The 144,179-nt window shown below is 39.2% G+C and overlaps 4 protein-coding genes across 8 annotated transcripts in view; all 4 read left to right on the top strand.

Moving 5' to 3' along the window:
• LOC130078618 (CXADR-like membrane protein) overlaps positions 1 to 8,807 on the top strand; it is a 79,866-nt gene extending 71,059 nt beyond the window's left edge. Inside the window, exons 5-7 of the mRNA XM_056244193.1 lie at positions 1,328 to 1,450; positions 4,088 to 4,229; positions 8,405 to 8,807. Coding sequence (XP_056100168.1) covers positions 1,328 to 1,450; positions 4,088 to 4,229; positions 8,405 to 8,753 — 614 coding nt within the window. The 3' untranslated portion in view covers positions 8,754 to 8,807. The remainder of the gene's footprint in view (positions 1 to 1,327; positions 1,451 to 4,087; positions 4,230 to 8,404) is intronic.
• A 40,350-nt stretch (positions 8,808 to 49,157) lies between these two features.
• On the top strand, positions 49,158 to 101,190 carry gramd1ba (GRAM domain containing 1Ba). Of its 4 annotated transcripts, XM_056244020.1 has the most exons (21): positions 52,355 to 52,704; positions 54,694 to 54,771; positions 79,380 to 79,596; positions 80,883 to 80,903; positions 83,401 to 83,421; positions 92,704 to 92,788; positions 93,096 to 93,199; positions 93,414 to 93,509; positions 93,595 to 93,675; positions 93,776 to 93,891; positions 95,099 to 95,252; positions 95,443 to 95,635; positions 95,717 to 95,863; positions 97,670 to 97,785; positions 97,902 to 98,044; positions 98,213 to 98,316; positions 98,545 to 98,742; positions 98,871 to 98,961; positions 99,518 to 99,625; positions 100,263 to 100,383; positions 101,101 to 101,190. In XM_056244020.1, the coding sequence occupies exons 1-21, from the start codon at positions 52,358 to 52,360 to the stop codon at positions 101,188 to 101,190; spliced, it is 2,631 nt and encodes an 876-aa protein (XP_056099995.1). In that variant the 5' UTR covers positions 52,355 to 52,357. The 4 variants fall into 4 exon arrangements, with proteins under 4 accessions (XP_056099986.1, XP_056099995.1, XP_056099973.1 ...); XM_056244011.1 differs by lacking the exons at positions 52,355 to 52,704; positions 80,883 to 80,903 and adding an exon at positions 49,158 to 49,168 and having other exon boundaries at positions 54,706 to 54,771; positions 95,075 to 95,252; XM_056243998.1 differs by lacking the exons at positions 52,355 to 52,704; positions 54,694 to 54,771; positions 80,883 to 80,903 and adding an exon at positions 69,601 to 69,842 and having other exon boundaries at positions 95,075 to 95,252.
• A 10,378-nt stretch (positions 101,191 to 111,568) lies between these two features.
• git2b (G protein-coupled receptor kinase interacting ArfGAP 2b) lies at positions 111,569 to 136,891 on the top strand. 2 transcript variants are annotated; one of them, XM_056244033.1, is made up of 20 exons: positions 111,569 to 111,768; positions 113,158 to 113,291; positions 116,547 to 116,659; positions 116,744 to 116,849; positions 116,940 to 117,026; positions 123,062 to 123,192; positions 123,284 to 123,378; positions 123,469 to 123,514; positions 123,695 to 123,746; positions 123,877 to 123,949; positions 124,054 to 124,151; positions 124,248 to 124,359; positions 124,439 to 124,581; positions 132,349 to 132,501; positions 132,583 to 132,792; positions 132,979 to 133,068; positions 133,873 to 133,955; positions 134,060 to 134,251; positions 135,242 to 135,305; positions 135,427 to 136,891. In XM_056244033.1, the coding sequence occupies exons 1-20, from the start codon at positions 111,714 to 111,716 to the stop codon at positions 135,604 to 135,606; spliced, it is 2,217 nt and encodes a 738-aa protein (XP_056100008.1). In that variant the 5' UTR covers positions 111,569 to 111,713; the 3' UTR covers positions 135,607 to 136,891. The 2 variants fall into 2 exon arrangements, with proteins under 2 accessions (XP_056100008.1, XP_056100017.1); XM_056244042.1 differs by lacking the exon at positions 132,979 to 133,068.
• A 747-nt stretch (positions 136,892 to 137,638) lies between these two features.
• gltpb (glycolipid transfer protein b) lies at positions 137,639 to 140,818 on the top strand. Its single transcript, XM_056244143.1, has 5 exons — positions 137,639 to 137,764; positions 138,477 to 138,535; positions 138,651 to 138,784; positions 140,209 to 140,359; positions 140,623 to 140,818. Exons 1-5 carry the CDS (start codon positions 137,662 to 137,664, stop codon positions 140,803 to 140,805), a joined length of 630 nt encoding a protein of 209 aa, XP_056100118.1. The 5' UTR covers positions 137,639 to 137,661; the 3' UTR covers positions 140,806 to 140,818.
• The last annotated feature ends 3,361 nt before the right edge of the window (positions 140,819 to 144,179 follow it).

Raw genomic sequence — 144,179 nt, 5'->3', positions numbered from 1 at the left:
GAGAAGAAAGAAAATGCAGCGTTAAGTTTATATTCCATGCGTGGGGAGTAAATCATGTGGACATCTTCTCTCTGGAGGAGCAGAAAATAGATGAAGACACTACAGGGCCAATTTAACACCGCAAGCATTCTCAAATTAAATTTACATCAATTCCATCAGCATTTTTCACCCCACATGCTTCACTACCTCCTCAATTAGCCCCTCTTATGAGATCGGATAAGAGATGTGACGTATGTGCAATGTAATGCACTCTGTACCCTTCATCAGCCTTTGTGTAGAATTTTGCAGAGCATGATCTGTTCATTCAGGGGAACACTTTCAGTAGTTGTTTCATGTCAGAAATCAGGTTTCGATGAAATCAACACTAACCATAGGTTTAGTACTTGAAGCTTGAAGTGTGTCCTTATCTGGCCCAGTGTGATCAAGTAACAAGCCACGTCAACCTTTCTCGCTCGTTGTGACAACTAACCCCTGCTACTCCCATACCATACATGCGTCAAAGTAGCTGGAGCTACTTTTCTCTATTTACTGATATGAACCCTTATAACGGGTCGGGCTTACCATAGTGAATCAGGGTAAGACAAAAACATGTTTTGGAAGAAGGATTGATGGATTGACTCTTCATTTTGAACAAAACGTTACATAGTGCACCTTTAAACAAAACAACAAAAGTAAATCCAGACAGAAAACAGGATATTCCAGACACGGGAGAAACAGAACTAAACTAAACGCGCACATAATATCAAGGTGTGTTCAATGAGTTGCTGTGGTGATTAACAAGGGTAACATTGGAAACAAACGAGGGAGCAAATGGAAACAAAGGAAACAGGAACTAATCAGAGGAAGTAAAATCAGGAACAATAAGAACAACAATACACTTCAAAATAAGAGTCCTTAAACACAAGACAGGGGAACATGAGACAGGAATTGTAGCAAGCACCAAATCAGCATATTAGAATGATTTCTGAAGGATCATTTGAACCTGAAGACCAGAGTAATGTTGCTAAAAATTCACTGGAATAAATTAGATTTTAAAATATATTAAAATAGAAAAAAGTTTATTAAATAAATGCAGCCTTTTGTGAGCATAAGAGACTTGGAAGGAAATTTTCCTGACCCCAAACTTTTGAATAGTGGTGAAAGTGAACTTAAATTTGCCAAAATGAGATTTTTATATGGGCGGGGCTCCCCAGCAGCCAACAAAATCAATGGAAGATTATTATGGAAGAAATATGATTTATTGTTTGTCATGTGTCCTGATGGATGCTGTGCAATTCTGTCTAAAACTATTAACATATTAAAGTAACTTTGTGTTTTTTGTCTTAAGATCTGAAGAACCCTGAGATTGTTACGCTGAAAAATCTGACGAAGGAAAGTGCAGGTGTCTATAAATGCACCGCCAGCAATGATGTCGGAGAAGAAAACTGCACTTTAGAGGTCAAAGTACACTGTAAGTATCTGTGTTTGTATGGTTAAGTTCAAAATGGCATATTAGCATACATCTTACTCCATACTGTGCCAACTACCTACTGTTTTCTAAAAATAGTGCATAGTATGCATTGACAAATGCTTAAAACAGTAATATGCTACACTGTTGACACATTACCTCATTGTGCTTCATGTTTAATTTACCAAGTGACATCCAGTTATCCATTACCTTGAAAATAAAAATGCAATTTGCATTAAAAAAAGCTAATTTGTTAAAAAAAATGTGTTAATTCTTTGCAGTCTGAAAAAAAAAAAACCAACAAGCCAAGATGTCACAAATGTTCTACTGCTTTGTTTGTCACACTGAAAATGGAAAGTCAAATAGAGTGCATTGCTTTGCATTGTGGGATACAATAGACAGTATTGCATACAGAAAATTAGCATACTAACAGTAAACATGCTGCATGACACAATGTATGAGTTGTATTTTGTAGTGATTCCGAACTTGACTAGTGTGTTTCTGTTTGTTAGATACAGACACAGATGAAAAGATTTATGCAAACTATAAATTCCTATTCTTAGTTTTTGTTTTGTTTTGTTTTGTTTTGTGTTGCTGTTTTATGCTTGCTTCCAACACGTAATTTAATTGCTGTCAGCACAAGTCTTTGCTGTATAGCAACCCACAGTATTTTTGTGAAGATGGCGGTGAGATCCTGACCAATTCTGCTATGCAGTGTGATCTTTCAGCACTATTTAACATCCAAATAAAGAATTCATCCTTTTTTTTAACACAGTGTTCATTGATTTAATCCCTTCCTCCAAACCTTTCTGAAACTGCACTGCTGCATAATTAAATATCAGATGATGGAATTAGAAGAAATAATTAATTATGTGGCAGAAAGAAAAAAATAATTCATGCAAAAAATGGCATATTATTAAAGGAAGGAGCATAGTGAGTGCGGTAGGTTGATTAATGCTGTGCTGTTTGCTGGAGTATTCTCATGGTGAGTTACACTCCTTCAGGTATCTGCAATGCAGAGGGGGCTGCTTGTTACAGGCTGTTTGTTAGTCTATTCTGAGCATGAAAACTTTATATTATGTGTCTTTTTAAAAGAAGCACAATTCTGGATAAATTGAGAATCACAATTTCTTTTTCTTAAAAAAAAAAAAAACAGATTCTCCCACGATTCTGAATAAACAACTAAACAAAAATAACATGCAATTTACTAGAGGTTCAAAAAAAAAAAAAGTTAATTGCTGCAGTCTATTTAAAAATGTTTCATTGATTTGAATGATTTTTTTTTTAAGGTTTGAATGAATGATTCAATGACTCACTCTTAAATACTTTACTTGATTCATTACTGTATGAATCAGCGTTTTTGAACGAATATCTGGAATAAACAATTCAGTGACAAATACTTTTTTCAACAGTAATTTCTTGCCTCCTACTGGTGTAATTGATACAATCTTTATTTGAAGATTCAAATTACTTTCAAAAGGTGATTTACTCTATTTTGATCGCTACCACAGAAACTAGACATCGACTAGAACCCATGACTTTCTCTAACCATTAGGCCACGGCTGCCCATATCCAAACTATAAACTTTTGTCTCATTACTGTAGTAATTTGAATGTTTGTAAGAGAGAAATAATGATACTGTGTGGTTGAAAAGACCGCGAAGCTGTTTCATACCTATACATGACAGCGCCACAGATCTGAATGTTCGCTGTGATCGTACTTGTCAAAGGTTTAATAGACAGAACGGGACCGCTGTCATTTAGGAATGAGATCGCATGGTTGTTTGAATCGAGATTGCGATTAATCGTGCTCCTCTAATGTAGAGTGTTTTCCATAGTGCAGTAGTGGTAAGTGAGTGTGTATGTTTAAACCGTTTTAGGCACTTCTGGGCTTTATATATGATTTGTGAATAGAATAGAATGTTGTGGGTGGTTGCTAGGATGTTACTATGCCATTGCAAAGGTACTGGACCTGCTACTGTCAGTATATACATGACACACTGCTGTGAGCAAGTAAGACATGCTGCTGCTGCACAATATAGCGTACATGAATTACCCATAGCAGATCTATACAGGTGGAGCTGGGGAAGCTGGAGGGTTTCTCATGCCCTGCAAACTGCTACAGCAAATTCTGACCAAGTACTTGAAAGATGAGCAAGTTCATTGGCTGCTGATACAGCAGCAACCAATCAGCTGTTCTTTATAGAGAATGATGTGATTGCAAGCAGATTAAGTTAAGGACCTATTAGCCTGCACCATCTGGAGTTTCATGCCATAACTTTGTATAAATAAATGTGACTTGACTTGACAATAATAACACTGAAGCTTACCTTAGCATACACCAACTTATTATAAAATGGAATCAGCTGTGAAAGGGTTAGTTCACCCAAAAATGAAAATGATGTCATTAATGACTCACCCTCATGACTTTGATGATGTCTTTATTTCCTTTCTGGACAAGGACAGTATACCGTACATACATTTTCAATGGAGGGACAGAAAGCTCTCGGACTAAATCTAAAATACCTTAAACTGTGTGAACGGAGGTCTTACGGGCTTGGGACGACATGAGGGTGAGTCATTAATGACATCATTTTCATTTTTGGGTGAACTAACCCTTGAAGTGTCTGCTCTTTTACAGATGTCCGTGGAATGGGCGTGGTGGCGGGTGCCGTAGTGGGCGTGTCCTTCGGCGTTCTACTCATCATCCTCATCGTCTGGCTTGTTTTCCGCAAGAAAGAGAAGAAGAAATATGAGGAGGAGGAAGCGCCCAATGAAATAAGGTAAAAAAAAACAAAAACAAACAAAAAACATTTCTTTAAATAGCACATTGGACATAATTGCAAATTTCAGCCTGACAATATTTATAATGTCTAGCAGCTCTATTTCTCTTTGTTAACTTGCATTCATGTCTAGGCTAATTTGCAGGTGTCAGGATGAATTATGCAGGTTTGGAGGATGAGTGAGCATTAACAATGCAAATGACAGCGAGATACACACATCTACACTGCTCTCGCTGAGGTTAAAGAGATACATATGGTTCCAGTGTAGCAGAAGTCACTTTCCCTAGACTTGTTAGCCAGTAGCCTGAAAGGTTTGAAGGTATTTGAGTGTCTTTATATGTTGTTAATACTGATTTTCAAAATACATTTACATACACTGAACAAAATTATTAACGCAACACTTTTGTTTTTGCCCCCATTTTTCATCAGCTGAACTCTCTCAAATATTGTTCACAAATCTGTCTAAATCTGTGTTAGTGAGCACTTCTCCTTTGCCGAGATAATCCATCCATCTGTGTGCTTAGAGAACTGCTCACTAACACAGATTTAGATAGATTTGTGAACAATATTTGAGAGAAATAGGCCTTTTGTGTACATAGAAAAAGTCTTAGATCTTTGAGTTCAGCTCATGAAAAATGGGGGCAAAAACAAAAGTGTTGCATTTATAATTTTGTTCAGTGTAAATAAATTTTAGTGAACGGAATAGTTCACCCAAAATCAATCAAGTCACAAAATCACAAGTGTGCATTGCATTCTTAGCATTCCCGCAAAGGGGCGTTATTACAGGAATTTAGTCGTTTCATGTCAGCTACTGTCCTGGAGGACCAACAGTTTGAAAAAAATTCTTTCTGAGGGAGTGGACATGTTTATAGCTAGCCGTCTGAATAATAACACTTCCAATTTGGCACAGAGATTTGCAGGCCCTTGCATGCTAAGTATACACAACAAGATGAAGCATCTCACAGTCCCTTACGAAACAAAAATATATGGGAATATACTGCAAAATATAATGCGATATATATTACATAATACATTTCCATAAATGGGAAACTAGTGCTTATATTTTTCAATATACTGCAATATATGCATTGACCATGTATAGCTATATATGAATACATATAAAATATTTATAAATGAAGACAAAAATAGCATTACATGTAATATTCACAAAGTTTTATCCTTTATTGTGTACATATGTTGCTCATGTTCCCATACAATTGTGAATGTATGTTCACGCATATACAGTGTATATATACACACACACACACACACGCACACACACACACACACACACACACACACACACACACACACACACACACACACACACACACACACACACACACACACACACACACACACACACACACACACACACACACACACACACACACACACACACATTCACGGAATGAGTTACAACATATATCTAGTTCCCAGCATGCTTTGACTGTTAAAGGAGAGAAAATGTACAAATGAAGTGTTATTTAATGTGTTTTGCTCAATATTATTATAGGAGGGAGGTCTGTTAGTGTTGAATGTTCTATTCTTTTGGAATTTAAAATGATTTCTGGTATGAGTTTTTGGGGTTACCATTGTGCTGAAGAGTAGAGCCTGTGGTTCGGTTGACGATTGGCCGAAGACCAATAATATAATGATGATATTTTAAAAGTAATGGCTGTGCACTCCTTGGCACAGTTAGTCTCTTGCCTAAATACTTTAGTACATGCAGGTGTGCTTGTGCTTTTGTTGACTTCTTTTAGCTTGAAAATATGAAACATTTATAATGCAAATAATTAAAAAATATATATTACATTATATATATGCTCTATTTATGTGTGTTTCTGTTGCATGAGTAAATATATCTGCAATATATTACACATGCAGTACCATATCTGATCACATATACAGTACATCTATATATATACATCTACAGGTCCTTCTCAAAAAATTTGCATATTGTGATAAAGTTCATTATTTTCCATAATGTAATGATAAAAATTAAACTTTCATATATTTTAGATTCATTGCACACCAACTGAAATATTTCAGGTCTTTTATTGTTTTAATACTGATGATTTTGGCATACAGCTCATGAAAACCCAAAATTCCTGTCTCAAATAATTAGCACAAATAAAGCGCTGTGAATTCCGGCTCGCGTACCCCGAAGTGATAAAATAAAACAAAATTCTGTATCAAAATTTATAGGCAAGAAAAGTAGTTTGTTTAGGCTGGGTTGTATGAATTACAAACCTGCGCACATATTTTAAAAAGCACATAACTATAGAATTCTGAATGAGCATGTGAACGCCGTCAGCGTTAATCACAGGTTCGCGTTTAAAGTCTGATCATTTCGACGGAGGTGAATCAATCAAAGTTAACTTTAGCTGGAAGTAACATTATTCAAGAACTGCTATAACGCCAAAACAATCTGTTACCTTAAATTATATGTTTATCTCTGTAAAGCTGCTTTGAAACAATTCATTGTTAAAAGCGCTATATAAATGAAGATGACTTGACTTGACTTGACTAGCATATCATGAAAAGGGTCTCTAAACAAGCTATTAACCTAATCATCTGAATCAACTAATTAACTTTAAACACCTGCAAAAGATTCCTGAGGCTTTTAAAAACTCCCAGCCTGTTTCATTACTCAAAACCGCAATCATGGGTAAGACTGCCGACCTGACTGCTGTCCAGAAGGCCATCATTGACACCCTCAAGCAAGAGGGTAAGACAGAAAGAAATTTCTGAACAAATAGGCTGTTCCCAGAGTGCTGTATCAAGGCACCTCAGTGGGAAGTCTGTGGGAAGGAAAAAGTGTGGCAAAAAACGCTGCACAACGAGAAGAGGTGACCGGACCCTGATGAAGATTGTGGAGAAGGACCGATTCCAGACCTTGGGGGACCTGCGGAAGCAGTGGACTGAGTCTGGAGTAGAAACATCCAGAGCCACCGTGCACAGGCGTGTGCAGGAAATGGGCTACAGGTGCCGCATTCTCCAGGTCAAGCCACTTTTGAACCAGAAACAGCGGCAGAAGCGCCTGACCTGGGCTACAGAGAAGCAGCACTGGACTGTTGCTCAGTTTTGCATGTCATTCGGAAATCAAGGTGCCAGAGTCTGGAGGAAGACTGGGGAGAAGGAAATGCCAAAATGCCTGAAGTCCAGTGTCAAGTACCCACAGTCAGTGATGGTCTGGGGTGCCATGTCAGCTGCTGGTGTTGGTGCACTGTGTTTTATCAAGGGCAGGGTCAATGCAGCTAGCTATCAGGAGATTTTGGAGCACTTCATGCTTCCATCTGCTGAAAAGCTTTATGGAGATGAAGATTTCATTTTTCAGCACGACCTGGCACCTGCTCACAGTGCCAAAACCACTGGTAAATGGTTTGCTGACCATGGTATTACTGTGCTCAATTGGCCTGCCAACTCTCCTGACCTGAACCCCATAGAGAATCTGTGGGATATTGTGAAGAGAAAGTTGAGAGACGCAAGACCCAACACTCTGGATGAGCTTAAGGCCGCTATCGAAGCATCCTGGGCCTCCATAACACCTCAGCAGTGCCACAGGCTGATTGCCTCCATGCCACGCCGCATTGAAGCAGTCATTTCTGCAAAAGGATTCCCGACCAAGTATTGACTATTGAGTGCATAACTGAACATAATTATTTGAAGGTTGACTTTTTTTGTATTAAAAACACTTCTTTTATTGGTCTGATGAAATATGCTATTTTTTTGAGACAGGAATTTGGGGTTTTCATGAGCTGTATGCCAAAATCATCAGTATTAAAACAATAAAAGACCTGAAATATTTCAGTTGGTGTGCAATGAATCTAAAATATATGAAAGTTTAATTTTTATCATTACATTATGGAAAATAATGAACTGAATCACAATATGCTAATTTTTTTAGAAGGACCTGTATATATAATGAAGTGTATTACTTACTATACAATTACATACATTATGATATATTACTAAATATATTACCACATATTTTTCAATATATGAAAAGCGGCAATTCCTTATGTATTATTCAATATATCGTAATATATTAACACAATATATTATTCTGTATGTTTTCAAATATAGTGTTAAACCATTTAATATATTGATCATTCATATATAGGGAAATATATTTTCTTTTCATAAGGGGAGTCTCTCTCTTTATGTTTTAGGGAAGATGCGGAAGCTCCCAAAGCCAAACTGGTGAAGCCGAACTCTCTCTCCTCCTCTCGCTCTGGTAGTTCTCGCTCCGGAGCCTCCTCCACTCAGTCTATGGTGCACAACAGCGCCCCCCGTGGGCCCAGGCCTCGACTGCCCGTGGTGGCTGCCCTTAAAGAAAGCGGGCAGCCCGAAAACTTCCCTTCAGTACCACCGCCGTACAACCACGTGGTCCCCAAACCCCCGGAGCCCAGCAGTAGCCCTAAACCCAGCTCGGCAAAGCTCAGCCCAGGGAACCTGACGAGGATGGGCGCCACACCGGTGATGATCCCCGCGCAAACCAAGGCATTCCAGACTGTGTAGGAATACAAAACACACATAAACACACACACACACAAACAGATAAATACACACACTGCAACAAGCATCAACTCCCACATCTGGTATCAGGAACATTCCCAAAGGATTTCCCATTCCCTGCGGAAAACCCAGGTGGTCAGGCCTTTTGATTCAACATTGGAAAATAAATGCTTTTGTTGTTTTTATGTGCACACTGAAGTGGAAGGAGACCCCTCGTGGAGTGTATGTATTTTTAAAGGGTTTAAAGATGTGAGGACTGTGCCTTGTGTTGTTATGGTGGTTTGAGCAAACAAAAGAGGCAGATATGAGCAGAGATTCAGCTCTGCCTTTACCCAGACAGACAGCCTGTCCACCTGACCACACACTTCCTGTCCTTGCTGGGTTTGAACTGACAGCTACAGAACTGGAGGAGGAATTCACATAAGCGGACTCTTTCCGGCACCTGCTCGTCCGCCCCTACGAGGATTCACATCTGCCACTCATTTCCTCAGCCAATCAGCATTTGCCAGGCAGCCCAGCTGGTATCACACCCCAACAGCCAATGGCAGGTCACCTGCTGGGCGCAGACGCTATGATTGGCCCAGAACGAGGAGAAATCAACACACCATGACATAAACAATGACAGTAAATTGGTTTGTTCCTCATTAGAGCTATAAATATTCCATATGAATAGAAGTATTCCGTATTTAATAGGTATTTATAGGAATTCCATATACATTTCAGTTAAAGTATCTAACGGCATTCGTAACTTGTGTGTGCACAATCCCTTTAAATCATTTACTCCCATTCTTCAGGATAATGAATACAGTATCTTCAGTAATGAGGTTGATTGTCTCAATGGGGGAATGGTTTGGCTCGGCTTTGGCTCCTGGTATTTGCAATTGAAATCAGATGTCTGGTTGGCGCATCCCATTGGATGCAAGTGTGATGAGGTTGGGTCAGGCTTATTCAGTGCTGGTTTGTTCAGGTCTGAAATGTGTAACGATTACGATGAAACCGAACGAGCAGGCCCACACACAATCTGCCTGTGTGGAAAGCACTAGTTCTACACAGATTTCGAACGGCTGGTCAAAGCTCTACATTAGTGGTTCTCAACCTTTTTGACTCGAAGGTCCACCATTATCAAACTAAATTTAAAGATATTTCTGCTGAAATTATGACAAAGCTGCTTGTTTTGAAATGTTTTATTGACATAAACTGGATTCTGACATTTCAAATTTGCATTACGATCCATTTTGTGATTCAAGAAGATCCAAGATTCTTCAAAAACAAATATGATCTCCAATAAACCCAATAGTTATTTAAAGGGAAAAAGTTCAATTTCAGTTTACATTCTTTGTGTGTGTGTGTGTTTAGGTTAGATTACGTTTTTAAATGCATCTTTTGGAGGTTTGCTGAGGCCACTGCTCTACATTACCGTTAATATTTGTATTTTTTTATATATTAAATATTATGGCTAATTTGCTAATGCTTTCCATCTACCAATAAGAATGTAGTGCTTTCTGCTCAGTTTAAGACATTTGATCATGTTTAAATAGTTTTCTTTAACAAATGTGGTGGGAAAAGTCTGCAGATTCCATCTGGGCCTGCACGAATGAGCTTTGAATGTGTTGTATAGCTGGCTATTTTGTGCTTTTCTCCTCTTTTCAACCATTTATTTTTAAGATTAATTCGATTTTTTGCTATTTTAGACACATCATTGTAAGCAGTAGGTTAGAAGCTTTAAATTCTTGAATGCAGATTTATATATATTAATCATATTTGTATCCTAGTTGTGTTCTGGTTACTCTAATGCCATTGAAAATATATTTTCTCTGTTTTTCAGTTGTTTTCCCTTCTTATATTTCAACGTTTGTTGAATTCTAGTGCTCAGAGAGGCATTCATACCCAGAATCAGTTGCAAAAAATGTGCTTTTTGAGTTGCCATTAGTAAACAGCAGGAGGCCATAACATGAATTCCTCCCCTCTAGTTTTTTACGTCTTCAGAAATGAATTAGACGGACGAACAAGATGTCAGAAAATATTCAAAGTGACAGGTCACCCTTAAGGAGCACAATGTCTTCTTGCCGGATAACCAGGGAATAACCGTCTCTGCATTGAACAAGACTTAGATGTCAATGCTCTGAGAGGTAAGGGAACCAAAGGCTGACCTTATTTATCTAAATCCAATCCTTCACAACTCTTAAGGCCAATGCAAAATAACTCCGAATGTGCACCCAGTTCAATTGATTTAGCTTTAACCAACAACTCGGTCGATTCCCCGGCTTTGAAGTCTCTTTCCACGCACGGGGAACGTGAGGAAATAAAGTAATGTTAGTCAAAGTACTTCCTCGTAACCCGCTGTTCCTGTACGGCTGAGTCTGCTGTTGATGCTGAGACGCATGGTTCAGTCGAGTTTGTGTTCGGTCAGTTACGGCTGAACAGTTTGAATGCTGAGCTCTAATGTTAAACACCCTGCATACAATTGCTTGAGAGAATGTGCATCTAAACACGATTGGCAATGGACCTGCATGACAACGATAGCTAGAGAAAGGCAAGTATTTTGGCTCAGTGCTAATATCAGTACATTATATACTAAGAATCGCATTATAAAAAAGGATTTTGGTTAAAATGTTACTAATGTAAATACTTTTTGTATTTATACGTCAACTTTCATTATACCCAATAAACATGGAATGAACTCATTCTTGTCGATGACTTTGCACTTCAACAGCTGTAGGCTACTCTATACAGTAGTTTTGTTTGGTCAGTCTGGTGTTTTGACTGCATGAGTAAGGAAACCACGAGCCATTTCCCTCTGTCGTTCAGAATTATTATTATTTTTAAACATTACTGGCTATTGATTGATTGGAAAAATGACCTTGTACATATTTCCTTTCATTTCAAATGTATATTTGTACAGTATCTTAATGATTTTCCTTTGGTTTGTAATAAAGCATTAAATGGCAAGCCAATGAAAACAGTGTCATTTTCTGTCTCAGGAGATTTCCTTTCTCAAACGCCTTTTGTCTTTGTGGATTAAAATTAAACTCAAATCAAATCTAAAGATATCCAAACAGTGCCTAAAATGAACTTTTTTTCCACACCTGCCAATGGCCGGTGACTTAAAGGAGTAGTTCACTTTCAAATGAAAATTAGCCCATGATTTACTCACCCTCAAGCCATCCTAGGTGTATGTGACTTTCTTCTTTCAGACGAATACAATCAGAGTTATATTAAAAAATATCCTGGCTCTTAACAAGGTTTATAATGGCAGTGGTTCGCAACCAACAGATTTAAGCTAAAAAAACGTGCATCCATCCATCATAAATGAACTCCAAACGGCTCCAGGGGGTTAATAAAGGCCCTCTGAAGCAAAACGACGAGTTTGTGTCCGGCCAAACGAACATACGGATTCTGAAAGTGTAAAGCGCAACTTATGCGAGTAATGCGACGTATCCTATTGCTGATATTTACACGCACTATACGCTATTTCTGACGTCATACATTTCTTAAGTTGCGCAAGTACTGCGTTTGGCCGGAAGCTAGAATTTTACTTTGTAACGTGTTAAATATGAATATTTTTCTTACACAAACTAATCGTTTTGCTTCAGAAGGCCTTTATTAGGCTAACCCACAGGAGCCGTTTGGAGTTAGTTTATGACGGATGGATGCACGTTTTTGAGCTTCAATCTGTTGGTTGCGAACCACTGCCATTATAAAACTTGGAAGAGCCAGGATATTTTTTTTATATAACTCCGATTGTATTTTTCTGAGAGAAGAAAGTCATATTGCCTACACCTAGGCTTGAGGGTGAGTAAATCATGGGCTAATTTTCAATTTAAAGTGAACTAATCCTTTAAGAAAATTTCCCGGCCATAAAATTATTTTTGCAAAAACAGTTATGACACCAAAATGTTAGATACCAGTGAAAATTCACATTTTTAGATACAGAAATGTAATAAAGTAATCAAATGTAAAATAACACTGCATAGTCTTCACTGTATAAATTAAGCAGAGATGAATCCCTATTAAAGTTACAAAAGTTATTCAGTCAATCAAAGAGCAATGCGTGATTTTGTTGTTTGATTAACATTAAAAACACAGATGGCAGCAGAATCATTAGGATGCTGTCACTTTAATGCCCTGAATGTAAGGATCCTATGAAACACATGCGTTATCTTTCTCAACTGTTTACGTTCCCTTAGACATAACCGACTATGTTTGCCAGACACTGGCATTTTTTGACATAATTTTGTATGAATTTGTCCATTCAAGCGAAAGAAGACCTAAACGGAGCTTAATTCAGTATTTGCGTGCTGTCTGAGACAGCTTTTCTGGACGTGCGTTATGGATGTTTGCACACAGAGTAATGCTTGAATATTTAAATTGGCAAGGCTTTAACATTCGTGACGATGCAGCACTGCCTGTTAACTGTCGCGAGCGCCGTTCACGTTTGTTGAAGTTCAGGTTCTCACAACATTGCATTGTTAGAATTCATATAAATGTTACAGGCTAACTGGGGATTGTCACCGTTTTATATAGGCCTACTCGCCAACACCGATTTTAGCCTAGGCTACTTGCATTTTTGGCAATTGGCAAGTACCATATTTTAGGCCCTGTATACAAACATGGCCCTTGAAATGTTATTTAAGGATACATTTATATCCTGTGATGAAAGCCATCCATCTGATGTGTTCCTGCTCAAGAAAAGTTGAGAGTCAAGTGAGTTTGAACCAAGTTTTTAGAGTTATCCTGTGTCTTATGGGCTAAGAAAGAGAAAAAGAAGAAGAAAAGAAGTTCAATTATTCATTCCTTAATCCCTCCTTTGTGGTGTAATTGTTCTCAGTCTCATTGTGATTCAGCCATGTTTCATCAGTATGCACTCCGACAAATCATTAACAGAGCCTGTTAGCACCTCACGGTCTGCTATAAGGCTAAGCTCTGCACAGAAGACTGACCCAAATTTCCTGTACAAAAAAAAAAATATATATATTTATATAGGCCTAATCCCTTATTTTCCACTCGTTCACAGCTGTAATTCTGAAATATATCACATCCATTTCTGTCCTATTTTTTAGTAACAATAAAATGATCTCGTAAAGAGTTTTAGGATGCCTGATCACAGAGTTAGTGCAATTGTGCCCTCTACTGGTCAAAGTGCGGCTTTAACTGCTCTTGGATGAAAATCAACAGTATAAAATAGGGACGTGAGAAGGAAAGGCCCTTTATATTTAGTCTAATGGCCTATATCAAAGTTCAATGACTTTAGTGTTTTTTTTATTTTGTTCAGGAAAAGCCTATGAGTTCAGAATGTGAATTTTGTGGATATTAGTCCATGCCTATGGGTTGAAGCAGTATTATCAAACTCCTTTAGCAGACTAAGATTTTCAGTCTTGGAAGATTTCTATTTGGAAAATGGCTCGAAATATTGACACCTACCACTAGTGAATGGCTTACGACTGAATCCATTCCTGAGTCTTCCCCGTTTATAGGGTAGCTAATCGAACTTATTAGTTTAGAACCAGCTAAGATTCCAGAATCTGATTTTTTTTCTAGACTGACAACCTCCAAGTCAGCTCAAGTGTGGATAGAGTTGGAAGTCCGACTCATTTCCAACAATTCGTTTAAAAGATTTGTTCAAAGAACCGGTTCAAAATATTTTACGTCATCATAGGTGTTTATTGAGCTGTAATTTCAAGTGCAACTTGCAACCATGATTCAGCTCATAAAATAAGGTAGAACATAATTTTTGCATTGAACTATGCTATAATTCCTTTACTAATTTTCATTTCTTGGCTGAAAAAGTTCAAAAGTTCAGAGCGTAAAGCATGCTGTTTAATATCTAAAAAACGACTCTGGTTAATATGACTGTTGATAAAACTAGCATTTCGTGAACATATTTCAAGTAGCTTACGTTTTATTAAAGTAAGTTGCAAACTCAATGATTTTTTTTATCAGTTCACGTCACGATCAGTTGGATAAATAATCAAACATCCGAAAGAGACGCCGAACGGTTGTGTGAACCGGTTCAACCGATTCATTGAAAAGATCCGAATTACAACAACGATTCGTTCACGAATCGGACAACGCTTTAAAGCGCTGAGACTTTATGGAACAAAATAATGTTGAGCGTATATGGAAAAAGATAATGCAATTAGGATTATCATGTTCGTGTCACTCAGAACTCTTCAAATAAGACGCACTTATTTACAATTCAGCATGATTTCGTACGATTACGTGAGGTGTCACTTCTTGAAATCACAAATCATTCGAATCAGTTCGCCAGTTTCTCTGTCCCTGCAGTCCAGCCTCATGTCCAGATATGCAAACAGCACCTCCTGTCCTCATTGCGTCCTGAGGCGAACTTTACTTCTCACGGGAGGTTAGAAGCTGTTTACATGAGCAGTCGAGGAAAATGGCTTGTACAGTTGGTCAGATCATACCGCAGCTAAATGTGGAGGAAGCGGCGGAGGACGGAAGCCCGTCCGGGAACATCTCCCCAGCTAACAAAATTATGTTCTAAGAACGTTGTGGGAACGTTGGTTTGAAATGTTCTAAAAACGTTGAAATGTCCAGTTTGCTTAACGTTGCTGGAACGGTATCTTAATGTTAGCAAAACGTTGCTGGAACGTTAGCATAATGTTGCTGGAACGTTATCTTAAGGTTAGCGTAACATTGCTGGAACAGTATCTTAATGTTAGCAAAACGTTGCTGGAACGTTAGCATGATGTTGCTGGAACGTTATCTTAAGGTTAACATAACGTTGCTGGAACGTTAGCATAACGTTGCTGGAACGTTAGCATAACGTTGCTGGAACATTATTTTAAAGTTTGCATAACGTTGCTGGAACGTTAGCACAACATTGCTGAAACATTCTTAAGGTTAGCATAACGTTGCTGGAACAGTATCTTAATGTTAGCAAAACGTTGTTGGAACGTTATCTTAAGGTTAGCATAACGTTGCTGGAACATTATTTTAAAGTTTGCATAACGTTGCTGGAACGTTAGCAAGCACAACATTGCTGAAACATTCTTAAGGTTAGCATAACGTTCATGGAACAGTATCTTAATGTTAGCAAAACGTTGTTGGAACGTTATCTTAAGGTTAGCAAAACGTTCATGGAACAGTATCTTAAGGTTAGCAAAACGTTGTTGGAATGTTATCTTAAGGTTAGCATAACGTTCATGGAACAGTATCTTAAGGTTAGCAAAACGTTGTTGGAACGTTATCTTAAGGTTAGCAAAACGTTCATGGAACGTTATCTTAAGGTTAGCATAACGTTCATGGAACATTATCTTAACATTGCTGGAACATTGACATAGCGTTGCTGGAACATTATCTTAAGGTAAGCATAACGTTCCTGCAGCGTTCTTTCCCCAAAAATGTTATTAACAATACAACAATCAAAGAACATTGAAATGTCCACTTTCTTTCATGTTAAAATTACATTTTAAGGTTAGAAAAAAAATTCTGCACCATTCGTTCAACTTAATTTTTTTTATTAACACAACAATGTGAATTATAAGCACACACTTTTACAGCACATCAAAAAGTAGAACATTTCATATGATTATCATACATTTTAAACGCTACATTATAGCTTAAAAAAACAACAACAAATATTTTCATATAAACATTTAAATGAAATGAAAACCGTTTTTAAGGGTTAGTTCACCCAAAAATTCTGTCAGTAATTACTCACCCTCATGTTATTCCAACCCCGTAAGACTTTCGTTCATCTTCAGAACACAAATTAAGATATTTTTGATGAAATCTGAAAGCTGGCTCACTCCTCCGTAGGCTTCTAGGCAATTTCATTCTGGCGAATTTATCAAGCGACGACAATCATTTTTGTGCACAAAAAATAAAAATAAAAAAATAACAACATTATTCAACTATTCCTTTTCTTCCGTATGGGCCTCTGAGTGACTTCACTAGTGCTGGGAGAAAAAAATAGATTCACCTAGGTATCACGTTTTTTTTCTTCTTCTTTTTTCAATTTTAAAATTTATTTTTTTATTATTATTAAAGAATCGATATTAATTCAAATTAAATTTATTTTTGTCCTTGCTTATAGACGAGGTTGACCAAAGTAAGTCACTTTCGTTCCAACAGAGAATGAAATGTGTCGTTATCTTTGAGTAACGTAATATCCCTTTCAAGAGGACGCGTGAAAGCGACGTGAGATTGAATGCATTGAAAAGCCCTTGCGCTACTCATATACAGAGAGATAATACAATAGAGCTGCACGATTCATCTTTAAAAAACTTGATCTCGATTCAATCACCCACGCGATTTGTTTCCATTTCGTCTGTCTATTAAACCTTTGACAAAATCATATCGCAACTTTTAAAGCTGTGCTGACCCAGAGACGTCATGAAACAGCTTCACAAACTGTCTTTTCAACCTAATAGTATCATTATTTCTGTAATACAATAGTTCAAATTATCATAGAAGTTATGGATATGGCCAAAAAAAATTATCACAAACGATATTTTTTTTTATATCAGTCGATATCGATAATTATCACGATAAATGTCAAATCTTTATTTCTTTCAAGTTTGAAGGCAGAATTTTGCTCCTAAGTGAAAGTTGTATAAACCAGAGCGTTGTGGTTTTAAAAATCTGAGGTAGAACATTCAAACATTTGTCATTTTTCCTTAACAAAATAAATATCTGAAAAGAAAAATATTTCTTCAGCACAGTTTGCAGTGCAGGCTGCAATATTCAAATTACATGTTTTGTCTCGAAATGCATATTTGACAGTGAGTTGACAGTAAATCTACATCCTAACTCAAGCTAATACGACTATGTTAAATTTATGTTCATTAACAAAAACAGTAACATGTTTGTTTGTTTTTTATTTAAGGACCACATTTTTATTTGGTAAAATGTAATATTCTGACTGTTTGAGTTTTATTAAAATTAACCATTGGTCATCCAGTATCGTGCATTTAGATCATGATAACCACAGATAAAGCCAGGTACAGCCTATAGCACCTCACTATCATGGCAAAATGTAACTTTATGGTTTCTATGGTATTTGTATGAAAAACAGTAGCCTAACAGTTAAATACATTATTAAATACTGTAATTATATTCCATTAGTCATTTAATACATTGTCTACATTAATAATATTATACAATTCAATATGTATATCCCACATTTCATGGTGCAGTTAATATTACTAGGCTAACCTTACAGTAAATCCATGCTAGGCTAAATGGATTCAGTTTCAATTCAGATTCTGACTATATCGTTGCGCACAGTGTTTCTCCTGTTTGTCAGCGGTGTTTCATCTGCCTTTAAACTGATTTAAACTGGACATTTGTGTTCTTCGCTGAATTCAAGTGTTTCTCACTGGATCTCTTGAGCGAGACGATCGGAGTAAACACGTCTGCTCTAGTGAGCTTGCGCTGCCATTTGGACTTTGAGCCGAGCGGATAAACGGTCCGTGTGGCGCGCGGTTCAAATGAGTTTCGTTCCGCTTTTGGCGCATACACATTATCGAACATTTATCGACCTCTTGATATCGTTTTATCGAGAAAAATTATATCACGATAATTATTGTTATCGTTTTATCACCCAGCCCTAATAGAAGTACTAGGATAAAAGTTTAAATTTAAAAAATATAAACACTGATGTCTATGATAGCGATCAAAATAGAGTAAAGCCCCAATCACACCTAATGTTTTTCCGGTCCGAAAACGCGAGGCGACAGCACTGACCCAATCAAACAGAACGAGCAGTGAACTGCATTTTTTGTTGGTAGGCAAACACAGAAACAGCTGTCCTGTCATTCAAGTAAACGTCAAATCAGCCTTTTATTAACTTTGTTTACTTTCTGTTAACATTGTGGTAGTTATGATTTGTGAAGTCGTTAAGCTCCTGGTAACCCCCGAGAGCACCACAAGTTTATCCTCCATCATCGCACTCTCCGGCGTTCAAAGCAACAGTAGCTTTCAAAACTACAACGGAAGACCCGCCTCTCCATTCATTCGATTGGACAGTGGAAAAAAAACAGAGGACAGCGCATTTACTGCTCTAAGTTGATTTTTTTTTAACTCCAAAAACGTGAGGCGCAACCGGCGGTTAAACGCGAGGCGCCTGGGGTGTATAAACAGCGTACAGAACGCGCACTGCCATAGGGAATCAATTGAAAAAAGGCGCCTCTCACTGCCAAAAACGCATTTAGGTGTGATCGGCCCCTAAACCAGCTTAAAATAACGCATAAAATAATTATCGATTACATTGTTTAACAAGTGACTTACAAAATGTATTTATTGAATCATTTATTTAAGAGAATGTAGTACTATCGTATGATGCTTCTGAAATAAGTCAGAGAGATGTGATGAATTGTTTTTGTAAATATGACTCATCTTATACATCATGTAGCCTGTACAGTCTGTATAAGTGTATGATTTAACTTTTTCTGATGGTCTAGTGTTAAAAATAAAATAAAAATCGCAATATCGAATCGCAATCCTAAAAAAAATCCTAATATCAGCAGTATCAGCACCCAAGTATCGTGATAGTATTGAATCGGGAGATAGGTGTATCGTCCCAGCCCTAGAGTTCACGAGACAGCGAGAACTGAGAAGATGACGTAGATGGGTCTCGATGTAGTGCGGCAATTTTGTGAACTCACTCAGAGGCCCACACATAAGAAAATTAATAGTTGAATAAAGTTGTTATTTTTGCATACAAAAATTATTGTCGTCGCTTGATAAACTTAAGATTGAGCCACTGTAGTCACTTGTGGCGCTTTTCCACTGCATGGTACGGCACGGCACGCTTTGGCGCTTTTCCACTGCATGGTACGGCTCGCTTTAAATGGTACCACCTCTGTTGAGGTTCCAAGCATACTGTACCGATACTAAAATGTGACGTGAAAACACTGCAGATCACTGATTGGTCAGACAGAATCGTCACTACCAGCGTCATTGTATTTGCGAGACATCAAACCCGCTAGATTTAAATAGCCAGTAAGGGCCGTTTCACACCGCAAGCGTGAGCGGTGCGTGAGCAGCGCGTATTTTTTTCGGCGTGCATGTTAATCAATGAGTGCATTCACACCGGGAGCAGGAGCGTCGCGTGAGCGTCAAGCAGGAGCGGCGCGTGAGCAGCAGTGAAGCGGGGGTTTCGGCGCCAAGTCTATTTTTGCTGCGCTGCTGACGCTCAATTAAAGTGAAAGCTCACTTTTGATGGACAAAATAAATATGACTTCACACAAAAAGTGCCCGAAATGCACATAATAATTTTTAGTGAGTTTAAACAAGAACTGGAGTAGGCAAAAAAAGAAAATGAAGACTCAAAAATATTTATAGAAGATTAGGCTACCCATTTAAATTTGTTTTGCATTATTCAGTTTGTATGAAAGCATGGTGTATTATAAAAAACTAAACTAAAGTAAACTAGCCAGAAAATATTATATATAAACTTTCTTTTAGTTTATGTAATACACAGACAGCTACATAGGCTGGCACAATAACCCAAATCAAACAAGAGTGTGCGTTTTATTTGCTTGTTTTTATCCGTGGAGTTTGCAGTCTTTGTAAACATATCGAAAGTATGACTGAAACGACAAGATTGGGGCACAAGATTGTGTTGTTTTGTTGTTTACCATTTAAATATGCGAATGTTGTACACCTCCCCATAACAAACTTTCAAGACTATCAATTTTATAAATGACCAACTTCTAAAAACAAATTTATAGTTCTTTGTAAAGAATTGCTCGCTTATATATGTAGCTTTGGAGCCGCTGCAGTGACACTGTACAGACGCGTCCAGTGTGAATACTCTCGCGCGTCTGCAGCTGCAGTGACGATGTAGTTACGCTGACGCGCTGCTCAAGCGCCGCTCACGCTTGCGGTGTGAAACGGCCGTAACAGTCACCGCTGTAGCACCTGTTTTAAAACTACTTGCTTGAAGAAAAAAGAAAGAAAAAAAACTTCCAAAAAATAAATAGCTGAATAGTGTTCAGTGGACGAAGTGCAGATGTTCATCTCGTTGGTTGCCGAGGAGCGGATAAACTATAAACGATCAGTCTTTATAATCCCACCCACTTTGAAGTGGTACTAACTGCAGTGGAAAAGCAAACCGAGCTAAAGCGAGCCATGCCGAGCCGAACCGTATCATGCAGTGGAAAAGCGCCATTGGACTATTTTAACAATGTCTTTACTAACTTCCTGGGCTGGCAGAATGAAATTGCCTAGAAAAATATCTTACCGTAATTTGTGTTCTGAAGATGAATGGAAGTCTTTGGAACAACATGAGGGTGTATACTTACTGACAAAATATTAATTTTTGGGTGAACTAACCCTTAAATATAAGTAGTGTGGGGGTGCCAAACTAGCACTGTGGTCCAGTCTCTTCATGCCCCGTCTGTAAAGTGAACAGATTGACTGATGTTACTAATGGTGATTTATTATTTCATAAACATTTAATAATAACAGTGTGGCTACTCCATAAATGTTAACCCTTAAGTTATTTAGGCTGTGCTTTGAGTACTATAAATATTAAACCACACAATATTAAAATGTAGCTTACAAAGGTCAAGTCAAGTCAAGTCATCTTCATTTATATAGCGCTTTTAACAATGGAGATTGTTTCAATGGAGAAAGGTTATACAATGGAAAGGTTCAATAACACATTGTAAAGGATTAGCTAACGTTACACCTGAAAATTAAAACTTCCATCAAAAAAAAAAAAGTAGCTTGACGAGGAATATACATTTTTTGTAGTAAGGTTATTCATCTGTGTGTAACGTATGTGTGTGCGGCTGTATGCTTAACGTCAAATTAAAAGAGCATATTCATATAAAACGTTGATTCAACTGACTTGAAACTAACGTTAACTTAACGTTACCTGTGAATTAAGCGGTTGCGTGACATTCATGTTAATACTAGGCATAAAGGGCATTTAAAACCTTTACAAAACCTCGAATCAACATTAAAAGCCTAAAGCCTAAACTTACAGCTAAAGTCTAGTCAACCTAACGTCACCTCTAAGTTAGTTAACTTACCGTTAGCCTAACAGTTGAGATGCTAACGGACGTTTCCCGAAGACACTAAACCATTTCTATAAAGTAAATATTCAACGGAAGCGTGTTATTTCCATGAAAGAATGTGTCTGAAACATTTTTATGTACTATTTGTGTAATTTTGGGGACTAAACTTACCTGAAATTAGCGAAACCAACAGTGAGAGACGGAGTTGCTGCTTGTCGTCAGTTGAGCCAAAGTTGAGCTCCCGCCCGTTTCCATGGTAACTCCAGTTCAAATGTTCAAATGCAACTCGAATGTTCAGTGCGCGCGCATATTAAAAAATGTAGAAGTCACGCTGCATTTAAAGAAGATTTGATCGAGGGAATTATTTGATAATCAGATAAAATATCCTGAAATGTGAGGTTAACATTATTAAGCTCATGGCCATCACCAAACTGTAAACGGAATGAGAATATGAAGCATTGAGTGTAAAACAATGTTTACCACAAAGTCATTTATATAATAGGTTATAATAGGCTATAATATTATATAGCTTTATATAAATGGTTAACGTGGTGTAGAAATAAAATTGCAAAAAACATTTATTAAAAACTAAACATGATTTAAGGCATGGATATATTTTAAGAAAATACACAATATGTACACACATTTACAGATGTAACATGAGGAACAATTTAAAAGATTTATGTTCAATGTATTTTTGAAATAATATATTTTCAAAATGTATTTCAATATATTTAACAGTGCTTCACATAATGTGAATAGCATATCTATAAATTACAGAAAGGTCTGTCTGTCTGTCTCTGTCTGTTAACCACACATCTCTCGAACCGTTTGTCCAATGGATTTCAAACTTGACAGGTTTCTTGCTACGGGCATGAGTAAGTGCAGTGTCAAGTTTGACATTGTTTGGATTAGAAATGCAAAAGATATCGTTAAAAATAAACATTCTGACAAAAACTATGTGTATGTCATTATGTCAGTATCTGTATTTGCTTATACCATGCACAAATAAAAATGTCACTGAACTTTTACTGTGTAATTGTAACAATGAGCACTCAAACACACCAAACCAACAATTACTAAAAACACAATCAACAACTGATTTTGCACGGGCACTTTGCCATCATTTGTAGTAACCAATTCACACACTGTTTGCTCAAGCGTTTTCTCAGAGTTCACTGTATAGCTGCTCCCTGAATCGTCGCGCTTATTCATTTGTGGATGTTAACTGAATCTGTAAGTCAGCTATGCTGTTTACTTCTGAATATTATCTTTCATTCTGGTGCGCTTAACGTTATCGCTACTGTGTAATAGTAGCTTTTAATTGTTAATGCTATTAACCAACAAAACATATTCAATGCATTCACAGGCATCATTTTTAGTAGCCTATTCACAAACAGTTTTTGCTCAAGCGTAGCGTTTTCTCGGAGTTCACTGTGTAGCTGCTCCCTGCATCGTGTAGTTCAATTTTCCACATTTATTTTATGTCATTATTTCAGGATCAGTATTTGCTTTCTACACAATTAAAAATCTCACTGAACTTCTGCTGTGTAATTGTAACAATGAGCACTCAAACACACCAAAACAACAATTACTAAAAACACACACAAAAACTGATCTTGCACCGGCATTTTGCACTAGTTAATATTAATTTATTAATAGGCTATATAAGTGCTGGTTTATTGGGGTGGTGTTATAAACTATTGTGATGTTTAAAATGTTTATATGGATATAGGCCTAGTCATATTATACAAATCTAGTGATTGTAAACTAATGTTAAGAAGCGCACATTTGTTAATTCACGAGTTCACATCTACATATAATTATTATGGTAAAGGTTATGCGTACTTGGCGTGCTGTCCGGGTGGAGGGCTCTGAGCTCGGAATTTCTGCCCGAACCCAGAGTACTCCCCCCGTTGGTAAGAGTAGATGGAACTAGAGATGGAACTAAAAGTGAGGAGATGGGGTGGAGGTGGGAAGCTGATAAACTGTCAAGGAACAGAGGAGGGTTCTGCTGTTATTTATCTTGTCCTGAGTTGATTACTGATTGATCTCCACTTGTGCTGATTGGGTTAATTATCCCGAACCTTGTTAATAAAACATCATCAAGTGTACTTAACATTATGAGAATGTTCAGCAAATAACATGTTCCCAGAACGTTTTATGATAGCCTAAATATAACATTCAGAAAATACTAATAACATTATAAGTATGTTCTGAGAATGTTGTTCTAATAACGTTTTCTATCAACGTTATGAAAATGTTCATCAATCACAAATAACGTAATAAAGACGTTCCAAGAACATTGTTCTAAGAACGTTTTCTATCAACATTATGAGAACTTTCATCAACCACAAATAACGTCATAGAGACGTTCCAAGAACATTGTTCTAAGAACGTTTTCTATCAACGTTATGAGAACTTTCATCAATCACAAATAACGTCATAGAGACGTTCCAAGAACATTGTTCTAAGAACGTTTTCTATCAACGTTATGAGAACTTTCATCAATCACAAATAACGTCATAGAGACGTTCCAAGAACATTGTTCTAAGAACGTTTTCTATCAACGTTATGAGAACTTTCATCAATCACAAATAACGTCATAGAGACGTTCCAAGAACATTGTTCTAAGAACGTTTTCTATCAACGTAATGAGAACGTTCATCAATCACAAATAACGTCATAAAGACGTTCCAAGAACATTGTTCTAAGAACGTTTTCTATCAACATTATGAGAACTTTCATCAACAACAAATAAAGTCATAGAGACGTTCCAAGAACATTGTTCTAAGAACGTTTTCTATCAACGTTATGAGAACTTTCATCTATCACAAATAACGTCATAGAGACGTTCCAAGAACATTGTTCTAAGAACGTTTTCTATCAACGTAATGAGAACGTTCATCAATCACAAATAACGTCATAAAGACGTTCCAAGAACATTGTTCTAAGAACGTTTTCTATCAACGTTATAGAGAACTTTCATCAACCACAAATAACGTCATAAAGACGTTCCAAAAACATTGTTCTAAGAATGTTTTCTATCAACGTTATGAGAACTTTCATCAACCACAAATAACGTCATAGAGACGTTCCAAGAACATTGTTCTAAGAACGTTTTCTATCAACGTTATGAGAACTTTCATCAACCACAAATAACGTTATAAAGACGTTCCAAGAACATTGTTCTAAGAACGTTTTCCATCAACGTTATGAGAACTTTCATCAATCACAAATAACGTTATAAAGACGTTCCAAGAACATTGTTCTAAGAACGTTTTCTATCAACGTAATGAGAACGTTCATCAATCAAAAATAACGTCATAAAGACGTTCCAAGAACATTGTTCTAAGAACGTTTTCTATCAACGTAATGAGAACGTTCATCAATCACAAATAACGTTATAAAGACGTTCCAAAAGCATTGTTCTAAGAACGTTTTCTATCAACGTAATGAGAACTTTCATCAATCACAAATAACGTCATAAAGACGTTCCAAGAACATTGTTCTAAGAACGTTTTCTATCAACGTAATGAGAACGTTCATCAATCACAAATAACGTCATAAAGACGTTCCAAGAACATTGTTCTAAAAACGTTTTCTATCAACGTTATGAGAACTTTCATCAATCACAAATAACGTCATAAAGACGTTCCAAGAACATTGTTCTAAAAACGTTTTCTATCAACGTAATGAGAACTTTCATCAATCATAAATAACATTATAAAGACGTTCCAAGAACATTGTTCTAAGAACGTTTTCTATCAACGTAATGAGAACGTTCATCAATCACAAAAAACGTCATAAAGACGTTCCAAGAACATTGTTCTAAGAACGTTTTCTATCAACGTAATGAGAACGTTCATCAATCACAAAAAACGTCATAAAGACGTTCCAAGAACATTGTTCTAAGAACGTTTTCTCTCAACGTTACAAGAACGTTAATAACGTTATATGAACGTTCCGAAAACATTATTTTAATAACGTTTTGTACTAACATTTACACAACTTTTAAAGAACGTTAGTGAATGTTCTGGGAACGTTCCCTGTTAGCTGGGTCCACCCGGCGAAGCAAAACCTCCTTCTCCCCGTTCAGCTCGCGGAAACATCACAGGTAAGACCGTCTCGAATTCAGCGCGATGTTCAATATACAATCAGTCAATTTGTCACATTAAGGTTGATTTTGGAACAAACGAGCAGCTGTGTTGAAGTCGCAGAGGTCTTGTCTTAGTTTAGACAAATGTCAGTCATTTTGAAAAGTGTTAGTCATGTTGACGTCTGAGCTCCACAGGACATTTATCTAATGTGTCTGAAACTACAAAGTTCAATGACTTGTGTTTAAACCCCTCAAACATACGCCATCTATTTCACACATCTTTCATTTATTTCTGAACACACACAGAAAAAAAAAGGAGAAAAATAAGCCTCTTAATTGATTTTTTTCCCGCTGTCATCTTTGAAGTCATTTCAATCTCTGCAGCTTTATTAAATCTGCATGGTGTCCAGACGTTCTGTGCTTGCAGAAGAGCAAGCAATCTGCTGGAAGTAAGTAGATTGCGAGCAATTACAGCAAATGCTCCAGAGGACTGCCAAAACCTCATTAGCTGACTATTTCATTAAATGCTTTTAGTAGATCTGTAAATAAACATGCGCTAAGCAGGTATTTTTCAGCCTAGTTTGGGGTCGAGGATGACCTCTGGTAACTGTCCATGAAACAGATTTGGAGGTTTACAGCCAAAGGGAATGTGTGAAACTGTGCCGATTTCAAGCACAAAGACAGGCAGCGTGTAGGGATTGATTTGCCATTGAACTGGTGTATTTAGAGGTCACTGCAGATGGAACTAGAGCTGCAGTGTTTTCCGAGGCAGATGCAGATATCAGATATGTCTGAAATCAGTCCATCTGACCTTCACTGTGAGTTTGTGGGCTTGCATGGATGCTGAGATCATCCTGAAGGCCTCCGTATATTGTTAACCTTCATGCACACTTGCATATAACTTATTGAATATTTGACTGAAATGTATAGTGTAGGGTTCAACGTGTGATTTTTATGCATATATATATATGTGTGTGTAAATGAACCCCGCCTCCACTCACTCACACCAGCTCAGAGACCCACTCGGGCCAACTTTTACTCAAGTAGCCTAATGTAGTAAACACTGCACAAAGGTATCACTCTTTACAATGTCAGACACATAACGGTAATACATATGATTAGCCTTTTGCTTGAGTATGTTATCAAACAGCTAATAATGTGTTGCTAATGTTAATTGGATTTCAAACCGCATTTTTGAGACTGTCTTTGGTTCACTGCAGTTACTCGAGCAATGGTGTTGACTTATGAATTTGCACATGGTTAGTCTGACAGCATTATTAAAAACAACATATAGACATATAAACATCATTACAACATGATTTTCAACACAGGTGGTCTTTAATTACATACTTTGAAAAAATTGCTTAAATGGTGCTTGAATTATTTTTAGCTTCTTAGCATGTTCATCCTTTTGTGACAAAGCCATTGCAAAAGGACCTTTTTCCTGAGATTCTTTTAGCCGATTTTTAAGATTTGTGTTGGTTTTCACTGTATCCCGACAGCGGTTGAATCCTCAGCTAAGTGAGATTAGGTAAGGTGATCAGAGCTCACAGAATGGAAGTCACATGGTTTAGTGACACATTTTTGTCCTTGTACTATATCATGGCCTATACATTTTGTACACGCTGCTGGCTCAGAGCTGAAAGAGCTAACCGGAGTAGCAGATATCAACTCTTTTGTTTGCTTGATTACCCACATTATATACCGAACAAAACTGCAGTATAGCAAATAGTTGAAGTCATCATCATTCAGAGGCATTGCTAAATCAAATGATGAATTCACTGGGATATAGCATGTAGTTTTACTCAGCTCATGCAGTTCTTGTAACCTTCTCATTAAAGCCTGTATTCATTTATTTCTTCTGCTGAACACACAAAAAAAGATATTTTGAAGAATGTTGGTAACCAGACAGTTGACAGTAGCCATTGACCTCCATAGTATTTTTTTCCTACTATGAAAGTCAATGGCTACCGTCAACTGTTTTATTTAGTAGAAGAAAGAAACTCATACAGGTTTGGAATAAGTGAGTAAGTGATGACAAAATGTTTATTTGTGGGTAAACTATCCCTTTTAAGGTTGCCAGGAACTCAAGGACAGGATGCTTTGTTCAAAGCGTGACGTAACGTTAGCTTCAAGACGTTTCCTTGGCTTCACTCCAGAGAATCTTTCTCAAGGCTGATGCATTAGAAGATTTTTTAAAGTATGGAAGTTGACTTGTACAGATACCTTTCAAGGGGCTTTTTTCAGGCACTTGATCCATCCATTCATCCATCCATCCATCCATCTCAGTCTTGATCTGCGAGTATGTTGATATAGTACTACGGGCTCAAAGATGGCTCAAATTGGGTGACTTTTACCTCGTTTCCACCAAAAAAGAACTGGTTCGGAACTGGTGCTGGTTCAAAGTTGCGAACATTCTCAGAACCTGTTTGTTTTTCCACTGACTAGAGAGCCCAGCGAACGACGTCGTTACGTCACTGTGTACGTCGCCATACGTCTTAGCTTTCCCATTCCCGTCGTGTTGTTGTTCACAGTTGTTCATGGATCAAGTGCCCCCAACGTAAGCATGACGTGGTAAAAGAACGGTTCTAGTCCAGCAAAGAGTTGGTGCCGCTTTGGAACCAATTTTCCTGGCCGAGAACCGGTTCTTCGGCTGTCGAAACACAAAGAACTGGTTCTCGAGTAGGCACCGGCTCCGAACCAGCTCTCAAAATGCTTTGGTGGAAAAGGGGTATTATTGAAGAGAAGTGTGGTGTTACTTATTGAAGAGAAGTGTGGTGTTACTTATGGATGCCTGTTTCCCATTCAAAATAAAAAGGTAATTTGTACTTTTTCTCTTAATTGAGATTTTATATCTACCTAATCTGACTCTATATCTCTCAATGCTACTTTGTTTCATAATTGGGGGTTTGTTTTTTTCTATATGTCTTATTCTTATTTTATTCACCATGTGTTTATTTTTAAACTCTATTGCAGAATTATATTTGTTACTTTTGGGTGGAAACAGGCTTCGTAATTATTTGTCTAAGTGATTAGACTTGTTTTTTGTTCTCTTTTGACTTTGGCCAGAGAGTAATTACATACACTCTTATAAATAAAGGTTATTTAATGGAATCAATGGTTCCATAAAGAACCTTTAACATCAATGGAACCTTTCCATTGCACAAAAGGTTCTTTATAGTGGAAACAGTTGAACAAAAAAATTCTTTACACAGAGAAACGCATGGTTCTTTGAAGAATTGTTCACTGAAATGTTATTTGGGGAACCAAAAATGGTTCTTCAATGGCATCGCTGGGAAAACCCCCTTTTGGAACCTTTTATTTTTAAGAGTGTAACAACGACCGAGAGCACCATAGCATCCTTTCTCCCATGCAGAACCTGCTCAGCAAAATCTTTTTACTGAGTACTATTTTGTGTATTGTAATACAATATGACTGTAAAAAGATGCCACACACACAGTAAAATCAAATCATTATAGGATTGTTATTTCCCCAGGCCCATTCTGGCTCACTTTACCCATTGCGCATTGCGGCCCATTACAGTCTTATGCACATTATTGATTGTTTGTCCATTACCTGTGACCTCTATGAGACGCCCAACACAGTCCTGCCAGAACTAGACATGCGTGACAACATATTAGTCTCTCTGCAATCTATGACCTTTTTTTAGTAGAAAATTTCAAGCAAGAGCATGAAAAGAGTTGCGCTGCTTTTTCTAGAAATACAAAGTTCTGTCATAAAACTCCAGATGGCGCAGGCTAATAGGTATGGAAGCTTGTTTCCGCCACTGAATAAAAAATAATAATAATAATTGCGACTTTTTATCTCACAATTGCGAGATATGAAGTCAGAATTGTGAGAAAATAAAGTCGCAATTGCGAGATATAAAGGCGCAATTCTGAGAAATAAAGTCGCAATTGCGAGAAAAAAAAGACAGAATTGCGACTTTTTATCTCACAATTCTGACTTTTTTTCTCACAATTGGGAGTTTACATCTCGCAATTCTGACTTTATAACACATAATTGCGAGTTTATATCTCGAAATTCTGACATCTTTTCTCAGAATTGTGAGATATAAACTCGCAATTGCGAGTTATCAGGCCAATTCTAAGGGGGAAAAAAGACTAACTTTTTTCCCCTCAGAATAGTTTATATCTCACAATTCTGACTTTACAACACGCAATTTCGACTTTATATCACGCAATTCTAACTTTATAACACGCAATTTCGACTTTATATCTCGCAATTCTGACTTTATAACACGCAATTGCGACTTTATTATTTCACGCAATTCTTACTTTACAAAACGCAATTGCGACTTTATATCACGCAATTCTGACTTTATAACCTGCAATTGCGACTTTATATCAATACATTCTGACTTTATATCTCGCAATTCTGACTTTATAACACGCAATTGAGATTTTATATCACGCAATTCTGACTTTATATCTCGCAATTGTGAGAAATAAAGTCAGAAATGCGAGATGTAAACTCGCAATTGTAAGAAAAAAAGTCAGAATTGTGAGATAAAAAGTCGCAATTACCTTTTTTTATTTTTCATTCTGTGGCGGAAACAAGCTTCCATAAATAGGTCTTTAACCTATCCTGCTTGCAATCACATCATTCTCTCTATAGGGCACAGCTGATTGGTTCCTGCTGTATATCAGTAGCCAATACGCTTGCTGCTCATCCTTTGAATACTTGGTCAGCATTTGCTGTAGCAGTTGCAGCGCACATCAGAACCTCCAGCTTCCCCAGCTCCACCTGTATAGATCTGCTATGGGTAATTCATGTACGCTGTATTGTACAGCAGCAGCATGTCTTACTTGCTCACAGCAGTGTGTTGTGTGTGCGTACTGGCAGTAGCAAGTCCTGTACTTGATCTGAAGCAGCAGGAACAACCAACAACAGCAGTAATAGCAGCAGCAGCAGCATAGCAAATCTCTTCCACCAAGTCCAAACACTCCGAGAGTCGACATGACAGAACTCTAATTTTCTGTTTGTCATATTTCAGTGGCTTCTTGTTGCAGACGGCTGACCGATCTCTTTCAAGGCAAAGATGATGAAAATTAAATGAAGTCACTGTTTTGCAGTCGAGTCATGTCGGTTGTCCTTTAAGAGCTGCTCAGACTCTCAGAAATGTGTCCTTGATGAGCCTCTGTGAGTCAGATTCAGCAGAGAGCCTTGAGAAAGCCACCCCTGCAGGGACCTTCAGCATTCCCAGATAACACACAGATAACAGAGATTTCAGCACCACGGACAGCGTCCTCACACGAGTCAATGCTTCACTGATGAACCGTAGCACTTGGTTATGTTTATTTGACCAGTGTCCTGGAAATGCAAATGTCATATTTAGGGATGCATGATGAATACAAATATATTGTTTGTAGAGTTTCAAAATAAATATATAAAAAAAGATATTTAACAATGAACTTGTTCATATAGTTCATAGATATAAAATATACAGTATTTTTTATTTATTTAATTGAATTAATTTATCATTTTATTCATATTGATCTGCCATGACTTATTTTTCATCCAGAATTTTTATATTGGCTACATCGTGACATCATTTTCATAATCCTAAAACATTCTGAATTTTAATGTGGTATATCAACTTAACTTAATTGCAGGTGCTGTCTTGTTTTTAAGTGTAACCAAATGTCAGTTTTAACTGACTCAAATTGGCAAATTGGTATAACTTAGTAGTTTAATGATTTATTGATCATAATTGTTTACAGTGTATTTATATTCTTATTAATCTGTTTTCGTGTCTAGATGGGATCTAGTGTGAAGTGAATGTCTGTCTACAGAAAATATTAGATTGTAAAAATATAAAACTGTGTGGGAAAGGAGGAAATTCAGTCTCGTCAGCTGATTATTGTAGCGATCCTTTTACAGTATATATAAGATTGTTTAGATCTCGTTACAGGACACCAGAGGGCAGCACTGATACATAGTTCATAACTCAATCTCAATTTGATTGACCATCATATTAAGGTGTTACTTTACAAAAATTGCATTTATTCTGTAATAGGCTAACATTAAGCTTTTGTCTGAATAGCTTTGTCCATAAAGAGAGATAAAAGGAGGGCCAGGGAAAGAGAACACTGTCTTTAACATGTATGTTGCATTTTCATCACGGTGAATCAGGCTAGTGACTCAGAAAGAATTAGGTCATTGTAAAAAAAAAAAAAAAAATGAAGCTGCATGAACAATGTTTAGTGGATGTATGCCACATCAGTATAATAAACAAAATGATGAGTAGATTTTTTTAGGCATAGCCTTTCTTTTGCCCATATTATGGTGTCACTCATGAGTCATGACGTTGCGTAAGTTCATTCATCCAGTGTTATATGAACGCAGCTGGACGGATCCATTATCATCTAAATGTTCTCTGATGGTCTCAGGTTCCTCTGTGTGATCTGATCTTGGTCTCTGGTGTTTGTGGTAGTAACATGCTTTTGTCCTTATGCACAGCACAGAGCGTGTTTTATATGTTCATAATGAAAAATCTTGAGAAAACAGCAAAATCGTGCATGCGCTATTTAACATAAACTTGCAGAAAAAGCGGTAATTTTCAGTGACGAGTGTCAGTTTGAGATGACATGCAAATGCACAACAACATGATGCAACAGCTACCAATGGAAGTGAAGCTCAGTCTAGTTTGCAGCTCACAATACAGTGACTATCGATTTATTGGTGTCAGTGTGAACGCCCCTCAAGGCTAAGACTAGCGCAGAGATGCATTGATGTTTCTCTCAATCCACTTCTGCTAGTTTTAAAAAATATATAACAATGTCAAGTTTTGAATCATCCCTCTCAGAGTTGTCACAGATCCTTCTTTTAGCCTCACTGATAGCGTCTCCTATAAGCTGGGCTTAAAGTGGTCACGCTATTATGTGTCATTTCCCCGTTTTCAGTTCACAAATGTGCCACAGGCCCCGAAGGCAAACTTTATCTCACGCAGGAGGCTTTACACGGGCAGTGGCTGACTCTGAATTTCACATTTCAATTTCACAGCGTTTTAAGGGGACGAAAGCTTTAGACACATCACTCGGGATACTGTATATGATTATGCTGTCTGGACCAATCATGCTTAAGATGTCTAGTGAGCCCCTGTAACTGTTCGGAGCTTGGAAATGCTTAACTTTCCTCTGGACTGTGGCACAGAATAAGACCAAACACAGGGTCCTATTATGCTTTTCCATTTTTTCCAATTTAGTTAGTGTGTAATGTTGCTGTTTGAGCATTAAAAAAATCTGCAAGGTTACAAAGCTCAAAGTCACTCCAAAGGAAGATATTTTATTTAACAGAATCCCCTTTTCAAGAACTACAACGAACGGCTCGTTTGGACTACAATGCAATTTTTCCGGATCTTATGAAGTCACAATGTTACTCATTTAAACAATCTCCACCCACGGAATACGTGAAAAAAGGGATGAGGCCTGGTTGAGCGTTAGACAATACAGTGTTGTCGCTATGTCAAAGAGACACTGTTTTTTCCATTCCGTTTCCAAAACTCATTTGTTTGACCTTTCTCTTGCTTTTGTTCACCGCTCTTTAGGAAAATTAACCATGTTTTTTTGTGATCAATTACTGTTTGTATAACCTTAGTTTTCTGACAATTATCAAGATATCACAATTAAATGGTGTATAACATTGTATCTATAATGTATAAGAAAATTACAAATAATTGTTTTGAAAAATTGAAACACATTTCGGAAGGAGGGGCTTCATTGAAATCGGCGTGTTCAGTTTCAAATAAATGCTTTTTGTTCATCAAAGAATCTGGAAAAAAATGTATCACTGTTTCTGCTTAAATATTTAAAATAGAAACAAAAATATATACATTGATAACAATAAAAAATGCTTCTTGAGCAGCAAATCAGCATATTAGAATGATTTCTGAAGGATCATGTGACACTGAATGATGCTGAAAATTCAGCTTTGATCACAGGAATAAAATATATTTTAAAATGTAAAATGTATAAATATTTACTGACCCCAAACATTTGAACAGTTGTGTTAATTTTTTCTTTCTCAGAATTATGACTTATAAAAGTGCTCACGCTATGCTTAAAGGGATAGTTCACCCAAAAATGAAAATGTTGTCATTTACTCGCCCTCAAGTTGTTCCAAACCTGTATGAATTTCTTCTGCTGAACATAAAAGAAGATATTTTGATATGGACGTCTACTGTTTGGTTACCCATATTCTTCAAAATATCTTCTTTCGTGTTCAGAAAAAGAAAGAAATTCATACAGGTTTGGAACAACTTGAGGATGCGTAAATGACAGAATTTAAATGTTTTGGGTAAACTAACCCTTTAATGTCATTTTTTTCAGCAATTCTTCATACTTTTTTATTTTAAAGGAGGGTAAATGCCGTTATGAACCCCGAATTGCGGTACCAAAGTATTAATTGTGAAAAACTGCAGTGCTTCAATGTTATGGCAAGTTGTTTATGATTGGCTATCTGTTGCTAAACAATGCAATGCCTCATTAAATATTCATGAGCTTTAGATAGTTACAGAATCTTTCATGCACTTTTAAATTTCAGCATTTCAGGAACTGTTTGAGATTGCATTGTTCCTTCTCCCTAGTTTTCTGTTTAGTGAGCGCTGTGTGTGGGATTTTGTACATGTAGGTAAAAATGGCCAGGCACAGGATGTGTGTGACAAACCTGTTATTTTCTCCCAATGAGAGAGACAAAGAGAGTAAGAAATAGGATGCGATCCACCTTCGTTGAAGCTCCCAAACACTAATGGGATTCTTTTCTTTTGTGCATAATAAATGCTTCTTTAATTACCTGCCAACTATATGGTTTTGTTGTCAGAAGTAAAGCACGCCCCTGCACTGAGAGAAGTGGAGGCAGAGCAGGTTTATCCATCCTCTGATCTGCAGAAGGACTCTGTTTATCATAATATGCTAATGCAATAAGGTCAAGCTGTAGAGCCCACAGTCAGTTACACTTTCTTTATTCGCACAATGGAAATGTTCACAAGCTTCAGCAACATCTGAGGAGAAACTCTTGGTTGGAGGCAGAATATAATCCGGTTTCTACAGTAAATGCGACTCTTGCAACTGAGACCAGTTTTGAGTTCACAGGGGGGCTGCTGGCCTTCAGTCATAGTATCATCTTTACATCATGTTTCTTTTGATGGAGAAATGTTCTGAAATAAAGCAATGGAGGATTTCAGAAGGTTGGGTTAAAGCTCCAGGATATCTGAGTTTACCTTCATCCCAGAAGGTAAACTCAGAAAATCTATAACATACTACAGCAACAGACTGCTATTTTTAGCGCGCTCACAATCCTGTCTTGGTGGTCCTCAATATAAAGTTGAGCTCACTGTACACCTCCACTCGTCTTCACCATCTGAGAAGCTATAATATAATGTGCCGGTGTCAGTAGCCAAGCCTAATATGAAGTTTACATGCAATTCATGAGATTATTGTTATCATTAGGCAAGTTTCACTATTATTATTATTATTATTAGTTAAGGTTAGTGGGTTTGTTTAAATCTCTATATCTAAATACTAATGTTCATGAACATTTCACTTTCATAACTGAGCAGTCTAAATATGCAAAATGTGCCTGAATATGTGAATGAGATTAATTTTAGTAGGTAATTACAAGTTGTGTGGACTACGTTTATTGTGCTTTTTAGTCATTTTTGGAGCTTGTTGGTGCTTTTCCATATTTCCATGAATGTATGGAAAAGTATTAACAATCTATTAAACATTCCCTTTTGTGTTCCATAGAAGAGAGAAAGTCAAAGTGAGGGTGAGTAAGTGACGGGTGAGCTAAGTCTTTAAAGGGCTTGCTGCGTGTTTGAGATCTTTGCACTCTCGTTGGGAGCTGGGAGATTTTCAAGGAATTTCTCAGAGATGCTCATATCTTTATTTTCTGCCTCCTAATGTCACTTCAGATACTACAGACTTTGTGTGTTCTCTGTGTGCGTGCTGCTCACGTGTGTCTGCTGCTCAATACAAAGGGCTCGATTGAATATGTCAGTCGAATCCCCAGATTCTTGAAACTCTTTTAAATGGTGCCAACTTATTTCTGTCTCACCCTGAAGAGTCAATCCACCCACATCACAGAAATGAACCAGTTCCAACCAAACCAGTGAGAATGATGTTGAGCTGTGTGAAGATATTTGGATTCGGTTTGGGATTCTGGAGTCAGGTGAATTCATCTCCACACTGCCTCTGACCAAGCTTTCAATGTTCTGAAGAGCCTGTGCAGTTTATGAAAGATTTCTGCCACTGATGGCTGAGATCTCAACATGCTCTCGCAAAACAGCATGATGCAAACGTCATTTTCCTGATCAGTATCTTTCTTGTTTTCCAGTCAAAACATCTAAACATTCTTAAAGGTGCAGTATGTGAGATGGACAGATAGCGGATGAAATTGGTACTGCAGTCCAAATTCAAAATATTGGAGAGAGTTGTTTCCTCCGCCCCCTCCTCAGACTCGACGCTCACGTGGGTTGCCAGATTGAGGAACGAGTGCAATTGGCAATGGAATGCGAGGAGACTTACATACTGTCAAGTCAAGTCAAGTCAAATATATTTATATAGCGCTTTTAACAATACAGATTGTATCAAAGCTGCTTTACAGTATCAATCAAAACAACTTAACATTGTTTGTTTATTACTGGAAAAGACATCCAAGTTTGGTAGAGCTGATCAGTGGTATGATGGGTCATTTAATTTGAATATCCCCAACTGAGCAAGCCAAAGGCAACAGTGGCAAGGAACCAAAAAACTCCATCAAGTGACCCGATGGTGTCCTAAAACTCCATCAGATGACCCAATGGAGAAAAAAAAACCTTAGGAGAACCCAGGCTCAGTCGGGGCCAGTTCTCCTCTGGCGTTTATGAAGTAGAGGCCGAATTTACAGTAACTGTAAGATAAAAAATGTATATGAATGCCTGGCTAAATAGATGCGTCTTTAGTCTAGTTTTAAACTGGGAGAACGAGTCTGAGCAACGAACAATATCAGGAAGGCTATTCCAGAGCTTCGGAGCTAAATTTGAAAATGCTCTCCCTCCTTTGGTGGATCTGGATATCCTAGGAATGACCAGAAGCCTCGAATTTAGTGATCTTAAAGAGCGCGATGGATTATAGGGCGATAGAAGATCCTTTAAATAGACTGGAGCTAAACCATTTAGAGCTTTATACTGTATGTTGATGAGATGATTTATTGATTTATGATGAGTTGATATCACGTTTTAATATCCTCCCGTTCATAGAGATTTTTAGATGGGTGCGGAGGCTTTTTAGGTCGGGTAGAATCTGTGATCTCTGACACAGTTTGTTCGCTGGCTTCCATGGCTGCAATATGCTGTGTTTTCCGCCAACTGGCAACCTGTGGTGGTGAAATAATATTGGGTAAATTGTCAATGTGCGGTATCACACTGACACGGAACACTAGCCTGGCAAGCCAGACCTACATCAAGATGTTAGGTCTGGGAACTCACAATTGGCATGCCTCAATCCGAGGAGCGGGATAATCAGTTGTCTTTCAAAATCCCTCTGCACGCAATAGGATAGCGCTACAACCAACCAGAGCAACGAACGGCTGTGGATGAGGTCCACGCGTTTTCCCACCAGCGGAGCTAGTTGATATATTAAACTTTTGCCGTATCCGGTCGTCAAAACTCCGAACACATTTTCCTTTTTTAAGAATGACTTAAGTGACGTTCTCTTAAAGGAGTAGTTCACTTTAAAAAAAACTTTTGCTGATAATTTACTCACCCCCATGTCATCCAAGTTGTCCATGTCTTTCTTTCTTCAGTGATGAAGAAATCTTTCTTTCATTTGATGAAAACATTCCAGGATTTTTCTCCATATAATGCACTTTGCTGGGCACCAAACGGTCCAAGGTCCAAAAGACAGTGCAACCTGCAAACTGTTCAAAGGGCTTTAAACGATTCCAGACGATGAATAATGGTCTTATCAAGCGAAACGATCGCTCATTTAAAAAATAAATAACAACGTTTAAGTTTTATAAGCTCACATGCCTGCCTTGCTCTGTTCTGTGTGACTCTCCTGTTCGAACTCGTTCATCAAAATTAACAAATCTTTTTTCGAGTCATTTGATTCATTTAACGACCGAAATGAACGAATTGACTCGGAAAAAGATTTGTTCATTTTGATGAACGAGTTCGAACAGGAGAGTCACACAGAACAGAGAAAGGCGAGCATGTGAGCTTATAAAACTTAAACGTTGTTATTTTTTTTTTTTAAATGAGCGATCGTTTCGCTTGAGAAGACCATTATTCATCGTCTGGTGTCATTTAAAACCATTTGAACAGTTTGCAGTTTGCACTGAAACTGTCTTTTGGACCTTGAACCGTTTGGCTACCATTGAAGTCCATTATATGGAGAAAAATCCTGGAATGTTTTCATCAAAAACCTTAATTTTTTTTCGACTGAAGAAAGAAAGACATGGACATCTTGGATGACATGAGGGTGAGTAAATTATCAGCAAAAGTTTTTTTAAAAGTGAACTAATCCTTTAACTCCAAGTCCTCCAGAGTCGCGGCCAAAGCCGATTCGAAAGACCGCTGTTCTCCAGCAGCATCTTCTTTGTTTTCAAGTTGCAGGGAAATCAGCAAATCACCTATGGAAATCACGTGGAACCATCACAACTCTGCCGTCATTATGTTTAGCCCGCCCACCAACTCTATACACGATATGATTGGCCTGACCAGAGTTTGGTTTTTCCATCTCGCAAGCCAAAGGAGAGTTGCTAGACCACACTGGCTGCAAAATAATTTTTGCTGCCGCTAGGGTGCGTCTAGATTTCTAGGCTAACGGAACACACCTTTCAAGGTAAAATAACTGGCTGTAGAAGTGTTTTTCCGAGAAACGAGTATGTGAACTCAGCATGTTTCCTAAATATCTGCAAACATATCATGGTATTTTTATGCTTTAGCACAGTCAAAAACTTACATACAGCACCTTTAAAGTTGCACCCATTTAAAAAAAATTTTTTTTAATTTAAGAGTTAAAATTTATTAAACGAAAAAGTGTTACATATAAAGAAATGAGTTCTTAAATATTTTTAAAATAAGCATATTGTTACGGCTGGTAGCGTTTTGTGTTTTTACTTTTACATTAAGTATATATATATATATATATATATATATATATATATATATATATATATATATATATATATATATATATATATATATATTTAAGAACATTTTTTAAAAATGGATCAGATTAAATGATTTGCAGTTGTGCATTTAAATTAAATCTAAATATGTTTATAATAAGCATATAGTTACGGGTGGTGTCGTTTTGTGTTTTTATTAAGTCAAATGTGTGTGTGTGTGTGTGTGTATATATATATATATATATATATATATATATATATATATATATATATATATATATATATATAAATTATATTTTATTTAAACTTTTTTTTTTTTTTTTTTACTGGAACATAGGAGAAAAAAATACAGATTAAGAAAACTTTTGGTGTGCTCCAAACGTCTGTGGACTTCCCAAGTAGCAACTGTGCAATGATAAAAGAGAGACTGAGCCCAGCAGGATGGAGTGTGTTTAGAGAGAAGTTAGAGAAGGAGAGTAGAACACCTGGAGGTGGAGCGAGAGAGAGAGAGAGAGAGAGAGAGAGAGAGAGAGAGAGAGAGAGAGATTGCTGCGCTGACTGGGCAGCAACGTGACGTGTGCTCAGTGTCTCGTGAATAAGTGCTGCACCGTTTCTTATCGTGTGGGCTTAATGCAGTTCGACTGCGACCTCAGTTGTGCAGAGAGAAAAGTGGAGGCTGCGTTGTATCACGCATGTTGGCGTGTTGTTTCACACGGTTAAGGGTCAGGTAACAGTAAAGCCTTTTTATCCAAATTCTGTGCTTGTCCAGGTTACTATATGCATGAAAAGATCTCTTGTAGGATTTGATGTTGACATGCATGTTGCCATGGTGTTTCAGACCAGTTCAGTTTCACTTTTGTGTGCAAGTGTGTGTGTATGTTGATGGAGCATGACTTCAGAGTGAATTCCTCCACTGCTTTGGAGTGCAATCATTCTATATCACTTATCTTTAATGAAGTGAATGCTGTGAACGGAGATGTACTGGCTCAGGAAATGATCATGATTGTCAGCTAGTTCAACTGCCTGAGGAGGAAGAGGACAGCGTCCTTTTTTTAGACAGTGAGTGCGTCTTGTATCCATAAAAAGCATTGTGGACTTTATCGCCTCCCTTGTTACCTCTCTCTCCGTCTCTCTTCAGTCTTTTGGGGCTCTGCGTTATTCAGTATCATGCTGGGCAAACACATTTCGAACCCCTCTGGCAGCTCTTTCTTCCATATTCATGAGATCACATGTTTATGTCCCTGAAACGCAGAGCTAACGACAGTGGCCTCCCGCTGAGGTCATTGTGTCCGCGTCTCGGCAGTCTGAGGCCACCCAGCTGTCGGAGACAGGGACGGTCCTGATGACCGGAGATGGATATCACTGCACCTCTGACATTGCTTATCATTTTGATAATGTGTTTTCATACCTTTATCGTAAATCAGATAAGTGTTTGAAGATGAAAGCACAGGACCTTCTGTGGAGGGCTTTAAATGCGCAGAAATGTTTTTGTTCAAGTCAAAATTGATTCATTTAGTGCTTTTTACTGTACACATTGTTTCAAAGCAGCTCTACAGACAATCATGATGTTAATGTTTATAATATCTTCATGATTTAGTCACATTTAGCAGAGCTGGACGATAATATAGTTTACATTTTGCGACGATACAAGCAATTAAGCAGTTGAGATTTGCTAATTGTAAATATTGCTTTACGTGAGTGTACTGTATGTAATATGTATGCGGATAAAGTTGGATGTAGTTATATATATATAGATATAACTTTACCCTAGTGAAAAAATAGTATACTTAAGCACAATTTATTCGTATGTACTTTAGTACTAAATGTATTTGTGGCACGCTATAAATTGGTATACTTAAAGGGTTAGTTCACCCAAAAATAAAAATTCTGTCAGTAATTACTCACCCTCATGTTGTTCCAACCCCGTAAGACTTTCGTTTCTCTTCGGAACACAAATTAAGATTTTTTTGATTAAATCTGAGAGCTGGATCACTCCTCCATAGGCTTCTTAAGGGATCGAAACTGGCCGGCCCAGAAAAGTTATGAAAGACATCGTTAAAATAGTCCGAGTGACTACAGTGGCTCAACCTTAAGTTTATCAAGCGACGAGAATACTTTTTGTGCGCAAAAAAACAAACAAAAATAACGACTTTATTCAACTATTCATTTCCTTCTCTGTGGGCCTCGAGATTTCACGTAGTGATATTGCGCAAAGCTTCTGTGTTGCACGTCACACGTAGGGTCACTATTGGCCGACGCTGGTCATGTGTGTGATGCGTGTGACGTATACAACTTAGAAGCTTTGCGTAGTTTCACTACGTGAAATCTCGAGGCCAACAGAGAAGGAAATGAATAGTTGAATAAAGTCGTTATTTTTGTTTGTTTTTTTGCGCACAAAAAGTATTCTCGTCGCTTGATAAACTTAAGATTGAGCCACTGTAGTCACTCGGACTATTTTAACGCAAAACGCATTTCAATGGCAAGTAAACTTGAAGTGTGTGAACGGCATCATTATTGTGTGCTTCAAATACAATAATGTAATCTTTCTAAATAATGGCACAGCTTAATCATTTTCCTTTTACTGACATTTTACAGACACCCCCCAGTATGCCAGTAACTCACTTATCCAGAGAAGATCAGTGAGACAATGGGAACATATATATGTACATTGAATGTTGGAAACACTACGGTCTGGATTCGAACCTGGGTCGCTGCCACACAAGCGCCATCACGCAGAAATGCTCCACGCAAAACTAGGGTTACTTTGTGTTTTTCTATACTGTTACAAGTATAACTATAAGCAAATCGATTTTTCCATCAATGATAGCACACATTATATGGATTTAAAAAAAGAAAGAAAAAAATTGGACTTTAGTCCTTTAAAGGGGAAAGCCAGTGGTATCCGCTGTTATTTTGTCCCCCATTGACTTTCATTTTATGGGCAAAACAACAACAAATTGTGCCATAATTTATTCACCGTCATGTCGCTTCAGAACTGTAGGACTTTCCCTTTTCTGTGGCTTTTTTTTTATCCATAAATTTAAAGCCAGTGGCATCCGGTGTTATTTTGGACCCCACTGTCTTTCATTTTATGGGCAAAAAACAGTTAACAGGCTGCTTTGTTTCGTAAAAGCATGGTCGGCTTGTCAAATACTAAGCGAGTAAGTGTGCTGGCTCTTTCGCAGCTCGTGTTGGTACATTTTAACGTTCATGCTCACAAATTCCCATTTCGACTTGTTATTCATCCATATGTTTGGAGACTCCCAAAGCGGCCCTTTTTTTTAAGTTCCAAAAACATCACATCAGATTTTAAGAATGGTTGTCATGGAAACTTCGAACTGAGTAGCACTTTTTGTTAAGATCGGACAGAGCTTGGTTGTGAAGAGGAAAAAAGTCAGCCGTCCCCTCGCTTCATTCATAGTCAGAAAAATTTGTGTAAGTTTGTTGAAATGGTCATCACATATCAGGATCAGGATGTGCGTGGATGTATTCACACTAGTATTTATAAACCGGTAGTTGCCATAACATGGACATGAACATTTTTTCAAGATAAAATTGATATGAATGTATAATCGTAATTCTGTCATTTTAGATAATTTTCAGCCTTTGTTAAAAACATTAATGTAATAATTGTAGTTTTAGTGTTGCTTTGCTGCTTGAGTTTTCTGTGTGAAAGTAAGACGTAATAGCTGGGCTGTCGGAAATATTTCTTAAACTTAAATTCCCATCGTCTGGCTCATCTATGACATGATGACACTGACTGGCATGTCAATGACAGGATATGACATGTGAACTGTTAGTGACTTCCCACCCAATGCACATGCTGTCAGGAGCATTTACCGTATTAGATGTTTTTCTTTTCTCTTTTCTCTGTTCAGTGCATCAGCTCATAATGTCAATGAAAAATGTAATGCATTTTTCATTGTCCTGTTGTATCTAAAACATTGTGAGCTCACTTTTTATGTATTTGTTTAGACTGAACAGTGTTTCAGCTCTTGTTCAGATGTGGTGAATACCCTTTTTTGTTGTAACTACTAAATTATTCACACAAACCTATTTTGATTACTCAGGAAGGGCCTTTGCAATCCCCCCTCCTTATAACAACTATTTTTGTTTCCCCAAAGAACCTTTCAGTGAATTTTCTTTTTTTTTGTGTGTGTGAAGAGCATTTTAAAAAGCTAATGAACTTTTTTCCTCTGTAAAGAACCTTTCATGCAATGAAAATATTCAATGGATGTTAAAGAGGTCATGACATGGGTTGTTTTATTTTAATATTTTCCTTTAGGTTCACTTATAATGAAAAATAAAAAATAAAAACAAATATATATGCAGAAAAACTATTCTTTTGAACCTTCATTCTGACCCTGTGTCTGAAATGATCAGTTTTTTAAGAGGCGGCTCCTTTAAGGTTTGTGAGTAAACAGCAACTGTTATGATTGGCTAGGAAAAAGTATAAACACCGACTCACTATTGCACATGAGTAAGTGTTTTGAAAACATTATCTTATAAAACCGATATGAAATGATTTACTTACAGTATGGTTTGTGATGCAGCTACTGTCAGATCAAATACAGTTGGCTGCTTCATCTGTCAACAGAGGTTTCTTTGCGAACTCTCCATTACACTCTGTCTCGTTTACAAAACAAAATGCTCCAAACAAACGTATAATACTGCTATGTGATTAAAGTAAATCATCCACTTGTTTCCGACGCTAGGATCCTTCTGAAGACTGTACAGAGACGCGAACAAGCCTCAAAGCAAACGTTCTTTCACTCTTCCATTTGTCCTGTTGTCGGCAGACTCAAGTCAGAATCAGAATCAGAATCAGAAAGAGCTTTATTGCCAAGTGTACACTTGCACACACAAGGAATTTTCCTTGGTACTGAGGCTTCCAGTGCACATATACAAATACAGATACAACAAGTAATAGTAATACAAATAGTAATACAAATTCTACAAATAAAATTATAAAAAATATGAAAATACTATAAAAATATATGGTCACAGTTGGGTTTTGTCAGAATAAACATTTACAGATAATGAACATATTTACATTATTTTGTATAGTATGAATAATATAAATATAAATATCACCTGAATTTTTAAGATATTGCACTAAACAGTGGGAGTATTGCACTTACAGGCATATGCCTTGGGAGATATGTTAACTGTTCAGAAGGGAGATGGCCTGTGGGAAGAAACTGTTCCTGTGCCGAGATGTTCTAGTGGCCAGTGATCTGAGTCGCCGTCTTGACGGTAACAGTTCAAACAGGAGGTGTCCAGGGTGAGTGGAGTCTATGATGATTTTACCTGCTCTCTTCCTCACTCTGGAAGAGTACAGGTCCTGGAGGGATGGCAGGGGGGCACCAATAATCCTCTCCGCAGCCCGGACTGTCCGGTGTAGTCTCCTGATGTCTGATTTGGTAGCTGAACCAAACCAGACAGTGATGGAAGTGCATAAAACAGACTCAATAACGGCTGAGTAGAACTGAATCAGCAGCTCCTGTGGCAGGTTGAACTTCCTCAGCTGGCGAAGGAAGTACAGTCTCTGCTGGGCCTTTTTCACAGTGGAGTCAATGTGATTGTCCCACTTCAGGTCCTGAGAGATGATAGTGCCCAGGAACCTGAATGACTCCACTGCTTCCACAGTGCTGTTCATGATGGTGAGTGGGGGAGTGCTGGGCTGTTCCTCCTGAAGTCCACGATCATCTCCACTGTTTTGAGCGTGTTCAGCTCAAGGTTGTTGTAACTGCACCAGACAGCCAGCTGTTCGACCGATGACAGTGGTGTCGTCTGCAAATTTCAGGAGCTTGACAGTGGGGTCTTTAGAAGTGCAGTCGTTAGTGTACAGGGAGAAGAGCAGTGGGGAGAGAACGCACCCTTGGGGGGCGCCAGTGCTGATTGTGAGTGTCTTGGATATGTGTTTCCCCAGTCTCACTCGCTGCTGCCGGTCCGTCAGGAAGCTGGTGATCCACTGACAGATCGAGGATGGCATGGAGAGCTGGGTCAGTTTGGCTGTGAGAAGACCAGGCATGATGGTATTGAAGGCCGAACTGAAGTCCACAAAGAGGATCCTTGCATAAGTCCCATGGAGTATGCCAGAAACTCAACACGCATCTGTCTGTATACTGTATCCCAGGGATTCTCAACCTTTTGCCTACTGCGACCCACTTTTTTTTTTGTATGCCAGTCGTACAACCCACTAAGGCGGGAAATAAATCAATAACTGAAATGCCTCTTTAGATCTAGGCTACATAGGCCTATATGCTTATTAGAATTAACTTCACAAAAACACACAAACATTTTCAATAATTAGGCAGACAGACTAAGGTTCAATAATTAGGTTCGTTATAAATATGATCATATCCAGATGTGGTGGAATTTGGAAAAGTGTGACTCGTAGTGACGCACACAAACTAGCTGTTGTCTGCCTATTCCTGCTTTTTGTATCGTTGCAGTCACTGTTGAAAATCCCGACTCGCAAAGATAGGTAGCCTAGTGCTAAATGGCAAGAGAAAATTCGTTGCAAGATCTGCGAGTTGTAGATATTTATTTCTGGTTCGAACCTAATGAAAATACGATTTGTTGGATGACCAGCTACGTTTACATGCACAACTTTTGTTTCATTAGGACTGAATTCATTCCGATTGATGAATCTGAATGTAGTGTTTACATGAACGCTAAACGGGTTAATTTGCCCGTTTATATGTCACAAGCTTCAAATCGTATATAAATCAATATTTTTTGACATATGCACACTGCACGAATATACAGAGTTTCCCACTGTTTGCGCATACTATTACTTACATTGGTTCTTAATTTGTTTTAAACAGCAGACTTAATATTGATCAATTCCTGGTCATAATTTGGAGACAATGAGCATATGAACCGTTGTGCCGTGCTGCTTATTTATCACGCAGTAAAAATGCCCGTCATCTGTGGATGAGATCAAGTGTTTACATGTCCTCTCGGTTGGATTAGAAAAGGAAAAACCACCCCTTTTAATCCAATCGAAATTTCATTCGGATCGAGCTCAATCAGATTGATTAAGGTGTTTACATGAAGGCTTTTTAGTCCGATTGAGCTGTCAATGCATTTACTAACGGGTTATTTGGTTGCATGTTAACGTAGCAGCCTGTTGCAATGAGCCGTTTGTGAAGCCCACTTATTGTCTGTGCCGGTTAACACAGAGAAAGTCTCGCGATGGAATGATCAACGACACAACGACCCACTGGTTGAGAAACACTGCTGTATCCAGTGTAGACAGCATCAGTGATTATAATGGGTTCTATTTGGTTTTGACGCGACGCTCACATCCAGTGTAGGCACATGTCAGCCGTTAAGCGACTGAATGTCAGTGGGCGCCCCGGTTATACATCATGGTGTGATGATGTATAACTATTTGTCTATGTCTTGCCCTGGAGACAGGCATATGCAAATGTACTTGCCCGTGTAGCGTCAGAGATCCTGTAATATGAAAACAAGCAGTTTTTGGAGCTTGATTAAATAAATGCTTTGTTTATAATGAGGAGGACATTTAAAACTATGAAAGTTGCATGTTTATTATTATTATAAGTTTCAGTTTGCTAAATCGCTTGTGTTGGTGTTATCGTTCTTTTCTTTGTGTGAAAATGTCTCCTTTAATTTTCTTTTATGTGTGATCTGAAATCTCAGCTCAATCAAATTGCAACGTTTATTATCATTGAGAATTGAAAGATGAAATCAGAGTTATGGAGGAGGAACTAATCTTTTCTTGATTGCATTTTTTTCATTTAACATTGGTCAGATTTAATTTAAATGCTGATCCTCTGGAGTAATATTATGCTGCGTTTGATATGATGTTATACCAAACTGTGTTGGTAAGATTATTAATTCGATTGAACGGCTCCAAAAGTCCTGGTGGATGGTGGAATTTACATAGCTTACAGAAAATTGATGTTTAAATAAAGATCTGTTGATCGGCTTTGCTGGCTGGAGATACACCATATTTCTTTAAACCCCTTAATAAACCTTTATTGAGAAGATTCCCTTCAACATTTTTTTTTCTGTTTCATTAGATTGATCATGAATTCCAGTTAATTATTTTATTTTATCCTTTGCTGTGGCCACAGATTTTTCTGTAAGTAATGAACAAAACTGTAGGAGACATTGGTTTGAATAAACTTGAACACCCACATCCACTGCACTTGGAGGCAGTTTTATAAGACCTTACATTTACAAAACCTTTTAAAAGCAGAGTGAGTGAGAGCTGCAAAAAAGCACAGTCTGATGCTGAAGTTCATGTGCTAGCAGGAATAGCCTACGCATTGTATTTAATATGCTCAGATTATATTTTGAAAAATAAGAGTCCAAACAGCAATGGACCCTATTTATAGACAAAAAAAAAATATATAATTACAGAAAGTAAAATACTTGTATATAAAATAATTGGAATCAGCCATATGTTCACATTATTTGACATATTATAATAACAGAAGATTGAATTATGATTTCAATATTCTTCTTTTAAGTGAATTTAATAACTCTCAAATCTATGCAATATTGATATGGGCTATAAGTAGCAAACAGGTTCCAGTTTGGCAATTAATTTACACTCCAAAACAAGAAGAGTTTATTTTTATTCCCAGAAGACAAGATGGTGAATACAGATGGCCAAAGGTGTTAATTACTTATATCACATGACTCACGGGCAGGTGTTGTCATTCTGCTTGAGCGGTTGATCATTCATCATTATGTTTAATAGCTCTCTTTAAAAGTCTCTTTCAGTATCAAAAAGAAGGTCAGTTGGCAGGCACATATACTTTCACTCTAGTGTAGTGAATGAATACATCAGGCATGTTAATGGTGTGGTAAGGGAAAACTGTCTGTCAGATTGAAGCAGCCATCTGCCAAATAAATCCCCAAAGTTAAAGCTTTGAAGCACATTACTTTGGGCTTGTGTTAGAAAACATTGGTATACTATAGCTAAATAAGTCAACAGCTCATAGCAGCAGAGTAAACAATATAATGAAAAGAAACAGGATATACACACTCTGGGAAATTGTTATTTGCACGTGTATTTTTGTGTGTGTGTGTGTGTGTGTGTGTGTGTGTGTGTGTGTGTGTGTGTGTGTGTGTAGTGCTTCATTAAATTCATAAATCATATCTGATGCTAATAAAATTTATTTACCGATTTTGTCATCTTTACTGTGAAATTTCAAATATGATGTATCTCTCAAACAAATAATGTTGAGCGTATAGGGTACCTTAATCTGGTAGGCCTATTCCTTATTTAATAGATGTACTAATATGCTATCTAGTCTTCATTTGCATACAATTAAATATGCCACAAAATAATGTCTCTGAATGAATAAAATGATTGATTGTTGCATTAAAGATTAAGTTAAAATATGATTGTCAACACAATATACCGGTAGGCTACTTGTCATAGGGGGTAGTTTGGGATTTATGTCAAAATGAGCAATGGTTTTAACACATTTGTTGAGGTGGCAGCCAGCACCACCTGGTAGGTATTTTCTGTCAGACAAGTTTTCTGTCAGATATAGATAGTTGTACTACAGTATCTCGCAGCTGCTGTCAATATGTTTCTCATGATTTTACCTCAGTTATTAAGGTGGTAAACATTTGACTGGCATTTCTGGCAAAATGTGCTTTTTTACCCCAGTTAGTAAAGTGAACATTATTACTCGTATTTCAAGATTTGACAAGAAGCGATACTCGTGTGTTAAATGTTAAAAAGTAGTTAATTTTGAGAAAGAAGCTTGTTTCTTAAGACGAGCTGCGGCAAACTCGTTTTAAACGATAAGCCTGACTGTGCCGGGCTGCCGCTTTTATACAGAGATCCGGGACGCCTTATCTCAGAAAGAGGGGTGCTACGCAGCGCTCAATCTGCGTATATAAAATATCCGATCGTTTTTTAAACCACACATTTGTATTTCTTTATCACAAGAATCTGTGCTTTCCTTTCGCTTTTAACAAACCTATTTCACTTTGTAAAATAACATTTTGTTTTTACCGCGGGATCCCCCACCCTTCAATTGGAGTGAAATTGTCCGCATAAAAGGAAACGTGAAGATCATAACGGAACAGTGTGGGGAAAAAACTCCGTACAGTTCCTCATTCTGGTCATTTAAAATTAAAGACAACGACTTCATATTAAAAACGAGGGTTTCGGTTATTTGAAATGTAAAAAGGTAGGATTTCTGTTTAGTACATTCACTTTTTATTTTGTACCCTTAACGATCGTTAACGGCTTCATTGTCATTTTAACCTAATTTGAAATATTAAAATGATATGGCATATTGTAAATGAAATACTGTTATCCACTTTGCCGAATGACTTTTAGGTGTGGTATGCACTATACTAATACAGGCAGGTTTAGTTCTTAAGACTTAGTTTTTTTCTTCATGTTTCACAATGCCACATAATAAAGAGTTCTGTGGCAGTAAGTTACCATGGTACAATGATGATACAAGCTGGTAGTGTCATGGTACTTTGATAATACTAGGCTACTGTCATTTGTTATATACTATGGTACTGAAATATGTGTACCATGCTATTCTATGGAACTCCAAGTTATGCCCAAGAATTACCCTGGTATTAGCCTACTATGGTACTATATCCAAAAACCTGTGGTAGTAGTACTTTTATTTTTAAGTAGACACAGGCATTAAGTATAATACACTGCACACTAAAATATGTGATTTATATTAATTATTAATGTATGTTTTTGGTTTCTTAAAAAAAAAAAAAAAGATTAAGAGCCTCACATTATTACAGGAAATTACAGATATTGTACTGTACAGTTGAGGCAGGGTGATGCAGTGTGCAGGCTCGGGGGGCCATGATAGGATTTGTTTTGTATAAAAATGCAGAACTCATATATTTGGCATTTACTGCTAAAGAAAAAAAAAGAGAAGGAAAAAAGCACCGCCTATCTCCAGTGGAGCAGTAACAGGAGTGATCTAACAGTGTGTGGCAGGTTACTAAACCGCCGTAGGGGTCGGTCAGCAGATTGTGTGATGTGTTGAGCAGGCAGATGGGCAGCCATGAGTGTGTGTCTTCTCTCAGTGGGCTGCAGCTTTCTGCGCTTCCTCCTGTAACATGAACACGCTTGCATGTTTACGCCTGACTTCTTTACACACTCCTGAAGTACAGCGCTAGGTGAAGCCTGTTGTATTAACACGGACACGCATGGCTGGCTGCCTGGCTCTAAAATGTTTTAAAGGGGTCATATCCTGAGGAATCATGCTTCCTAGATTTTTTGATAAGAGTCATTGTACTATGAAAACATAGTGGAACTGTCAGATCTCAAAACTTCCTCCCCAGTTAGAAAAACAAAACAGAAAGTGGACTTCAATGCAACAAAATATTACACATATATAATATGTATGCATGATATGGCCCTTAATGATTTTACTAATAAATGATGTTACTGTGAATGACCCATTAGAGATGAAATCACTAATGACTAATGTTCATTTTACAGTAATACTCCGGAGCAGAGCAGGAAAGAGTGTGTGTGTGTGTGTGTGTGTGAGAGAGAGAGAGCAAATGTGTTTTTTCCCGTTAGTTTATTTAAATGATCTGATTTGTTTGCATGTTTTACTCTAACGTTTCTGTAAAGTCCTCTTGTTTCCTGTAAACTCTTGTGTAAATGTTTAAGTGCGTGTATAGGCTCTGTCCATCTAGCACAGTGGTTCTCAAACACTTCAGGCTAAGTAGCACCTCTGATCAAATCAGAACATTCAGGTAAAAGCAAATTTCAAATAAATCAATATTAAATTGTTTAACACATGCACTTCCGGCAATCCCAAAATAATAATGCGGGTTAATAAAGCCTAAAAACGGTCCTAACCAGATTTGACTCGTTATTTGACACACGATAAAAGGTCCACATTAAAATGATAGTTCACCCAAAAATTAGCCTACATTTTGTCATCATTTACTTGCCCTCATGTCGTTTCAAACTCGTAAGACTTTCGTTCATCTTCGGAACAAACAAATGAAGATATTTGTAATGAAATCTAAGAGATTTCTGTCCTTCCATTGACATTGAACTACCACTGTGACACTTCAAAAAGTTCATAAAGAGATTGTAAGACTACGACAAATGAATTGGGCATTTTAGTCCAAATTTTACGAAGAGACTTGATTGCTTTACATGACGATTGTATTATTATATGACGAGATTGAAGTTAGGCTTTTATTCACATATAAATATTGATCAGCGAACTTAACCAGAAGCTCAACCGCAAGAACAAACTTTGTTGGTTCTTGCGAAAGCTCAAATGTGCTGCGTAACACGAGAAGGAACCTCATTGGTTCTTGCTGAAGCTCAAACGTGATGTATAACACGAGAATGAACCTCATTAGTTCTCAAACGTCAAGTGAACATGCTTGAGCTTCCGTTTCTGTAAAACCATAACTGATGTGTGAGTATATGTGAATAAGAGCCTAAATTAAATCTGTTCATCATATAAAGCGATTAAGTCACTTCAGAAAATTGTGACTAAACCACTCAATTCATATGGATTCGTTTTATGATCTCTTTATGAACTTTTTGAAGTGTCAAAGTGGTAGTTGCGTAGACTGTCAATGGAGGGACAGAAGTGTACTGATTTTGTGCTTCATTTAATGTTGAAATGGTGTAATGCGAGTTTGAATATCATTCCGCTTGCCCTTTTATAGCCATACTGACAGTGACGATGAATAATTCACCTCCGCTGAGCAGATTTTGAAAACAAATGAAAGGAAACAAGAACTTTCAAACTCAATGTGAACAAACAAGGGTATTTAATGACAAAGATTGTCTCGGGCACTTAGTAAGTGTTTTTAATAATGTTAAATTGGTTTACTATTTATTAATTAGCTACATTATCCATTTCCTTGCAAGTGCAGTACTCTTGCAGAGAGACTCCGCCCACATGCTCTTCTGATTGGCTGTGATATTTGATTGATTTTGTCAGGTCTCGGACAGACAAACTGCTTGTCGCTGGAATCTCGTCGCATCACGTCTGGATAGGACACGGTGTTAGATGCGCAAACCTATGTAAAACTTGATAAACAAAAAAAGAAAGATAAATGTAAATGAATTGAAATAAAATAAACGTACATTTTTACGTTTTTAAGTATTGCAATTTTCCATAGTTTGAGAACTGCTGACCTAGTAGACCTTATGACCTTCCTCTGACCTCTAGGGAGCTATCCTGGTTTTCCGGATAAAGGGTTTTTGATACAAGACTGTCCTACAATATGTCAGCACCGAGCCATCTCACAGAAAGTGCTGAACTCAGCTCAGCCCAGGTGTGGACTCACTGAGCACTCTGCTCTGCATCTTTATTTGGTTCTGGACTCATGTGAGACTGAACAGAAGCAGAACCATGTCCGAGACCCTCCAGCTGCCCGCGCTGCAGATCCAGGGCCCGGCAGACGGGGAGTGTAACGGATCCGTGGCGGATCCGGCCCTGTCCAGCTCGTCTCTGCGCCGCAAGCGCTTTAAAATGCGCCGTATGAAGAACGTCATGAGTGAGAAAGAGCAGGAACATCTTCAGAGTTCCGGCTCCAAGGAGTACCTGCAGCTCCCGTCCATTGAGATCACGCCGTCCAGCGACGAGGACGCGGCGTGGTCGAGCTGTTCCACACCCAGCGCCTCTCCCCAACGCAGACGCTTCCTCCTGCGCAAGTGGCTGAGAGGAGGAGAGAAAAAAGAGCACGGCAGTGAGAGCAGGTCTGTATGAGCACGAGCCCGAACCGTCCGACTCGAACCCTCGCCCACAAACCCATCCATTCTCCATTCCTGCTGTCCATCATGAGTACTGTGCATCACTTCATTTGAGTCTTCATGTGGGCTTGCTCTGGCACAATACATAGCAGACAACCCGTGTGTTTGTGTGTGAGTGTGTTTTCTGGAGCTCTGCTGGGACATTTATAGGCTGGAGGGAAGAACAAGCGGCCGCCTGTCTGGGGACGTCTTAAATATTCACGACTCTTCCTGCCTTTTAATTGACAAAAATACAACATGCAGTATGTATCTGCTATGACCTTAAGTTTGACTTCAAGCTGCATTAAAGAGATAGTTCACCCAAAAATGAAAATTCTGTCAGTAATGACTCACCCTCATGGCGTTCCAACCCCGGAAGACTTTCGTTCATCTTCGGAACACAAATTAAGGTATTTTTGATTAAATCTGAGAGCTGTCTCACTCCTCCATAGGCTTCTATGTTATTTAAACTTGCCGTCCAGAAAAGTTAGAAGGTTCAAAAGATCAGGGTTTATTTGAAATAGATTTTTTCTATTTTTGTAACAATGTGAAAGTCTTTATTTTTTTTATAAATTTAGGCCCTGTCCACACGGACACGGGTATTTTTATAACCGTGACTTTTTTTACGCGGTTCGGCCGTTCGTCCACACAAAAACGCACTGAAACCGAACAGTTTTGAAAACCCCTGCCAGGGTGAGGATTTTCAGAAACGCCGGTTACAGTGTTGTCGTGTAGACAGTGAAAAACCGGGGTTTTTGCCTTGCGACTTCAGAGTGTGCGCCGTTATCCGCTGTGTTTGACGTCAGATTTGCGCTTCTGATTGGCCAACGTGGCTTTACGGTTAAGGGTTATATCGCCGCCTGCTGGCGTGGCATGCTCTTGACCGCGCTTGATAGCGTGTTTTTGCGTTTTCATGTAGACGGAGACCGAGCGTGTGTGGACGGGATTTTTTTTTAAACGCTGTAGGAAAAACTCCGGTTATAAAAATACCCGTGTCCGTTTAGACAAGGCCTTAATGCATTAATAAAAAGTATTTATTTATTTTCAAAAAGGGGATTTTTTGCGTAATTGCATAATTCTCGTACTTGTGTTATTTCATAATATTTACGACTTTACTATCATTTTAAAATGTGGAAAATACTACTAATAAAGATTGAGAAGGTGTGTATAAAATTGTAACTGGTACCATACAGGGAATTTATGGTTTAGTAAATAAATTCAGATGTGTAAATGTTTGACATGACTGAGATGAATCAGGTAACAGCTGTGTATTGTGAGTTGTCAGGTGTTTGCTGGTAGAAAACCCTTGTTACGCTACCAGCGTTCACTAATCTAGGGCTTCGGTATGTTGACCTGTTAGGCTGTTTTATTACCTGCTTCCTTTTCATGCAGTACGCAATAACTCAGCTTCTTAAATAACACGCCATAAGCGCGTTGTAGATAGAGGGCCCTATCATACACCCGACCCAATGCAGCGCCAAGCGAGACGCAAGTGTTTTTTGCTTGTGTTTGAAGAAATATCTTCTTAAATGCACTAGGTTTTTTCTTCTTAAGGCAAGACATTATAAACAACTGTGGGAGGATTGTGAAGGTTTCACACTGCACCTGATAAGCATGGCAAGTTTAACTGGTTAAATAGAAATATTGTTGTGTTGTTTTAGTTTACAGCACTCTAGTCAATTGGGACACTCTCTGCTGTCCTCTAGTGGGGAAGATTCAACTATCCTGAAAATTTGTTTTCTTAAAAGATGCTTCGTGGATGTTCCTTTTGGTTGTAAGCCCGAGCAACGTTGGACTGTAAAACTATGTGTCTTGTTTGAGCATTTTTTTTGTCACCATATAATTAAAAGATCACCGTGTGTCCAAACTCACCTTCTGTCGTCTCTTTCTCAGTGTGACGTCTGGTGTTTGTGTATTTCTTGTGTTCTGATTGTAATGTGCTGATGTGTGTTACAGCAGTCAGCAGAGCAGCCTGCAGAGCAGTCATGAGGAAGAGTCCACACGCTACCTGAGCCCCAACACCCGCGAGGACAGGTACTCCACGCCGATACACTGTGGACTTTACATGTCATTTTGATTGGCAGTGTGTTTTACATGTATGCGTTATGCTGCTCTCAACGTAGTTCCCACATGTCCAACAGGGGTCAGTAGTTGGTCAGCTCACATCTCTCTGAAGCCTGATTCGTATAATTCTACTGCACTAGTGATGGGAAAATATTTAGCCTATCACACAGTATGTGATATGTCCTGTGCCACAAGGGGTTATGATAGATAGATAGATAGATAGATAGATAGATAGATAGATAGATAGATAGATAGATAGATAGATAGATAGATAGATAGATAGATAGATAGATAGATAGATAGATAGATTGATTCAACAAAAGCATATACCATTGATTAACAACCTCAGAACTTACAGTAGTTATGTCTTTAAATGCTTATTAGGCATTGTTAAAAATCAATTTCGCTATGGAGAAAAAGAACAGAGGGTTTGCATTCTAGTATGTCATTTGGCTATTTTACTATTTTTAGTGTATTAGAAATGTACTATGTATAATTGTCTGTTTCCGCCTAAAGACTAAATAAGTAAAAAAAGAAAAAGAAAGAAAAGAAAGTAAAAAGGTACAGTAATCTTGACTTCACATATTATAATTGCTAAAGTATTTCAATTGTGACTTTAATTCTTACAATGCAACTTTATGTCCATAATTTTCTCATTATTTCAATGATAATTTTTCTCATACTTGCAATGGGACATTATATCTCACAATTATAATTATTGAATTACACAAATACTTCATTATTTTGGATTTATTGCTCATAATGTGACTTTAAAAATATATATATTTCACAATTTATTTGTTAGATGAAAACAGGCTAATCTGGTGTTTTTTATGTGACAAATAGTTTGCATATTTAGATTCAGCCTCTGAAAAAGAAAAGAAAACAATTGTCAAGTGACACCTTATAACGGCAGACACTGAGAAGCTTGACATGATCTGAACTTCCTGCAGGCAGCTGGTTTTAGTCTGCGTGTGGTTGAGAAGTTTCTGTTTTTCGTGGTTCGTGTTTTGCTTTTGAAGTTGTTCTTCTTTCTGTGTCAGATTCTGCATCTGTTATCTGGTTATGAGTCTGACCACACGGTCTGTGCCAACTCAAAAACAACTCTAATGCGTTTCACTTTCCCATGGCAGGGCTGCATTTTCTCAGATCATTTTTATTTTGTCGTCATCTCAGAAATTAAACCAGGTGCTGTGCAGGTTGAATCAGCGAAGCAAGTTTTTGGAGAGAAAGCTCAGATTTTTAGCTGTGCTCAAATGTTCTTGTTGAGCCCAGCTGGGCAAAGAACACTATGATCCTCGGCTGGAATATCATATGAGCTTTTTTTTTTTTTTTCATCTCCAGGCTTCAGGCGCTTGTTTATTTGTGCCTTTATTGGACCTCTTAGAACACGGTGTTCTTTTTCCTGGATGTATGAAATATGTCGTGTGATCGTTAATTCTTTTTGTGTTTGTTTGTTGCTTTTAACGTTCATCAGCATCATTTACCATTGTCTGAAAAGAGATATTTATAAACTCATTTAAGATAACCATTTATGTGAGTATGTGCATGAGTGTGTGTGTGTGTGTGTGTGTGCGCGCATCTATACATCTGCTAAAGTCAGTCAGAATGCGTACGGTCGCCCTCAGCTCAGTTTTGTGCACTCAGCAACCTGATTTCAGCTGATTCCTGAGCTTATTTTTAAATCAGTTTTGTGTCGTGACGTAAAAGCAGCTAATGCTCATTAAAGGTGATGAATGTTCAGCCTGCTTGTGTCCCGTTAGGCTGAATGAATCACAGCTCAACTCTCAATTACACACATACATACAGTACAGGCTCCCTTTCAGTTCATGAGTGTGAATTTGAATTGAATTGGCCACATCTCACATGATGTCGAATTTGAATTTATTTACAAAATTATTTTGACAAAACAAAGTAGGGTAGGCAATTTCGGAGATACTTGCAATTTCAAGCATACGATCCCACCCTCCTTTTAGAGCGTCTCCAAAGCCACGCCATCTTCAAAACACATGAACGTGTACAGCAGAGTTTGCAAAGCATCATGAGATGAGAGACGCGTTAAACTACAGGTACCTCATGTCTCAAAGCACATAACATTACAATAATAATCAACTTAAACAACTTACAGAGCTCTTACTTGTACTACCTGACTGCTGCAGGTTCATTTCGCCGCTGATAGTGTTGACATAGAAAGGCATAAATCCGAGTCTGAGGACGTGAACAGCGGGTTGCCATCTTGTAATGACGGTTACGACATTGCGTGAAGGCAGCATAAGCTCGTTGTTTTGGTTCAGGACGAACTGTAAAAGTGGCTGCTGTTAGTTTATAGCGCTCAGTGACTGTCTGGGCCCTATTTTAACTATCTAAGCGCAACAATTAGTTAACAAACGGATCTGCTCGTGGACAAGGTTAGAGCGCGCAAGCGTACCATCTACGGGACAAGCCGGATTCCACCATACCTTTATGTACACAATATTAGGCCCTGTTTACACGAGAACGCTTGCAGGGGTAAAAGGGAAAAATATTTTATCGGATGTGCCTTTCGTTTACACGGCGACGGCGTTTTTGGGGCTTAAAAACGCAAAAAAGTGAAACCACCCTCCAAAGTGGAAATCTTAAAAACGCTCCACCGTCGCGTTTCCGTCTAAACGGGTAAAAACGCAAATCTGCTCATGGCGGCTCTCGTCGCGTACGCATTTACGTCACAGGCATGCGCCAGTACAGGAAAATAACAACCAACATGTCAGATTATTTCCATACGTCGGACCTTCAAGTTGCCCTAGCAGCTCTGAAAAACGTCCAAGAGTCTTTTCAATTTCGCGCTACTAGGGAGAGAAGTAGAAGGAAGGTTGTACGCAGGCGCACGGACTTGTTGTTGTTGTGTGGCAGTGCTTCACATTGCCACCTAGCCGCCTGGAGTGCATACTACATCGCATTTCTAACACTTTTGCGTCTCCATTTGCACGCAGATTTCCCCCCCATAACGCTCGTCTAAACGCAGAATAAAAAGTGAAAACGAAACGCCACTTTTGCGTTTTCTCTTCAGATCGTTTCCGTGTAAACATGGCCTTAATCTTTTACATTGTAATCCTTTTATTTTTAATATTTGGCTAGTTTGTGTGCTACTTGCGCGTCCCTGTGTGTGTAATAAGCAGAGTGTACGCGCGTTGTGCACCTGCCTATAAGCGCACATTACTAACGCGCTCTTTAAATAACAAAATAAATATTGCGCCATTGACTTTAGAACAGGTTGTTGTTGGTCAATGGCGCAGTCTATTTCAGTTGCCTCAAAATAGCATTGCGCCAACAATGCGCCTGAACACACCTCGTTTTCAGACCAGCACACCCATGGGCGCATAAATAGGCTCAAATGCATTTGCTATTTAAACAGCGTGGCGCAGGACGTGAATATGATAACTGCGTCGGGCTGAAACTAGCAAAAAAACACTTGCGTCGCGCTTGGAGCTACATTGGGTCCGGTGTATGATAGGGCCCTCTGTCTACAACGCGCTTATGGCGTGTGATGTCGGCGCGAGCAGGTGCGCGGAGGTATGGAAATATTGACAAGCAGGTATTGACAAATGTTTTAATATTTAGACCACTTCTATTATTGATTGCTTTCAGGATGTGAAGAGAGTTTCAACCAAAATAACAAAAAGTGTTTATAAAACAAATTCTCTACCCTAGCTTTAATTTTGACTGATTATGCCTGATTGGCCTGATATATATATATATATATATATATATATACACATACATTGTTTCTAAAAAAAGAAAAAAGAAAAATGACTCTCAAATCAAATCTATCAATACAGAATTTAAGTGTGCCAGATTTTAAATTGTTCATGGTTTCAACCTATAAAAATAAATATTGAAAATATCATCCTACTTGCCAAATTGATTCAAAGTCAGGTCCAGCCGTGCTCATAAAGCAACAACCAAATCCATTCACCCTATCAGATCTGTGGTTATTAGACGTGCATTTTTGCCCACTATAGCACCCAAGCTCTTGTCTGAGACTCTGATGGTCATATTAGCATCTCTGCTGGTGGTCTGACTCACAGCCACACCTCAGGTGAGGAAACAAGCTGTGCTAATCTACAACACACACCGAGAAAATGCAGGATCTAGGTCACCGCAGGACAAGACACGGGCCGTGCAGAGAGAGAGAGAGAGAGAGAGGGAGAGAGAGAGATAGAGGAGAGGAGGGGGTGCAGGGAGTCCAGTAATGAGGAGTCTTCGTCCCGCTAGGGTGTGTGTGTAAACCGTGTGCAGGTCCACATGAGCAGTGCATCATGGTTCAGAGCAGGACTTTATCATGTACCTCACCCATCAAACTGGGCTGTCACCCACGGGTGTCCACGCTCAGGAAAAGACTGCACTTTCGTCGGGATCAGTGAGTACCTTTTGTCTGTTTTTGCCAGGTGTTGTGTACAGACTGTAATTGGCAGGCAGAAATTCATGGTCAGTTGATCCAGTCTGTATTGCTGGAGCAGATACTGTTTCCTGTGATGTATAGAATTACCCTTCAATTTTTTACAGTAGAGACGTAAAGAGGACAGAAGGTTGATTAAAACTTATAATTATTCAATATATTAGTCATGTTTGTGGTTATAATTTGTTCTCCTGCAGTTTTGAACCGAAAGCCACTGGATATTTGTGCATTATTTGCATTTATAATGCCTTTTAATTCACATTTATTTTTAGTTATGCGTTTTAAATGCATTAACAAATGCATTAAAACATTTACTTAATTAATAGGTTAAAGTAATATGTTATAATCTTCTTCATACACACACTCCTTCCCGCACTCTAAGATCTGCTTCTGCACTTACACTTGTTGTGTCACGCACTCGGACAACTTCTATGGGGTCACAAGCTTTTGGCTATGCTGCTCCCCATTTATGGAACTCAATTCCTGTAGAAGTTCGCAACAGTTCTAGTCTCTCAGTTTTTAAATCTCGTCTTAAAACGTATCTGTTTAGGCAGGCTTTTATGTGATTTAATGTTTGTTGCTGTACTGGTTTGATTGTTTAATGTCTTTTTTATGAATTTTGTAAGGTGTCCTTGAGTGCCATGAAAGGCGCCTTTAAATCAAATGTATTATTATTATTTATTACCGTATTATTATGATCAATCATAACCGTGGCACAGAACAGATTGGAATAGGTCACCCAAACTGAAAATTCTGTCATTATATTCGCAGCATTGTGTCATTCCAAACCTTTTTTTTCTTTTTTTTTTGAGCAACACAAAATGAGAAAGTTAGCATAATGTACTGGATGCATACTTCCATGCAGTTACAATGAATGATCACTAAAGCTTATATCTAAAGGATCAGTGTTGCCCAATATTTTCAATAGAAAGTACCCAAAACCTGCTTAGAAAGTTGCTAAATGTCGCTAGATGACGTAATGTGGCAACTGTCGGCACTTTAAATCTGTTTTCTCTCCTAATCTGTGTTCACGTACTTTATTTTAATTTACAAATTTTCTGTCAGGCATCGGCACAAGTATGATATAGTGACTGACTACATGTTAACCAGTAGTCCAAAAAGTTGCTGGATTTGTCGCAAGTCGCTTTTTTGAAAAGTTGCTAAAGGGGTCTGAAAAGTCACTAATATATAGTCGCTAAGTTGGCAACACTGAAAGGATGCTACATCACCATTAAAGTAGTCCATACGAGACCATTGCGTGATGAAGTTTATGTTACTTGCTGATAATCTTACCCTCCAGTGACTATTTACCATTGTTACTAGATCATTGAACCAGTGAGTTGAAATCAAATTAAGTTTTGTGAACTGGATCGACTGATTCATTGAAAAGAATCTTATTCAAAAGAATGATTTGTATTGGACATTTTTACTTCTCTCGTGAATTCTTATTCTAAGGAAAGCTTGGGCAGATATCAAGCTTTTCAGAGAATACCAACTCAAATGTTCATCATACAAACAAATGTAATCCACTATATAATACAAAATGGAAAATGCTATATAATGTACAATACATATGGACTGCTTTAATTATACTTTTATTGCACTTTTTTTTTTTTGCTGGCATCTTGGAGCTTGACAGCCCAAGTCCTCTTCACTTTCTTTATATTGAAATGAGTGGCCAGGGTATTCGTCAAAAATTCAGCTTGTGTTCCACAAAAGAAGTTTGGAAAAGCATAAGGATGAGTAAATGATGACGGAACATTTGTTTTTGAGTGAACAATCCCTTTAACAAAGTGATGCTAAACAGAATGAACATCTCTCTCTCTCTCACTCTCACTCTCTCTCTCTCACACACACACACACACACACGCACACACGAGTGACAGGATGAGACAGTGAAAGAGTCATGTCATGTTCTTCTGATCGACATGAGCTTAGGGTCATTGTGTCCCTGCCACAGTAACTAGACTAACTCGATCTGTTTCTCTTCCGGCACAAAGCTTTGATGAATGCAGGTGTGTGTGTGTGTGTGTGTGTGTGTGTGCGCGCTAGTGTGCTTGTTCTTTAATTAGCAGTTGTTCAAAGCAGCCTTATTAACAAAGAAATCACTCTGCCAGCTTCACCCCCTCTCTCTCTCTCTCTCTCTCTCTCTCTCTCTCTCTCTCTCTCTCTCTCTCTCTCTCTCTCTCTCTCTCTCTCTCTCTCTCTCTCTCTCTCTCTCTCTCTCTCTCTCTCTCTCTCTCTCTCTCTCTCTCTCTCTCTCTCTCTCTCTCTCTCTATTCCTCTGTGTATTGAGGTGAGATCAGACCTTGTACATTGGACAGGGTTTTTGTTTTGACATGATCAGCAACATTCTGAGTTGCCCTTTTGCTATAGTTTGTTAGGAGATGCTTACACTGCAAAAGAAAAGTGCAGTGAGCCTATAACAGGACGCATACATTATTCACTGCAACTTGCTATATTTAACGTTTCATATTTCCTAACAATGTCCAAGTAGTTTACAGGGACCGGGGCCACAAAAAGTATTTCGATGCCATACTTTTAAAATATCTGAATGTCGTTGCATTAGATATCAAGATATCAAACCAACTGACATTTATTAATAAAAGCTTGCACTAGCACACATTTAAAGCCAAACGTTTTACGTAAAGAAGTTTGTTAGACTAAAACTATTTAATCAATAAGTATTGTACAAAATGAACACAAAAAGTGTTTAGACAAATTCTAGTTGTAATATGTTTTCATGTGAGCATAGTTAACTGTTAACCCATGGTGACTGTTGGACGTGTCGTGTGAACTTGAGGTGTTCACAAAAAGGCTTAGAAAACCAGTCTGTGAAGCCATCTCGCCGGTGATTCGCGATGTATTCTGCTAACTTTCTCGTAGCCCTCCGTTTGGAGTGTGCCTCTGAAAAATCTCCGTTTCGAGGGCTATTTTGCCCTACCCCTTAGCCCTACCCCTCGATCTAAACAAGAATCGGGACACCCTACCCCTTGACGTGAACGCGCAAAACGGAGGGGTATGGCCAAGGGGTGGGGGCAAGGGGTGAATTGGGATTGAGCCTAATACTCATGTCTGACAGCCAGCTTTCTGTGTGTGTGCTTCGGATGTGTGCACTCAGAAAACTTTCCCCTGGTTTTTTGTCACATACAGCAAACATCTCCTCACTAACCGCTGGCTGCCTGTCCCCTGAACACACTGTAAAGAAACGCGATCTCTGTAGACAGCCCAGGCTCCACAAACAGCAACAAAAACAAACTGGGCTATACCCGCTCCACGAAACATGACAAACAGTTCCAGCCAATCACCGACAAGAAGGACTTGGGGGCGGGATTTGGGGGGTTAGTGCGCGGATGAGGAGGAGGGAGGGTCTAGCTAGCCTCCGTTTTGTTTGACACTGTACAACTGTACTGTCAACTGTACTTTAAACGTCAACAAGAAGTGACGTCACCCGACATCGCTTAGAGAACCTTTAAGCCTAGTCCCAGACTAAAATTCAAGTTTGAACTGTTCTAACTGAAAGCAACTTGCACTGGCAAATATTAAAATATGCCAGTGCCATTGTTTTGTCTCAAGTTGCACACCAGTAATGTTTTTTTAAGGCTTTACAAGACGTTTATAAAAGCTATCCTAATTGAACTAAGGCCTAATCCTGGCTTAATCTAAGACCTGTTTGTGAAACTGGGCCCATATGTGAAAGTGACATGTGAAGGCTAAGTATGGTAACCCATACTCAGAATTTTTCCTCTGCATAAACCCATCCAAGTTAGTGCACATTAGGAGTAGTAAGTAGAGAACACATACACACACACACTGCAAACCGTGGACACACACACTCGGAGCTGTGGGCAGCCATTTTGCTGAGGCACCCGGGGAGTGATTGGGGGTTAGGTGCCTTGCTCAAGGGCACCTCAGTCATTTCCTGCTGGTATTGAGAATCGAACCAACAACCTTTGGGTTACCAGTCTCTCTAACCATTAGGCCACAGCCATTAAGCCGAAATCAGAAGTTTAAACTGATATAGCTTTAAAACGCATGCAAATTACAAATTTAATATTGAGTTGAACATTTTGTTCATGACAATTGAGTTGTCAATATAATATATAGGGTATGATTTTACCCCTAAATTCAGTATATTGACACAAAATGATAACTGCAAATCCACCTTTCGCTGCCTGAAGTCCAGTTGTTTCTATGAATTGCAGCGATCCATTTGCTTCTCTGTTCTGTAGCTTTCGGCAGTCTGTAAAAATATACCTCATTTTTCCTGTCAAATCTAATTGTACAGTCAATCGCAAAGCTCTTTCCCTGTTTTAGATGTGTTTGTGTGTTTTTCGCGGCATTCACGCTGAAAACCAATGCTGCCCCCTGTCTGTCTGCCTCTCAGTTTGCGTAACCGCAGTCACTCCGGCCGACGGTGACACGCACATCCCCTCTATTCTGGACAGGGGAGGAGAGCAGCAGCTCATTTACATTTAAAGACACATGCACGAAAAGAGAGTGTTTTTGCTTCAACTTAAAAATGAGCATTTACAACATTTGATAATAAATGCTCTGTGGGATATTTTGATCTGAAACTTCACAGACACATTCTGGGGACTACTGAGACTTATATTGCATCTTGTAAAAAGGGTCCCCTTTAAATTAAGCTCAGCCTGTTTTCTCAGTGCCCTTGTTTCAACAAGATAGTGGCCATCAAAATGATGTGTAACAAGATGTGTAAGCCCATTATTGCTTGACTTGTCCCTGTAATGATTTTCAGGGTGCTCAACATGCTCGGGTTGCCTCAGTTGAACTTGTGTTCTTATTTAATTGTCCAGATCCCTATGAAAGATGTGCAGGCCATCTTTCAGCTGAGATTACACAGAAGCCTGCAGCAGCAGTGTCCTGTTACCAGAGCTGATGATTCATCACAGAACTGCAGACTGATGTTATCTAACACCCCAATCAGATACCTCTCTCTCACACACTCTCTTTCTTTTCCACTGAGCTGTAAACAGAATCCCTTCTCTCATAGTAGTTCATGTGCACTTCTGACTTCCTGTTAAACGGACTATTTCCTCAGCCATATGTAAAGTGAACCCTCTCTGGACATCTGTCTGTCTGTCTGTGGGCACCGAGTCGTTTTGTTTGCAGATTGAACCAACTCTCAGCGTCCTTAGGGTCTCTGTCAGGAAGAGTGAGCCGTACAGAGCCAGTGAAAGTAGGTCATGAGCGAATGATTGAGTTCTCCTTCCTGTGTGGGATTCACCAGTGCTGCTGGATAAATCTCAGTAAAGCACCCGAGACCTGTGTTTGCATCATCATCTCCTCAGTGATCGGTGAGGTATCAGAAGATCTGCACTGCAGCCACTGAATCCCACACAAAGCTTTGCAGATTCGAGCAGAATTCATTCATAAACTTCTACACATCTTTTATTAAACATTTAAGTGAATCTGATAATATTAATAGTTATACATAAGCATGCATACTGTTGAAGTCTTTTACACATTTTACCATATAGACTTTGAAAAAAAAAAAAATAATATATATATATATATATATATATATATAGAGAGAGAGATTTTCAGCAGAGAAAGCGTGAAAAGCTCCACAGATTTCACACATCATTACACACATAATATTTACGAATTATATCTATATATTCCACACTCTGTTAGTTTATTTTTATATTTTTTATTATCATAATTTTATATTTTAAAATACATTTGAATGTATTCAATATTTATTCAAAACTCTTTCAAAATGCAATTATACATTTTTATAATTTTGAAGGATTTTGAATAAATATATATTTAACTACTAATAAGCGTGTAGTATTTTACCATAGTTATTCACCATAATTTTCTCTTCCGCATATTTCCCCCCCAACAATCCGTTACAAAAAAGCAATATTTTGCATCAGCATAAGCTAATAACTGTTTCAGATTTGTTAATGCATAACACAATTTGTTTTAAGTAAATATTGTATGAAATAAGTGTTTATTCAAACCATTTTACTCTCATATTAACATTATATCTGGCATTCCCTCTTTTGGAAAAACCGTCTACAACTAGCAGTTATGAGTAATATCATCTGATCCCTCTGAGCTCTTTTCAGTGGTATAACAATCTCTGTTGTTTTTGCCTGTCAGGGGTGTGTGTGTGTGTGTGTTTGTTTGTGCACGGAGGGATTAGCTGCCTCACTTCACTTCTCCAGTACGCTCTCTAACCAAGCCTGACAGTCACCTCATCACCTGACTCTCTCACGCTCTCCTCTCATTGGCTGGCTCCCTTCAGCCTCCATGTGGCAGTGAGCTCAGCAATGCTGAGGGGGCGGGGCTATGTGGCAGCTCTCGTTGGGCCACAGGGCTAAACATATCAGGACTGGACCCACAGAAATAAACTCCAGCCTTCATTGGCCAGGTTCGACAGGCCCACTGGAGCCAGAGTTGCCCATCTGCTCTTCCCCACTCAGACCCCCAGAGACCCAGCAAGGGCAAAGGAACATGTTGACGTTACGGATTACATGTGCAATGCTGATATTTCACATCAGTACTGGACGCTGTGAAATTGTAGGAGTGCTGCTGATGAAATTATATGATTTAAATTATGATATAGATTTTTTCATATTTGAAACTGCATTTGCATTTTCTTTAATTGGACATCAAACACCTTTGGCACAAGTAACATCTCATAACATATCATATAAGAATCAGAATATGTATTTATTAAAGGATATTATTATATATTACCACATTATATAATTTAATCCCACGGTGCACTGAATTTTGTCTAAAAAGTCAAAACTGAACTCCTACATATAAGTCTCAGATAAAATGTTTATTCAAACATCATGCATGCATTCACATTCAGAGCCTGTGATGGAGCTGTCCATTCAGCACCACTGTGACATGCACACACTCTGATTGGCCAGTGCTTTTACAGGGACTAATTCTGATTGGCCAGTCCTCTGTGGACAGCATCATGCTGAGAATTTATTGGCTACTTGTGTATTATCCCAGCTTGTTGGATATAAATATGAGAAACAAGAATTATATGACCACATTTGGGGTTTAATGGATGTGGGTTTTTTTACAAGTCTGTGTGTCAATGTGCATGTGTGCTAGTCATTTATGAAATTTTGAAATAGTAGTCAGGTTTTCAGAGGTGTCCTCTCTCTCTTTATAGTGGTGTGTGTGTGTGTGTGTGTAAGAGTTTGTGTGAGTTCACGTGTGAGTAAATGGGTGCGTCACTGTTTGGTTGACTTGGTCCTCTTTTTGTGGCATTTTAGGAATTGTGATGCAGTCTCTTTTTTACACCAAGAAAATATTGAGCTTGTGCATCATTCTTCAACTTTTTGAAGTTGGGACAGATAATTTTAAATTGGGAAAGCAGTGTTTTTTTGAATTTCATTATAGTTAGGGCAGGTGGTTAGGAAGTGCAACTCTGTTTCTTTTTCTCCTTGGCTACACTGCTCTCTCTGGGCATCCAGCTCTGTCTGTATCTGCCCTTCTCTATCTAGCCGTCGCCCAGTCCATCATGTTCTTCCTCAGTTTGTGGTCTCTGACTGTGCTCAGGTATTCTGCTAATCTCTGTTTAGGGCCAAATAACATTGTAGTTTGCTTTGTTTTGTGTTGTTTCATTCCAATAAGCTAGGTAGTTTTCCTTTTGTGCATTAATCATTTGGTAGGGCTCTGTTGATTCTGTGGATAAGGGTTGTCAGTGTCCTGAGGCTGATTATTGTTTAGTCGTGTTAAATGTGTTAGTCTGTTTATGGAGCCTCAGTACCAGCTGAATGAGGTGACTCTTGTCAACATTCATTTCATGGATTTTAAGGGCTTTAAAATGATAAGAGTTGGGGGTCACACAATTTTAGATGTTTCCAAAATTTGATGGCTCTTTTCTCAATGTGGATAGAGGGCATTGGCCTGATTCTGCCCTGCATGCATTATTAGGTGTGTACTCTAAGGATGCTTTTACAAAACTCTCTATGCAGGGCTTCAATCGGATTTTTGTCCCATTTGTCAAATGCGTGATTTAGGAGAGGACCCCAAACTTCGCTGCCATATATTGCAATATGTTCTATGACTGATTGGAATATTTTGAGCCAGAGTCTTATTGGTATTTCAAATTAGATAGATTTTTTTGATGGCATAGAAAGCCCTTCTTGCTTTGTCTTTCAGTTCATTCACGGCCAAGTTGAGGTTTCCGTTTGTACTGAATTTCAAACCAAGGAGTAGTTTGTGGCATGATCAATTTTGATCATACCAAGGGTGAAATTGTTCTTGAAACTTGTTCTGCTGCAGACCCTCTTCTGTTGGAGACAGCAGGACCAGATCATCTGCATAGAGGACTAACTTTATGGTGTAGAATTTATCATGTAGTCATGTGGAGGCCAGGTGCTGCAGATTGTTCTAGTTTTGATGTATATATTGAAGAGGGTCGGTGATAGTCGGCAGCCCTGTCTCACACCCCTCCTTGAGTGAAGAACTCCGTTTATTTCTGAAAGTGAGACAGACCTTGTTGCCAAATTGAATCAAAGGCCTTCTGGAAATCTACAAAGCATGCCAATATTTTGGTTTTGTTTTGGTTGATTTATTTATCAATCAGGGTATGGAGGGTGAAGAAATGGACTGAAAATTTGACTGGTCTAAAATTTGGTAAGAATCCAATTTGACTTTTGCTTAAGGGATTGTGTTCGGTAAGGAAGTGAATGAGTCTTGTGTTGATAATGCTGCAAAACATCACTGCTCACACAGATGCCTCTGTAATTGTTTGGATCTAATTTGTCTCCAATTTTGAAAATGGGCGTTATGAGTCCTCTATTCCAGGTGTTCTTTCTCTCAGATGTTGTCCCAGACCCCTAGTCCACATTTACAGTCAATGTAAAACAGGCAAATATTATGTTTTTTGAGAAGCAGTTGCATAACCAATAGACAATGATGTATTGTAGGTGCGTTGACACTGACAGCGATTAAATCACGGGAAGTTGCTGTCCTGTTGGTTGCTACTGGATGACAATCATGTAAGCTTCACTGTCTGTGCTTCCATTTGCCGTATTGCATCACTGTGAATGGTGTTATAACAGTGCATTTTTGTTATAACAGTTGTTTTCCCTCATGTAGCCTTAAATCACTAACTCTCATTGAAACGAACTTATGGTCATTTTGATTCTGCAAATCACTGTCAGTGTGAACACTTCTCGTATATTTTTGTTAATGTATGACTATGATTTTGCCAAGTAGGATTTATGCCAGAATCAACATTTTTTGTTTGTCTTTTTTGTCTTTGTCTTTTTTTCGGGGCGGCAGTGGCTCAGTGGTTCATGTAGGTTGTCTACAAACCAGAAGGTTGGTGGTTCAATCCCCGGTTCCACCTGACCAAGTGTCGAGGTGTCCATGAGCGAGACACCTAACCCCCGCTGCTCCCGACGAGCTGGATGGCGCCTTGCATGGCTGACGCCGCCGTCGGTGTATGAATGAGTGAGTGAATGGGTGAATGTGAGGCAAAACGTAAAGCGCTTTGGTGGCCATTGGGTCTGTGAAAGCGCTATATAAATGCAGTCCATTTACCATTTTTTGTAAACTTTATGTTGTGTAGGTGCATTCACACCTAACCCCTAAAAGCAGAGGAAAATGACAAGTTAGAATGCTATTCATGCCCCAAAACCCAACCCTAAACCTAACCCTAAAATATTATTGGTTGAGGACGACAGGGATGAGGACAAGGATTCAGGAACATGTCCTACTTTGAAAATCATGGTCATGTGTATTTAATTGAATTTGAGGACAGTGACTCAGAATTGTCATTCTTTTATACCCAGTCAAATCTGAACGACGCAGCCATCAAAATTTGAGTCTGTAGTGAAGACTTCCTGTTGCTCTTTACTGACAAATTTGGCCCTCTTTTTTTCAGCGCACACATTGAAAACACACTTTAACAGACATTAATGACTTCAGGCAGCTTGTGGGTGTTTCAGTGACCTGTGTGTCCACGGGATCAGAGAAGCACTGATATGGCCTGTACACGTGACTGGACAAATGCAGTAATATCAACTGTGTGTGTGTGTGTAACTGCAATAGAACAAGACACCAAGCAATATATTTCTCTCATCCTTATACACACTCTGTTCGCAGTGTTTACCGTCCATCTGTATTAAGGGATTAGAGGACCAGCTGTCGACAGCCCCATAGCCCCTCACACACACAGCAGCAGTGAGACCGGACAGGAATTTCTTTGAGTCAGGAAGGAAGCGGGGGGGGGGGGGGGGGGGGGAGTGGCCTAGAGGATCTGAGCATGCTCAGTCAGCACCGGATTGAGACGAGAGCCGCTCATGCCCTCATCTGCAGGAAGAGAGAGAGAGAGAGAGAGGCTGCTGCATTTCAGAGGTGCACATGAGCGCTTCACACACTCAGGATGTGGAAGTATGGCTCGCCGGACACTTTCATGTTGAATGAGGCATTCTGAGTCGGGCCGATCACCCGTGCTTGGGATCACCAGAACCGACCCGGATTAACATCCCGCTCGGGATGCCTTGGGAAAGGCGGCCCGTGAAATGGGAAGATGACACTGTGGGATCAGGACAGCCTGCACTGCACTAATGAAAGGCTTCAAGCTTGCCTGGTAAGATGGACAGACGGTCCTGTGTGATGCTAACCGGTCTGTCGTGGGCTTCTTCTCTCTCTGCAGTATTCGTTTGTGTGTTTACTTCTCATTTTAATGTCGCAGGATAGAGATTTTGGCACCATGTCCTCATCTTAAACACCTGCTTTGTACAGTACGGTAGGGATTCGCTCTCTCCGTGGCTTTGTATCTGTCGCTGTCATAGATCTGCAGTGGCGTATTAGTGCCCACTTGTATACATCAACCATGTACAGCGTTGACTTGGTCTGATGACTGATTCGGTTCTCCATAGCTCCAAACAATGGGCGATCACACAGCTGAGGCCAAGATGGTGGACTTTAATGATAAACTTTTAATGGTTATGTAACAGTGCCCTCTTAGATGGCAGAATGATTCTTCCCTGTTGGATGGTGGAAGCCTATTTTAGAGGCACTGAGTTCAGGACTTATGCAGATTAGTGAAGGAACGGTGACTGTGCAGTTTTCAATGTAATAATTTCATATTCTTTTGGACTGTCGTTTTTTCCTTTTTCTCAGTTCATATACTCTACTGTTTGTCAGCAAGGCAAAATGTTGCAGTTTCCTCAGAAGTCGAAGTTATCTGTGATGAAGGTGCTTTCTGGTTGGGAGAATTTTTAGAAAAGAGGAAACAGTTCAAATTAGCTCATATGATGCGTTTCTATTATGAAATAGTCGCTTGGTTAAAGACTTTTATTTATTTTTGGTTAGGCAAAGTTTTTTTGTCATTTGAAATGCAGTACTGTGTGTTTCAAGTCTGATAAGATATTATAATGTTTTATCAGATGATGATGCAGGTTGTGTTTATGAAAGCCTGGGTGTTGATATGTCTAATCTGATAGAACTAGTGTATTGATCTTGTAGTCTTGAGACATTGTAGGCCACATGAACATGGCTTTTATCTAAGTCTCAAATAAAACCCAGAGTCTATTTTTACCATATTAAATGTGATGATAACCTCAAGCACGGGTCAGCGTGACGTCATCACAGAATTAGCGGGAAAAAAAATGGCAGTTTTTGTCTGTCTGTCTGTCATTAAAGCCTTATTTTTGTAATTTAGACTAATTCATTAAAATGACAGCCTAGTTCTTGGGCCATCAGGTTGTTGGTCTGGATTTTGGCCTTAATAATAAGTCTAGTCCTTGTCTAAACTTTCCCAGACACTCCATTGGTCAGACAAATAAATATTCCATTCCCAAACATCATTGGTTGTAAATGGAAATTAAACTAATAATAATAATATAATGGTTTTCTTATATATATATACATATATATATACACTCACCGGCCACTTTATTAGGTACCCCATGCTAGTAACGGGTTGGACCCCCTTTTGCCTTCAGAACTGCCTCAATTCTTCGTGGCATAGATTCAACAAGGTGCTGGAAGCATTCCTCAGGGAGTTTGGTCCATATTGACATGATGGCATCACACAGTTGCCGCAGATTTGTCGGCTGCACATCCATGATGCGAATCTCCCGTTCCACCACATCCCAAAGATGCTCTATTGGGTTGAGATCTGGTGACTGTGGAGGCCATTTTAGTACAGTGAACTCATTGTCATGTTCAAGAAACCAATTTGAAATGATTAGAGCTTTGTGACATGGTGGAAGTAGCCATCAGAGGATGGGTACATGGTGGCCATAAAGGGATGGACATGGTCAGAAACAATGCTCAGGTAGGCCGTGGCATTTAAACGATGCCCAATTGGCACTAAGGGGCCTAAAGTGTGCCAGGAAAACATCCCCCACACCATTACACCACCACCACCAGCCTGCACAGTGGTAACAAGGCATGATGGATCCACGTTCTCATTCTGTTTACGCCAAATTCTGACTCTAACATCTGAATGTCTCAACAGAAATCGAGACTCATCAGACCAGGCAACATTTTTCCAGTCTTCAACTGTTCAATTTTGGTGAGCTCTTGCAAATTGTAGCCTCTTTTTCCTATTTGTAGTGGAGATGAGTGGTACCCGGTGGAGTCTTCTGCTGTTGTAGCCCATCCGCCTCAAGGTTGTGCGTGTTGTGGCTTCACAAATGCTTTGCTGCATACCTCGGTTGTAACGAGTGGTTATTTCAGTCACTGTTGCCCTTCTATCAGCTCGAACCAGTCTGGCCATTCTCCTCTGACCTCTGGCATCAACAAGGCATTTCCGCCCACAGAACTGCCGCTCACTGGATGTTTTTTCTTTTTCGGACCATTCTCTGTAAACCCTAGAGATGGTTGTGCGTGAAAATCCCAGTAGATTAGCAGTTTCTGAAATACTCAGACCAGCCCTTCTGGCACCAACAATCATGCCACGTTCAAAGTCACTCAAATCACCTTTCTTCCCCATACTGATGCTCGGTTTGAACTGCAGGAGATTGTCTTGACCATGTCTACATGCCTAAATGCACTGAGTTGCCGCCATGTGATTGGCTGCTTAGAAATTAAGTGTTAACGAGCAGTTGGACAGGTGTACCTAATAAAGTGGCCGGTGAGTGTATATACATACCAGTGTTTCCCCTACCATTGCCGCCCCCCCAAAACGACCCCCGCCCCCCCTAAAATGCTGACGAAATCCAGTCATAAAAAAGGAATTTAGTGTATAACTCAAAAGGTCTTCACGGCAACCCGTCAAAATAAAAGTTCGGTTTAAACTGACAGAAATATATTACTGTTGTACATTAGAATTTAGATATGTCCCAACGTAATAATACACTAACAGTAATCCAAATAAATTATCATCAAAATTTAAATTTTTAAGGAATAATCCATGTTTTAATTTTAACAGTAAAGCTCATTGTTCAGCAAGTTATTTGACAAAAAGTTTATTTAATTTCATATGATTAAAATTGATGATAAATGATAACATTTGTGTTTTATGTCTTCATTTTATTACCAGAAAAAACACAAACTTAACACAGACTTAGTGTGAATTTTTTTTCATATATTTTTTTTAAAAAAAGTATAAGTTTAATTATTCATAATACATGATTTCAATTAATTAGACTTAAATATGCTTTTTGATTGCAAAAAAAATTACACCACGTATCCGTAACACGCCCTCTCCGCAGCAGTCCTAGGGGAAAAAAATCCTAGGGGAAACACTGCATACCATGGTATTGAATCATTTCTATTAATATACAATGGTATTTTAATGATATTGTATTTCATGGAATTAGCATAGTCCATGTCGAAAAAAAAGATATTACCATAGTACACGTTACAAAAACATGAAATGCTTTCTTTTAAAGGTATGTGTGTAGGTACAGTTGTACAGATTTCTGCTTATAAGCCGCTCTGCGATAACAGTGTGGACAATCTCAGCATCTGTGTGCTGTGTTCTCTAGTAGGACTCTCGCTCCCAGCGCTGTTAAATGAGCACTGCAGAGTGCGTCCTTGGACCAGATCACTCACGGTGTCCATCTGTGTGTGTGTTTACTGCAGTGGACACTAAGACACTTGTTGCTAGATAATTATGAGTCCCTCATGAAAACACATCCCAGATTTACTGCTTTTCTTGCCATTTTGTTTACTTTTATATGATTTCCTCAAATAATCCTGTTTGATAATCCAGATTTATAATGTCTGATTACAGTATAAAGAGGATGTACTTCTTAAGGCAGATGTGGTCACATTGACCAGCTTCCTCTCTAGTGCAGTCTGTCACAGACGTAGCGTTCCAGTATGTTTAAGTTATATTGCATAGTATAGAATTTATTCTTCATGCTGTTTAAAGTGCCCCGTATTATGCTTTTTCATGTGTAATAAAGCTGTTTTTGAATGTAAAAGGTCTGCAAAGTTTAAGTCTACAAACCGATTCTGAACTGCCTGAAATGAATCGTCAGTGATGCCAGACTTACTTCCTTCACAAGCCTAAGTAGGTTTTATCAAATTTGCATAATGCCAGCATATGGTCTTCATTGGCTGCCCACAAACAACATCTACTTTTTTGACCCGCCCTCAAACAGTGTAGTTGTAGCAGAGGCCTGGAAGAGTTTTGGTTCATGTTGTTGTCATGCCGAGAAGACGCTGTTTTCCGCGCTGCAAATCCACTTTGGATGCACTTCAAAAAGATGAGAACTCGGGCTCGAATTGATACGGTAAAATTGATGCGATCTTTACTGTTTGTTACTGTGTATACAAGTGCTAAAGAGGCTTCTGTAGCTAAAATTCATACGAGTAATGTAGGCATTTGTTTTCCGACGTACGTTGTAAGAGGTAGACCAGTCACAACAGACTGGGCCAACTGACCAGAGTATAGAGCAGAGGGGTTTAGAGGGACCGCATCTTCAAACGAACTGGTTTCAGACACTGTGTGAAATGAGGTGATGTGCAATGTATGTTATGAGAAAATTAAAGTGTGTGTTTTTATTTATTTTTTACCTTGGATGCATATAAACCTTTTGTACGAGACCTCCAAAAGAAAATTAGGAACCATTAAAATAGCATAATAGGGGTACTTTAAAAAAGTGTGTGAAACAGTATGATAAGCTGTTTTTTGTTTTTCTCGAAGGCATTCCAGTGTTAAATGCAACACTAACAGATAGCTGGACAGTAAAGATAGGCTGTTTGTTCCAGACATTGCCATGTATTACACTGACCTGAGCAGATTACATGTCTATTTTAAGCAGAGATATACTCTCTCTCTCTCTCTCTCTCTCTCTCTCTCTCTCTCTCTCTCTCTCTCTCAGTATAAATCAGACTAGCAACTAGTTTGATTTGATTCACAGATTCATGATTTGATTTAAAGTTTGAACATAATTAATAATATGTTGTTTTTCTGTTTCTGTAAATGTGAATTTTCTGATTATTTTTAAATTGTGACTCCACTCTGATGTCACCCATATCTGATCTCTGGTCCAACTCTGAATTTGTTTTTAATCTAATTTCACTCGAATCTCAATTGTGATCTTATCGAACTCTTGACTAATTTGCGACTGATCTGAGTCTGAACCAAATTTGACCTTTATCTGATCTCACTCATATGATTGGACTGTGATCAAATCTGGTGATGACAATCTGGTGGTAATCTGATCCTGATCTGAATTCATTTCGATCTCATCTGACAATGATTTGAGTAATTGAACCCTGATCTGATCTAATATTTATTACCAGATCATGATTTGATCACTTCTGATCTGATCCAGTTTTATCAGACCCCAATTTTGAACAGATTTAAACAAACATCTCTGATCTTATTAGACTATCTAAACATTATCTAAACTGCTCTTATTTCTATCTCTCTGTAAACTAATAAATAAATATATATATATATATATATATATAAAGAAGTATTTTATGCTCACCATGGCTGCATTTATTTAATGAAAAATACTAAAATATTATTACAATTTAAAATAACTGTCTTCTATTTGAGTATATTTTAAAACGTAATTTATTCAAAATTGATAATATATACGAATCATTGTTTAAAAATTGAGCACCAATAATAATTGAGTACCAGAATGATTTCTGAAGGATGATTTGACACTGAAGACTGGAGTAATGATGCTGAAAATTCAGCTTTGCATCACACAAGAACTCATAAATCTCAGCTCTCTCCTTAAATGTAAATCTATGTGATTTTTTTGCCTCTTTTTTCATCCACCAGGTAGAAATTATAAGTCTGGTTGTTTAGAAAAATAACAGTGCATTTCCTCTTCAACAAGACACGTGATTTGCGGTATCATTCACACAAGTTCAAGCTTATTACTTATTCACATAAGTAAAAGCTATCCAGAGTGTTTTTGTAAAATATCTGTGATTACCGTAAAGTAAAGCTGCTTTGAGACAATCTGTAGCAATAAAGGTGAGTTGACTTGACTGGGTAGGATTTGATGGCATATGCATCACAGGAGTGAACTGAGAGCGAGCATGAGTGAGTGAGAGAGGGGAGGGAGGGATGTGATTGGACAGGGGGAGGGGTAGAGAGCCAGAGACTGCTGACGTGAGTGGCTTCATTCAAGAAACCCATGAATATTAAACCCCAGCACAGCAGCCGCTTTTCACACCAGCTCGACAGAACGATAGTGAAGAACTAACAGAACAGAAGAGGAAGCGTGTAGAAGAGCGAAGAAATGAGGAAGCTTGCATGAAAGAACATGGATGCTGAGACGATAAGCTCCGCCTCGTCTCTTTTTCCTCTCTCCTCACATCACTCCATTCTCACACTGCAGCCGCACTGAATGAATGAAGCAGAGCCGAACGCTTTCGTGTAGCCCCTCATGGCCACCAGGTTTGTCAATGTGTGATTTTTGCATGAACATCATGAAGGGAAGTCATTTGCATGATGGGACTGTCACACTTGACATGTCCATTAGCTGCAATTTCCAATATTTTGGTTTTTGTTTGTGCTTTTGCCACCTTGTATGTAATAGAATCATGGATTTTTCCAGCAAGTAAACCCATCTTTCATCCAATTTCAAGCAGATAACTGTATGTTTTTTAGAAGAGATATGCATCTGTGACATTTGATCAGAATAATGCATTGGATTTGCTGCATGTACCGAGTGATTATTATTATTATTTTTTTGCATCACATAGGAGTGTTTTCACCCCTTTAATGAGTGTGAAAGATGTTTATCTCTGCCTATTGCTCTCTGTGGCACCAGCCTAGCGTGAGAAAGCAATATCTTCCGACTCGTGGCATGAGAAAATGTTTATACCATGTATGTTAGTTTTTGGTTTTAGCCTTTAAGCAGAAGTGTGAAAAACTGCATTCACACATGTGTGTGTGGCTTGTCATTACGGCTCTTATAAGCGCAGATATGACAGATGAGGCGTGTAGGGCCTTACATCCATCCACAATACAAGCTTTTTTTCTCTTGAGTGTTTGATAAATACTTTTTATCACTTTATAGGTGTGTGTTTGGCACTTGTGTTCTCAAAGCTGCACCCTAATGTCAGTTGCTATCTCATGAGAGACAATGTCTGGACTGGAATACTAGCTCACTGCTTATTGGATACTGTACTGTACTATGAACTACACAAATAGTGATTATTGTAGTATAGAAGTATGTGGGGGATGCACAATATATTGGTACCTTATTGGCTAATTATGTAATTTTCAAATGTATCTGTACCAGTTAATGGTTAATATTTTTTTTACTACTCTATTTTTATATTTACTATATTTATACATTTAGATTGCCTTTTCATTATAATGTTGTCAAGTCACCTTTATTTATGTAGCACTACAATACAGATTGTTTCAAAGCAGCTTTGCAGTGACAACAGGAAAACAATGCAACAAAGTTTGTTTCAGCTGTACAGCAGACCTAGAAGAAAATAGTGTCATAGTCCAGCCTAAGTAAGGTCAGCGATGTTCATTTTTGTTGTAAAAAAGAAAAAGAAAAAGTTATTGATTTAGTTTATACAGCATTTATCTATACAGCTGCTCTGGAGAAAACAGCGATGTCATCGTCCAGCTCAGTTCAGTTCTCATATAATGGTGTCAATGCAATCAGATCAATAATATTGTTGAATATTAAGTGTTGTGATGCCTTAATTTAGTTGTGACATTTAAAATGATTTATTTAGACAAAATAATATGGAATATTGTGCTGCTCACTCTCACTTTGTATATTGAATGAGATGATGTACAAGAAAACATTATTAAGCAGCTGATCTAACAGATCCTTGACAGCGTGATAGATGTAGATCTATGCACCAGTAATTTGACGCCACTGTTTCTGTGAAGGTTTTATCTGCAGTGATTTATTTGCCGTCAGAACCTTCTAGAACACGTGGACTTGTGTTCTAGTAAGGAACGGCTGCTTGAATGTTGCTGGATGGATAAAATCATAAGTGCATTAGGTTGAATGAACCCAGAGAGGTTGTGAGGTGTTTTATCAGCTCTCTCTCTCTCTCTCTCTCTCTCTCTCTCTCTCTCTCTCTCTCTATCTCTATCTCTATCTCTATCTCTATCTCTATCTCTATCTCTATCTCTATCTCTATCTCTATCTCTATCTCTATCTCTATCTCTATCTCTATCTCTCTCTCTCTCTCTCTCTCTCTCTCTCTCTCTCTCTCTTTTGCCACACTGTGTTTGTTTTTCCAGACGGGCAGCTCTTAGCTCAGGTACAGAACATTAATAATTAAGATAGAACCTGGTGGCCTTTCTGAGGGACAGATGACGGGCTGGCACGGGGAAGAAGGGGGATTGCTGCATCGAGAGATTGAGAGAAAGATAGATGGCTAGAGAAGAGTTTCTCCATCTGATTGAAGAAGGCTTTTCATCTTCTGTATTATCTATATCATCTTGACCTTTGTAAGCAAACAAGGTCTGATTGAGAGATTCTCCGTCTTTGAGGTCAGCTAGTGAGTGTTGTTGTAATGGTTCTTCTCAGAAGATTTAACTCTTTCTTAGCTTAGTCTCATTTTAGAAATAAAATGAGACTTGTTGACACAGTTAGAGAACAGCTACAAAATGAACATGCACAATATTTTGGTGCCATAAGAATTTGAGAATTATTTGACTTTTGATTGTAAGTTGATTGCCAAATTTAAAGGGATAGTAACCCAAAGACCTACAAATGAAAATTCTGTCATCATTTTCCTCAAGTTGTTCCAAATCTGTATGAGTTTCTTCTTCTGTTGAACACAAAAGAAGATATTTTGAAGAATGTTGGTAACAAGACGGGTTGACATAGCTATTGACTTCCATAGTATTTTTTTTTCCTACCATGGAAGTCAACGGCTACCGCCAACTGTTTGATTACCAACATTCTTCAATATCTTCTTTTGGGTTCAGCAAAAGAGAGAAACTTATACAGGTTTGGAACAACTTGAGAGTAAATGATGACAACATTTTGGGGTGAACTTCCTTTTAAGCCTGTGTTGAGAATCTCCTGTGAGAATATTAAGGTCTCAGGAGAAAAATATATGAACTAGTAGGTCTTCATTTGCTTTGCTCTCCATTTTTAATATTTTTTTTCTTAAAGTTTCTTCTTTTTTCCGCCCCTTTTTTCTTCTTCGGAGTTTCAGTTTTGTGCTTCAAAAAGATCATCAGATGTTCAGTTCCTGTATTTTGACCGATCTTGTTTTTTTCTGTGTGATTTTATCAGTGATGTGGAAATTCCCACTAGAACTACAGCGCTTTAGCGATGTGACCTCCGCTGCTGTGAGTTGTAAGATGTCAGTCTGATGTACATTCCTGAAAGCTAACAGGGCAGAGGTGAAAGGCCAATGAATGGCCTTCTGGGAGGATTTGTGTGTACACAAAGTGGTTCTGTGGTTAGGGTTGGGACTTTTCTGTTGTTATTATTCTGAGCCAATGACTATATTTATTCCCCTGACCTTTACAGAAAACCTTTTTCATTTGTACATTTTCATTAATACATTTAGTATGTTTAGTATAGCCTTTTGATGGTTTACACAAAACTCAATCCTGCATCTCCCACATGAGCACCACACGTTTGTGACCACATGCGCTAACTGTCCAGCCAAGGCTCAAACAACCATTTGCATTCTTTTTGTGTAGTGTAACATCTGTTTTATGGTTATTTATTGGATATTTTTCTTGTTTCTGTAGCACTGCCAGTAACTCGAACCGCAGCACGCCGGCCTGCTCACCCGTCCTGCGTAAACGCTCGCGCTCCCCGACGCCCCAGAGTCCAGAGGGAGAGAACATGGTGGAAAAGAACTCCGATCATTCTTCCGATAAATCCCCTTCCACCCCGGATCAAGCCGTCCAGCGCACTTACAGCCAGTCGCTTTACAACACCCGCACCGGAGGAAAGAACTCCAAGGTAAATGTGTGACTGACTGTACTTACTGTACTTCTGCTCTCACCGTCTTCATATACTGGCACATCTATTGCTACTGTGGGGTCAAATTCCTCCTCAGTGCAGGCTTGTAAACTCAACTCTGAGTACTGCAGGTGATTTATACCTGTAAAGAAAATAATCTACATTTCCCTACAAGATACCAATGTTTACAGTTGTCCAGGAAATTTACTTAAAAACCTAGTGAGTTGCCTATCCAGGGAACAGTTTAGTCATCATACACACACAAAAAGTCATCATACACACACAGTGAGTACAATTGTATACCCCCCCCCCCCAGTGTTTGTATACAATTGTATACCCCCCCCCTCCAGTGTTTGTATACAATTGTATACCCCCCCCCTCCAGTGTTTGTATACAATTGTATACCCCCCCCCTCCAGTGTTTGTATACAATTGTATACCCCCCCCCTCCAGTGTTTGTATACAAACCCCCCCCCCCCCCCCCCCCCTTCTTACACTTACACTACATGGTCATTGTGAACATAGTGATCACCTCAGAAGATCTGTAGCTTCAAGAGTTTAGGCTATATGTACGCATATTTACAGATATTGCCTAATTTGCATATTTTATTTTATTTTTAAGACAAAGTGTAATACAAAAAGTATTTCTCTTAATATGAAGATTAATCTGGTAGAAATGTATGAGAATATCTATAAAGGGAAGAAAAAGTCCTATTCACCTGTAGTGTGATAATAGTGTCCCCTGTTGTGGTCATTTTCAGGACTTTCGTCCCGGGTAGAGATTTTGGCACACATCCCACGTTGTTCAATGGGGTCATATTAGTCTATAACAGTTGAGATATTCTCCGCTAAATGAAGTGCATACAAATCTTACCCAGGACCTAGACTATGTGTGTGTGTGTGAGAGGCAGCTCACTAGTTTTTGAAATACTGTAGAGCTCTTGCTTTCTTTTTCCTATCATTGCATATGTTGAAGGATTGCATTTGGAAGGTAAAAGATTAAGCTCTCCCTTTCTTCGAGAAGAACATGCTTCATAAAAACAGTACATCATCTAGTGAAGCACATCTAAGTCTAATCTGAAGTCAGTCAAGTCGTTGCATTATCATTTCATGACCATCAGCACCTCATGTACCAGAATGATTTACAGAACATCTCTTCTGCTTTGATACTGTACGTGGGGAAGCTTTGCCGCCCAATGGTGTTTTTATTTGTCTGCACATAATTCATAGTTTTCTTTTTGTTTTTGTTTGTTTTCTGATATCTGTTCTTTCTCTCATGCATGCTAGTCCCACAAGAGACTGTCTAAAGTAAGCATCACTCTTTTCTGCTCTACCGTACCTCCACCCTGCATGTGACCCATCCCATAATGCTTTGCATCACCTGTCTGCGCTAACCTAGTAAATGCTAAGCAAACACTGTGCAAGACTAGCTAGTAATGCCAAGTTAAATGTTTTGAACTTTCTGATACAGACTAGCCCCTTTCACACATACAGTCTTTACTGGTAAATTACTATTAAGAGATCATGTGTGAACGCGACCTTTCCAAAAGTACCTGTAAGTTCTGACAAGTTCCCGGTATGAGAAGTTGTAACATTACCAGTAAATTACCGTTATGATTCTGTGTGTAAACAAAGAACAGGATTACGGGTATGAGCACATGCGAGGTTAGAACACGTTTAGAACAGGTTTTGCTTTTAGCCAATCATAATGCTCTGTCGGATCCGTTTATGGTAAGTTCCACTGCTTTTAATAGTTTTTCTCTGTAAACGTGCTAGGCTAGATGGACGTCTGACCTGCGCCACGTCTCATGAACGAGAACCTTGCTGTGTCCAAAATCACCCATTAAACCCTTAAATAGGGCATTATTTGAAGGGACAGCCATTTGTAGTGGGGTCCGAAACCATAGTGGATGTTATCGAGTGCACTCAAGGGAATACCCATAATGCACTGTGAGAGTCTCGTGTCGAATGAATTCCCATGCCTCACCAGAAGATGGCGCCCGAAGCTTAATCATACATCCATCCATTTTCCAAACCGCTGGTTCAATGTGGCTACAGCATAATATCATACAGGTATAAATTCCGTTTTAATCAATTATTAAATTGTTGAGTTAATGTTTATACATGCTATTAGTTTCCATGACAGAGTTTAATATACATCTTTTTAACACTACTGAAGCTGCCAGTTTGTAAAGTATCAAATAATAATTAAACAGCAAGCACAAACTAACTAATAATGCAGCGGACTCAAATTCGCTCACTCGTTTTTATTCAAGTGAACTATATTAGTGGTCTAAAATAGGCAATAGTGAATGAGCCCCTGCCTTCTTTTCCATTAATCAGCACCGCGGCTCTGCAGTTATTGCGTATGCGTATTATAGTAACTGCAATACTACAGTAATTATTATGTGTCTCGTGTTTTTTGGAGCAAAATTGCATTCTGTGCGAACCTTACGCATGTCACTCAAATTTAGTCAAATTGGACAGATAGTGAAACTAAAACGCTTCTCGTCCAGGTAGATGAAGAAAACAGACGTCTTTAAAGGTAATTTCCAATAATTTACATCATAGAGTTTACCGGTAAAGTCATTCTGGTAATTTTATGGTAATTTACTGGGATTGCTGTGTGGGGATTATTAAAAAGATTCTATTTGACACCAAATGGTGCCGATGCAGCATCACAAGAGCAGAAGTTTTCAGTATGCCATAGTAGAAACACGTTACTTGTGTCAGTCAATTTATTTTCTAAAGACAGATATAGAGGGATGAATACATATTTATAAGTAAAACATTTCACACCTGACCTCTCTTGATGAACTTTCTCTCCAGTATGACAGACTAAACCTGATTAAAGTAAGAAATCAGTATTTGTGCCCTTGAGCTCAGACCCATCCTTTGAGAAGAAACCACAGTAGAGTACTTTAGAGTCCCAGTGTGTGTGTGTGTGTGTGTGTGTGTCCAATGCTCGCATTACACTTCTTTCTCCATTCTTTTAGGTCTTTATATTTGTGTATATGAACCATAAACTTGTATCACAATCACTGTTAAGACATTTTTAGGATAGTTGTGTTATTTTGTGTGTTGTTTTATAGATCTGTCCTGTCCTCCATAAAATGCATTACACGTTTGGCAATGTATAACAACAAGAGATTAATTTAGTGTAAAGACTGCCCCCTTGTGGTAGCTTTGTGTTTTGCGAATGTGCTATGATACAAGCACAGATGAAATATCCTATACACAAACAGAGCCTTCCCATAATCCCTTGTTTTATGATATACTTATACCTGTGCTGATCTAACATTCATGGATGGATGGATGGATGGATGGATGGATAAATCGATCGATGGATCGAGATAGATAGATAGATAGATAGATAGATAGATAGATAGATAGATAGATAGATAGATAGATAGATAGATAGAAATGTATGCATTTTCTGTTGTTGAAGGTTCATGTGTATCCTCTTACGTGACAAAAAGTCCTAAAATGGACATTTTTTGGTACTCATGAGGAAAACAGCGTATAAATCATATTAAATAATGCCTTTTGAAAATGCAAAAATGCAGAAAGTTTTCTGTAATGTGATGGGTTAGGAGATAGAATATACAGTTTATGTACAATATAAAAATAATGATGTCTATGGAATGTCCCCATAAAATGTGTGTTTTGTGTGTGTGATTTGTACATCGCCAAATATAAGTGTTTGTGTATATTTGAATCACTCAGAACCCTTAGAAACTCACTCTGTTTATCTCTTCTTCTTTTGTTTCTTCTACCATCAAAATCGGATTCTTCAAACTCACAGAAAAGTCAAAGCTGGTATAACGTAAGTTTTTTTTTTTTTTTTTACTCTTCATTACTTTTGTTATATGTTTATACAATATTGTGTCAAATATTGGCAGGTTGGGGTTCTTTAGGAACTGGATTCTGTTTTTCATTATTTAAATAATTTGTGTATTGCTCATCTACATGCTATGTCATGTGAATCTCTGAGGGTGTCGCTTGCCAGAGTTAAACTGCCTTCACAGACATTGCATGTAGGAAATGATTACCTTTTTCTTCTGTAAGGCTGAATGTTTGGCCTGACATTTGTTTTCCTGTGGGAAAGAATCCATTTTTTTTTTCAGGTCAGCTAGTACTTAATGACATTTTTCATCATTTTACAAGTGCCTTTTGTGATGTTTTGTCAATGTGTTATTGTCGGTCATAACCTCTGGGCCACTCTGATGAAAGTGTTCTGCAGAAGGTCCGAACAAAGAGCGCAGTGTTCTTTCTCTCAAATAAACAGTGTTTCCGTTTCTGTCATGGATCAGGCGGTGCCACTGTTACTGCTCAAACATACTACATCTAAAACATATAGTATAGCACAGATCATTTGGTTCACATTGAAATCTCAGACTTTTGATTTAGTTTTGAGATCTCTTCTGAGACTCATGTGAGATTGCTGGATTCTGTTTCCTTAGGAGAAATATCTAAGAATTCAGAGATTTAGGAAAAGTTCCCATATTGTCTAAATTGTTTCTCACTGAGCAGCAATTGAGTAGCCTGACTTCATCATACTCATATTCTAGTCAGAATGTGAGTCTGATACTGCTTCATAGGGCTTTGATTATGAGGCGTGTCTTAACCAAACCAGGAAAAAAAAAAAACTCTGCACTCAATTGGATAGACCTACAACCAATCAGAGCAACGCAGTAAGTCAAATACTTTGCATAGCACAGTTGTCAACTACAGAACTCAAATGCACGCACGCTGGACGAAGTAAAATAACGAGTGTTGCTTCTTTTACTTGGCCCTCTATGAGTGCGACCAAAGGAGAAACTACAACGACCACAGGGTTTTCATTGCGTCCCATCTTCTTAGTTACCATCGGAGCCAGCTGATAAATTAAACTTTTGCCGAATCCCATTGGAAGGACGGCAAACACATCTTTCCGATCGACAAATGCCTTGATTGCAGTTCTATGTTCGTCTTTTAAAATGAATGCGCTGTCGATTTCTTTTACAACAGACGTGATAGCGGAATCTCTACATCTCAGTTCTCTAGCGGCAGTCATCTGTGAGGGAAACCAGTTCAACCCAAGCGCTCTTTGATAACGCGATGATTACGTAACTGCAGATCATCTGTCCATCATCGTATAAAGCCCGCCCTGGCAATTTGATTGGCCCGATGATTTCTGAACCGATCATAATTACTCCTCAATGGAGCGAGTCCAGACCGAACTTCCCGACCAAATAATGTTGTGGGCGGGGTTCGGGCTGGCATCCAGGCTAGCAATTGAGATGAAAAGATCTCATTTGTGGGGTTTCCCCCCAGCATCACTTTTAAAGCATAATTATGTTTACCGGTATATAAAATGCACCGTTTTTTACCGGGAGAAATTTAGCAATTTAATGTGCAAATCCTGATTATATGTTTTTATCATTGCTCCACTGCCATAACCACAGCCATATCACCCTGTAGCCCGGGACTGGTGGCCCACTGAAGCTAAGCTGGGTTGAGCCTGGTCAGTACCTGGATGGAAGACCTCCTGAAAACACTAGGTTTCTGCTGGAAGAAGTTTTAGTGAGGCTCACCCTGTGGTCTGTGTGGGTCCTAATTAGAGGTCTGCAATCCCACGGGACCCGACGCAAAAGAGTACGCCGTGGGACAAGTGTGAATGCGGGAGGGAAGTAACTGATAATTGTGCGGGAAGCAGGTGGAAGAAATTACTTGTGGGCTCCAGGAAAATATAATTATCTAATAATAACAGCACGAAGAAGTCTGTAACTGGAGTAACTCTAGTCCTAATGCCCCAGTTTAGTCATGGTGACACTATACTGTAACAAGCACCATCCTCTGGATGAGACGTTAAACCGAGGTTTATACATTTTATAAATCCCATGGCACATCTCTTTAAGAGTAGGGGTGTAACCACGGTGTCCTGGACAAATTCCCTCCATTGGCCCTTATCAATCATGGCTCCTAATAATCCCCATCCATTAAACTGGCTCTATGACTCTCTCTCTTCTATGGCTGGTGTGTGTTGAGCGCACTGTGGCTTCCGTCGCATCATGCAGGTGGATGTTGAGGAGAGACCTCCTGATATGATTGTAAAGCACTTTGGGTTTACAGTAGTACATAGTAAAGCGCTAAATGGGGCAGTTGTGGCCTAATGGTTAGAGAGTCAGACTGGTAACCCGAAGGTTGCGGGTTCAGTTCTCAATACCAGCAGGAAATGACTGAGGTGAGGTGTTGAGTAAGGGTGCCACAGCAAAATGAGTCTGGGTTAGGGGTGTGCGATATCACGGTTTTTGATCGTGGACGATTAAAATGTCTCCACGATCTGCTTTTGAAGAAATATCGTAGTATCGTGCATTTTATCAGTTGCAGTTCTGGCGCCGAGCTCCGTCTCAACATACAACAAATGTTAACGCAGAGGAACGGGACACTGCAGTTCACAGAAGTTCATTATTTGCATGTGCTTTAAAGCCTTGCTGGTTAAACATGTAATTCACGTGCTGATGCGCTGTTCTGACGTGTGCTTTCTGAGCGCATACACCCGAAGCACACGGGCACTAAAAGCCTGTCTAACAGCGTCTGTTTACTGGACTACGTTATAAGTTATCTTTCGAGTCTTATTGCGCTAATATTGTCAAATACACACAAGGTTTACATAAACAAAGTTGGTTATGTCTAAAGTGAAAGCAAACAGAAAAAAAATGAGAGAAAATCTGCTTGTCAAATGCGTGTATTAGACGAATCGCGTGCAGCTCTTAAAGCGAAAGTAGCCAGTTAGTAAACAAGCTGCCTCTTGTCCTTAAAGAGATAGTTCACCCAAAAATAAAAATTCTGTCATTATTTACTCACTCTAATGTTGTTCCAAACCTGTATTAATTTCTTTCTTCTGTTGAAAATAAAAGTTATTTGGAAGAATGTGGCTAACCAAACAGTTGCTGGTCCCCATTGACTTCCATAGTAGGAAAACATATGGAAGTCACTGGAGTACAGCAACTGTTTGGTTAGCCACATTCTTCCAAATAACTTTTATTTTCAACAGAAGAAAGAAACTTATTCGGGTTTAAAACAACTTGAGAGAGTAAATGATGACAATTACAATGTTTGGGAGAACTATCCCTTTAATGTTAATAAAACAACAAAACACAAAGAGGAAATCACTCACTGCTCTTGACTGAGAACTTTAGTAGTAGCTTTAATAATAATAAATGTATAATTTATACAGTGAAGTCTATGTTGTGTTTTATTTTCGTATTTGTTAATTTAGCCTAATTACTTTCTTCAATGCTACTGTTAAATACCCCTTACTGTAGCTGAAAAAATAAAGCACTGTTTATTTCATTTGTATATTAAGTTGTGTATGCTTAATGTGTATCTTTGTTCCTAATTCTTAATAACAAAGAAAATAATGATAAAGATTTTTATCTTCGCCACTTTGGCCTAAATGTCTGCCATTCTTTTTTCTTTTGTTACCTATAAGGCTTTTTTTTTTTTAAATAGGGACATTAGTTTGGCTGTAATTCTCAGTCACTTGCAAAATAGTAAAACCAACATGAAAAAGAATCGTGATAAAATCGTTAATCGTGATTTTCCTGAAAAAAATCGTGATATGATATTTTTGCCATATCGCCCACCCCTAGTCTGGGTGTGTGTGTCCATGGTTTGCAGTGTGTGTGTGTGTTCACTACTCACTCCTCCCAGTGTGTGTGCACTAACTTAGATTGGTTAAATGCATAGGACAAATTCCAAGTATGGGTTATAACATACTTTGCCTTCATAATATGTCACTCACTTTCATTACATCTTTCATATAAAAGCCTCATTCATTCATTCCTTGGAATAGATAGTCATACAACAATGCATTTTCAGTTTAAAGCAAATGATCTGCACTCAATTGAATTGATCAAATTTTGACATGCAAATAGATATCTTTCAACACTTTTTACCAGAATAGTTTTTAAAGGTGCCATATGTAAAAATTGAGGTAAAAATATCCAACAAATGAGCTACACGTATCAAAAGAATGAGAAGAAATAAATGCAATGATGTCATTAAAAAAATGACAAGTTATAGTGCTGCCGAGATATAAACCTGAATTAGCATGCTAAATTACTAGCCCCGGCCCGGCCGGTGTCATAATACCAGTTTCGGCCATGGGAGGCGGTATGCGGGCAACATACATAACCACCAGCCAAACTCCAATACACGAATAACTCGCACGGCTTGTGGGCGTACTTGAACCTGATGTCAATCGCGTCTATATGAGACCGGCCATTATAATTTAGTGTTGAGATGTTGTTCATTGAGTCTCTAATCTCTAAAAATCTCCAAATGAACTGCGGTCTTACGATCGTGTCAATTGATTTGATTAATATGCGCGAGGGAGAGAGAGAGCAGGAGGACTGCGCTCGTGTTGTTTGAAGACGTGAGAGTGCGCGCGCGCGGCCGGGGCGCTCTCTCTCTCTCTCTGCTCGTTATGAGCGCCCTGTCAAGCGCAGCAGTCATTCTATTCTACATCACTCACCGATCAAAATAGGCTTTGGCGGGACAAAGCGGACGATTTGACGGTTTTAGAAGATTAACAACCCGAAACTAAAAAACAGACAAGAGTAGGCCAACTTTCTGGAGGTATACTGCCCCCATCTGGTATGGAATATGTGGATTTTGAATTGATTTTTTTACACAAGGCACCTTTAAATATAGATTTTTTTTTTTTTGGAGGCTGCGTTTAAAATTCACAAAAAAATCTGAGGGAGGTACAGAGTCCTGCACTTGGGCGGGTACCCGATGGGTGAACCATTAATATGATGTAATGGGTGGAATAACATTTACGTTGTCATTTTGGGCCGTGAGTCCATTATCCAAGTTTGTTTCAAATCAATTCACACTGATAGGCAGCTGCTTCGAAAAGTTCCCAATATGCATATTTATGTTCACACTCTGAAGACTCTCAAAGCTTTATATTTACAACGCGGTTTGTAGCGTTGCGCATTATTGCCAGTCGTGCTGAATTTAAGTACTTGACAGCTTCAGTGATTATATAGGGATGGCCCTTTGCTCGCTTTCTGTATGTAGTCTATTCAGAATTTGAATAATTTTTTTATTTGTTTATGCTGCTAGGAGGACCAACCACCACGTATAAACTGCAGAGTTTCAGGAGAGACGACTGCATTTTAATGTGGGTGCAGTTTGGGTCACGGTCTCTGTCAAACGGGTCGGGGATGGAATTCCATTAGTGTTGCTGTCGGATAACGGGTCGGGTGTTCTGTTAAGTAGTGTGGGTGCGGGTTTACCAAACAGGAATCTGCGGGGGAAGTCTGAATGGGCATGATGCTTCTGCATGACTCCATAAACAGAGGAAAACCAATGTGTGGACACCAGCATCTGTGTGGAGATAACAGTCAGTGTTTATAAAGACCAGCAGGAAACAATGATGCTGGGACTCTCTCCAAGTGTGAGCTTATCAGGAAATTGTATACTTTGCTCATTTTTGTTTTTCTCGGGTGGGCAGATAACCGCAAGCTGTTGGATAAATGTGCTCAGTTGTAAGATGGCAGCTGTAAACATGCTAAATACAGACAGTCAAGGAGAAGCTTTTTGTCCACAGGACTGTAAATAATCACGCTCCCTGTTACGGTTACAGTCATTTTTATTTGTTAAGCGCATTTACAAGCCATGTTGTTTCAAAGAAGCTTTATAGAAAATCACGCATTAATGTCTTAAGCTGTAAACCAGAACAAGTGAAGAGTAAGTGTAGCAAGGAAAAAACGCCACAAGATGTTGAGCTAGAGAAGTAAAAAAGTTCTGAGAAATTCTGAGATAGCCTAAAGTACAGTATGAATGGGAATATAGTGTTATTCTGTTTTAATTTGTAGTGGTGCCATTAATCATGGCAAATGTAGGGAAATTAAAACATATTTGTCATTTATTTCTCATGCATTTTCTGTTTTCACTTTATTTTACGGTACGTGCACTTACAGTGTACTTACCTAAGAAAGTACTGGGTAATATAAGGTAACTACATGGGTTAATATTTAGGGAAAGGTTCAGGATAAGTACCTAGTTATTACTCAATTACTATAATAAGTGCATAGTATGTACGTGGGGAATAGGACTGTAAAATAAAGTGCTACCCATTTTCTTCTATAATTCTACTTCAATTAATGGTTATATTTTTGTAAATATTTTAAATGTTAAGTATATTTTAGTTAAACATTTTTTTTCTTCATATTTACCAATAGGACCTAGATTGGGCAACATTGGGCAACCAGACATGTAGTGCTTACATGTTTTATTGTACAAAAAAGAGACTTCCTTAGGACTTCCAAAGAAGAGATGGTTCTACCGAGCGTCTTGCTCCTGAGCTGAACAATGTGTCTGGCTCAACAGTGGCCTCAGATGTTTTGCTTGAGAGGGGTTTGGAGTAGAGGCCAGAGAGAGAGAGAGATGATTCACCCATTTGGCATCCTCTCAACATCCCCCCTTCCTCCAGCCCAGGAAGTTAACTAGAGTTCGTTCACCCCGTGAGAGTGCAAGAACGAAGGAGAGAAGGAAGACTGAGGCGTTGTCCTTGGCCGTGCCTCAACACTAACACCATAAAATGTCTTGTGCACAATGGGGGCGTCTGTGATTCTCTCAAACACTTTTTATCTCTCTATCCTATACTTTCTCCAACTTTTTGATCTCTTTCTCCCACTTCATGAAATAAAAAAAAACTGCTACTTTTGCTATTTTGGGGGGTTTCGCAAAAAAAAAAAAAATTTGTGGAAGCTGAAGTGTCTTGTTCAGGCACCGAACCCTTCAGGTTTTTTTTGTAACATTTCCGGAGAGACATTGAATCATTGAAGTTTGACCTGGGGTGGGGGTGTAATGAAAGTCCTAGGAAAAGCATATAAATCTCCCAGCTCTTCGATCATGAGTGAGAAAAATGTACTGCCTGAAGCAAAGAGCTCACTACATCTGGCACAGCCCCTCCTCCCTCTTCTTCTTTGCATTCTATTGGCCAGCTGGCTTCCCTAGCTCCTCCTCCTCCCTCTTTCTCACACACAAACATTCTCTCAGGCCCCTCCCACTCCTCTTGGCAGAAATGTTTTGTAGAAAGTCTTAGTGAGAACTCTTTCCTGTTGTAATAAAGGGCTGCTTCTGCTCAAGAGAGTCTCTCTGTGAGATTACAATTTATGAGACACATTTTGCATCCTCCAGGAAGATATACTCAAAGGGACGAGCCGCAGATGAATTCATCTTGACTTGCAAGGATATTAATGCTTGTATTTTGACTATTTTAATCCATGCTAAAGAAATAATTTTGAAAGATTTTTTTTTTTTTATCTGAAGAAAAACCCTGCATTTTTTTTTAACAGGTGGATGTTTTTTTTCTTGGATTTCCTCAAACACATGCCTCGGGATTGTTCTTGGACGATTTTATTTTTCTTGGCAAACATTTAGGATATGCAATATCCTAAATATATATTTTCATCAGATAGCCGTAACTGAAAACCTTCATGAACACTTTGAATCTAAAATATTGTAAAGTGGCAACGTACCTCAGAGTTTCTGGCTGGATCTGGAACTGTTTCTTGTATTTTGTAAATTTGGTGGATCAGCAGGCATAAACCCTCAAACAAAAAGATTGTTTTGCCACAGCCTTTCGAAGCAGACCACTAACAGTCCTCTGTGTCTTGTTAAAAGTTTGACTCATTTCCTGAGGAAACCGTGCTCCGTTTTCATGGTCAAGACTGATACGTCTCTCTTATCAATGTGAGGAGTTCTCCTGCTGTATGTGGAGGATTGTTTGGCTGGTGTTTAGGTGCTGAGACCCAGGCTGCACTACTTAAAAAACAAACCCGGTAATGCCAAAGGACGGGTGCAGAGGTAACTCCAGGTCATTTCAGAGCATGGCCTGCTGAAGCTGGTAGTGAGCTCAACTGCATATCGTGAAGCATTGCACCACCATCAGGAGCTGAGCCAATAAGTGGGAACGTCTCCTCAAACGGACAAGAGCGATGGAAGTCCTCAGCTTTGATGCAGAGTCTGATTGGCTCTACGACTGGGAGGCAGTCCAACAGCCTGAAGTGCCCCCGTGTGATTGGATGGACTGGGATTCAGAGAGTGTTCCTGCTGTAAGCAACCAATCAGAGAGCAGATGAGAAGGGAGTTGTCTCCCTTTTTAGTTTGGCTTTGTTGATGTTAGCAAATGAGCATCTCATTATGTTTCAGTGGAGAGACACGACTACAGAGTTTTACTACTGTGCGCTTGCGGACCTGCTTAGGATAGAGGCCATGCATTTTGCTGTGAATGCAATGATTTGAGGGACTGTAGTAGTTTTTCATACATTTAGTTGTGTACCTTGATGTAGATTGTTCAGCTGACAGAGTATTGGAAAAAATGTATATAATAATATGAATATTAAACATTTAATCCGACAGATAATGTGTTTTAGGGTTAATAAACTGCATTATGCAAAACTAAAATAAAAATTTCCTATATATTCATTCCCACAGAAAGTGTTAATGGAAACAGGGTTACAGCTTTACAAATCCATTTGAGAATTTAATGCTGATATTTCTTTCCATTTTTCACGTGTCTACTATACAAAATCATGGTGACCAGGTATACATTGTTATAAAAAAGGTTGTTTTTTTTATGTATTGAGCTGCTGTTAAAAGAGAAAATATGCTGGGGACACAAAAAGCCTTTATAATATAATTATTTTAATTCTTTCTTTCTAAAAAATAATCAAATATATAGAAAGAGAATGAAGAGAAAATTCTAGGTTTTATTGCATTTACGGGGGTGGGAACAGGCCAAAAAATCTTCACGATTAAAGTAAATGAAAAAAAACCCCCATAAATATACTTACTGATTTTGTTTTTTGGTTATTGTAGGTAAGACAAATAAATGTGTATGTATATATGGGGATACAAATGGCACCCGTTTTGTAGAATGACCCTTTTACAGTTTGTCTCCAAAAAAAACAATGTATGAGGTCTTTGTTCCTTCTTAAGAATGCTGAGTGTTTTAACTGTCTCTGTGTGGATGTTTGTGGTTGTATGTGTGTTTGTCTGTACTGTACATAGCTGGTCTCATTCTCTCTCTCCTCTTGTCACTCAGGTTTTGAGCCCCACGTACAAGCAGCGAAATGAAGACTTCAGGAAGCTCTTCAAGCAGCTGCCCGACACGGAGCGCCTCATTGTGGGTGAGTCTTATGTTTGATCTTTACATACTGAAGGCAGCTACAATATAATAATCCGTCTAGTAGCATACATGTTATAGTTTATCATACAACCTGAAATTACTGCATTGATTTGTTGTTGTTGATTTGGTTAGCCCATATATGTTGAGACCTACCATTCTTTTTTTCAAACTAGTGATTGCCTGTGATATTTTTAGTGTTTAGGGTTGTAAACAATATGTATAAAACATGGAAAGGTTTCATGTATGAAAGTGGAGGATGCATCTTAACATGGACCTTTGAACTCTGACCTCTCACCTCATCCTGACAGACTACTCCTGTGCCCTGCAGAGAGATATCCTCCTGCAGGGCCGCCTCTACCTCTCTGAAAACTGGATCTGTTTCTATAGCAACATATTCCGCTGGGAAACGCTGGTGAGTTGAAATATTACTCTCGTCTCTGAGTGCATCAGTCTCTCGTGCCATTTTCTTGCACAGCTGTGAGGAGAAACGGCGTATTCTGCACGGAATTGACATTTCTGCCTCTCTTTTTCGCTCTGAAAAAAATGATATCCAGTGAATGTACTGTGTTGCTTCAGCAGGTTTGTTGAGCTTGTGTTGTCATCTCTCTATGTCTGTGTGTGTGTAGCTGACCGTGAAGTTGAAAGATGTTTGTTCCATGACGAAGGAGAAAACGGCTAGACTCATCCCCAACGCCATCCAGCTGTGCACAGACAATGAAAAGGTAAACAGAGGTCTTTGACTTTGTGCATAACACCAGTGTGCCAAACTCTGTCGTACATACTAAACATTTGCATATTCTCCTTTAGCACTTTTTTACCTCATTCGGGGCAAGAGATCGGACGTACATGATGATGTTCAGACTCTGGCAGAATGCTCTACTTGAAAAGGTTCGACAAGATATGTCATTGTTCCCAATGATCCTTTAAAAACAAATGTTTGGTGGTCATGTTAGCCCACAAAGTCTCTATGTCTCTCATATTTATCTAGCCATTGTGTCCCAAAGAGCTGTGGCATTTTGTCCATCAGTGTTATGGGAATGAACTGGGTCTGACCAGTGACGATGAAGATTATGTACCTCCTGATGACGACTTCAACACCATGGGGTGAGTCTTCCCCCATCCTGAATGTTGAATCATTTAGGTGATTCATAATTTACAAATCTACACCCTCTCTCAAAGCTTTGTTAGAAGAGGTCCAGGAAACAGATTTTCATTTGCAAGTTTAGGAATATCTGGTATTGGGGGTATTTTGTGTAGTCACAACTATAGTGGTTTTGTGTCCCTTTCCCAGCTTCTAGTACACTCAGATCTACAGATTTAGTCTTTTTTTAGGTCTGAACTCAAGAAGCTATTTTAGCACAAAATACACCCATTCAGATACACGGATATGGTCCCATTTAGATACAGCCAATCCAAACCAGTTTTGCTTTTGAAAAAAGTACTTTTATTCAGCAAAGATCCATTATTAATAGGGGTGTCACAAATTATCGCAATACAAAACTGCAACAATATGTACCGGTGATGGTGACAATCTGTATTGTGAATAATTCACCCAAAATAAAAATTCAAGTTTTCAGAGTTTTAGTGTCAGTACTACATTAAACTAATATATAAACATATATATATATATATATATATATATATATGTTGAATATAATGTATAATATATGAATATTTTTATTCTGGAGTTTCCATTGTCCTGTTTCATCAAATCCAAGCCTATTCATTAATCAAATTTAGCATTTTAATCTACAGTACATTTTTTGTTAACCTTTTACCATATGTCTTGGATTATAGCAATAATATTGTATCGTGAGTTCAGTATCGTGATATGTATCGAATCGTGACATGAGGGTATCGTTACACCCCTAATTAATTAAAAGTGGCAGTAAAAATATTTATAATGTTAGAAAAGATTTCTACTTCAAATAAATGCTGTTTTTTCCTTTCTATTTATCAAAGAATCCTGAAAAAAGTGTCACAGTTTCCTCAAAAACAATAAGCAGCACTATTTTTAACATTGATATTAATTAGAAACATTTCTGGGTCACCAAATCAGCATATTAGAATTTGATTTCTGAAGGACCGTGTGACACTGAACACTGCCCAATCAGAAATACAACAGTAAGACTACAGCTGTACATCCAGTATTCAGATGGCAAATTATCATTGATTTGCTGTAGACGTCTTCACTTCTCCTTTTCTCCCACTGTCTATCAATCCGTCTTCTTGCTATCTGTGGTAGAGGGTCTATTTTGCTGCCCGAGCTGGTAATCTTGACCTGCAGCTGTTGCCCCTCTCCCTGGTGCAGGTACTGTGAGGAGATTCCCGCTGAAGACAACGAGGCCACTGACAACTGTCCCAAAACCCAAGACGCCAAAATGGACATCAGCCCTCAGCTCCACAGGAAGGTTTTCCTCAATAGCAGTCTCAATTCCACAGACAGCACAGACGCTCCGGTCAATGTAAGAACTGGGTCACCTTCATAAAACACATACAGTAACTGTGTTACAGTGGGAATACACCTGCAGAATTGTTTATTAATGGTAATTTATACATGACAGAAATGGTTAGGATGGCCAGCATAATGTTAGCACTGCAAATTGATATTCTATTAATTCAAAATGTTCATAATCATTCTTTTTATCCTTGTAGTTTGATGTGCCCCCAGTGGAGGACTTTACTGGCTGCGTCCCAGAAGACCTCCTGCCCCTGCCTTTACCTGACAACATGCTGTCAGAGACCAGTGGCTCTGCCCATGTTCCCGCCCCATCCCCCTCCCTAGATTTCAATGACAACGAGGACCTCCCCACTGAACTGAGCGACTCCTCAGAAACACACGATGAGGGTGTGTGTATGCAAAATCCATTTCTAATTTACTGTTCCACAACTTTAGTCTGACTGTTTCTGTGCGTGTGTGTTTTGTCAGCGGGGGAAGTGCAGGCCTTCCAGGAAGATCTGAATGGGAAATTGTACATTAATGAAGTGTATATGTTCAGTGTGGAAAAACTGCACGACATCCTCTTCGCTGAATCCCAGTTCATGAGAGAGTTTCTGGAGCAGAGGCGCTTCTCAGGTTGACCAATATCTGTCTGTCTGTCTGTCTATCTATCTATCTATCTGTCTGTCTGTATGTCTGTCTATCTATCTATCTATCTATCTATCTATCTATCTATCTGTCTGTCTGTCTGTCCCTCTCTATCCATCTTTCTATCTGTCTGTCTATCCCTATCTGTCTGTCTATCTATCCATCTATCTATCTATTTGTCTGTCTATCCCTTTATCTATCTGTCTATCTATATCTATCTATTTGTCTGTCTAACCCTTTATCTATCTATCTATCTATCTATCTATCTATCTATCTATCTGTCTATCCCTATCTATCTGTCTATCTATCTATCTATATATCCCTCTCTATCTATCTATCTATCTATCTATCTATCTATCTATCTATCTATCTATCTATATATCTATATATCTATCTATCATCTGTCTATCTGTCTGTCTGTCTTTCTGTCTGTCCCTCTCTATCCATCTATCTGTCTATCTATCTATCTATCTGTCTGTCTGTCTGTCTGTCTATCTGTCTGTCTGTCTGTCTATCTATCTATCTGTCTATCTATCTATCTATCTATCTATCTATCTATCTATCTATCTATCTGTCTGTCTGTCTATCCCTATCTATCTATCTATCTGTCTATCCCTATCTATCTATCTATCTATCTATCTATCTATCTATCTATCTATCCCTCTCTATCTATCTATCTATCTATCTATCTATCTATATATCTATCTATCATCTGTATGTCTATCTGTCTGTCTGTCTGTCCCTCTCTATCCATCTATCTGTCTGTCTATCTATCTATCTGTCTGTCTGTCTATCTGTCTGTCTATCTATCTATCTATCTATCTATCTGTCTGTCTGTCTATCTATCTATCTATCTATCTATCTATCTATCTATCTGTCTGTCTATCCCTATCTATCTATCTGTCTATCCCTATCTATCTATCTATCTATCTATCTGTCTATCTATATCTATCTATTTGTCTGTCTATCCCTCTATCTCTATCTATCTGTCTGTCTATCTATCTCTATCTATCTGTCTATCTATATCTATCTATTTGTCTGTCTATCCCTCTATCCCTCTATCTATCTATCTATCTATCTATCTATCTATCTATCTATCTATCTATCTATCTATCTATCTATCTGTCTGTCTATCCCTATCTATCTATTTGTCTATCTATCTATCTATCCATCTATCCATCTATCCATCTATCTATATATCTATCTATCTATCTATCTATCTGTCTGTCTATCCCTATCTATCTATCTATCTATCTATCTATCTATCTATCTATCTATCTATCTATCTATCTATCTATTTGTCAGTCTATCTATCTGTCTGTTTGTCTGTCTGTCTATCCCTATCTGTCTGTCTGTCTGTCTGTCTATCTATCTATCTCTATCTATCTGTCTATCTATATCTATCTATTTGTCTGTCTATCCCTCTATCTCTATCTATCTGTCTGTCTATCTATCTCTATCTATCTGTCTATCTATATCTATATGTCTGTCTATCCTTCTATCTCTATCTATCTGTCTGTCTGTCTATCTATCTATCTATCTATCTGTCTGTCTATCCCTATCTATCTATTTGTCTATCTATCTGTCTATCTATCTATCTATCTATCTATCTATCTATCTATCTATCTATCCCTCTCTATCTCCCTCTCTATCTATCTATCTATCTATCTATCTATCTATCTATCTATCTATCTATCTATCTATCTATCTGTTTATCTATCTGTTTATCTATCTGTTTATTTATCTAGCTATTATTATTATTTTACCTTCTTTCTCTCTATATTTCTTTTGCAGATGTGGTCTATCACCCCTGGAGGAAAGAGGACACCGGTCAGACCAGAGAGATCAGGTACACCATCGCCCTCTCCAACCCACTGGCCCCAAAGACGGCCACAGTCACAGAGACACAGGTGAGCTCACCAGAGGAGATACACAAGCCTCATACAGTCTCTGGGGCATGTTTCATGTAGTTTTTGTCTTCATGACGATGCTATGAAAAGCTTTAGTTTCTTTGTTTTTCTTGTAGACTTTGCACAAGGCCAGTCAAGTGAGCGAGTGCTACATCATCGACGCAGAGGTGATTGCTCACGATGTCCCATATCACGATTACTTTTACACGCTCAACCGCTACATGCTCACTAGGGTCGCCAAGAACAAGTGCCGTCTGAGGTAAAGTCTGCGCTCTGTTTTAATCCAATAAATATTATAATGTGTTTGGAGTTATACAAAAGAACTCCAAGTATAATGGAGTTATACTTGTTGCTATACAAAAAGCAACACATTTTGTAGCATGTAAGAGGAATAAAATGCTGTGGTTTTTGCTTATGAATCTAAAAGAGTATCAGCTGAACTACGCTACAAGAAGCAGCCGTGGGGATTAGTCAAGGGCTTCATTGAGAGAAACTTCTGGAGTGGCCTGGATGAATATTTTAGGTATTTAGGTAAGTTTTAAAAAATGTAATGGAAATTAAATATTAATTTTGAACATTAAACATTTAATTTACATTCAGAGTAAAAGTTTAAGATAAAAATAGAAATACATATAATATAGCCTATAATAAAAAAATAAAATAAAAACAAATTAAAATAAACAAATTCAGAGAACTGGATAAAAAGAATAAAGATGAAAATAATCTCTGTCTCTCTTTGCTGTGTGTGTGTGTGTTTAGAGCTAGAGTTGAGTAAGCTGGTGCTTTCTGAACCTCACAAACAGTCTCCCAGATCCAAAGCTTTACACACAGCTCCAGTGAGGCGGAGGAAGCGACCCATGACACACATGAGGCAGCAGCACATGGACGAGGCGCTCAGCCCCGTCACCACACCTGAGGATGAGAAGAGTGTCATCCGTCGCATCAAACATGTGGCAGGTGTGACATCAGCCAACTCTCCTCCTGAGATACTTTGATGAACTGTACATGGGCAGGAATATAGTTTTGGTTGTATTTTTAGGTGTTTTCCTCTGTGTTCATTGAGTATAATGTATCTGCTGCCGCAGGATCCACACAGACCAGACACATCCCGGACCACGGATCTGAAGGCCTGGCTCTCTACAGCGTTTCCAAACTCCTGCTCATCATCAGCTCTGTGTGGGTATTCTCAATGAGAAATAAAAACCAAGACATCACAGGAATAAAACAGCAATATTAAGCTTATCTTCTCCACTTCTTTTCTCCCAAATTGCTCATTTTAGCAAACCCAGATTGACACATGCAGATCATTTCTTGAAATAAAATTATTAGATGTTTACATTTTCTAACATGGCACAAAAGTGTAGAATATGCCACTTTAATGTCCTCACTGCATGCTTCATTCAGTGTCTACTTTGGTCTGTTTTCAATCTTCTAACTTTGTCAGTCACTCACACTATGTTACATTATTAGAGGATGTTTTAGAGTTACTGTTCAAGTTACTCACATTGTTGGTCAGCATGAATTCATTATGGTCTGTTGTTCTTTGGCTTCATGTCTTTTCTCTCTCCTGTTTTCATCGCATCCTGCAGGATTTGTGTAAGGTATTCAATGTTTTCATCTGTGTGAACGTATAAATGCTGTCGAAACATTTTCAGCTGCTGTGATTTATTTGATGTAGCCGATATAGAGCGGTTCATGAGCTGATCTGGGTTTGTTCTCTTCTGTTCCTCAGTCTGGTGCTGCTGGTCTTTTTAAACATGATGCTGTTTTATAAGCTATGGATGCTGGAATACACAGCCCAGAGTTTGACCTCATGGCAGGGTCTCAGGTCTCCGGAAAGGTAACTAGACCCTTGAATGTGTTAATTTGTTATTTCAAAACACCTAAATGAAATGTAAAACGTTGGCACGTAACTGTTAGCACACTGTAAAAAAAATATTTTTATTAATATGTATTTTTGGTTAGTTTTTAGGTAAAAATGTACACTTACACTTACAACAAGCAGTATTGCATAAGATGGAAGTTTATTTTTTCTTAAATCATTGCCCAGTTGTTTTTTCCTTGTTTTACACACAAATCTGTAGTGAGGTTTACGCTAGAAAAAAATGCCAATGTGGCAAGAAAAATAAACCTAATTCAATATATAATTGAAAAAAATATATAATTGATAAATGAAAAAAATGTGCATAGACTCACACACACACCTTGTGTGTGTGTGTGTGTGTGTGTGTGTGTGTGTGTGTGTTGCAGTAAACTTCCTCAAACACAGATTGAATGGGCTCAACTTTTGGAGTCTATGCAGCGTTTCCAGTCTGAAAAGAAATACTGATTAATAGACTGATTTTTGCTGCATATGAACACATGAATATTTGCATGAGGAATTTTTTTCACACCTTGTGTGTGTGTGTGTGTGTGTGTGTGTGTGTGTGTGTGTGTGTGTGTGTGTGTGTGTGTGTGTGTGTGTGTGTGTGTTGCAGTAAACTTCCTCAAACACAGATTGAATGGGCTCAACTTTTGGAGTCTATGCAGCGTTACCATGAAAACGAGCTGGAGAAATGGAGGGAAATAATAAAGTCATCTGTGCTGTTGTTAGATGAGGTATGATCAAGTACAGTACAAGTTTGAAAAATGTTTGCATTTTATTCTATGTATCATATTAAGAAATAATAAACAGTATTAAACAATAGAGTGGCCCAGGGATGATGTCAAAATCTGGAAGACTAATTCGTCACTGGTTCCCTTGAGATTTTCCTATAGGATGCCTGTGGTATATAACTTGACGATGCTTTGACATTTTGTTCTACAATGTAAATTACTCACACCCATTGCGAAAACGCACATTTTGAAGTCTATATTTCTAATAAGTAACTAGATAAGACAGTTTGGGGTGTGAGTGTGTCTAATTTATGTTGTAGAACAAAATGGCAAGTATCGTCAAGTTACAGTATGTTTACCATAGGCTTTAGTTTACTCATAAATTGAAAAACCCCATAGAAAAATCTACAAACCACCATTAGTCTTCCGGGTTCATGATGTCATCACTGCACCACTCTATAATGAAGAAAGGAACTCAAAGGGATAGTTCAACCAAAATGAAAATTCTGTCATCATTTACTCATTTTCATGTCATTGTAAATCCATATGACTTGCTTTCTTTAGTGGAACACAAAAGGAGAAAAGAACTTTACTTGTTGCTCTTGAAAAGGGTCATGCATGAAATTGGTTCGTATGATTATATTCCAAATCTTTTGGGTGAACTATTCCTTTGAACTGCAATCACTGCAGGATTTCAATGATACATTTGTGTGTTTACAGATGAGAGAGTCTCTAATGAAACTACAGAAAGGTATCGGGTTAAAAGACTATGATTCAGACAGTGAAGAAAGGAGAAGTCGCTATCACTGACGAACAGAGTCCCGGTTCAGCGAATGTAATGAACATCTCCACACGTAAGCGATCAGATGAGCTTGGATGGGGGCGGGGCATTGTAAGTGGGCGGCACTGACTGAACGGTTCTCACACTCGCAGTCTGGCTACAGCACTGTGAGGCCTTTCTGACGGCAGACGCTGAAGGAAACCCAGTACTTTCAATTCTCCGTCTTAAGAGCCGAAAAGCAGTTTCGGAGGAATGATGGTGAAATCGGTCTGTTCACCCAGGGCTAAAACAACTCAACTGTCACTGCAAAAACAGACACCGACTCTCTGGTTTAAACACTCGGAAAACTTGAGCATCCTTTTTTTAAACCTTTTGGAGTCTGGGACCAGATAAAGAAAATATGGAGTTACTATCAACAAGTGTTATGTGGATATGTACAAATTTATTTATAAAAACAAAATATGGAATTGAATGATATTATGATAGACATGAAAATATATTATTTCTATGTGGAGCTATATTTGTTGCCAGAGTTCATTTGTAACAGGCTTCCATGGAGAATCAAGGCTGGTTCCTTGATAGCTTGCGCCATGGTACATCAACTATATGCAATTGGTTTATCCTCCTCTGTTCGAAATGACTTCCTCTGATTGATTGATTTGCGTTGGCAAAAGAGCCACGGTAGAATCATCTACTGAGCGTCATCGGCTGCATTCCAGTGTTCATACTACTACACAATAAAAATACTTTTAGACATATTAGTTAGGACATGGTTAAGGCCCAGGTAGACTTAATGTTCCATGTTCCACTCCATCTTGCGCACAGTTGAGCGTACAAGCTTTTCAAAGTATACTCCTTTTACCGTGAGCGCGGATGGATGTGTTTGGCAGGTGTGGGCCTTTCTATTCAAGCACTCGAATCACTCTTACATGCGCTGTTGTTGTGCACAAGTTGGTATGGATGCAAAATTCAGGACATTATTATTTGAAAGGTGATTTTTCAGTCATCTTTGCTCTTTTAATGTGAAGAGTCAAGAAATCCAAAGGATTATTTGCCTGAAAAGTAAAATACTGTGGCTCTGTGGTGCTATCAAAACATCTCAACCAGCTTGGCACGGCAACCAACGGCTAGAGTTTGGGGCGGGACTATTTGTTTGGCTGATCAATGATATGCGGCATCTATGCTAATAGTGTAGTGCATCAGTGGCATATTTTTGTAGGCAAACCTGGAAACAAGTTAGCATTTTAGCACTTTCAGCTCCATCAATGGGTTTTGGGTTAAACTCAAGCTCAAGATATTTTCACATTTTATTCTACAACAAAAGATACATCAGTAATATCCCCTTGTGAGTTTTGTTTAAAGCTTTTACTTGTCTTAAAGAAGTCGGTGGCTAACAAGTGGCTTAATGGGACTACAAACGGTTGTCGGGATGTCAACATCATCACATCGAACATGAAGGCTAATCTTAACATTTCTAAGTAAAGGCTGCAAGAGTTGTCGGAAGCTTAGTGATGATGACGTTGAAGTCATGTGACTGTGGTGTAGTTCATTTTTAGCCTAACATTAGATTTTTACTTTTGCCGATTGTATTTAGACTTCAAAATGTCTAAAAGTGGTTCATTTATGAAGATTGGCATGTAACTTAAGAATCATACATTTTTGTTGGTCAGAGCTAAAATTGCCAATTGAAAAATCCTTTTTTTTTTTCTTTTTTTTGTCAAGGCAACCAGGGTAATGCCAAATTCTGGGTTGGCCTACAAAAAGACCTCAGCGCACTATTATGAGGTGTAGTGTGAGAACTGGGATGCAGCCATCAAGCCTGTGGTCAACCAAACCTCTCGTGTAGTAATGGTTGTGGTATATTACTGGTTAACTACAGCAGGTCCACTCCAGCCAATAGCATCCATTCAAATGTGAATGAGTTATTGTCACATGAATGTGTTTCTTTTCTCCCCCAGGGTTCATTTATATCCTGCGGGCAGCTGTAAACAACTTCATATTGCCAAGCTTTGATTTTAAAGCCACTTCATCATTTTTGTTTTCCATGTTGTATGTTGTCCTTGTGTTTTGATGCTGAACCAGCTGCTGGACGGGTGAGAGATGCACATTGATTTGAGAAAGTATTTAACGTGGCTTTATTAGTGTAGTGGAGTTGGACAGACTTTTTTTCTTTCTTGATGCATTCTAAAGAGAGACCAGCAGTGGGTTTGTTAAGACTAAACTGTGAAAAATCCAGGTTATGCTTGAATTTTCAAAAAGAAACTGAGCAGCAATCTGAACATTTGGCAATATAATAAACGTTCAACCTCATGATAAAGTTCAAATTGACTGTAACCTCTTGAGGTGCCAGATGCAAAGTTGCGATTTTCTAATACAAACTCTCACACGCACAAGTGGGAAATGTTTTTCTAGTTGGATTGGCCTCTAGTGATATTGAGTTCTGGTGCTCATGTGTCGGCGACACGGATTCAAGACTTGTTTTATTTCCTGATCCTGTTTCCCATCAAGAATAGTTCCAAAAGGCCAAAATCTAGAATTAGAAATGTGTTTACTGGAACTGGAATTGATCTATTTCTAAGCAGCAATTTCACAGTCTAAAGATGGGTTCTGATTTGCATATTTAAATATCAGGTGGGGGTCCCCCACACTTATTATACAACTCAAGTCCTAGTCCTAGTTTCTCCTATGGAATCTCCAATGGAGTCAACTTGTTTTAAGTCCCATGTATGGCATTGTTAAGAACAATATATGAACTGATGAAAATACTAGAGACAGAGAGCTGATGGCTTAGTCCAGAACATGTGACAGATGTAAAACTGTCTCAGATGGACTGGTCTAATCTGGTCACTATGAACCAGTCCCATTTGTTCAAGGCAACTGTATCTTATGTAGATGGTCATTTTGTCCTTAGAGCTAGATCACAGTCCTGTGAGATGCTGGACACGTGTCTTTTGGAGCCTATGCATTGCCCTGTTGGCTTCATTGACAGATCCCTTATCCTATTTTAAGCAACAAGGGCAATTAGGAAACATTACTAGACTAAAAATAACATCTGCAGGTCATAGTGATCAGCTTTATGCTAAAGGATCAGTTAGCTCTCAAGAATGGTCTATTTTTCATTATGATTATGTTCCTAAAAATCAATCCAGACTACAGAATTTATGTCTGTATTCATCCTCATAGTCATCAAACCAATATGCAGTATTTAACGTGCAATGTGTTTTTAAGTAAAGTTAGTATCACTGAAAAACTGCACATGAACCGTCTATGAGAATGTATTTTCTAGCTGAAAGACGATCCTTTATTTGGACGTTTTTTTGAAGCACAGGTGATTTAGACGGTGTAATGACTTTAGATGTCAAGCATTGGGAAGCCACAGCAGTTCTGCCACATTGCTCAGGCCCTAAAAAATTATTTTTCAGCATTTTGCAGTTGTTTTCTTTCAGCATTTTGCAAGTTCTGCGAACAGTATTATTTCTTACTGTAGCCTGTGTGCACTGACAGGATGGTTGCTTTCCTATGACCATGACTGTTCTGGTCCAGGTGAATTGGATATGGATATTCATATATGATGTTTTTTTTAGGGCATGTCAATGTTAGGAGCAAAACATTGAAGTAGAAAAACACTGGTTATCCCCCCCTCCCAAAACATTGAAAGAAAGAAAAAAATTAACATGTATTTTAATTACAACATTGAGTTTTAAAATGCTTTTTTTATTATTATTTAAAATGTTCTTTACAAAATGTATATACATGTGTTACTGCAATGTATGTATATGTTGTGTACAGTGCACATCCTACATGCGCTGGTTGCACTGTGGGATCCCTGAGAAACGTTCCGAAAAAAATATAACAAAATGTGTGTTGTCAAGAAATAGGCGGAATGAATAAAAGTATTTGAAGACGATTTCCACGGCCTTTGTTATTACTTACTACATTTTCTGCATTTTAACTTTTATTTGTATTATTTTTAACAGACATCATTTGGAGACTTTTATTTCACATACATTGAAATGTGGACGACAATCAAATATAAAATGGACTGTCATTTTATTGCTTGAATTCTGTTAGTGTTTGTCTTCACCTTGTGGCTGTTAGCAGATAGTGCACTTTTAAAATGTTTTTTTTGATTAGCAACAATCTGTAAACTGGACTACTTTTGACAAGTTACCACAATGTCAAAAGAGTCCTAATTTACCAAAATTTACCAAAATTACTCATATTTGTTGCACAGAACAAAGCAAGGTTGCTGATGATACAGTCAGATGATAAAGGATTTCTGTGTAAAACAACACTGAGGTAAGTCTAAAGCTTTAGTAAATGTCGAATTGTGATTTATAACCAAAGGTGAGAATCTAATTAATTTAGGAATAAATTATTAAAATAGCCCCACATCATCATATATCCTTCACCACAGATTGGCATGGGGTATCTATAAGATCATCTCTCAATGCAAATCAAACCAGCTATTAGGCTCACTGAAATAAAACCATGCCAATCTCTTGGTATGGTGAAGGGTATGTGATAATGTGGGGCTATTTTATTTCCAAAGGCCAAGGGAACTTTATCAGGATCATAGTATCCTGGATCTATGAAATAACTGGCCTTTAAAAATAAAAATCTGCCTGCCTCTATGGGAATTTAACATAGGGGTGTCCTGACTTATTCACCCTGTGGGTGTAAGGAAGAACATGTATTTATTTACGATACATTATTCATTCACAAAGAAAATTGATGTGTTTAAAGGTTGGAGTTTTCCTCGTTTTTTTAATTAAGGCATTAAGATACAGTAAAGTGGGTCGCACACCGGACGAGAAGCGCAGCGCCGCGTCGCGCCACGTCTAGGACAACTCCAGGTATCCCACACCGGACGCGCACATTCTAATCGCGCGAGCACAATTTTGAATCAACTCCTGGTAGAAGAGCTGCACGATGTGTGTTTTATCTTGCTTATTATTATTATTTTTTTATGTTCATTGAATAATAGCTGATGTTTGAACGTTAATCAAGTAAAAGTGTCTATCACGTTGAGTCTATTATTTTGTTGTAACGTTATCCGTTGTCTAGGCAACTATGTCACATAATACAATAGTATTTATTTAGCTAGCGTTTAGCTAACCCGAGTGAAAACAGCACGGGGTGAAGCCATGTACATTAACGACGATTTGAGACAAATAAATGTAAATTTAATATAAAACTATGCAAATGGCGCTCTGTGGCGCGGCAGGGTTTTGAACAAGGTCCTGAGCCAGCTGGGCGCCGCGGACAGACGCCGAATGGCGCCGCCGGTGTGTGTACACCAAGGGGGTAATCCATCGACCGGAAGTTGAAGCCGGCCGGGTGCCGCCATGTTGTAGCAGAACTTCACTTGCGTTAGCATTTCCATTGACTCCCATTCATTTTTGCGTCACTTTGACAGCGAATAACTTTACATCTGAGGCGTTTAAAGACTCCATTTGTCCATTATTTATTTCTAAAGAAACACGAGAATGTATAAAGGGCTCCATTACCTTCTATGTTACACTATGGCCCCGTAGAAACAGATTTAGTAAAAATAGGCTAACGATTGCGTCATAACCACTCGACTCTCTGTCGCGCTGTACAGAAATTACCGTACAGACAGGAGGAGAAGCTCGCAGGCAATCGGGGGGACGTCCCGTCAAGGGAGAAGCCCATAGATAATGAGTCCATAAAAGCAACGGAATTCTTACTCCTGCTCACTCACGCCAAAGAACTCTTTGCTCAAGTTCCCCGTCTCTGCAAGATTAACGTTGGCAGTTTCCACGCACAGCTACTAGAAGATTAACGTCTGTCAGACAGGTTGCTCACGTCATCAAGCTTAGTTTGAGTCGGTCTGAGTCTGCGCGTCAGGAACGGAAGTTCTCAAAAATCGCTAAAAGTGGGCTTCAACTGTCTCAACTGAGTTCCAATGAGATCGCTCTGTCCATTTCTTTTACTGTCTATGGTGTACACTCATAGAGAATAATGTGTTCGAATTTTAAAGACCTGGCGCTGCGCGACGCGGCGCTGCGCTTCTCGTCCGGTGTGCGACCCCCTTAAGACAAGATTAAGACGATTTTCAAAAGATGATTATTTATTCCTCTTTTTAGTCAACTTTAGCATAGGTGTGTTCACTTATGCTAAGCACTGTGTGTGTGTGTGTGTGTGTGTGTGTGTGTGTGTGTGTGTGTGTGTGTGATGTGTGTATATATATATATATATATATATATATAAAATACATTTAGACCACTTAATTTAGTGATTGTTATCAGGATGTGAAGAGACTTTCAACCAGCAAGCATAACAAAAAATATTTCTGGAACAAATCACCTACCCTGCATGCCTTTAACCATCTACTCTTTAACAGCGATGCCATAGAAGTATACAGAGCTACAAAAAAGGAAGTACAAACACAAAATTCTAAAAATGCCTGGACGCTCGTTTCTCTGGCGCATAAGGTCTTAGTCCTTTCTGCTTTTCATATTAAACCTGCAAACACTTTAACCCCTTTTTCCACAGAGCAATTTTTTTTTACTTGCTTGATATTTGCTCTTCTTCAATGTAAATCAATCTAAAATTCCTGTACAGTATTTTAACCATATATATGAACTAGAGTTTGTACTATATGAACTAGTATTGAAATGGTGTTGAAGATTAAAAAAAGAACACGTAAGGCCTACTGTAAGAATGCGCAATGCAAAAAGAATGTAGAAAAAAGGTAAGATGATATAAAGTCTAAAGAAAAACTTTTTGCTTTTCTTTGATTCTTTTTGTTACAGTGAATCTGAGTATATGTGTTTATGTCTTTATATGTGGATGTGTTTATGTGTACTTGCTGGTGGTTTTGATGAATATATTATTGTGTCCATTAAACCATCAAGCCATCAGTTTGTGTGTGGGTCACTTTGAAGACATACAATCATATTAATTATATTTAATTAATTAACATTAATGTTCATATTCATAAAACATCAAATATGTAGCTCTGTATTTTAGCTTTTTCCTGCTGATATCTTTTCACACCTGATGTTCATTGTGATGGACATTACACTTTAAAAAATTCAAAAAAGTGGCTTCTTCCTCCTCAACCATGCCTGTCTTTTGTGATGCCTGAAGTTCAATCACCAGAAGACCTTCGTTCATCTTCGGAACACAAATGAAGATATTGATGAAATCCGATAGCTTTCTGACCCCTCCAAATACCGCAACGCAACGACCACTTTCAAGGCCCAGAAATGTGATAAAGACATCATTGGCGTTCTTACGTAGAACCCGGAAGCGCTGTACCGTGGTTACAAACAGCGTAGGAGACAGACACAGAAGATAAGAAATTCTTCAGTAATGTTATTATTATAAAAAAATAAATGTTGCCCACAAAAAGTATTAGCGTTGCTTCATAACATTAAGGTTGAACCACTGGAGTCACATGGACTATTTTAACGATGTCTTTATACCTTTCTGGGCCTTGAAAGTGGTCGTTGCGTTGCTGTCTGGAGAGGTCAGAAGGCTCTCGGATTTCATCGAAAATATCTTCATTTCTTGTTCCGAAGATGAACGAAGGTCTTATGGGTTTGGAACGACATGAGGGTGAGTAATTCATGACAGAAATTTAATTTTGGGGAGCTAACCTTAAGTTTAAGTTTGGTGTCATATCTTCATAGAGCTGGGCTGCGTTCAGCGCCGACAAAACGTTGCAGAACGTTTTTTAAACAGAAACGGTGATGCGTTGAACGCACTGTTGTGATGACGCAAGAGTTGCAACTACGGCAGCTGAGAAGGCTTTTTGTGTTCTTTGTGAAGAATTTTCGGAGCCTGATGAAGTCGGTATAAATTATGTTTAATACTACAAAATATGCCCGATGTTACAGTTACTGCACTTGCCGCCCAGAACACAAGAGAACATCCCAATCGAGTGAAGGGATTTGTGGAAACTGAAATGGAAGCACATCTTACCTAATAAAGACTAAAACACAGCCTCACATTCTTGTTGTTAATAATGTTTTATTAATACCCTGTATTTTCTTTCTCATTTTTAGGAAAAGCACTTTACATGCATTGTTTATTTCTATACCAAATGTCACACACTTGCAATGAAGCTAAAAATATAAACAACTACATCATTATGTTGATATCCTATATTTTTACAATACTTATGACAAACATGTCTTCTGATATCCTTAGTTGTTGCGTATCGAACACATTTGTAAATTACTTCCATTGTGCGAGTTCTCTTTAATACCGTGTGCTTTATATACATGTTGCTGCTGATTGGACTGCAGTTCTGACACGCCCACCAAACAAGAGAAAACGCATCTCAAACCCCGTTGCACACCGGTGCACGCCGTTTCCAGGAAACATGACGTTCAAACCGGAAACCGTAGCAAAACGTTGCGCACCGTTGTGATCTTGAACATGCCCCTGGTAAGTCCCGCCCCTTCCGCTTACCCCGCTGGACCTCTAGGTTGAAAAATCGTCAATGCAAGTGAATGAGAGAAAATAATTATTTTCTAATCCCGTTTGAATTTTGCAATGAATGTGAACATATGTTGTCTGTGAATTTTTTACATAATTTTTCGTGTAAAGAATGCTACAATTTAGCGGGTAGAATTTTCATACGCTTAGACTTTGTGTGAGAGCACTTTGTGGACTACAACTCTTCGCTGCTTTCGACGCGTTTGATATACGTCACCACCACTAGCACACGGATCCCGCTAAACATGCCTGTGTCTTTGGTGCACTTCACCGCCTTCTTTCAGGGAGAGGACAAACTAGTTGAGCGTGGTGAAAACCACTTCATTTGTGGAGGGAAAATGTGTTATGCGGTGACGTCACATATGCGACGTGTAGTCTTTCTCGTTATGTCTATTCCACAACTGCTAGCCAAAGAATCATACAATATACTGTCAAACTCGTTACATGAGAAATTATATAAAAAATTCACAGACAAGACAACATATGTTCACATTCATGGCACAATTCAAATGGGATCAGAAAATAATTATTTTATCTCATTCACTTGCATTGACGCTTTTTCAACCTAGAGGTCCACTTGGAGTTTTACGGATGGGCGGGACTTACCAGCTCTATAGTGATTGGTTGATCAGAGACCAATGAGGGACCAGGCATTACTCATATTATAAAAACATAACATTTTATTGGTTTGAACCAAAAAACATGTGATTTCCATTCCAATGGCTGCAGGGCTGAAGGGGTTAATAGTGTCGGTGGGTAGTTTTGCATGTTTATCTTTAGTAGAGATGGGATTTATGGCTCTTTGAGGAGATCCGGATCTTTGCGATTCGTTCCTTTCAAAGAGCCGTTCAAAAGAACGGCTCTTTTGGCTCTTTTTAAATATTTAGTCAGTTTAAAGAAGCCAGCTTGGGGGAATCTCAGTTTATCCTGGAAATAATCACTGGGAGGAATGATGAGGTGAGATTTGTAGTCAATTAATTAAAACTCAGATATCACACACCAATATCTGAGTTTGAATTATTCTGAAATATTGATTATTACCTCATTTGTCATGTGTGGACTATATTCCATAGGGTTGCACAACATCCCTCTGCTTAGAAAGTGATATCACTATTTTGGATTTACCTTTAGTACAAAGTATGTGTATGTGTAAAGCTATGTTGACTTATGTTATTCATACAATACCACAAGAACTTTTTGATAAAAAACAAAAACTATTTAAAGTTGTAAATATATACTGTAGATACAATAACATGAACACAAAATGCAATGTAAATAAATACAAAGCAGTTCCTTTGTATTTATTTACAAAGGAACTTAGTGTTACTTTAGTGTTTTTTTTTTTTTTTTTTTTAACTGGAGTAACCATGTGACGGCATAAGTCATTGGCTCTGCTCCTACCCAATGACAGCACGTAGGGTTTTTTCCCACTGGAGTACTCACGTAAAGGATGCAAGCGCGTGCACAACTATCATCATGCTGTTAGGCAGTAGCACCCCTGCGCTGGGTGCGCCCCTTCCCCTATAACTGAGGAGCTAATTTGTGTGCATCTGTGTGAAACACGCATGAAAAAAGAACGACAGAAAGAACGGCTCCCCTCCAGCCGCGACTCGGCTCCCATCGTTCATGTTTATGAGCCGTTCAAAAGAATCGGTTCGTTCGCGAACGTCACAACTCTAATCTTTAGGGTCAGAAATTAACCATAAACACACCGAAAGTGACAAATCCTCCAGATACATGTCAATTCCTCTCCTTTTCTCTCGTTTGTGTTTAGTTAAAGTACCATCATGAAGGTAAAAAACGAAAAGTAACCATAGACTGTAAAAAATAACATGACGCGACGAACCAGCACGCTATTGGTCAGTTGATAATAGGCGCGTTCGGAGCTGGTCGCGTCGCGTCGCGGTGTCATGTTGAAGAACACCCGCCCATGACTGCTGATCTCCTCCTCTTCCAGGAAGTAAAAAAAGGCGTCAAATAAGGAGGAACAAGGGAAAACACGTCCTCCCCACATCTGTCTCTCTCCCTCATTAATGTGTTAAGCACATTAATGTTTTAGATTGTCGTGTAAAGCAGCTGTATGATGTCCATTAGAGCGCGAAACAGAGAGGTCTGCGCAGACTGCAGCTCGACCGGTAAGACAAACAAAACAAACACGAAACAAACGCAAACAGACAAGACTATGGGATCTTGCAGGGTTTTATTCAGACATATGTTTATAAACTGAATTTATTTGAGATTATTCTCAAGCCTTAACCAACAGAGTAAGTTAATAATACCAACGGATTACGCGGATACTGGTTTCTGAATAAAAGATAACGCGGTTAAAGGACAGTCCCGATATTCCCATTGTAAAATACCGCTAACTGATGATGGCCAGGCCCTCGTTTTTAAAAACTATTTTTTTTACATCCAGATCAACCAATAAACTGTAGTCAAATGTTTTACTTTGAGGTAAAGACGCATCTTTAATTCAAGCAGGGAAGACCTAACAAATATATACCATGGTAACCAAAGTTTCCAACGAAATCCCTAGTTTCTGTTATCATAACGGTTATTGTTATTTATTATAATAAAACACTGAACTTAAACCCCCCCCCTCCAAAAATGTCATAAAATGTAGTGATAGACCAATTTATGTTAAAAGCAGTGGCATTTAATGTTTCTAATCATTTTAGTCTATAAGGAAATAAGTGTTTATTCATTTATTTATTCCTAATTTTAGATATATTTTTTTTATTTTTTTACAGCCAATATCTACTCTACATTATTTTTATTTGTAAGTGTTCTGGTAATCAATATTCAGAACTGGTTATTTGTTTTGGTTGTATTAGTATATTTTGACACAAGAATAACTATATAAAAATAATTAATCTACAGCAAAAATACACTTTCGATATTATATTTAGGTATATAATATTTTGGATTTATCTGACTATTAAGTTTAAAATGCTGTTTGTTGTTGATCTGAAAATGAATGCTGTAAAAAAAAAAAAAAAAAAAAAAATTCTTGACAATGCATTAAATAAGTTACTATTCCTCCTTTGCTTCAATGACTTAAGTTCTGATGATCATGTTCTCCTGCATTATTTGAAAATGATCTTGAGAGCATCTTCATTCCATGAAAACTAGCACATCTGACCATTTTTACAAAGGAGTCACATGCTCAGCGTCAAGGCCCGTTCACACCAAGAACGATTAAAGAAAAACGATAAAGATATAGTTCTAAAAATCGTTCTCATTTGAAAGAATAGCAGAGTAAGCTATAACGATAATGGCACAGAGAAAGTGGAAGACAAGCACGCGCGTAGGATAAACCGAACGACATCATCCGCTGGTGTGGACACTAATAGTTTTCTTTAGTTATCGTTCTTGGTGTTAATGGGCCTTTATACATTTGTCATAGATTTGCCAAGTTTTTGAAAGTAGGTGGTTAAGGAGGAAGAATGTATAATGTCGAGATCTGCCTTTTGAGGGGAATTTGCAATACTTGAGTCACAAAGCTTTTCTTTTCTCTTTCTTAGATCCTCGTTGGGCCTCGATCAATCGAGGAGTTCTGATCTGCGATGAATGCTGCAGTATTCACCGAGGTCTGGGCCGCCACAGCTCTCAGGTCCGGCACCTGACCCAAACTTTGTGGCCCTCCTCACAGCTACAGGTGAAGACCCATTCTGCGTGCTCTAATGTGGAGCCGCTTTGCTTTGCATGTTTCCTGAGGTTCATTAAAAGGAAATGAGGCATTGTATCTCAGTTCCTCAAACAGAAATAGAATGTAGTGGTCTGCGTATTTTCTCTCTTCGGCCTCCTGTACCACACCGCAAGACAATGAGCATGTTTACATGTACACCAATACGCCAATAACTCCCAAAAATCTGGTTCTTGAATTAACCTCTTGTCCTGGTTTACATGCAAACCAATAACCTGGTAATTAGGGCTGCACGATTAATCGCAATTTCCATGTAATCGCACTTTAAACCGATTTGGCTTATCGCGATTTTGAAATCACAAAGGCTGATTGTTTTTTATGCGCAGCTTCTCATTGATGTACGGCTCTTAAACACTGCTCCATCTGAAAGCACTATAGCGTGCAACACGCGTCAAACATCTTTTAAAACATGAGAATCATTTATGAACCTCCTGTCCAACAAAAGACAACATTTAATAACATGCTTTACTCAAAACTAGACATGTGCCGGTATTCGGTAATGCGATAAATCGCGGTAATGAATATGCACGATATTGTTATCGTGGGCACTTCAAAATACCGTGAAAAATAATAGATTCGAATTTAGACTTTTAGAATGCGCATTAGCTTATTTTCCATCACCTGCTTAAACATTGTGTATATGCTGCGCAAAACACATGTGCACTCTGATGTAAACAATCCCCACATGTGTAAGCACTGTGTGCATGCGTGCAGTGCGCACTCTAGTCTAATGTAAACAATCCTCACATGGAGTAGAAGCATGGCGGAAGGAGGAACGCTGCCGACTTATCCCCCGCAGGGCTACCAACTCTCACGCATTCAGCTTGAGACTCAAGCGCCTTTCAGACAGGATGCGGAATACGCGCGGGGATGTTTTGTTGCTGCGTCGACCAAAGCACGCCGGGGTCAAAGTTCAAAATAGTTAAACTTTTTATTTGCAAAATAGCAAACCGCGTTGTATCTGAAGGGCAACGTTGAACCCAGCGGCCAGCGCCGTGCATTCCGCGTCCTGTCTAAAAGGCGCTTTAGGCCGGATTCACATATAGCGCCTAAAAACGCGTAGAAAACGCTGGGCTCGCCGCATTCTCCTTTTTCCAATGCGCTAGGGCGGTTGCGCTCCGGTTGGTTCTTGTCACGTGACCTACTGTGCGCTTATGGTGCGCTTGCGGCATTCTGAAAAGTTGAGATGTTTTTATCTCGATGCGGCGCGGACGCGCTTGGAAAAAACGAGCGCGTCGCACCGCGACCGCGTCGCTTCCATTATGAGCACGCATACCGCGCGCCTACATTTGAAATAACGAACTTGAACGCGCAAAAGACGCGATATGTGAGCAGGCCCTTACGCAATTGACACTTTTCACACGCAGAGAAAAATCGTGGAGCAAAGAGGACACTCACTGACACCGACAGACTAGACAGAGCAGGTTATATTTATATGAAAAAAAAAATCAGCTCTTAGGTTCTGTCCATTGTGACAGATCGTTGCGCCTTAGTTCAACTAAACCGATCATCTGTTACTTTTTATTTAAAGATACAGTACAACTTACCGTAAGGTACTGAAAATTCTGTTTAGTTACCATAAGTTTTGAAAATCACAATTACACTTTGTGATGAAAGTTGTTGTTTTTTTAGATACCCACAATCCATCTGTTTCTCTTGAGCAATTAAAATATCGCGATAATACCGTATACCGTGATAAAAGCTCAATCAATTAACCGAAGCATGAAAATTTGATACCGGCACATGTCTACTCAAAACTCACTTCACAACGACAGTTGAGCATCCTTCTGTGAGATGATGTGGCTTCTTACACAGAATAAAGCAGTCGTGTATTTATAAGTAATGTTAAATCAACAATCAAAGCGTTTCAATCTTCTGTTTATTCAGCTACAGCGATGATGCCTGATAGGTATTTCCTGGAATGATGTGCGTTATTGTACTTCTGCGGCGGGGAATAATATTTGGCGTGTCTGCGTGAGAGCGCCCTCTGGCGTTCAGATGAAGCAGCATTTACTACCGATCAGCCGCACTGCACTGACAAGCTGCGCATTAAATAATCACAGCCGCAGCCTTTGCCAAATCGCATGCGATTTCGTTGCAATTAATCGTGCAGCCTAACTGGTAATGCAAGTAAACCGTGTTTACATGACTTTGTAAAAAAATCTGATTATTGCCCAGTAGTGATGTCAAAACCTAATCATTAATGTATCTGTGTTTGGTTTAAGGATTGGTTTATGCTTTAAGGTAGCCTGGATGCTGCCCGAACCCCACCCACAACATTTTTTGGTCGGGAAGTTCGGTCTGGACTCGATCCATTGAGGAGTAATTATGATCGGTTCAGAAATCGTCGGGCCAATCAAATTGCCAGGGCGGGCTTTATACGATGATGGACAGATGATCTGCAGTTTCCCTGGTTTCCCTCAAAGATGACTGCAACTGGAGAATTGAGATGTATAGATTCCGCTATCGCGTCTGTTGTAAAAGAAATCGACAGCCCATTCATTTTTAAAAGACGAACAGAGAACTGCAATCGAGGCATTTGTCGATCGTAAAGATGTGATCCTTCCTACGGGATTCGGCAAAAGTTTAATTTATCAGCTGGCTCCGATGGTCCCTAAGAAGATGCGACGCAATGAAAACCCTGTGGTCGTTGTGGTTTCTCCTTTGGTCGCACTCATGGAGGACCAAGTAAAAGAAGCAACACTCATTATTTTACTACTTCTTCCAGCGTGCGTGCAGTTGAGTTCTGTTGACAACTATGCGTAGCTCAACATACGTCATTTACTGTGTTGCTCTGATTGGTTGTAGGTCTATCCAATTGAGTGCAGAGGTTTTTTTTTTCCTGGTTCGGTTAAGACACGCCTCATAATCAAAGCCCTATGGAGCAGTATCAGACCCACATTCTGACTAGAATATGAGCATGACGCAGTCAGGCTAGCTTTAAGGAATGTTCACCCAAAAATTAAAATTGTCATTGTTTACTCGCACTCAAGTTGTTCCAAACCTTTATGAATTTCTTTCTTCTGTTGAACACAAAATATTTTTTCATGTTCTTTTTTTTTTTTTTCATTGAAGTGTCTAGACACTGCTCATGTATCTTGCTGACGTTAGAGTGACAGGAACACCATTGCAGCGTTATATGCATCAGCGTGTTCCTTTCTTGTGTCAAGTGAAAGTTAAGGTGAAGTGTTTGGTGTTTATCCATAGATGGTGAAGTCCCTGTACAATAATGGAGCAAATTCAATCTGGGAACACAGCCTTCTGGATCCATCTTCCATCATGAGTGGAAAACGCAAAGCCAATCCTCAGGACAAAGTCCAGTGAGTCCCATATATCATGACATTTAGAGCCAAGCGAGTCTCTCAGCTTAAACATGCTCACTTAATCATTTACTTCTCTCTCAGCCCTAACAAAACAGATTTCATAAAGGCTAAATATCAAATGTTGGCGTTTGTTCATCGAATGCCATGTAGAGAAGATGATAGTGTCACTGCCAAAGACCTCAGCAAGGTAAGAATGTTACTTAATAAAAATGAATGAACTGGACTGGACAAGAAACCACAAAATAAACCATGAATTCACTCTCTTGTTTTTTTTTAGCAACTTCACTCTAGTGTGAGAACCGGCAATTTGGAAACGTGTCTGAGGCTGTTGTCGCTGGGAGCACAGGCTAACTTCTTCCATCCAGTAAGTTTCAAAGGCCATAAGGATATTGCTCAATTTTTTTAAGTTTATGTAATATAAAAAATAGTGATCTACTCATGATGTGCAAATTAAAGAACACAGACGCAGCTGGATCATTTCCATAATGACCAACACAATCTTCCAAGAGCAGTGCAAATTAGCATCTGGTTTAATTAAGATATGCTTTTTTTGGGTGGAAAATAATGGCGCAAATGAACAGTAAATTGACTAGCTCAAACCTTAGTAAATCACCTTGCCTGATTCATTTAAATTCTCTCCTCCCATAAATCTTGTGTCTGAAAGGGAAACAAATACAAATGCATATGCAATAAGGTCAGCCAGAAAAATAACTGTCCACGCCTTTTCAGCACTAACTTTTCACTGCGTGTCTTCAGTAAATCCTGACAGTAGTTTTTTAACGGCAAAAGAGGGTTTGCGCTGGAGCAAGCTGTTAGGAAATCGTCTCGGGTTATGACTATAACCCTTGTTCCCTGAGAAGGGAACGAGACACTGTGTCGAGAATCGACACTTTGGGGACGCTCCCTAAGCGTGCGCCTCTGAAGTATGAATGAAACTAATCCAATCCTGATTGGTGTTGCGTCGTGACGTAACATGTGACGGCATACCCGGAAGTATAAAAGTGACACTGTCACAACACACACTAGCCTCGCGATAAAGCAAGACGCTCCAAGGCCTCAAGGGGCGTGGCAGAACGACGCAGTGTCTCGTTCCCTTCTCAGGGAACAAGGGTTATAGTCATAACCCGAGACGTTCCCTTTCGAGGGAACTCTACACTGTGTCGAGAATCGACACTTTGGGGAACGAATGCCCACTAGGCCACGCACCGAATAGGCCTGTCCCGGAGTGAAACTGTTTAGGCACTCAGCAAGGACTGAGCACGTGTGTGCCAAGCGTACTAGGAAGGTGGAGACTGTGGAACCTAATAAAAGTATGTGGAGTAGCCCAACCGGCTGCCTCACAGATCTCATGTAGAGGAACTCCCGAAAGAAGGGCCCTAGAAGAAGCCACGCTTCTAGTTGAGTGAGCCCTCACGGCTAAAGGTGAAGGCAAATCGCGCACCTTGTAAGCCTCAGTAATAGCCTGAACAATCCAAAAACTAATAGTTTGCTTGGATGCCGGGAGCCCCTTCTTAGGTGACCCAAAACATACCAATAATTGGTCCGACCTTCTCCAAGAAGAGGACCTCTCAAGGTACACGCTCAAAGCTCTGACGGGGCAGAGCAAATTAAGCTTCTCTTCTTCTGCCGACACAGGAGGTGGAGGATGGAATGCCTGAAGAACTGTTGACCGAGCCGTATTCGATACTTTAGGCACGTAGCCCGGACTCGGGTGCAAAAAAGCTTTACTCTGCCAGGGGCAAACTCCAAGCAAGCTGGTGTACCAGGGCTTGGAGATCTCCCACCCTCTTAAGTGAGGTAATAGCCAAGAGAAATACCACTTTTAGCGTTAAGTCCTTAGGCGAAGCCGACTGCAAAGGTTCGAAGGGGGCCAGGGATAACCCTTCAAGAACTATTGCCAGGTCCCAGGCAGGAACCCTGGACCTGGTTGCCGGTCTCATCCTCCGAGTACCACGGAGAAAACGAATGACCAACTGGTGCCTCCCCAGAGGCCCATCACTCAAAGGCGCATGGAAAGCCGCAATGGCAGCCACGTACACCTTAAGTGTGGAAGGGGAGAGACCCGCAGAGAAACGATTTTGAAGAAACTCCAGAACTGAAGCCACTGGGCAGTTAACTGGATCTAACTCCTGTTCTCTACACCAAGTGGAAAAGACATTCCACTTGAGGCCATATAATCTCCTAGTAGACGGAGCCCTAGAGCTAAGTATGGTTTCAACCACTCCAGCTGATAGACTAGCATCTAGGTACTGAACCCCCTCAGAGGCCAAACCCACAGCTTCCACAGCTCTGGGTGAGGGTGGAAGACTGTGCCCTCCGCCTGAGACAACAGATCCCTCCTCAGAGGAATCTGCCATGGCGGAGCTATCAGGAGTGATATTATGTCTGAAAACCATACTCGGGTCGGCCACATTGGGCAACCAGAAGTAGACTGATGCCCTCTTGACGGACCCTCTCCAGGACTCCCGGAAGCAGAGCGATCGGGGGAAATGCGTACAGGCGAAGCCTCGGCCAGGCCTGTACCATGGCATCCAACGCCAGTGGGAGGGAGAACCAAGTGAGAGGGAGAACCAAGTGGACAGTGGGACGTCTCTCGAGACGCAAACAGATCCACTTCCAATGGTCCAAACCTCTCCCATACTGACTTCACCACATCAGGATGAAGTCTAAATTCTCCGGGCCCCAGCCCCTGCCTCGACAGGATGTCTGCTCCCTGATTCTGAACCCCCGGAATATACATTGCTCTGAAAGAGAGTATTTTCCCCTGGGACCAAAGAATGATCTGATGCGCCAGTCTGCACAGAGGGCGCGATCTGAGTCCCCCTTGTTGGTTCAGATAAGCTACCACAGACGTATTGTCTGATCGTACTAAGACATGGTAACTATTAATGTCTGGGAGGAAGCTCCTCAAAGCCCTGAACACAGCCATCATCTCTAGACAGTTTATGTGCCAAGAATGATGATGGTCCTACCACAGACCCCTGGCAAAGCGGCCGTCCATGACCGCGCCCCAACCAGTGAGGGAGGCGACTGTCGAAACGGTTTTCCGGCGACATGACGCTCCCAGCACTGGCCTGTGGGATAGGAACCAAGGTTTCTTCCAAATTACCAGAGAACGAAGGCATCTGCGCGTAACTGACTATACAGAACAGATTCCCCTTGAGGGAAAAACCCTTGGCTCTCAGCCACCACTGAAGGGGGCCTCATGTGTAGAAGGCCCAAATGTATAATGTTGAATGCCGCTATCATGAGGCCCAGCAGTTTTGAAACTGCTTTACAGTGATGGCCTGGCCTAGCTTTATCCCGGACACCATGGCCAGGATGGATTCGATACGAGCGGGAGACATACGTGCCTGCATTGTAACCGAATTCCATTTCATGCCCAGAAGAGCAGTCTTCTGAGCTGGTTCCAACACAGTGTTGAGTCTCAACCCCCGATTATAATCTTGACCAAGGACGACATCTCAATGCCGAACTGCCATTCCTCGAGACTGGGCCAATAAGAGCCAGTCGTCGAAGTAATTCAGTCCTGAAGCCTCAGTGGAGCCAGAGTCGCATCCATAAACCTACACATGAACATGCGGGAGAGAGTGCTAGGCCGAACGGAAGAACCCGATCTAAGAGAACCAGCCTCTCGAGACTGGCCTCTGGTGGTTTCCGAGCACCCTTCTCGACTGCCTGAAGTGGAAGACCGGCAGGCTGTAGTCGATACGGTTTTCGTAACCATAACCGATGGTGTTTTTTTTTTTTTTTTTTTTTTGAGGAAAAACGACGCATAGTGCGTTCGCTGGAAAATGATGCGGCCCGAAGCGTCATAGACGGCGGGCAATACACTTCGTTCCCGGGCCCCGCCGCAAGAACCACATCCGATCCAGCCTCTCGAGACTGGTCTCTGGTGGTTTCCGAGCACCCTTCTCGACTGCCTGAAGCGGAAGACCGGCAGGCTGTAGTCGATACGGTTTTCGTAACCATAACCGATGCTCGTTTTTTTGGGGGGTTTTTTGAGGAAAAACGACGCATAGTGCGTTCGCTGGAAAATGATGCGGCCCGAAGCGTCATAGACGGCGGGCAATACACATCGTTCCCGGGCCCCGCCGCAAGAACCACATCCGATCCAGCCTCTTGAGACTGGTCTCTGGTGGTTTCCGAGCACCCTTCTCGACTGCCTGAAGCGGAAGACCGGCAGGCTGTAGTCGATACTGTTTTCGTGACCATAACTGATGCTCGTCTTTAATTTTTCGAGGACAGACGACGCAGAGTGCGTTCCCTGGAAAATGATGCGGCCCAAAGCGTCATAGACGGCGGGCAATACACATCGTTTCCGGGCCCCGCTGCAAGAACAACATCGGTTGCCCTGCAACTGAGTGGACAGCCCCAACATTTAGATCTACCATGCCAAACCAGTCCTCGGATCTGATTTGGTTTCCGATAATGGAAATTGTAAGCCTTTTGAACCTGGATCTCCTCAAAGAACAAGTCAATAGCCTTAGATCTAAAATTGGCCTCAGTCCAACATCCTCCTTTGGAACTAAAAAGTACCGGCTGTAACATCTGGACTTTCTATCTGGTAGGGGAACACTCTCTATGGCCCCTTAACTCCAGTAGAGTCTGTACCTCTTGTTCAATAACCCGAGCCTGTTCTGGAACCCCTGCGGTCGGTACGACCCCAACAAAGCTGGGAGGTCGGTAACCGAACTGCAGTCCGTACCCATATTTAAAAATATTCAGGACCCATAGAGATAATTGGAAGGCGTTGCCATTCTACAAAATCTACTAAGGGAACCAGCCCCTTGGGACCGGCCTCGGGTGTTTCTCGAGCACTATTCTCGACTTCCTGAAGCAGATGACCGGCAGGAAAAAGTCTAGAAAAATTTTGTGATCATAGTCGATGCCCGGTTGCAAGCTCTTGGGGTGAACGCCACGGTGTGCGTTCGCTGGAAATCGATGTAGCCCGAAACGTTCAAAAACGGCGGGACAACATATATAGTTTTATAATATATATTTATTTTTATATATATATATATGTTTATTTTATTTATTTATTCATAAACCTGTCGACGATAGAAGTTACAGCGTCGGAGAACAGGCCAGAAGGTGATAGCGGAGCGTTCAGCAGAAAATATTTGTCTTACCTTTTTTATACCAGACAAATTAAGCCACTGATGTCTCTCAACCATCATAACTGCTACAATAAGCTATGGTACGTTTAGTGCCATTATACGCCTGTAAAATCGTCTTAGAGTACAGGTGAAAAAGAGTGGGGTGTTTTTTTTTTGTTTTTTTTTCAGGAGAGTTCTTATCTCTTTATTTGTAAGATTGGGGAAAAACAGTTAGCCCGGCGCTGAGGTTGTGACCTGTGCTGCAGGAAACGCTCATCAAGCTTGCTTTCACTTGCGTTCCTTGCTCATCATGTGGCCAGCTAATGTTAAGTCTGGCCACAGCACGAGTCACAACCTCTACCAGCTCCTCATAGCTTTGGCCGTGAACTGGCGCGCCCAAATCACGGTCATCCGCATCAATACTGAGCACATCCACTTCCTCGGAAGCAGAGAGCTCAAGCATTGGGACCTGATCGTGTGCAGGAGAAGCCGCGATGCGGGCTCCTGTACCATTCTCAGGGGCTACGGGATCCTCAGACGAAGAATGAGAAAGTGCCGCAGCAGTCTCATTCTCATCTGTAAGATCCCGCTGCGAACCCCGCGATCTCAATCGTCGCGCCGCCTCAACGGACGCGGGACCAGAACCGTGGGGAACGCGAGCCTGACCGTGCTCATCAAAGCACGCCAGCCGGGAGCGCAGCACTCTAATAGGAAGTGCTTCACAGTCTGCACAAACAGCTCCCTCAATAGCTGCCTGTGCATGCTGTGCTCCCAAACAATTCACACACAAAGCATGTGTGTCCCCACCCGTAATAAAACGAGGGCAAGGATGCACACATCTTTTAAATTGTTCGCTGGCCATTCTGATCAACTGATTGACAAACAACACCAAATAAGACAGACAGTTTCAACACAGAGCGCTTGCTGAAGAGCGAAAGCTGGTGTGTGTTGTGACAGTGTCACTTTTATACTTCCGGGTATGCCGTCACATGTTACGTCACGACGTAACACCAATCAGGATTGGATTAGTTTCATTCATACTTCAGAGGTGCACGCTTAGGGAGCGTCCCCAAAGTGTCGATTCTCGACGCAGTGTAGAGTTCCCTCGAAAGGGAACTGGCCCACTGATATCAGAACTCAATTTTGACAAAATATGTAAATACTGTGTTTTGTATGGCAGTATAGGTGGATATCATTATTTAGCTTTCTTTGCTATTTATTCCATGCGCACCATAGCAGGGGTTAATCTTTATTGTCCCTGACTGAATTACTCTAATGAATGTCATTTTGTTTTCTTCAGGAGAAAGGAAATACTCCATTACATGTGGCAGCTAAAGCAGGCCAGCTGCTACAGGCAGAGCTGCTTACTGTTTATGGAGCCGATCCCGGAGCACAAGACAGTTCTGGGAAGACTCCTGTTGACTACGCCAGGTGAGAGAGATGCAGATTTGAGGGATCAGTCCAAAGATTAATCATTTTCAGTGATGTTTTATGTTCTGTAATCTGTTATGTCTCACTATAGGCAGGCAGGACACCAGGAACTCACAGACAGACTGGTGGAGATCCAGTTTGAGCTGACAGACAGACTAGCATTCTATCTGTGCGGAAGAAAGCCAGGTCAGTCATCAGTATCTCTGTAATGACAGCACAGCATGTACCTCAAAGATTTGAGATCCTGGAAAGAAAATGGCTTCTTGTTTTCCTCAGATCATAAAAGCGGGCAACACTTTATAATTCCTCAGATAGCAGACAGGTAGGATAAGCTCTCTTTTAGATCATGCCTGTAGTTTATTAAAATACTTAATTGCATAATTTGTTTTCGTTGCTGGCTTCAAATGGATAAGAAATGTGTAAGTATGGAAATGGCACTTGCTTTTTTTCCTAGAGTAAGTTAGGATCAGATGATAATGGCTCTCTTTTATTTTACATACAGCAGTCTTGACTTGTCAGAACTGGCCAAAGCAGCAAAGAAGAAGCTTCAGTCTGTAAGTCGTACAGTAGTTTACTGTTTTTGTAAAGCTGGTGGGGTTGCTCATTACATTTTTATTCCAACACCTATTTTGACACTTAAAATTAACTGTATACAGTAAAATAACCTTGCTGTGGTGCTTTCAGCTCAGTAATCATCAGTTTGAAGAACTAGCCATGGATGTGTACGATGAAGTTGACAGAAGGGAAACGGATGCAGGTTAGAGAACCGTAATAGCCTGATATCTGTCCGTTTTTCTCTAAAAGTACAAATTCTGATTGTATCCTAACATTTTGAATGGTGTCATTCTTTTGCTATTGTAGTCTGGCTTGCCACGCAGAACCACAGCACCTTGGTAACTGACACCACGGTGGTACCTTTCCTCCCTGTCAACCCTGAATATTCTTCCACTAGGAATCAGGTACGTTGACACAGATGCGCACACTCTTTTTTTAAAATGATTGAGTTGATTTGATCATGTTTGAGTTTTCCTCTGTTTGTGGTATTTATGTTGCAGGGGCGCCAGAAACTCGCAAGGTTCAATGCACATGAGTTTGCCACACTGGTTATTGATATTTTAACTGATGCCAAACGCCGTCAGCAAGGAAATTCTCCTGATAATGTCAAAGGTGATGAAAGGTCTTGGGTTTGTCATGAACTGTATGATGCATAAAGTTCAACTTCCACCCTTTGTTTGTTTCTTCCCAGATAATGTGGAGTTAATTCTGAAGGACATTGGGAACCGTCATGGCAGTGAAAGTCCTGAGATGGACCAGCCTGATTATGACAGTGTAGCATCAGATGAGGATACTGAGCAAGAACCAACATCTGGAAAAGACGAGAGGACCAAGGTAAATTGTTGAGTTTCTCTGGGTGCGTAATAGTAATATTGTCCCAGGAATAATTGCTAATAACAATATTATTGTAATTTTAAGACAATTTTATGCCACTAAAATTGGTAAAATAACAGCATAATAATGCAAGTACATACTTTCAAATAACAGAGGACTTTTGATTCTTAAGAATATTTGGATACTAAAAACAAATTATATCCTAAATAAATAAAACTTTTGCAAAGTAACAAAAAGCAGAAAAAAACATGTTTGACAATGTCAGACTTTTAAAGTACATAACAAAAAGGCACTTGTGTGGAGATTTTCCATCTACAGATTTTTCCCAGACCTTCTTTTTTCAGCACACTATTGCTGAAAAACACAAACCCTATTTAGCAGCCCAATGTCCATATGAACAAAAGCACAAATGTCTCAACAGGAAACTAGTATTTTTCTAGAGACATGTTTTTTAAAAGTTGAACTTCTTTTAACTTGAGCGCTGTGTGTTTATAAAGCCACGTTGCGTACGGGTGCAATGTTTAAACGCGTCTGCCTAGCGCACGTTTACATAGAAAAACAATGCACCTGTCAGTGTCTGCTCTGTGTGTGAGGAGGAGCTGCCTAAGCATCGCTTTCACCTAAGAAAGCTGATAAGATGACAGAGGCAGAGCGATCGGCTAAAATTTTGGCAGGGTTCCCATGCTTCTTGAAAGTACTTGGATTTCAGACGCATGGATTCAAGAACTGGAAAGTATGTGAAAACAAACATAGGTCCTTAAAGTAACACTATGTAGTTTTTCAACCTTCATAATATATTTCCAAGACCCTTGTGATGGTACATCGACTTACAATAAGTTAAATGACACGTCTGCCATAGCCTGACGTGGTCTGTATCGCTTTTACTGGCACTATGTAACTTCGGGTTTCGGGTAGGAACCCGTGCACAAAAAGAACTACAAAATTCGACTGCTTTACGGCATACGTCACTTCCCCCACCACTTCCTCAAATTGTCTGTGGCCATTGCAGACATCCCAAGTCTCCCGGGAGTCTCCTGCGTCTCCCTGATGCCCGCAAATTAGTTCAGATCTGCCGGAATCTAGAGCGCGCATGCGAGACAGAACATACTGCGCGCATAACATACATAGCGCGAGCACGGCAGAGAGAGAGAGAGAGCGAGAGACCTTGCGAGTGTGCCTCACGAAAGCTAGTCAACCCGCCACCAGCCGCACCCCCCCTCCCGTCAACAATCCAGTCACCAAGATATACCTCCCTGAAATGACTTCTTGCAGGTTGGGATGTCTGCCATTGTTGATTGCAAAGCCGGTGCTGGATAAACAGCGAGCGTGCGCGTGCGACAGTCGGCTGCGGAAGGCTAAATTATTTACGACAGCAGTAATGGACAATTCTGCTTCCAACCTGTAGGGCGACCGCTGAGGAAAAATCACATGGTGTTGCTTTAAAAGTGTTTGAATTAAACATGTACTAAAATTTTTATAGAGTAGCGTGGTGCTGCCAAAGCCAGAGTGAAACAGCGCTACTGATTGGGGGAAAGCAGGAAAACCTGAACAGCGCGAGTGCATGGATCCTGATCGCTTGCAGGCAGCCCTGCGTGTTAATTTCCTTTTACTAGCTCAGTATCAGGGAAGTCCAAAATCTATGCTTGGCTCAGTGTTGAACAACATAAAAATTGGTTAATCAAAGTTCCAAAGAATAATGCATTGCTTAATAAAGTAGAGTTTATAAACGCAGCGCTGCTTTGTGTACAGCGCAAGTAACTGGGTAAACTAATATATTTATACTGTCAATACTTAAAAGTGAGAGTTCACCCAAAAATGAAAATTAGCCCATGATTTACCATTATTAACCCTCTGGGGACCAAGGTGTTTTTGGGGTCCTTGAGATGTTTTGACATGCCCTGACAATTGTGCTTTTTTCAGTTGCTTATAAACATATTAATGGCACAGGTGAAATTACACTCTATTTAGCACAAACAGGGCTACCATAATATGTGAGCAACATGTATGTACATGTTTGTATTTTTGAGAGAATATTGTTTATGCATGTTTATTGATAAAACTAAAAATTAAAGTTTCTGAAATAAGGCCACAAAACACATACTAAATATGTGTCCACAAGACTTTTGACTAATGGAAGTTTTGGCCTAGAGTATTTGCTTCAAAATGATCTGAAAATCGTCCTTTCTTATCATTCACATAACACCATAGATTGCTTTAAATTGTGAAAAACATTTTTTTGTTTGAAAGGCAATATGCGAATGGGCGTGAACGGCCCAACCCCCTCGTGAATAATTAGGTGATTCTCACCAGAGAAGACAAAGATGCATTCATTTCATTCAGGTGTGTCACAAGAATGAATGCAAGGAAAATATATATACATATATATACACACACACAGACATATACACTCACCGGCCACTTTATTAGGTACCCCATGCTAGTAACGGGTTGGACCCCCTTTTGCCTTCAGAACTGCCTCAATTCTTCGTGGCATAGATTCAACAAGGTGCTGGAAGCATTCCTCAGGGAGTTTGGTCCATATTGACATGATGGCATCACACAGTTGCCGCAGATTTGTCGGCTGCACATCCATGATGCGAATCTCCCGTTCCACCACATCCCAAAGATACTCTATTGGGTTGAGATCTGGTGACTGTGGAGGCCATTTTAGTACAGTGAACTCATTGTCATGTTCAAGAAACCAATTTGAAATGATTAGAGCTTTGTGACATGGTGGAAGTAGCCATCAGAGGATGGGTACATGGTGGCTATAAAGGGATGGACATGGTCAGAAACAATGCTCAGGTAGGCCGTGGCATTTAAACGATGCCCAATTGGCACTAAGGGGCCTAAAGTGTGCCAGGAAAACATCCCCCACACCATTACACCACCACCACCAGCCTGCACAGTGGTAACAAGGCATGATGGTTCCATGTTCTCATTCTGTTTACGCCAAATTCTGACTCTAACATCTGAATGTCTCAACAGAAATCGAGACTCATCAGACCAGGCAACATTTTTCCAGTCTTCAACTGTTAAATTTTGGTGAGCTCTTGCAAATTGTAGCCTCTTTTTCCTATTTGTAGTGGAGATGAGTGGTACCCGGTGGAGTCTTCTGCTGTTGTAGCCCATCCGCCTCAAGGTTGTGCGTGTTGTGGCTTCACAAATGCTTTGCTGCATACCTCGGTTGTAACGAGTGGTTATTTCAGTCACTGTTGCCCTTCTATCAGCTCGAACCAGTCTGGCCATTCTCCTCTGACCTCTGGCATCAACAAGGCATTTCCGCCCACAGAACTGCCGCTCACTGGATGTTTTTTCTTTTTCGGACCATTCTCTGTAAACCCTAGAGATGGTTGTGCGTGAAAATCCCAGTAGATTAGCAGTTTCTGAAATACTCAGACCAGCCCTTCTGGCACCAACAATCATGCCACGTTCAAAGTCACTCAAATCAACTTTCTTCCCCATACTGATGCTCGGTTTGAACTGCAGGAGATTGTCTTGACCATGTCTACATGCCTAAATGCACTGAGTTGCCGCCATGTGATTGGCTGCTTAGAAATTAAGTGTTAACGAGCAGTTGGACAGGTGTACCTAATAAAGTGGCCGGTGAGTGTATATATATATATATATATAAATAATCAAAATATAAATGAAAGTCAAAAGCACATTTTTAGTCATACCTGGAAACAAATCCTGTTCAAATAGGTTATATGGGCCATTCAATAGAATTGGTTCAAAGTTAGAGTTGGAAACATCTTGAAAAGAAAATTGTCTTTTTCCATAAATCTCTTAAAAAGTATTATTTTTTAAAGTATGCCAATACATTTATTATACATATTTCAAAGTTAAGGATTTATTATTTTGATATAGCCTAGCTGGAACAAACACTAAAACAGTTGATAAGTTTATTTTTGACAAAACATACTATATATTTAACATATGAGCAGAAACTGCTAACAAAAGCTTATTTGATGTCTATTGTAGAGTTAAAACTTTATAATCTATCCTAAACTAGTCACACACACACACACACAGAAACATGATTCAAATTTAAACAGTAGGATATTTTTGCGTTTACAAACACTAACGTTATTATATATCGCGATTAGAACAAACCACAAGAATAAAACACTTAGTTCAGCTCGCTCCTCGAAGTGAAAATAAACCAGCACTTGTTCTGAGGTAGGTAAATGGCCCAGGATTATTCCTCACAGCCGCGCAAGACGACAGTACATTAATCTGACTAAATATAGTGTGAGAGTTTGTACAGAGTTTGTGTGGGCGTTTACACGCCTCAATGTGTTGCTTCAGATCATTAGCGTTTGAATATCGCGCGCTCTCCGTGGGCGTGTCACATTAGCGGAATAATGAGATGCGAGAACAATGAGAACGGCTGACACATCTCTCTTTTTATATAGATAACATAAACAGGGAATCTTAATTTAGTTTTAAATTAGATAATTAAAAGTACAAACTTAAATGATCATAAACATATATTGCTCATGTCTGGGTGAATAGTATTGTCTGAGTTTTGTTTAAGTTTAAGAGACGTGCTCCAGAAAAAAAGTTCACGGACACAGAGAGGCAGAACGCACACCCTGTTTATTTTCTTTACTTTACAAAAGCACAATATTTTTTCGATTGTAGGTGGGCACATAAAAAAGTAGACATTTAACAGTTTTTTTTATATGTTTCATAACTCTGTATGACCAGAAATGATGGAGTAGTTTAAGTCTATTTTTCTGCTATGTGAAAAAAATCTGCCAAAACGCACGGGTGCGTTCTTGGTCCCCAGAGGGTTAAACTGCTCCATGCGTCTCCGGGGGTTAATAAAGGCCTTCTGAAGTAAAGCGTTTGTGTAAAAAAAAAAAAAAATCCATATTTAAAACTTTATCTACTAAAACAACTAGCTTAAAAAAAAAGAGTAACCCTTGAACTTGACGCACAACGCAATGATGAAAGCGGTTGCCCAGCCCTGTTTGTTTGAAAGGGGTGCTTATCAATATCTCTCCTCGTCTCCTCTCTCCTCCGTCCTCCATCCTATGACCCGGAAACCGATCGAGCTCAGCCATCTTGAAGGACATCTCAATTCTCTAATTGCACCGTAAGGAGGCGAGGATCGTGGAGTGAGGAGGCTTCCAGAGGAGCTATGAGCGAGGATGCACAGGTGTACCCTATGCGGAAGTGTTTTATCGACTAAACGTGACGCACGTATATATTCTCCTCCCCCTTCACAACGGTCACAATAATTTTAATTTATACTTTACCTTTGCAGTTTATATAAACCACAAATCGCGCATATTTCAACAGGGTATCTTGCTATATTATTTATTACGAATTTCTTAAATAATCAAACTTCAACAACATAAGGGCAGATCCTTTGAGCGCAGCTGACGACACTATGAAGTGATGCTCGAGTGATCAAGTATTCCAATGTATAAAAAAGCTTTCGTTCGATTCCTCCGTCCTCATTTTGTTTCCTTGCAGCCTTCCCTCGCATCCTACAGGGGGTGGAGCTGAGACGCGAGGGAAGGAAACGAGGATGCACAAATAAGAATTGAGAAGCACCCCGAGAGAGGCGTCAATTGCCGTCATTACGTTGTGCGTCAAGTTCAAGGATTACTCTTTTTGCGTAAATCGATGCGTATGGCCGTCTGCCAGAAGCAAGTTATTTTAGTCGATAAAGTTTGAAATATGGACATTTTTCTTACAATTACGCATCGCTTCACTTCAGAAGGCCTTTATTAACCCCCGGAGACGCGTGGAGCACTTTAATAATGAATAGATGGACTTCCAAAGACATACAGCCATTCACTGCCATTATGAAGCTTGGAAGAGCCAGGACAGTTTTTAATAGAACTCCCAATTGTATTCGTCTGAAAGAAGAATGTCATATGCACCTAGGATGGGTTCAGTGTGAGTAAATCATCATGGGGTAATTTTCGTTTTTGAGGAAAAAAGTACGGTGTTGTCTCCTATGCCCACAAGAGGGCGCAAGCGAGCGCAATAAGCAAATATAAACTAAATCTTTTATTGAAATGAAATGACATTCACTTTTTAAAGTGTATTATCTTTTGAAACAATTGTTCTTAAATAAAATATAATTTAAATTAGGGAACAAAAGTGCATAAAACTGTGTAAGTGCATCAGAAACCTGAGAAAACACGCTTCAACAGAGAGCGTAATGCACTACATGAACATAAAATAGCAAACTGCCATTCAGAAACAATCTACTTCTACTCACTACACATCTACATATTGTTCGTCAAAAACACCAGACGGTCAACTTGATCTCTTTTTGTTGACGATGTTTTCAGATGATGAAAAAACACGCTCAGCTCTGACCTATGTATGTTCAAGTATGTCGTTGCACGATTTTTGCCACCAACTGAGAGGGTTTTCATAATTTTTCAAATTAACAATGCAGCCGCATCGCGCTGTATGCTGGATAAGCTAACAAAAACAAACTGTGCCAGTTAGGTCATCATCATGTCTTGTGCGCCTCTTGACACAAAAAAAATTAGAATGCACGGTTTTTGCATTCGAATGTGCAGGTTTTTTTATTTATTCTACGGATATTTCATATTTTATTTGACAGCCCTAGTTATCTAGAGTATATATTAGGGCTGTCAGTTAAACGCGTTATTAACGCAAACCCATTTTAACGCGATTAATTTTTTTATCGCGAGATTAACGGTCTTTTTGGCCTAGAAAACTTTGTAGTTTTTTTTTTCACATGATTTTACAACAGGACGCGGCATGCGCTGCGCTATAAAACTCATTGATTTCAATGGCTAGTGCCGCGCAAGGACGTTTTGTTGCTTTGTCAACCAAAGCGCAAGAGCAGCGGCGCGCACACCGCGGTCAAAATTCGAAATAGTTCAACTTTTGCTGCTGTGACGATTATCAGCGCGGCCAATAGAAACTTTTTGGCATCCAAAAAGTTTTGAAAACTGGCGTAGCGCCGCGCATTCCGCGTCCTGCCTGAAAGCACCGGTTCTAGCTAGACCGGATACACACTTGTTGCGAGCCGGCCAAATAGTAGGTTAACGACGTTACGTTTTGAGTGGATGATGAGCGCGAGATGCCGAAAAGGATGCAATAAGATTCTGAATTAAAAAAGTTTACTTTTAAAAAGTTGCCAAATGGTCCCATTGACAAAACCAAAGTGATCTGTGTGTTTTGTCGTTGTGAACTGAGCTATCATCGCAGCACGTCCAGTCTGAAACACCACTTGATGGCCAAGCACACACACACTGCTGATGCGAATTCTCCACCCCCTCGTCAGTATTTCTTTCACCCTTTTATTGATGGACAGTGTTACATTGTGTGAGAGATTATTTGCTCCAAGTGAGAATGTTTTAGTGTGAAATTGAACACAGTATTGTCAATGTTGTTTTCAATAAAACACATTTGCACAAAGCAAGCCGATCCACTTTTTCATGTTGATAAGAGCATTAAAATTAGAAAAAATAATGGGACAAAAAGAAATCAAGAGACATTTAGAATAGATAAAAATGTGTGATTAATCGCGAGTTAACTATGACATTAATGCGATTAATCGCGATTAAATATTTTAATCGTTTGACAGCACTAGTATATATGTATTGTATATATGTATATATATATATATATATATATATATGTATTTGAAATTTTGAATGAGGTCACCTCCATATATGGTGTGATAAGTCAATATAGTAATTATGACAACAGGTCTACGTAATAGTGTGTGGGATCAAAAATAACTGTGATCTTTCTTATCAGAGCTCAGAGTCCTCAGACTTGTCGGACAGCCCGATCACCGTTCAGGAGTTCATGGAAGTGAAAAGTGCCCTCAATGCCTCTGAAGCAAAGATCCAGCAGCTCCTCAAGGTCAACTGCCATCTTAGTGAGGAGTTGAGACTCATGCAAAGCAAGGTAAGAGGTCAGATCGCAGTCCCACACTCCATCACTGCTGTAGCTGAAAGTGTCTGACTCCGCTTAGTGTCTTCATTTCAGTTAAACTCCCTCCAGAATGAGAACAGCACTCTGAAATGGCAAACTCCAAACAGTTTGGCAAGGTCGCAGGACCTCCCGCAGAGGGCACCCCCACGCGGCTGTAGGGCCATGTCGATGTACGAGACTGGTTCAGGTCCGAGGCAGTACCACCCTAGAGGAGAGACCGTCCACCCTGACACAACTCTGACTCTTCAACCACTGCCATCTAATGTAAGTACAAACCGAACCAAAGCCAGAGTTGGTTTTGGTGCTCCCGTTTCATTATTTCCTTTGGTTTTAACTCAGTTGGTAACCCAGTGAATCATCACTTCAGGTATGATTTGATAACCCCTCTTCTTTTTTTGTGCATTCATAATAAAAAAAAATCCCTCAAAACATAATCTGAACCCTTTCTAGATTGGGAAGGGTCCCTCGGTGACTGCCTTCTCCTCCCTTCCCACGTTCCCCTCAACTCTGTCCTGGTCCTGGGATGAGATAACCAAAAGGGTGAAGTACCTGCTCAGTGAACAGGCTGTTGGAAGGGCTTATCTTCTACCTGTCCCCCATTCACTCAGTGCATGAATCAGATCTGTCCAACCAATGGACAACGTGTTCCTCAGCTGGATTACTAACTTTAAACCGTACACACAGCGAGAGACGCCAGGCATTAACATTACTCACCACTCTGCTTGATCTGTGAAGCAGTCACTGGCTCTCTGATATCTCAGACCTGAAACATACTCTATGCAAGTACGTGAATGCAAACGCTTCTAGCTACACAAGTTTGATGCCGGCCATCGTTTGAAATGTATCAGAATGCAATCCATGCTTTTTTGTGCAGATGCTTTTATCCAAAGTGACTTCGATTGCATTGAAGTTATACATTTTATCAGTTCATGCATGCCCTGAGAATTGAACCCATGACATTGGCGCTGCTGTTCGAGAAACAGTTTGAGTGAGTTAAATTTAGTTTAACATCTTTATAGATATAGCTACCTGAATAACAATGCAGGGCAGATGTTTGAAGGTAACTCTATCGCCCCCTTGAGTCTCGAGGGTTTGTTACTGCATTGTTAATGAGAGAACACGTTAAGTATTTACAACGTGTTGGCCAAGCGTCTGCATTTGACTGCTAGCGCAAAGTATGTTTCTGGCCTTACTTTACAGCTCTGTTATGCTGATGTTTTGATTCTACACCAAAAGCATGATTGTTTGCTGTCTCTTCAAGCTTTGAGTAAGCACCAGTTGTCAGTAACAGGTTGCATCCCTTGTTTAAGCAGAAAGCTCACTGTGACTCTACTCCTGTTACAGGGATCCACCTTGGATGCCCAGAGCGGCATGCCAGAAAGTGACTATGAAAATGCACTGAACCACATTGAGATGGATGAATCCGGGTTTGTCTTTTCACCTTTTGTTGTTTAAAAAAAAACAAAAAAAAAACCACAACTTTTGAATGTATTTATTTTTTACCGGTGAATGCTTTCCACCTTCCCCACAGGTCAACACTGAGTAACTTCTCCAGGGCGAGTGGTTGGCTGGGTGACGGTACAGTGCCACAATCAGAAAACCTGTCTGAGAGCGAGTGTGATTCGACTCTACCGTGCACAGAGGACGTCATCAGCAAAACAGAGCTGATCACTAAGAACATCCAGGAATTACTCAGAGCTGCACAGGAAAATAAACATGAGGGGTAAGAAAATGTGTCTGGCCTTCGTGTGGTGACAGCCTGGGTAGGTTTAGTGGTATGAAAGGGGTGAAAGGACCCATTCTCCAGTCGGAGACTTCAGTGGCTCAGCCCTGGTGACACAGTGTCTCTTTTGTCTGTTAAGCAAGTGATGGAATTGTGTCAACACAGCTGGGATATAACAACACATGGCCATGTTGGAAGGATACGTGTAGATCCACAAATGGCTTATGTTTTGTCTTTTGTGCTGAGTTTACTGCATGCAGTATGTTCAGGATTCACATAAGTATCAGGAACGGTCATTTGAATCCAATATTCTGAACACTGGGAGCCTTTGTTGTTCAACTTGCGCTGGCATTCGGTCTCAGGTCTGTGATGATCATTATGCAGTCATGGGAGAACGATACCATAGGTTAGCATTTCACTCACCCAGATCTGCTCTTTAGCTGTCCTTTCACAGTGCAAAACAAGTCACATGTGGTTGCTGTGGTTTGGGGAGTTTTTTTTTTTTTTTTTACCATCATGAACCGTAATTATCAAAAAAGGCTTTTCATACCCGTGTTTTAATCCTGTATTTGTAAATAAAAAGGATATTTAATGTTTTCTTTATTTGAGGCTGAATTGGGTCATAGTGTGTCCAAAGCTTTTGTGTGGATGACTGGAGCCATATCAGAATCAGAAAAGTATTTTTGCACATACAAGGAATTTGTTTTGGTGACAGAAGAAGCTTCCAGTACGAGACAACAACAGTACACAGATTGTAAAATAAATAAAAATAAAAAAATAATAAAGATATATGAATAAGATACACATGTATATATATATATAAATAAACAGGAAAATATTTTTTTATGTACAGCAGAGTAGAATATTGGTGTTCTACTTCCGCAATTTTTTATATTAAAATTTAGTATTTTAATCATAATAATTTTAAATGCCAATTAATCTAATCAGAGAATAAAAAAATGCATTTTCCATTGTCTTTTTTTGTCCAAGTTTTGTCCTGTGTTCGGAGAGAATTCTTGTAGCAGTGACAGAAATGGCTACATTATTCCCTAAGGTAAGCCTTGAGCCAATAAGGAAACTTTGCCATAGTGGAGAATATATCCTTATTTATTGTCTCTGCATCCACACCAAGCACTAAAGAGTTAATACGGCTCTGACATTGTCTCCCATCACAGAGGCCGTCCTCCGAGACCGTTCGCGGATCCTTACGGCTCTTGACCTCCAGTGCCAGCCGTCTGCAGGGCGAATGTCAAAAGGTCACACCGCACGATTCCCAGCAAGTTATTCAGTGTGCCTACGACATTGCCAAGGCGGCCAAACAGCTAGTTACTGTGACTACCAAAGACAGTAACTGAGTTACAGTACGAGTAGCTGAGCGCCTTTCACCATGTACACTTTGCTATTATCTTGTCCAGTATTATTGATCAAAGTTTTTTTTTTTTTTTTTTACGTTTACTCTAACATAACTTTCGGGGCACTAAGCCTTGATAATCAGCAGCCTGATTTGTATTATTTTTTTCCTAGCTTTACTGTGCCGTTTTATAATGTAAACTAAAATTTGTTTTGCTTCCCTTGGTGCTAATTAAGTGATTTGTCATATCTGTATTGCTTGTTTGTGGATAAACAGAACATGGCCTTTACTCATTTCCTACCTGCACATTTCAAATATACCATGTACGAAGTTTAAGTGAGACACAACTGAAAATCATAAATGGCTATTATTGCTGAAATTCAGCTGGCGTAGTAAGTATTTCTGTCTTGAAAACCAGCTCACTCAAAATGTGACCGTGATGTAGATGTCAGGACACACAATGCCTCATTTCTTGTGCAATAAATACCTTTAGTCTTGCTGCAAAATCCTACCTTACCCGTCCTGGTGTTGCCATTGTATTAAGTAATTCAGAGTGTATAGTCTTATTATGGAGTGCTTTAGTATGTGAGCTGTTATACCTCATTTGTGTGTATGCTTGGGTGTCTTAAATATAGTCCCTCACACATGCAGACACATCACCCTCTGCTTATGATTTTAAAATGTCATGTTTATTTTCGCCATAAATAGTTTTCATTCATTTGTGCCTAATCGTTATCCAGTTCAAATTATTGTCCCTTTGAATTTCTTTCAAGATGCAGTCTTTGCAGCTTAATCCCAGGCATGTTTGCACGTTTTCATTCGTCCAGGGCATCAGAATGTCAGCGTTTATTCATAGGCAACTGTAAAACGAAATCCTTTTACTATGAATTCACTTTGTCTGATGTTTTAGGGATGCTCTTGTGTGTCCAAAGGATGTGTTCCTGTGCTGCCTTGTCAGAAATACTACAAATAACACACACAATTGCCTAACGGCCACCAGCTGCTGTGTTAGTGATTCCGGTATTATGTGGTATCGCTTTGTATTATTCAGTACATCATTATATTTATATACAAGTTATATATGTAAGCTGCTGGTTGTCAGTTATGTATGCAACTAATCTGGTGCGAGTTTGTCCTATTTCCTGCTCCAGTAGCTGGTGGATGTGTACACATGCACTTACCTACTCAATTTGGAAGGACACATCGGCCTTCATATGGGATATGCATCATGCAGTTGATGCTGCTTCACAGTCTTGTTACTAAATATAATAAATTTTAATTGTACTCAACTCAAGCTACCGCTTGTCATTTTTTTGTAAATGCATGTTCATGAATTAGGCCTATTTGCATGTACTGTAGAATGACATCAAAAACTTAAAAGGATAGTTTACCCAAAAAAAAAAAAAAACTCATGTTTTACTCACCCTCAAGTTCTTTCAAACCTGTATGAATTTATTCTGCTGATCACAAAAGAAGAAATTTCGAAGAATATGGGTAAACAAACAATTGATGCATTGACTTTCATATTAGTTATGGGTAAAGAATACTATGGAAGTCAATGGGGCGCTTCAACTGTTTGGTCCGACTATCTTCAAAATATCTTTTATGTTCAGCAGAAGAAAGAAATTCATACAGGTTTGGAACAACTTGAGGGGGAGTAAATGACAGAAATTTTTTTTTTTTTTTTTTTTTGTGATATCCTTTTAAGCAGCTCTGTTGCACTAAATTGCCACAAGGTCTATAGATAAGGTTTTAAGTGTTTTAAGCCTATAACGGGGTATAACCTATTGAATTATTTGTAGAATGCCATTTGTCAGTAGGAAGGGTATTTAAAATGCGGTCATGATTTATTAACGCTGTGGCCTCACTGCGGTGACTGACTGAACTCACGTCGGGTTTGCTTCAGTCGGTCAATTTGTCAGTAACTCTCCCTCACCTGTTGAATATTTTTTTCAAGACATTCTGGAAGAATTTAAATTAGAAACGAACGCTGGCGAACCTTTGATAATTAAAAAAAGCCTCAAGATTTCAGCAGCTAGCATTATTTACATGTTTTGTGATGGCACTTTTGCTGGATCAGCAGTTTGCGCCGCTGCCAGACACCAACGAGATCGCCACGAAAACATTTCTGGAGTCAGTTTCTCATCTGCCACATTTTTTTGGTGAGTCGTAACTTGTATGTGTGACTCAATTATGCGAAGTTACAAAAAATATATCTTAAGGCCTATATATTAAATACCGAAGTTGATTTAAAATAGAATCACTACTGGGGGAAACACAATGAAAGCAATTTTGGACATTCAATCTTTCTCTCCCCGATATTGCCTTTCACATTTGACATTTCAGTTTGAATTTTTAATGTCTGAATTGTCCAAAATTGTGTTATAAACAACAAGGGGCTCATTAAACATTGAACGCCGTGGACAAAACCAAACTGATAGGCTACTATTTAGGCAGCGCGGATGAATACCTCCTTTAACCACACGGTGGTGCCAAAATACCATTCGCTTTTATCACTGTTCCAGGGTCAGAAAATAGCCTTGGGAAAAATTCCTCCTGATCCCTGGCCTGAAGTGATCAGAATATGGGTACAATAAATGTTGTTTAAGTGAATTCCTGTTATTTAACGTTTGATATATTTCATAGCATTTTATTCTAGGCCTGTCTAGTTATAGTTTTAGTATCCTAGTTAGTACAGTAAGTAGTTTAGTATAGTTTTAGTAGAACAGGATGAACAGTTTGTTTACCAGATGGCTACAACTTTCTTGGTACCTACCTATACACAGCACTCCAAAATAGCTGTTTCACATTTGTAAACAATTGTATAATGTCAGGATTAGCTGTTATAATGTGTTTTATAAAATTACGTTGCAGATTGCCTGGGTTCCAAGGTTTTTGCACCAATTAAGGCTGACATAAATGGAAACATCACAGTAAGTCTAAGGGCTAAGCTAGTATGTGTTCATTAGTCAGTCTTTAAGGATGCTTCCTATATCAAATGCCTTTGAAATGCCTTGTGTGTTCTGAATGCTTCCCAATTCTCACTAGAAAATTAAAGCTGTCTATGACTCGGATCCAGTGAAGTATGAGACTCTTCAGCAGATACTGTTAATTGAGAAAAGCATCTATGGCTCAGAGTGGCCTAAAGTTGGAGCCACGCTGGCGCTTATGTGGTTAAAGAGGTAATTTGTTCACTTAAGGGATAGTTCACTTTGAAATAAATTTTTGATATGTTTTAGCTTACCTCAAGGGCATCCAAGATGTAGGTGTCTTTGTTTCCGCAGAAGTTTCGATTTTGATATTTTTAGGTCAAACCGTTCTTGTCTGTCAGTCATATAATGCAGGTCTATGGTCACCACCTCAAAGAGCATGCACAGAGAAGTCCAAATTAAACATGATTTAATGACTCGTAAATGTAAGTACACATTGATGGCCTAAGACACGAAACGAGCGGTTTGTGTGAGAAAACGAACAGTATTTATATCGTTTTTACCTCTTGTAACACACAGACCGAAGCGCCCGCGCCCTCAGATCACTTGGACGTGGCTGTGGTTACAAGAGGTAAAAACGATATAAATACTGTTCGTTTTCTCACACAAACTGCTCGTTTCGTGTCTTAGGCCATCAATGTGTACTTACAGTACATTATATGACTGACAGACAAGAACGGTTTGACCTAAAAATATCAAAATCGAAACTTCTGCGTAAACAAAGACACCTACATCTTGGATGCCCTTGAGGTAAGCTAAAACATATCAAAAATTAATTTCAAAGTGAACTATCCCTTTAGTCACATTTTCTGCATGTCTTTGTTTCTTCTGATTTTATATCTAATACAACAAATCACTAAATAAATTGAGAATCTCATTTTTGTAGGCTATTAAAATAGACCACAATTCTGCAGGAAAATTTTTATTTATGTGATTTACAAAGCCTGAACTTTACTAAGCAAAATGTGATTTATTAGAGGTATTGAAAAATGTTTGCATTATTTTATTTATAAAATGCAATTAACAAAATGTAACATTGTGAAATATTTAATCTAGCGGCGCATCAATAACTCTTGCTGATACCATAGAAATGGAGGAGAAATGCCGTAAACGTAATCATACCTGTCCTGCAATTGCCCGTGACTTCTCTTATAAAACAGAAAAGCAAGCTTTAAAAGCAAACATGTTAAAGATTAGCCAATGGGCTGTCGATTCATTAAATAAGCAGTTTTCCCAGTTTGGGTCACTGTAGTGAAACCAGCCTTACAAGGACGTGAAAGCTTTTTACAAGTCGGAATCTCGTAATTACAGCAATTTCTACATGACGTGAACGCACCTAAAGTTGAGACCATGGTGAATTGTGAATCATTATCTGGGAACAAGATCATGTGGGTGTTGAGACTAAGCTTGCTGATCACCAACATAATTCTACAAAAGATACTAACCCCTAAACATACCCTACACCCTAACCTTAAACTGGTTTGGGGAGGAAAACATGTCTGCTACGTATTGGATTTAATGTGTTAAATGTGCAGCTTTAATAAAAATATACTATGTATGTATCAATTTATGATTTTTCATAAATTGTTTGACAATATCACCAGTGTTTTCCTCAGAGGTCTGCGGTTCATTCAGATTTTACTGCAAAGTCTAGTGGATGGGGAGAGAGATGAGGACAATCCCAATCTTATCCGCATCAATATCACTAAAGCTTATGACCAAGCCCTCAAGAGGTATCACGGCTGGATTGTCCAGAAAGTTTTCAAGGTGGGTGTTTTCAGTAACTGTGTGCATGGCAAGATGGGGATGTCATTTTGTTTTGCATGTAATGAGGCGTGGAAAAGTCTTGTAAATGAAATTATCTTGTAAACATACTCAGTAAATATACTTTTAAAAATCCAGTGATCATAATCAACTGAAAAGTCATGGAATGTAGTCAAAAAATGTGGGTCATCTGTAATAACGTATCGCTTTTTTATTGAGACAATGATTGCTTGCTTACCCAGCAATTTTGTTTGGTTTTGCTGTAGGCTGCCCAGTATGCTGCACCATGCAGGTCAGATTTCCTTAAAGCTTTATCCAAGGATCAAGAAGTTGCAGAGGAGGAATGCTTAACAAAAGTTCGCCAGTTCTTGATAAACTTCACTGCAACTGTAGATGCCATTTATGAAATGTATTCCGTAATGAATGCTGAACTGGACTACTTAGTTTGAAACATCCTAAAGATGTCAGTTTCCGAAGCAATTCAGTCTATTCATCTTTAATGCTGCACAGTTTTCATACACAATATGATACATGTTCAAAGGCCCGTTCACACCAGGAACGATAACTATATTAGTGTCCACACCACTGCATGATTATATTCTATTTTTTATAAGCCTGCGTTGCACTTATGTCATCTGCCTCTTTAAAGCCACCATTAAATCAAAATTGACCAATTGACCTAGTGCACATTTTTTAAAAATCATGTGCTCTCCTAACCATTAAAGGGTAACTAAACCCTAAACCAACTTTTTTTTAGTTAATAATCTGTAAGAATGCGGCTTTATTAGTGCTTATCATTGATTCAAGTAACTTTTTTGACATTTGGGTATAAAGTGTTTTAATTCTACAATATATGGTGTAAAAACGGCTGAGTGCTGCCCTCTTCAGATTGAACGGTGGCTACTGCAGTTGAATTTTCCTATTGGATGCTTGCGGTGCTTCATGACATAAGCGGTGAGAGCTGACGTAAGCAGGTTCCAGCCAAGGGGGTAATCCATCGACCGGAAGTTGAAGCCGGCCGGGTGCCGCCATGTTGTAGCAGAACTTCACATTAGCATTAGCATTTCCTTTGACTCCCATTCATTTTGGCGTCACTTTGACAGCGAATAACTTTACATCTGAGGCGTTTAAAGACTCCATTTGTCCATTATTTATTTCTAAAGAAACACGACAATGTATAAAGGGCTCCATTACCTTCTATGTTACATTATGGCCCCGTAGAAACAGATTTTGTAAAAATAGGCTAACGATTGCGTCATAACCTCTCTGTCGCGCTGTACAGAAATTACCGTACAGACAGGAGGAGAAGCTCGCAGGCAATCGGGCGGACGTCCCGTCAAGGGAGAAGCCCATAGATAATGAGTCCATAAAAGCAACGGAATACTTACTCCTGCTCACTCTTTGCTCAAGTTCCCCGTCTCTGCAAGATTAACGTTGGCAATTTTCACGCACAGCTACTAGAAGATTAACGTCTGTCAGACAGGTTGCTCACGTCATCAAGCTTAGTTTGAGTCGGTTTGAGTCTGCGCGTCAGGAACGGAAGTGCTCAAAAATCGCTAAAAATGGGCTTCAACTGTCTCAACTGAGTTCCAATGAGATGGCTCTGTCCACTTCTTATACTGTCTATGGTTCCAGCTCACCCCGCCCTTGGTATGAGCTACCACACCCTTGGTATAAAAGTATAAAAACTAGTATAAAAACCACCTTGTTTCGTCAAAACCACTGTGAGTCAAGAGTTGGAATTATGAGTATTGAAAACGATCAGGATAGAGTATTTTAGCATCTATTTAGCATAGCATTTATATAGTTATTTAGATTATTTTGTGTAGCCTAGTTAGTTAGTTAGTAGCATAGTACATTTAGGATAGCTTCAAATTAGCGTAGATTTTTCTGTATTTAGTACAGTGGTCAGGATGGTAACGGATTGGTAGTCTAAAGTTAATCCTCTGGGGTCGACAAACGCGCCGGCGCATTTTTCTAGATTTTTTCACATAGCGGCAAAATATCAATATGAATATATGCCTACAGAGAGCGCTCGCTATTGACATCAACTCGACAAAACTCATCAGATGCCGATCGCGATGCAGGAGTTAAGACCGCAGTTTGAGCCAGCGGCTCGAATTGATATGGCCCTGTGTCCACAGACAATTCACCCTCCTCCACTTCAGGTGAAGGTGGGGGAGAAAAGTCCTCGACTTCAAATGACCGCTCTGTTGCAAAGCTACTTGCGTCACTCCAGTCACTCTCTATTTTAGAGTCTGACAGCAGCTGTCACTGCGGGTCTCAGGTGCACGCCCCCCCGCTCAGTCCCGCCCTCGGTTCGTCCCCTCTATCTCCGCTGGGGTCTGCCCATTTTTTCAGCATTTTTCAAATATTGCCAGTGGGTGGAGTCAGGCTCTGACCAGGGGTTTAGTTACCCTTTAATCAAAATACCCCCCTCCCACACACACGCGCGCACACACACACACACTTTTCTGTTCTCTGACGCGTTTACTGGCGTGAGGGCGGGACAACATGTTACTCACATGAGATAAAAGCAATAGCAAACCACAACTATCCAATCAATTCCCAATGAACAAAATCAAGTCCCACCCTACGTTTTTCACTCAGATATGTCACAATAGAGATGAAAAGACTTCTGTTTCATGCTGACTTTAAATTCTCGAGCGCTTTAAGGCAGGATGGATTTTGAATGGCTGTCAATGTTTTTATCAATGATTCATTTTAAATGTCAATTTGTTATTATATTATAACTTTTCAATTTAGAACAATTTCTAAAAAATATATCTTTATTGTTAAAGTTAAGGCTCTGGTATACTTCAAGCAAATCGAAGAACGAACAAGTGTGACGTCATTTCAAACAAAATCAGGCCAAAACAAAGTTTGTTTGAAGTTTGTTTCAGCTTTCCAAAGAGGCTGGTAAACACCTTTAAACTCCATTGGTTTGTGGGGATTATGTAATATGTGTGCTCTGAGGCTCTTCCTTGATGTGGAAACCTCTCCAGTTCATTTCTTCTGTTCAGTTCATCAAGGTCAGATGTCAGTAAAAACACAAACACTGGAGAGTCGCTTTAAGTGAAATAGACCACCATTTTTTAATGTTTAACTCTTTCCCTGCCAGCGTTTAAAAAAAAGGCTGCCAGCCATCTCCAGCGTTTTTGATAATTTTCACCAAAATTTCATGGCCCCTAGAATGTTTGTTTGTTTGAATATCTGAACATACAATATATCAAACTGACCCTCTGCTTTTAAACAAAAAAAAAACTGTTTTATTCTCATGCATTCTTTTTTATCAACACTTGAATGTGGGTAAGTTTCATAAAAAAGCAACATTTTGAGCAAAAAGCATAGAAAATCACGTTTTTGTCAAAAACTACATCTGGATTGGATTCAGAACGATGATCAAAACATAGATTGAGTAAGTCCATCAACACCCCCAACGCTTCACAGTCCCATAGCTTGTCCTGGGTCGACATTTCATTCAGTAACATTTGGCAGTTTTGATTTAAATGCTGTTTAAAGGTGCAGTATTAAAGAATGACTTGTGGTTGAAATAGGTACCGCAGTCGAATTCAGTCGAGCCTTTATCGTCCTTGATGTGAACAGGCCTTAAGACAAATTCTTGTTGTAAAGTATTTGTACTGTCGTGACACTTTGGATGAGTGGTAAACAAAAAAAGAATTGCACTGCAATTGTACATTCTCTTTTAAATTAAACTAATGAGCATCTGTCTCTGCTGGTTTTGCTTAGAATGGTGCTGGTCTTAGCAGCAGACATGATGAGTTTTGCAAGGATCTTAACGTGTCCTTGCTGTGTCCTTGCA

The sequence above is a fragment of the Rhinichthys klamathensis genome, unplaced genomic scaffold (genome assembly GCF_029890125.1).
Source record: "Rhinichthys klamathensis goyatoka isolate OS25496 unplaced genomic scaffold, OSU_Roscu_1.1 h1tg000027l_1, whole genome shotgun sequence".
Lineage (NCBI taxonomy): Eukaryota > Metazoa > Chordata > Actinopteri > Cypriniformes > Leuciscidae > Rhinichthys > Rhinichthys klamathensis.
Note: the sequence above shows the minus strand (reverse complement) of the source record. Positions and strands in the feature narration are given on the sequence as shown.

Coding starts and splice junctions, on each gene's coding strand:
- git2b (XM_056244033.1), top strand. CDS start 111,714: ATGATGTCCATTAGAGCGCGAAACAGAGAGGTCTGCGCAGACTGCAGC. Junction 123,515..123,694: donor ATTCCTCAGATAGCAGACAG/GTAGGATAAGCT, acceptor TTTTACATACAG/CAGTCTTGACTTGTCAGAAC. Junction 132,793..132,978: donor TTCAACCACTGCCATCTAAT/GTAAGTACAAAC, acceptor AACCCTTTCTAG/ATTGGGAAGGGTCCCTCGGT.
- gramd1ba (XM_056244020.1), top strand. CDS start 52,358: ATGTCCGAGACCCTCCAGCTGCCCGCGCTGCAGATCCAGGGCCCGGCA. Junction 79,597..80,882: donor CCGGAGGAAAGAACTCCAAG/GTAAATGTGTGA, acceptor CATGCATGCTAG/TCCCACAAGAGACTGTCTAA. Junction 99,626..100,262: donor GGTCTCAGGTCTCCGGAAAG/GTAACTAGACCC, acceptor TGTGTGTTGCAG/TAAACTTCCTCAAACACAGA.
- gltpb (XM_056244143.1), top strand. CDS start 137,662: ATGGCACTTTTGCTGGATCAGCAGTTTGCGCCGCTGCCAGACACCAAC. Junction 137,765..138,476: donor TCATCTGCCACATTTTTTTG/GTGAGTCGTAAC, acceptor ATTACGTTGCAG/ATTGCCTGGGTTCCAAGGTT. Junction 138,536..138,650: donor ACATAAATGGAAACATCACA/GTAAGTCTAAGG, acceptor AATTCTCACTAG/AAAATTAAAGCTGTCTATGA.